The sequence below is a fragment of the Somniosus microcephalus genome, chromosome 10 (genome assembly GCF_052327205.1).
Source record: "Somniosus microcephalus isolate GS21.2 chromosome 10, FLI_Smic_1.0, whole genome shotgun sequence".
NCBI classification, from domain to species: Eukaryota; Metazoa; Chordata; class Chondrichthyes; order Squaliformes; family Somniosidae; genus Somniosus; species Somniosus microcephalus.
Genome location: NC_140996.1, coordinates 6,745,135 through 6,889,313, shown reverse-complemented (window position 1 = coordinate 6,889,313; position 144,179 = coordinate 6,745,135). Strand labels below are relative to the sequence as shown.

The window sequence follows — 144,179 nt, the reverse complement described above, 5'->3', positions numbered from 1 at the left end:
CCCCCCTAACACTAAGGGTCAATTTTTTATCATAGCCAATCAACCTAACCTGCACATCTTTGGACTGTGGGAGGAAACCGGAGCACCCGGAGGAAACCCACGCAAACACGGGGAGAATGTGCAAACTCCACACAGACAGTCACCCGAGGCCGGATTCGAACCCGGGTCCCTGGCGCTGTGAGGCAACAGTGCTAACCACTATGCCTCACTAATTGATGGGGTAGATAGAAGGAAACTTTATCCGGTGGCGGGGGAGTCTAGGCCAAGGGGACATCACCTTAAAATCAGAGCCAGGCCATTCAGGAGAGAAGTTTAGGAAACACTTCTTCACACAAAGGGTGGTGGAAGTGTGGAACTCTCTCCCACAAAGAGCAGTAGATGTCGGGGCTCAATTAATAGTTTTTAATCTTGAGATCGACAGCTTTTTGCTGGGCAAGGGTATTAAAGGATATGGAGCCAAGGCGGATGGATAGAGTTGAGGTACAGATTAGCCATAAACTCATTGAATGGCGGAACAAGCTCGAGAGGCTGAATGGCCTCCTCCTGTTCCTATGTTTCTATGAGTGAAAATTAATGATTTACTAAATGCAAATTATAACTTATTGGCCCAAAAATTCGGGTCCCAACACGTGAGTACGCACGGGGCACTCACGCGTAGGCCCAACGAAAGTGCCGGTTTTGTGCATGCACTGCGCGTGCGCGGGAAACCGGCACTTCCGTTCCCCTGAAAGAAGGGGTTCAGAGGTCGAACGCGTGCGCCGGAGAGGCTGCGCGTGCGCATCGAACTTACATTTTTTTTCCAGGTTTTTCCAGGAGGGTAAGTCTCCAGCAGTTGCATTTTTAAAAAGCAGGCGCAGGGCCTGCTTTTAACAAGGTAAGTGGTGAATTAATTAAAATTAAAACAGTTTTTCCACAGGTTAATTATTTTTAAATACTTTAGAGAAAGGTAAGTTTATTTTTAGCCCCGTTAGAAAATGTTTTTCAAAAATTTAAATTATTGTTTAAAATAGTTATTTCATGTAATTTATAGTTTATTTTTAAAATGTGATAAAAAAAAATTATTTGAAGATTTAGTGATGTTTTGGGGCTTATAGTATTTATAGGTTTGACAGCTCTTCCTGTCAAACTTATGAATGAAGTATTCCCTGCTACCATTGGCTCTCCATGGCCCACGTGATCCCAGGGGACGCATCGAACTAACTGCGCCCCTGGGATACGCAAGCACTGCGCGCCGGCAGCTGGAGGAGGCCCAGGATCGGAATCCCACGCGGGCCCACAGCTCAACGGCCAGCGCACTAGGTAAGTGCAGGTTGGGGGCTTGCACCCGCGGGGAGCCCCCGAACCGAATTTCTGGGCCATTATTAATCTACTGATTTCTGCTAGTCAAGCCGAGGTTAGACAGCTAAGAGTATTTTAAGATAATAATTGGAAGAAACACTGAAATAGTGCAAATGTTGTACACAGAAATAAATGTAAATTGGTGATTTATCAATGCCTTAAAATTTGATAGTGATTGAATTTGGCATTCTTGTAGCACAATTGCTAAATAAGGATGCACAATTAGGAAATAAATTAAAGACTTTAATTAGAGGAGGTTTGTGAGTGCCATCTGATCCCATTCCTTGCTTCTGAACTCAGTACAGCCCAAGACATACAGAGCGATGGATTTGATGGAGTGGGCTTTCTCCAATGGCAATGCCACCCAAACTTGGCCGAGTTGTCAATACTCTTCACTGGGCAAATCTTAAAATGAACCCAAGATCATGACAGGCAGCAAAGATAAATAAGCTTTTGAGATATCCAGTGTATCCGGTCACAATGTAGAGGGACCAAAATATCACCACTCGCACCGTACAATGGTTCATGTGATCTCTTGTACCGTGGCATTTGGAGCCAACACAATCTGAAGCTAAAGACAAAGTTGTGGAGATACAGTGCAGTTGGATTCATGCTGCAAAACCTGGGATATTTGGTTTCCTTACTTTCAACAAAGACATATTTGGGGGTAATTTTAACCTCAGTCTAGATTTGACTATTCCAACGCACTCCATGCTGGCCTCCCACGTTCTACCCGACGTAAACTTGAGGTCATCCAAAATTCGGCTGCTTGTGTCCTAACTCGCACCAAGTCCCGTTCACCCATCACCCCTGTGCTCGCTGACCTACATCTGCATATAGACTGGAAAAATCAGATGGGCAAAGGTAGCATAGATGAGGAGTTCATGGAATGTTTTCGGGATAGTTTCTTACAACAGCATGTTTTGGAGCCAACCAGAGAGCAGGCTATACTAGACCTGGTATTGTGCAACGAGATAGGATTAATTAATGACCTCATAGTGAAGGCGCCCCTAGGTAGCAGCGATCATAATATGATTGAATTTTACATTCAGTTTGAGAGAGAGAAGAGTGGGTCCAAGACTAATATTTTAAACTTTAAAAAGGGCAATTATGGGGACATGAAAGCAGAGCTAGCTAAAGTGAAGGGGCAAATTAGGTTAAAGGATAGGTCAATAGAGTTGCAGCGGCAGGCATTTAAGGGGATATTTCAAAATACACAGAATATATACATTCCAATAAGAAAGAAACATTCCAAGGGGAGGACCCACCATCCGTGGTTAACTAAAAAAGTTAAAAATAGTATTAAACTTAAAGAAAAAGCATATAATTGCGCAAAGATGGGCGGCAGGTCAGAAGATTGGACAGAATATAAAAAACAGCAAAGAATGACTAAAAGATTAATAAGGAGAGAAAAATTAGAGTACGAGAGATAACTAGCTAGAAATATAAAAACAGATAGTAAGAGTTTCTATAGATATTTTAAAAAGAAAAGAGTTAACAAAGTGAGCATTGGTCCTATAAAAAGTGAGTCTGGGGAATTAATAATGGAAAATAAGGAGATGGCACTTGAATTGAACAAGTATTTTGCATTGGTCTTCACTATAGAGGATACAAGTAACATCCCAGAAATAGCTGTAAATCAGGAAATGGAAGGGAGGAACTCAAGAAAATTATAATCACCAGGGAAGTGGTACTGAGCAAATTGTTGGAGCTGCGGGCTGACAAGTCCCCGGGTCCTGATGGACTTCATCCTAGGATCGTAAAAGAAGTGGCTAGTGAGATAGTTGATGCATTGGTTTTAATTTTCCAAAATTCCCTAGATTCGGGGAAGGTTCCATTAGATTGGAAAATAGCAAATGTAACTCCTTTATTCAAAAAGGGAGGGAGACAGAAAGCAGGAAACTACAGGCCAGTTAGCTTAACATCTGTCATAGGGAAGATGTTAGAAGCTATTATTAAAGACGTTATAGCAGGGCACTTAGAAAAGTTCAAAGTAATCAGGCAGACTCAACATGGTTTTGTGCAAGGGAAATCATGTTTAACCAATTTATTGGAGTTCTTTGAGGAAGTAACATGTACTGTGGATAAAGGGGACCCGGTGAATGTACTGTACTTAGATTTCCAGAAGGCATTTGATAAGGTGCCACATCAAAGGTTATTGCGGAAAATAAAAGCTCATGGTGTAGGGGGTAACATATTGGCATGGATAGAAGATTGGCTAGCTAACAGGAAATGGGTCATTTTCTGATTGGCAAGAGGTAACGAGTGGTGTGCCACAGGGATCAGTGCTGGGGCCTCAACCTTTTACAATTTATATAAATGACTTGGATGAAGGGACTGAAGGCATGGTTGCTAAATTTGCTGATGACACAAAGATAGGTAGGAAAGTAAATTGTGAAGAGGACATAAGGAGACTACAAAGGGATATAGATAAGTTAAGTAAGTGAGCAAAGATGTGGCAAATGGAGTATAATGTGGGAAAATGTGAAGTTGTCCATTTTGGCAGGAAGAATAAAAAAGAAGCATATTATCTAAATGGTGAGAGATTGCAGAGCTCTGAGATACAGAGGGATCTGGGTGTCCTAGTGCATGAATTGCAAAAGGTTACTATGCAGGTACAGCAAGTACAGTAATTAGGGAAGCTAATAGAATGTTATTGTTTATTGCGAGGGGAATTGAATACAAAAGTAGGGAGGTTATGCTTCAGTTATACAGAGCATTGGTGAGACCACATCTGGAGTACTGGGTACAGTATTGGTCTCCTTATTTAAGGAAGGATGTAAATGCGTTGGAAGCGGTTCAGAGAAGGTTTACTAGACTAATACCTGGAATGGGCGGGTTGTCTTATGAGGAAAGGTTGGACAGGCTAGACTTGTATCTGCTGGAGTTTAGAAGAATAAGAGGTGACTTGATTGAAACATATAAGATCCTGAGGGGTCTGGACAGGGTGGATGTGGAGAGGATGTTTCCTCTTGTGGGAGAATCTAGAACTAGGGGTCACTGTTTAAAAATAAGGGGTCACCCATTTAAGACAGAGATGAGGAGAAATTTTTTCTCACAGAGGGTCGCGAGTCTTTGGAACTCTCTTCCTCAGAGGGCGGTGGAAGCAGAGTCTTTGAATATTTTTAAGGCAGAGGTAGATAGATTCTTGGTGAGCAAGGGGGTGAAAGGTTATCAGGGATAGGCGGAAATGTGGAGTAATCGGATCAGCCATGATCTTATTGAATGGCGGAGCAGGCTTGAAGGGCCGAGTGGCCTACTCCTGCTCCTAATTCATATGTTCGTATGTACATTGGCTCCCGGTTAAGCAACGCCTCGATTTCAAAATTCTCATCCTTGTTTTCAAATCCCTCCATGGCCTCGCCCCTCCCTATCTCTGTAACCTCTTACAGCCCCACAACCCTCCGAGATCTCTGTGCTCCTCTAATTCTGCCCTCTTGAACATCCCTGATTATAATCACTCCACCACTGGCGGCCATGCCTTCTGTTGCCGAGGCCCGAAGCTCTGGAATTCCCCCCCTAAACCTCTCTGCCTCTCTCTCCTCCTTTAAAACGCTCCTTAAAATTTACCTCTTTGACCAAGCTTTAGGTCATCTGCCCTCATTTCTCCTTATGTGGCTCGGTGTCAAATTTTTTATCTTATAATACTCCTGTGCAGCGCCTTGGGACGTTTTACTATGTTAAAGGTGCTATATAAATACAAGTTGTCGTTGTCAGTTGTCGGGTGGGAAAACCACGGGATCGGGGTCACAGGTTTTACACCCCATCCAATATTACTCTCTGTTGACCTCAATGGAGAGTAAAATCATCCGGAGGGTAAAAGCAGCATTGCCCCCGATCCTGTCAGTTTCCCGACGGGCGGATTAGGTTAAAATTGCCCCCCACCCCCATAATCTCTCAATGAAAGCTAAATAGCAAGACAGAGAGCTGAGCACCCAAGTACTGCAGTGTGCCAACATGACTAGCATTGAAGTCATAGTTTGTACAGCGACTGCTGCACTGCCTTGACATGTTAGCTACACACTGGCCAAGTGGCTGTTCAAACCCATCTTGTGCAGCCAATTTATGGAAGAAAAATGGACAATGGGGTTGGTGGGGGGGGAGGGGGTTGTGGGCAGGGGGGAACAAGGTCGGGGAAAAACTTTGAGGATAATCTGACATTTATCCAGAAAATCTAGCCAAATGTCACGTGTTTCTGCTGTCAAGCACGGCCCCATACACTTCAAAGCCAACAGAGCATTAACGGAAGAAAAGTGCTGTTGCTAAACAGCAAATGGACACCAGTGGAATGCAATACAAGTGGCTGTCAATGCACACTGGCAGTCAATTTGTGCCCAGTGTTCCAGCCTGAGCACCTGCTCTGCTGTACCTGTATCACGAGCGTTGGCCACGAGGGAATTTATCCCCATAAGGCCTGCTCTTCTATTCGTAGAATTGTATGGCACAGGAGGAGCCCATTCCATCCATCATGCCCGTGCCGCCTCTTTTTTTATTCAGTCACGGGATGTGGGCGTCGCTGGCAAGGCCAGCATTTATTGCCCATCCCTAGTTGCCCTTGAGAAGGTGGTGGTGAGCCGCCTTCTTGAACTGCTGCAGTCCGTGTGGTGAATGTGCTCCCACAGTGCTGTTAGGGAGCGAGTTCCAGGATTTTGACCCAGCGATGATGAAGGATCGATGATATATTTCCAAGTCAGGATGGTGTGTGACTTACAGGGGAACTTGGAGGTGGCGGTGTTCCCATGCGCCTGCTGCCCTTGTCCTTCTAGGTGGAAGAGGTCGTGTGTTTGGGAGGTGCTGCCGAAGAAACCTTGGCGAGTTGCTGCAGTGCATCTTGTAGATGGTACACACTGCAGCCACGGTGCGCCGGTGGTGGAGGGAGTGAGTGTTTAAGGTGGTGGATGGGGTGCCAATCAAGCGGGCTGCTTTGTCCTGGATGGTGTCGAGCTTCTTGAGTGTTGTTGGAGCTGCACTCACCCTGTTTTCCCTGACCTCATTCATCACTCACCACCACCACCCTCCACCCTATTGTCCTTTCTCTTTCAGAAACTGGCTGCACAAGATGGGTTTGAACAGCCACTTGTCTGGTGTGTAGCTAACATGTCAAGGCAGTGCAGCAGTCGCTGTACAAACCATGACTTCAATGCTAGTCATCTTTGAAAGAGCTTTCCAATTAGGCCCGCTCCACCTGCTCTCTCCCCACAGCCCTGCAAAATTTTCCTTTACAAATATTTATCCAATTCCCTTTTGAGAGTTACTATTGAATCTGCATGCAGCTGGGTCAAATGTCTGAACCTCTGTTGCCAACGTTTGTCAGTGGATGTTCGTTTCTCTTCAGAAGCTGCTTTACCCTTTTGTTCTTCTCCACTTGAAAAAACTCCGTTGCTCTTGTGTTGCCCAGTTTCAGTTTTGAACAGGCATCATTTAGTCCAGCAGTAGTATAAACCCTCATCGAAATATGACATGCAGCATGAGTGAAGTCAGGGAAATATGACCGGCAAAGTTACTGAACAAGATTAGATCAGCTCCCTAGTAATTGGCTCAATTTATGTTTTTAAATCCACCAGTAGTGACCACTAACTCTCTGGTTCAATCACACTGCAAATGTAGATAATTGTTAATATCAAAAAGCAAGCTAGGATGATATTCGATATCAGTTAATAATATTATTATATGTAAGTTAATATTAAAGTTATCAAAAGCAAAATACTGTGGATGCTGGAAATCTGAAATAAAAATGTTAAAAAGTGCTGTTGCCATTTACACCTGCTCTAGACCCATCTTTTGTTTCTTTACTTGGCCCTTGACCACCCCCTTTTGCCTCGCACCATCTTATAAACTGTTCAAGACTGAGATCGATAGATTTTTGGATACTAAGGGAATCAAGGGATATGGGGATAGTGCGGGAAAGTGGAGATGAGGAAGAAGATCAGCCATGATCTTATTGAATGGCAGAGCAGGCTCGAGGGGCCGAATGGCCGACTCCTGCTCCTATTTCTTATGTTCTTATCCCTTTTGTCATTTAATCTTTCCTGCCTTCCACACTTTTTTTTTTTATTCAATTTTTATTTGTCATATATGCAGCAGACGTGTGTACTGCACAATGAAATGTTGATTTTTACGAGTCCTCCCAACATTGGAATAAATATGGCATAACAATGATAAAATACTAATAGAAATACAGTAATAATAAATAAAACAACAGTAATAAATAATAATAAATTATACGTTCATGAGTCTTATGGCCTAGGGGTAGAAGCTGTTTCGAAACCTGCTGGTACGAGACCGTATGTGTAGTGTCCGAGTATCAATAATACACGGACTGCAGGAGAACAATAATAACAGGTATTTACTGAACAGAGGGTACTCTTTTATTTGGACCCAAAAAAAAACCAATTCGACTGTAAATAAACAAAAGTTCAACTAAAGCTTAACAAATCAAATTAAAATTTGGTTTTCCGTGTTGATGATGCACTCCAGTCCCCGCGGCGCCCACCGGTCGCGGAAATACTCAAGCGCACCGGCGGACACCGCGTGCTCCATCTCCAGGGCCACCCGGGCGCGAACATGGCCGCGGAAGAGATGCAGGCAATCCGGCTGGACGACCCCCTCGACCGCCCGCTGCCTGGACCAATTGATGGCTCTTTTAGCCAGGCCCAGGAGCAGGCCCACAAGGAGGTCCTCCAACCTGTCCGCTCCCCTCCGCACCGGGTGACCGTAGATCAAGAGCGTGGGACTGAAGTGCAACCAAAAATCGAGGAGCAGCCCCTTCAAGTAGTGAAAGAGGGGCTGCAACCTCTCACAATCCATATAAACGTGAAACACGGACTCCTCCAGGCCGCAAAAGATGCAGGCGGCCTGGGAGTCCGTGAACCTACTTAAAACCTTATTGCACGGGACCGCTCCATGCAACACCCTCCAGGCCAAGTCCCCGATGGAACAAGGGAGGACTCCTGCATAGAGAGCCCTCCATTGGGGACCTCCGCTACCGCCGGTCGGCAAAACGCCACGCCAAGGCGTGTCCGGACGGTAGACGAAGATGGCAAAGTGGAGAGTGTGCAGGAGCAGCCCGTACAGGAAACCCCTCTGCGCGGAATGAAAAGGCATGGAGGGTATTTCCTCGAGACGGCTCAAGTTGTGAGGCGCCGGTTCCCGAGGGGAGTTTCGGGTCCGGGCGCCGATGAGGAATTCCGTCCGAACGGGGGTAAGCTCGGACGGGATCGCCCCACGTGCTTGAGCCGCCTCGATACACCTAGTGGAGTCGGGGCCCAGTGCCGCTTTTACCGATTCGATGGTTTCGACCGCGAGCTGGACGTTGGCCCAGGACAGGCGCCGCGCCAGCTCCTCCGGCGCCATCCAGCCCGCTCCTCCGCCATCGAGCAGGTCCCCGACTCTGGTCACCTTGCCAGCCACAGCCCTACCCTCCGCCAGCCGCCCGAACCCGTGTTCGTGGAGGTGCGGATTCCTGAGCAGCGGCTCCCGAAGGAGAGCCGCCGCTCCTGACGGGGGAGAGCTCCGCCTGGAAGCGACGTAGTTCCAAACCCATAGTAGTTCCTGGTAGAAGACAGGCAGCTCCCGCAGGCCGGCACGCCTGCTGCCCACTTTCGCAAACAGGAGCTGCGTGTCGTAATTGAGGCCATGCAGCTGGCGGAAGAAAAACGTCGCCAGCGCACACCATCTCGGAGGATTCTCGACGTACAGGTATCTCTGCAGCGTCTGAAGACGGAAAGTCGCAGCCTGGGTGCGAAGGCACACCAGCGCCTGACCGCCCTCCCTAAGCGGGAGACACAGAACCGCGGCAGAGACCCAGTGCTTCCTTTTGTCCCAGAAGAAGTCGATGAGCTTCTTCTGAATCTTGGCGACAAACGCAGGGGGAGGGATCAAAGTGACCAACCGGTACCACAACATGGCGGCCACCAGCTGGTTTATGACCAGCGCTCGACCCCTGTAGGACAACACTCGGAGCAGTCCTGTCCAGCGTCCTAGGCGAGCGGTGACTTTGGCCTCCAGCTCTTGCCAGTTCGCCGGCCAAGCGTCCTCGGCAGGGCTAAGGTAGACTCCCAAATAGAGGAGGTGCGTGGTGCTCCAGACGAAAGGCCTGAACTCCTCCGGCAGGGAGTCCACCCGCCACTGACCCACCAGGAGTCCGGAACATTTCTCCCAGTTGATCTTGGCGGAGGATGCGTCCGAGTAAATCTGCTGGCATTCCCGCATCCTCCGCAAGTCAGCGGGATCCGTGACCGTGAGGAGCACGTCATCGGCGTAAGCCGAGAGGACCACCTCCACGCCCGGCCCTTGCAGAGCCAGTCCCGTCAACCTCTTCCGCAAGAGGCGCAGGAAAGGCTCCACGCAAATGGCATATAACTGACCGGACATGGGGCATCCCTGACGCACCCCCCTCCCGAAGCGAAGGGGCGCCGTCAAGGACCCGTTAACTTTAATCAGACACTCCGCGGCGGCGTACAGAAGTCGGATCCGGGCGACGAAATGCGTCCCGAACCCGAATGCGCGCAGAGTCCCGAAGAGATACTCGTGATCCACCCTGTCGAACGCCTTCTCCTGATCCAGGGAAAGGAAGGCGACCGACAGACCAGCCCTCTGGGAGTGGTGGACCAGGTCCCGGACCAGATGGATGTTATCGTGGATGGTCCGGCCCAGGACCGTGTAGGACTGGTCGGGGTGGATCATGTGGGCCAGCACGGTGCCAAGGCGAGCAGACATGGCCCTGGCAAAGATTTTATAGTCCGTGCTGAGGAGGGAGACCGGGCGCCAGTTCTTAAGGAGGCGGAGATCGCCCTTCTTAGGCAGCAGGACAATGACCGCCCTGCGCCAAGAGAGGGGCATCTCCCCGGTCGCCAAACTTTCCCCCAGGACCCGCGCGTAGTCGCCCCCCAAGACGTCCCAGAACACCCTGTGGAACTCCACGGTCAGCCCGTCCAGCCCCGGGGACTTTCCCCTAGAGAGCTGGCGGAGGGCGCCGGTCAGCTCCGCCAGACTTAGCGGAGCGTCCAATTTTTCGGCGCCCTCCGGGCCAACCTTCGTCAGGTCCTCCCACAAAACTCTGCGCGCATCCTCGCTGGACGGATCCGGAGAGAACAGAGCCCCGTAATAGGCGCGGGTCTCCGCGCTGATTCCCTCCGGATCCGAGACCAGAGATCCGTCGTCGGCCAGCAGCCCCAAGAGCTGCTTACGGACCCCCCGTCTTTTTTCTAGCGAGTAGAAGAAGGGGGAGCCGCGGTCCAGGTCCCGCAGGAGCTGGATCCGCGACCTCACGTACGCGCCTCGGGACCCGACGAGCTGCAGGTCCTTCAGCGCGCCCTTCTTCTCTTCGTACACCTTCCGCAGGGCCGGGTCCTCGACGACCGGACCGAGACGGGACTCCAGGTCGAGCACCTCCTTCTCCAACCGCCCGACCCGGGCCTCCCGCCTCTTGGTCGACCCCTTCGCGTACTCCTGACAGAAGAGACGGATGTGAGCCTTGCCCACATCCCACCATAGCCTCAAGGAGGGGAAGCCCCCCTGCTTCCTTCTCCAGTCGGCCCAGAATCGACGAAACGAATCCCGGAACCGTGCGTCCTCCAGCAGCAGCTTGTTAAAATGCCAGTACACGGACCCCCCCCGCGCGCGCAGCGGAGCGAGCTCCGCCCACACCAGGTGGTGGTCCGTGCACGGCACCGGCCGCATGGAAGCTGCCGGAACGCAGGAGACGAACGCCCGGGAAATGTAGAGGCGGTCGATTCTGGACCTTCCTCCCCCAGACCTCACGCTAGTGAAGGCGCTGGAGTCGGGGTGGAGATTTCGCCAGACGTCCACCAAGTCGAAGGACCCAACCAGGTCCCTCAACTTCTCCATCGCCGCCGGGCTTCGCGGGGGACCCGAACGGTCCCTCGCCTCGAGGGTGCAGTTAAAATCCCCCCCGAGGATGACGCACTCGCCCACGTCGATGGAGCCCAAGAGAGCGGACACTTCTTCGAAGAAGCGCACTTGCTGCGCACTGGTCTGAGGGGCGTACACGTTCACTAGATGGAGCGGCACGCCCCCCAGGCGAACAGTGACATGGAGCAAGCGGCCCGGCACGTGCTCCTTGACCCCCAAGATCTCCGGCTGAAAATGCGGGGCCAGCAAGATAGCCACCCCGCTGGAATTGTTGGAGAGGTGACTCATGCTGACCCCTCCTTGCCACTCCAGGAGCCACGTGGCTTCGTCTCCCGGAACGGTGTGGGTTTCTTGCAGGAAGCACACCGCATACTTCCCGTCCCGAAGGACCGAGAAGTTATTGAATCTGCGGCGCGCCTCCCTGCTGCCGTTGATGTTGAGGCTGGCTATGGTTATCTTCATGTCAGAAGCATAGTGCAACCTCTACCTACACCTAACGGGGCGAGGAAGCGCAGCCGCTGGTCCGCCGCCACTTCCTCAGCAGCCCAGTGAGAAACGTTGTGAACCGACGCAGCTCGAGCGGGTTCACACCCTCGTCCGCGCCCAAGATCTTAACGGCGGCGCGGACGGAATCGATGAGCAGCGCCAGCTCCGACCACCTGTCGAGGGCCAGCCGGACCTTATTGCGCTGACCCAGGCACGTGGCCATAAAATCCCGGAGTTCCCTTACGGAAATGAGGGGAGACTCGGCAAGGGGCACGAGGTCATCCATCGCCACGTCGGCGCTGGAGTCCGAATCGTCCTCCGTGCCCATCACCGAGTCCCCATCCTCCTCCAGGGGGTCGTCACCAGCGGCCGACCCGTCCGCCGCGCAGTGCGAAGCGAACGACTCGGCCGCGCCAGCCAGCCCCGCCTCCGCCCGGATCCCACCCCCAGGATCGGCGGCAGAGGATTTCTCCCTGGGCTCCTCTAGGGGTGCCGGGCCAGAAGACGGCGGCGGTTCAGAGCTCCCCTCCGCCTCAGACGCCGGAACGACCGGAGAAACCGGGGAGAGAACAATTTCCAGCTCCTCCAGTACGTCCGGCACCAGAGACGCAGCCAGGGGGCCATCCTCCTCCCCGCCACCAACCTCCGACCCAGCGGACGGGGGGTTTTGAATTAAAAGCTCTACCAGGACGAGCATCCCCTGGGAGACGTCCGGGTCGCATTGGGCGAGCTCATTATCCTCGAGCTCGCCCGACCCAGCCCCCAGGCTGCCCGACCCGGCAAGGGGTAACGACACCGATAAAAGGTCAACTTCAATTACTGCCGCGGGTTGTTCCGCAACCCCCCCCACGGGCAGGGTCTCATCCCCATCCCCGGGAGGCACGTGCTGGACAGACACATCTGCCTCAGCCTCCCGAGGGACAGGCGACCCCTGCCGATCGCTGGTGATGACGACAGCACTGGGGGGGCGGGGGGGCGCAGTACCCGCGGCGGGCGGCGACTCCCCCTGCTCGGAGGGACCTTCCTCCTCCCGGTCCTCCTCCTCATCCAGGGGGTCGCGCCTTCTTTTTAGCACGGAGGGAGCGAGGGAGACCTCCATGTCTGCAAAGGCCTCCTCCTCGACTCCCTCCGGCGGAGCAGGTTTGTCGGGTTCCTCGGGCCCGAGCCCGGCCGCAGGTATTGGCATTACCGCTGCGGCGGTTGCGGCCACAGGCTCGGGCACGGGGCCCCTCCCACTCACATCTGCCCTGATCAACTCCGCGAGGAGCGCGGGTGTAAGGGGCTCAAGGGGCAAGGGCTCACCATCCACGGGGGGGCCTGCCCCAAGGTGCTTCTTTTTTCCCCGCGCCTTCTTTCCGGCCGGACACGCTCCCTCCCCCCCGCCGGAGGCCTTGGTGGCATCGGCCCCCGACGTCAACCGCGCATCAGACGTACTTGACGCGCGGGCAGATCCGGGGGGAAGGGCGGCGGCGGCGGCGCCAGCCTCGGCCGCACGAGATGATCCGGCGGCCTTGGAGGCAGGGCAGTTCCTCCTGATGTGCCCCACCTCCCTGCAGGCATGGCACCTCACACCGTCCGACGTCCAAAAGGCGCGGTAGGCGGTCCCCTCGTGGAGGACGACGAACGCCCCTTCAGTGTCCTCCTCCCGCGCCAGCTGGATAAACAGCTGGCGCCGGAAGGAGAAGACGTGGCGAAGGCTGGCCTCCCGCAAGCCGAGCGGGATGGGCGTGATCCCCGACCTCACCTCCCCAAGTTGTCGCAAATGGGGAAGGAGGAGCTCACCAGGAACATAGGGCGGGACGTTGGAAATAATGATCCTCTGCGCGGTGGCCTCGAGAGGATCCACCGGCAGGAAGGTCCCGCCCACGGTGAGCCCCTTGGCGACAGCCAGGGACACCGCCCGCTCCGACCCCAGGAAGAACACAGCCTTCCCATACATTTTCGAGGCCGCGACGATGGCTGAGGGGCCGACAACCCCAGCCATGGCCTTGACGCAGGCCTCGATGGTCATAGTGGGGTGAGTGTAGCTCTTCACCCCAAGCTTTTTCGTTATTAATCGAAAAGGTGACGGGGCAGCAGGAACAGCGGGAGCAGCTGTGGCTGTGGCTACCACTCTCGCATAGGTCCCGGCTGGCCCCACCACCGGCGAAGATGCAGTCGCCATTCTGGGGTGCTTTTTTTAAGGGCTACACTCACCCCAAGTCACAGGCCTGAAGGTGTTAATGGCCTCGGTGTATATATATATATTTTTTTTTTTTTTTTTGTCCTCTATTGAGCAGAGGGAGCTGATTAAAATGAGGACACACCTCTCTCCTTATTGATTTAAATTGGGAGGGGAGCCCTCGCCCCTCTGCTCAATTGGCAATTAATAAAATAGATGAAACTAAGGTGCCTTAGAAAGACAGGCAGAGAGAGACAAAGAGAGAGAGAGAGGTGGGGGGGGTGGGAAGGAGGGAGGCCGCAAAGGGCAGTGTTGCCACTCAGGATGGTGGGTGGGTGTAGGCAGGGTTGCACTCTCCGATGGAAAAAGTCTTTGGTGATGGTGGTCTTCTGGCAGGGGGAGAAGACGTCTTCACCTGGAAAAGCTGGAGAAGCCCAGGCTTAGTCCTGCAACAGGTCTTAACGATGTAATTAAATTAAATTAAGGACTTCACCTTGGGCAGCTCCAAGCTCTCCCAGGGCAGGCAATAGAAGGGATGCTAATTAGTGGTGTGTGTGGCCTAGCTTTTAACAAGAGCACACACACACACACACACTACACCCCTTGATGATCCGGCCTTGCTTCTTCTTTTCTCCCCCCACCTAAAATACAAAGTCTTGGGAGAGTACCCCAAATAACACCCACCTGTAGATGTTCCGGATGAAGTTTTCTTCCCTCCTTTCAAGCAGTTGGTTTCTCTCCCCTCTCTCCCTCTCCTGAAGTGGAGGCCAAATTGGGGAGGCAGTGATAGAAAGGCCTCTCCCCTGGTTGATGTTGATGTAGGCCTCCTTTCTCCTTCTCCTCCTCTGTCCTCTCTCTCCAGGCACCTCAGTTGATGTAATGATGGTGGAGTTGGTGGTGGTGGTCCAACGTTCTCCTCCTCTTCCTGGTCAGGGGACCACCACTTTAATCCACTCTCCAAAGTCTGGCTGCTCCCTCTGCTCGTGCTTGCAGCTGAACAGAGGGTAACTTAAGACTGAAGTACAGAAGCCTGCTAGGGCTTTATATACAGGGGTGGTCACTGCCGGTACTGCAGTATAGAATCAGTTCTTCTCTTAAAGGTACATACACAACAATTCCTCCCCTTTTAGATAAATAGTACATAACATTCATTTAACAACTAAATAATAACTAATTACAATTACAATTTTCTCTGTACTATATACATCAGCTGAAATAATCATTTATAAGTTCAGTCTTTGAGGAGGCTTCCTGATCCTGACTGGATAGCGCCTTTCTCGAGTATCCTGTTCTTGCGGCGGAGTTGATTCTGGCTCATTGTCATTGGTTGGTTCGTCAGCTTCCAATACCACTGCTTCTGAGGTAGACGCAATCTGTACTTCGGGTTTATTACCAGGTGCACATGCTCGTGGTATGGGTTTGGCTTGTTCCTGTGACTCTAGAATCTGGTCAGCATGGCATCTCACGATGCTCTCTCCAACGTCCACTGTGTACATTAGTGGTCCCTGCTGTGTGCATATCGTTCCTGGCTGCCATTTTTCTGTTCGGTAGTCGCGGGCCAAGACTGGTTGCCCTATCTTGAAGCTCCTGGTTGGCTTCTCATTGATGTGCTGGAATTGCTTATCCTCAACATCTCGTCTTATGTTTGGTTTGAGCAAATCCAGGTGACATCTTAGCCTTCGGTTGAAGAACATTATGGCTGGAGCTTGGTTGGTGACTGCATGTGTCGCATTCCGGTAAGCAAACAAGAAATTATCCACCTTGTGTTGTGGTATGTCGTCATTATACATCGCCTTTATTGCCTTTTTAAAGGTCTGAACAAACCTCTCAGCCAATCCATTTGTGGCTGGATGATATGGAGCAGATGTGCAATGTTTCACCCCATTATTCCTCAGAAACCTCCGGAAATCCTCTGACACAATCTGTGGCCCACTGTCGGAGCAAATCTGTTCTGGCAAACCATTCCTGGCGAAGATGGTCCGTAGGACTGCAATAGTTTTCTCCGTGGTAGTGGAGGACATTTTGATGACCTCTGGCCATTTCGAATGGGCGTCCACGGCGATTATTCTGTGATGGTAGATTGGCGGTTAGGATCAGATCAGCCATGATCTTATTGAATGGCGGAGCAGGCTCGAGGGGCCGATTGGCCTACTCCTGCTCCTATTTCTTATGTTCTTATGTTTTTATGTTCTTAGGAACATTGAGACTATAAATGGACCAGCAAAATCAATGTGTACCCGTTGCCATGGAGATGAGGGCCACCCCCATGGATGTAGCGGGGCCTGTGGTGGAGCGTTTTGGACCTTCTGGCATCCTGTGCATCTCTTGGTCATATCCTCGATTTCTTTATCGATTCCTGGCCACCACACAAACGCCCTGGCTAGACTCTTCATTTTCACTCCTCCCAGATGACCCTCATGAAGCTCATTTAGCACTCTATCTCTCAACTTGGGTGGAATTACCACTCGGGATCCACACATCAAGGTCCCCCGGCACACTGACAGCTGTTCTCTCCTTGGCCATGTGCTGGCCATCCCTTCACCGTCAAATCATAGACCCGAGAGAGTGTCGGGTCATTTCGGGTTTCCTTCTCTATACTTGAGTTTGTAACAGGTAGACATTCGACTATGGTCGCATGGAATATCTCAACAGGGTCCACTGCAGGTGCTTCCTCTACCGTAGGCAACGGTAGGCGCGATAGCCCATCAGCGTTTCCATGCTGTTTCGTACCCTTGTACTCTATGTCGTACTGATGTGCCCCTAGAAAAAGTGACCGTCTTTGCAGCCGTTACGCCGTCATCACCGGAACGCCCTTCTTTGGGTTAAAAATGGAGACCAGGGGCTGATGATCGGTCAGTAGGGTGAATTTCTGCCCGTGCAGATAGTGATTGAACTTCTTCACCCCCCACACCAGGCTGAGGGCCTCCCTGTCAATCTGGGCATAGTTACGCTCGGCTGAGGTTAACGAGCGCGACGCAAAGGCTGTTGGCCTCTCTGAACCATCAAGGAATTTGTGTGACAGTACCGCTCCGATGCCGTAGGGAGACGCATCACATGCTAACCGAATCGGTAGTGTTGGATTGTAGTGGGCCAATACTTCTTTTGAAGTGATTAGGCATTTACATTTCTGAAAGGCACGCTTACACGCATCACTCCATTTCCATGTTACTCCAGTTTGCAGCAGGGCGTTCAGTGGGTGCAGAATTGTAGATAAATTCGGCAAGAACTTATGGTAGTAGTTCACCAACCTGAGGAACGAACTCAGTTGCGACACATTTTCCGGTGCTAGAGCCTTGACTACAGCCTCAATCTTGTCCGGCGACTTATGCAACCCTTCCTCATCAATCATGTGGCCACAATACGAGATTTGTCTCCTGAAGAACTCGCATTTGGGGCGGTTGGCTCGTAGCCCATATTCCTGTAATCTAGTGAGCACCTGCTCCAGGTTGGCAAGGTGTTCACTGTCATTTTCGCCCGTAACCAGGATGTCGTCCAAATAACACTGGGTCCCCGGGATCCCTTGCAGGACTTGTTCCATCGCCCTCTGCCAAATAGCCGGGGCTGATGCTACCCCGAATACCAGTCGATTGTACTGGTAAAGGCCTTTGTGAGTGTTTATCGTGAGGTATTTCCTAGATGCTTCTTCCACCTCCATTTGTAAATACGCTTGGGCCAGTTCAATCTTTGTAAAGCGTTTCCCTCCAGATAGTGAGGCAAAAATATCTTCTATCCGTGGAAGTGGATATTGTACTGTGTGCAGGACTGGGTTCACAGTTACCTTGAAGTCCCCACAGATGCGAACCTTCTTCAGCTCCCCAGGCGTGCTGCTCAATGATTTCTTCATTACAGGAACGATGGGTGTGGCCCACTCGCTCCAGTCCACCTTGGACAGCACACCCGAACGCTCCAGACTCTCCAGCTCTGCTTCAACGGCTGGGCGGATCGCGTAAGGTACCGGTCTGGCCTTAAAAAATTTTGGATTTGCGTTATCTTCGATTTTTATCGTTGCCGTTACTCCTTTTAGAGTCCCAAGTCCTTGTTGGAACACCTCTTTCGCGTCAGTTAGAATTTTTGACAGTCGTCCAGGTGTGCCGTCGTCATCCTTTTTGTCAGTCACAGTTACTGAATGGAATGCCAATCCAATTGTATTTTTCGGATCCATTCACATCCCAATAATGGTGGTCCTCCATCTTGCAGTATATATAGATACAGTTTCTGTGTTTCCTTGCCGTTGTATTTAACTGACACCCTTATTTTCCCTCTGGGGTAGACTTTTTGCCCCGTGTATGTCTTCAATACAATGGACATGTCCTTCAAGGGTATGTGTGAGAATAGCTGCTCATAGTCTCGTCGACTCATGACAGTTAGGGCTGATCCTGTGTCCAATTCCATCTTTACTGGGGACCCTGCTATCATGAGGGTGACCCAAATGGTTCGGTGATCCTCCTTTGCGATCACGTTGTGTAACTTTAGACAACTTAGTCTCCTGCTCCCGGAGTCATTATCACTCTCCTGATCTTCCGAACTACTGTCTGTCAATTTCTTTACTTTCTTGTACTTTTCCTTAGTAGTTCTTGTAGTGTTGGTTTTCTTTCCCGACCTGCAGACTCTTGCTATGTGTCCCATTTTCCCACATGGCCTGCATACTTTGTCCTTAAACCAGCAGTCCTTCTGATCATGGGTTGTTCTGCCGCAGCGATAGCACTTTTCTGTTCCATACGCCATTTCGTTAGCGCTGTATTCTTGTGGTTTCTGTTGTATTTCCGCAGCTCCCCGTGCTGCTGCTTCATAGGATACTGCCACGCTGAAAGCCTGTTCTAGCGTCAGGTCCTTTTCCGAAAGTAGTCGTTTCTGGGTTCCTTCACTCTGGAGCCCGCAGACAAACTTATCCCGTAAGGTGTCAGCCAGTCCTGCTCCGAACTGGCAGTGCTTCGATAACTTACGTAGTTCCGTAAGATAGTCAGCATTGCTCTCATCTTTGTGCTGGTTTCTTTTATGGAACTTGAATCTTTCTGCTATCAGCAGTGGTGTAGGGTTTAGGTGTTCCTGTAAGATATTAACAATCTCTTCAAAACTTTTCTCCATTGGTTTAGCTGGGGTAATTAAATTCCGCAATAGGCCGTACGTTCTCGTGCCCATCAAATTTAATAATACCGACGCCTTCTTTCCATCGGCCACCTCATTTGCCTTGCAGTACACTTCAATTCTTTCCACATACGTGGTCCAGTCTTCTACCTCGTTGTCGAAAGCAGTGATACTGCCACTTTTCGGCATCTTGGGTGATTTAAAATGGCGCCTCCCGCGCTTTTTCTTCTTCCCCAATGGATTAAAATGGCGCCTCCTGCGCTTTTCCTTCTTCCCCAATGGAATTAAATGGTGCCTCCCGCGCTTTTCCTTCTTCCCCTTGCTGCCACGCTGCTCCTAGCGTTCTGCAGGGTAATGGCGGCAACCCGCGGCTTCGGCGCGTCTCACTTTTCCTTCCCCTTGTTTTATTTTCACTACGCTGCCCGGTTCTTGAGCACCGACCGCGCCCTGTGCGCTCCACCCTCTCTCTCTCTCTATTCCTCCCGACGACGCTGCACGGCCCCTTTGCAGAGCCGCTCGATCGAGCTCGAGCCCGCCGCAGTCCGGAAGGGTCAGCGCACTACCTGCTACCAGCACGATTTGCTGGAACACCTTGACTGGGGAGCCAAGCCCAGCTCTCCACAGCCTCTCCTGCAACTCTCCGAACTCCGATGGATCCTTGGGCGGTTGCCCGCGGTCGACGCCCGTTGCTCTGACTTCGACCTCCAAGAAGCTTCTTCTCAGGGAAAGATCCCCGTGAGGTGATGCAGTACTGCAGGTGAGTTCGAACCTGTTCGTCGCCAATGTAGTGTCCGAGTATCAATAATACACGGACTGCAGGAGAACAATAATAACAGGTATTTACTGAACAGAGGGTAACTTAAGACTGAAGTACAGAAGCCTGCTAGGGCTTTATATACAGGGGTGGTCACTGCCGGTACTGCAGTATAGAATCAGTTCTTCTCATAAAGGTACATACACAACAGTATGCTTCGGTATCTCTTACCGGATGGGAGCAGGGCGAAGAGGTTGTAGCTGGGGTGGCTCGCATCTTTAATGATTCTCAGGGCCTTCCCCCGGCACCTCTCGGGGTAGATATCCTGGACAGCAGGTAGTTTAATTCCTATCGTATGTTGTGCAGCTTTCACCACCATCTGTAGAGCCTTGCAGTCTGTGGCGGTGCAGTTGCCATACCAGGTAGTGATGCAGCCGGACAGGATACTCTCGATGGTGCACCGGTAGAAGTTGGTGAGAATCTGGGGGGCCATTCTAAATTTCTTCAGTTTCCTGAGGAAGGACAGGCGTTGGCATGCCTTCTTCATTACGATGTCGATGTGATGGGACCACGTTAAGTCCTCCGTAATGAATACACCCAGGAATTTGAAGCTGCTGACCCTCTTTACCTCAGCCCCTTCGATGTAGATTGGGGTGTGTCCCTCCCCCTGCCGCTTCCTGTAGTCCACAATCATCTCCTTTGTTTTGCTGATGTTGAGGGAAAGGTTGTTGTACTTGCACCTATTTAACTATCACAGACATTCCTGTTTGTTCTTTCATCTCCCCCCCAAACTTTCCCTGCCCCTGTACTTGCTTATAAACTGTTAAATCTTTTCCAGTTCTGATGAAAAGTCATTGACCCGAAACGTTAACTCTGTTTTTCTCTCTCTCCACAGATGCTGCCTGACCTGCTGAGTATTTACAGCATTTTCTGTTTATGTTAAACTCATCAACATTTAACATTTGGCAATAGGGCCAAAAATTATAAAATTCCATTCACCTATTTCACAAATACCAGCTTTGTGCCTGTAAACAAGTGTTGCGGGGAAAAATAATAATAAATAATGCACTGAATCTCAATTAAGCATTTGGCAAACTCAATCCCCTAGAAAGGTGTGCCGTACAATATTTTCATGCAATTCCCATGAAAGTGCAGGTTGCTCTTGCAAGTGAGCCTATGAACATAAAGGACAGAACCAGAGGCGACATGAGGAACATTGCCAACAGAGGTTCGGATATTTGATATAAACAAACAGAATTGCGCTGGATATTGTGTGGTTCATGACTTAGTATTTGTACTGAACTATTTTGGAGACAATTCAGTGCTTTGTCCAAACATCCAAATAAACTTGTTAACATGGCTTCTGAGATTCAACGATTTGTTCCTGTTGGAGCGGAGTCTGTGTAGTCTCACTCACCTGGGACAGACCACAGGTACGGTTATTCCACACGGAGCAGTGATTGCAAATGTAATGACATCACAAGACAACAAGCAAGTAACAAACATCAAATCAAAGGGGACTCTAAAGAAACTCTACTTTAATGTCACTATGAATTAGGAATTAAATTAAACTGTGCCCTCAACAGCTAGAAAATTATACGGCAATGCTGTGTTACATGAATCATCTTCCACCGACAATACAGACAAACCTGTATTCAGTAACATCACAGAATCACAGAATCACAGAAACCCCACAGTGCAGATAGAGGCCATTTCGGCCCATCGAGCCTGCACCGACACATATCCCACCCGATCCCCGTAACCCCTACACCAACACGTAACCCCACGTATTTAATCCCCCTAACACTAAGGGTCAATTTATCACAGCCAATCAACCTAACCCGCACATCTTTGGACTGTGGGAGGAAACCGGAGCACCCGGAGGAAACCCACGCAAACACGGGGAGAATGTGCAAACTCCACACAGACAGTCACCTGAGGCCGGATTCGAACCCGGGTCCCTGGCGCTGTGAGGCAACAGTGCTAACCACTATGCCACATCCTTGAGGAATTCAAACTGTTTGCTTCAAACGAGTGCCCACAGGTTGCAGCTAATGAATAAAGGATCCTGAATCACACAAGGGTATGACACCATTTTATTACTGAGAAGCTGTATTTTATGAATTACTCTATACCCTAATGTTATACCTTCACACTTATTGGTGTCTTTTATCCCCCTTTGTTTCTGATGCTGTCTTTTTTAATTTATTCGTTCATGGGATGTGGGCATCGCTGACAAGGCCGGCATTTATTGCCCATCCCTAATTGCTCTTGAGAAGGTGGTGGTGAGCCGCCTTCTTGAACCGCTGCAGTCCGTGTGGTGAAGGTGCTCCCACAGTGCTGTTAGGGAGGGAGTTCCAGGATTTTGACCCAGCGACGATGAAGGATCGACCGATATATTTCCAAATCAGGATGGTGCCTGACTTGGAGGGGAACTTGGAGGTGGTGGTGTTCCCACACACCTGCTGCCCTTGTCCTTCTAGGTGGAAGAGGTCGCGGGTTTGGGGGGTGCTGTTGAAGAAGCCTTGGCGAGTTGCTGCAGTGCATCTTGTAGATGGTGCACACTGCAGCCACGGTACGCCGGTGATGCAGGAAGTGTCTGCTCAGAGACAGCCTGATAATGGACATTTTAAGTATAACTTTTTTCTCTTCATGATGTGTAAATGCAAAGTTAGGTGCAAAATTTCTGCAATTATACATTTTCCTCAACCAGAAAGCTAACATTTTTGGTGTGTGAATACAAAGAAAGACTTGCATTTGTATAGTGCCTTTCACGACCTCAGAACATCCCAAAGCGCTTTACAGCCAATGAAGTACTTTTGAAGTGTAGTCACTGTTGTAATGTACGAAACGCAGCAGCCAATTTGCGCACAGCAAGCTCCCACAAACAGCAATGTGATAATGACCAGATAATCTGTTTTAGGGATGTTGATTGAAGGATAAATATTGGCCAGCACACCGGGGAGCACTCCCCAGCTGTTCATCAAAATACAGGAAACTTTCTGGTATCCGGCACTGACGGGACCGAGCTGGTGCCGTACCATCAAAACTGCCGTAGAAACCAGCACTAATGTTAAAACATACGGAGCTTTTGAGCTCCGTGTGAATCAACAAACCCTGTTGCTTAGCAACAGCTTCAAAACAGTCGGCCGCAGCTTAAAAGCGTCTCTGTAGCTAAGCAACAGCTTCAGCTAGAGCTTGCAGAGCCTGACTGGAAAAAAAAAAGCAACGAGAAGTAAAAAAACTTATAGGAAACGGATCCTGAATTTTGCCGGTAGATAGAGCTTTCCGGACATTTAACCTCCGGTTAAACGAAAGTTTCCTGTAGTGCCGTGAGATGTTTTACATCCACCTGAGAGGGCAGACAGGGCCTCGGTTTAACATCTTATCCAAAAGTTGGCCAAAGTCCCTCAGTACTGCAACTGGAGTGCCAGCTTAGATTATGGGCTCAAGTCCCTGGAGTGAGGACCTTCTGACTCAGAGGCGAGGGTGCTGCCCACTGAGCCACGGCTGACACTATATGCACTATACATTCACATTTCTGTAATGGGACACACAAAATTAAACTCAGTAATGTAACTGAGGCCTAACCATTGCTTTGTACAAAGTTACCATAACCTCTTGCTCTTACACACAACGCACACTTCTAAAACCTAAAATGCTATTGATTTGTTTTAACAGCATTATGTACCTGCATTCACACTTTGAAGGAATTGTGTATTTGAATCCTGAAATCTCTTTTACCAAGACCATTCAGGTCTTTTCATGGAGTGTATATTCCCATTCTTTGTTCTTTCCCTTCCAGAGTGAATTACCTCACACTTCTCCACATTAAATTGCATCTGCCACCTGTCTGCCCATCCCACATCCTCCTGGAAGTCTTTTACAATCCTTCCCATTGTTTGCCAAACTCATTTTGCATAGTCAGCAAATTCTAATATCATGCTCCCTACGCCCACTTCCTAATGATCTTTGTGCTGAGGTTGGCTGATTGCCTCTGCAGTGAAGCGGAGGGAGGGAGAAGTTAGACCTCGGAAACTGGGGTGTTGCTAGGGACTGCCAACACTCCAGGATTATCCTGGAGTCTCCAGGAATTAAAGATTAATCTTCCGGACACTGCTAAGAGCAAACCCCACCGGGAGGAAAATCAGATGGGCGCTAAAATTAATGGTGTGTTCTTCTCATATTCTTTGAACACTTTTGTTTATTAGGTATAAAAATATTGGAGATGGGAAGACTGACTGAAGGTTAAGAATCATCCAATCGGGAAAGGACGAGTTTGTTTGCTTTCCGATCGGTGTGGGAAGGCGGGGCGCTGCCAGGATGGACGTGTCGGGCGACCAATGGCAGGAGCACGGGGACGGGGCAGTTGGAGGTCATGTGATGAACATCTCCCGGATTACATCCAACCAGAATCTTTGCTTGTAGAGGAGGCGTTTGACCAGTAGGTGCCAGTAAATCATCAGCGTGTTAGAGCAACTCTTGATAGAGTGCAACAGGAAGATTACATTTATGTAAATGGATATTTTTTAATAAATGCATTTTGCCTCCAATTCTGCTTGTAAATTCTTATGTGGTTACTGAAAGAAGCACAAACTACATGTATAGCAAATGTGCCACCATTCTATTTTCTTTCCCTGCTCTCCCATGATACATTTAACATTATATCAAATAATACTGCGTTTCAAGAATTACAAAACATTTACAGCACAGAAATAAGCCATTTGGCCCAACTGGTCTACACTGGTATTTGTGCTTCACACAACCTGAATCCACCTTACAGAAACACACACATACACTATGGCCTAGAAATTCATTAAGGCGCTGCCAGCTTTGCGCCCAGTTAACGCCTAAAGGGTGATTTTGCGCCAAAAATGAGTTTGCGCAGATATTCAGCGCAGCGGTATTGGCGGCGGTAGCCGTTAACGCTGCGCCGGCACCGATGACGTCATCGGTGTGCGCAGTGCCCCGGTTCCGCCCCGAAACCGCGCCGATCCCCATATTTAGTTGCGGCCGCCTCCTCCGAAGCGGCCGCAAACAGCGACCAGAAAATGGGGCCGTCCTGCTGCCTTAGTGGGGCGCTTTAAAGCGGAAGGTGCAGCCGGACGCTTTTGCGGCGGCCGCCTGCCCGCACCTCCTTCCCCGGCCTCCTCCACCCCCCCCACCCCCCGTGGCATTGCCGGCTGCTTTCCACGAGCCCGGCACTTCTCCGTGGTGCCGGGCTCATTTGCCGGCACTATCCAGCGGCGATCTCCCCGTTGCAGGCAGCTCCCCCTTAAGAGAAGGAGGAGGCCTGCAGTACCGCAGCCTGCCGCTCCGCAGCGGGTAGCGCAGCGGCGCCAAGAGCGCTGATATTCAGTGTCAGTGCACCAAGCGGAGGCGGGCACACCCTGGTATAGCGCCCGCTTCCGAATTGGGGCGCTAACAATGAATATCTGACGATCGCTATAGGCTTCCCGCCCAGCGCTAACTTTTGGGCGCTAGCCAGCTGGCGGGGCCATAGTGAATTTCTAGGCCTATCTCTCTCACAGAGATTTTTTATTTAACCACCAACACATGGATTAAATAAAAAAAACACAACTAGACCTGTCCTGGAGTCTTCAAGTGCCCGGTGGCCAAACCGACGATCACTTGAAGTCTGTTGAACCTTTAGATGTCTTTGTTCCGTTAGACCAGGACACATCTGTCCTAGCCAACTGCAGTAAAGGAGCTAGGTACTGTTAAGTTCTTATATTCTTCATGTCCTCACTGTGATTTTCACATGCACATCTCAATGATTGGTTCCTTCAGGCGTGCCTATTCCCCTTGTTTTTCGTGGTTGGTTAAAAGTTTAGTGTGTTTACTTCATCTTGAATGTCACTTGTTGAAATTTAATGGGATCTTATCGCAAGACTGTACCAGTCCATTCTGCTGATCCCATAGCAACCCAAGATTTGTCCCTTGGTTACCAGCTGCCTTTGTCTAACAAATCAATGTCTGTAAATGTTCCTCTATATTCCTGTTTCTCAGCTTGCAGTTTAATGTGGTTTAGCCCTCGTTAAAGTTCTCTTTTGTAATAAAGTTCTTGTTAGGGATGTTTAAAACAGATTTTCCCTTCATCACCCTATCAGCATATCCTTCTATTCCTTTAGGACTCATGTGTTTATCCAGCTTCTCCTTAAATGCATTAAGTAAAGCAATACAGGGATAATTTTTACAAATTTGTAATACCCATAATCAGGAATTTGAGTGCACGCGCCCCATGATTTTTCATCCATTAGATTGTGGGGTGAAGCTTCACAAATTCATCAAGTTGCCATTGTATTTTAGCAGTAATTCCACGACAGACATGCCTAGTGGGGAGTGGCTTTTGCAGGGAGTGCATCTGAAGGAAAAGCACGAGCGCAGGCTGGAAAATGATGGGAAGTGGGCTCGCATTTCCACCCAGTAAATGCCACGCCATGCTGAATTGCAGCAACCCCCTTTTTCTCAAATGTCAGCCGTGGCTCAGTGGGCAGCACTCTCGCTCCTAAGTCAGAAGGTTGTGGGTTCAAATCCCACTCCCGAGACTTGAGCACGTAATCTAGACAGACACGCCCAGTGCAGTACTGAGGGAGTGCTGCACTGTCAATGGTAGTGTCTTTCGAATGAGACATTAAACCAAAGCCCCATCTGCTGGAAGGAAAATATCCCTTGGTACTATTTTGATGAAGAACAGGGAGTTCTCTCAATCTCGTGACTGAAATTAGTCCCTCAACCAAGACTACCAAAACATATTTATCTCATTGCTGTTTGAGGGATCTTTCCATGCATAAATTGGCTGCCACATTTGCCTGTGTAAGCAAGTGGCTACACTCCAAAAGGAATTCATTGGCTGTGATGAGCTCTGGGTTCTCCCAAAGACGTAAAGTAATGCAGGTGGATTTGTCTTTTATGCCTACGGAGTTACATAGGGGGAAAAGTTGGGTTGATTTGTGCCTCTCGTTAGCGCCAGTAAAAGGGGCAGGTGTCGGGTGGCCAGTTTTTTTTACCCGACTGCCAGTACCTGCTCCCTTCCCCTTTTTTCTCGGGGTGCCGGCCTCTTGAGTGCCGGGCAGTTTTCACGGCTCCCCGGTGGTCCAGCAGGGCCCCGCTGTGCGCAGTGCTAGGCACCTCCCCTTTAATCGCTTCCAGTAGCGCCCCACCTCCAGCCTGGGCCGCTGCTACTGAATTTCCGGCTGCCACATTAGCTCCACACAATCTTTCCCCTGTAGAATGTACAGCACAGAAACAGGCCATTCGGGCCAACTGGTCCGTGCTGGTGTTTATGCTCCACACAAGTCTCCTCCCACTCTGATTATCTCTTTCCCCCACCATGCTGCATCCCAACCCAACCTGACTTCGAGTCCCAAAGCCCTCCCCACACTGCCAGAAGCTACCCTCCCACTTCTCCGCTCCTAACTCCGTCAAATTAGGATCCACATCAGGAACGGCGTTTGCAAAAAGAATTTCCCTATTAAAAATTAAGAATTAATGTCTTAGAAACATAGAAGATAGCAGCAGGAGTAGGCCATTCAGCCCCTCGAGCCTGCTCCGCCATTCAATGCGATCATGGCTGATCATCCAAATTCAGTACCCGGTCCCTGCTTTCTCCCCATACCCCTTGATCCCTTTAGCCTTAAGAAATATATCTAACTCCTTCTTGAATATATTTAATGAATTGACCTCAACTGCCTTCTGTGGGAGAGAATTCCACAGGTTCACCACTCTCTGGGTGAAGAACTTCCTCCTCATCTCTGTCCTAAATGGCTTACCCCTTATCCTTAGACTGTGACCCCTGGTTCTGGACTCCCCGCCATCGGGAACATCCTTCCTGCATCTAGTCTGTCCAGTCCTGTCAGAATGTTATAAGTTTCAATGAGATCCCCTCTCATTCTTCTAAACTCCAGCGAGTATAAGCCCAATCGACCCAATCTCTCTTCATACATCATTCCTGCCATCCCAGGTATCAGTCTGGTGAATCTTCGCTGAACTCCCTCCATGGCAAGAACATCCTTCCTCAGATAAGGCGACCAAAACTGCACACAATACTCAAGGTGTGGTCTCACCAAGGCCCTGTACAACTGCAGCAAGACATCTTCCACCAGATAGAGCTATAACGTGGCAGCTGTAACAGTTACGTAGCTTGCTGCTACTCTCTGGTGGTCATAGATCAATAGTACAGCAAAAATACATAGAAACTCGGAAATGTAGTAAAGTGTAGTAAAGTCAGTAAAAGACTTCCGGAGGACATAGACAGACTGGTGAAATGGGCAGACACATGGCAGATGAGATTTAACGCAGAGAAGTGTGAAGTGGCACATTTTGGTAGGAAGAAGGAGGAGGGGCAATATAAACTAAATGGTACAATTTTAAAGAAAGAAAGTCTTGCATTTCTATAGCACCTTTCACAACCATAGAAACATAGAAGATAGGAGCAGGAGTAGGCCACGTGGCCCCTCGAGACTGTTCCGCCATTCAATGAGATCATGGCTGATCATCCAAATTCAGTACCCTGTCCCTGCCTTCTCCCCATACCCCTTGATCCCTTTAGCCTTAAGAAATATATCCAACTCCTTCTTGAATATGTTTAATGATTTGGCCTCCACCGCCCTCTGTGGCAGAGAATTCCACAGGTTCACCACTCTCTGGGTGAAGAAATTCCTCCTCATCTCAGTCCTAAATGGCCTACCCCTTATCCTTAGACTGTGACCCCTGGTTCTGGTCTCCCCGACCATCGGGAACATCCTTCCTGCATCTAGTCTGTCTAGTCCCGTTAGAATTTTATAAGTTTCAATGAGATCCCCTCTCATTCTTCTAAACTCCAGCGAATATAAGCCTAATCGACCCAATCTCACCTCATACGTCATTCCTGCCATCCCAGGTATCAGTCTGGTGAATCTTCGCTGCACTCTCTCCATGGCAAGAACATCCTTCCTCAGATAAGGCGACCAAAACTGCACACAATACTCAAGGTGTGGTCTCACCAAGGCCCTGTATAACTGCAGCAAGACATCCTTGCTCCTGTACTCGAATCCTCGCTATGAAGGCCAACATACCATTTGCCTTCTTAACCGCCTGCTGCACCTGCATGCTTACCTTCAGCGACTGGTGCACAAGGGCACCCAGGTCTCGTTGCATTTCCCTTTTTCCCAATCTATTGCCGTTCAGATAATAATCAGGCTTACTGTTTTTGCCACCAAAGTGGATAACCTCGCATGTATCCACATTGGCCCAGAAATTCGGGTCGGAGGCTACCCGCGGGTGCAAGCCCCCGACCTGCAGTTACCTAGCGCGCCAGCCGTTGTGCTGTGGGCCCGCGTGGGATTCCGATCCTGGGCCTGCTCCAACTGCCGGCGCGCAGTGCTTGCGGATCCCAGGGGCGCAGTTAGTTCGATGCGGCCCCTGGGATCACGTGGGCCATGGGGAGCCAGTCGGAGCAGGGAATGCTTCATTCATAAGGTTGACAGGAAGAGCTGTCAAAACTTAGAAATACTACGGGCCCCAAAACATCACTAAATCTTCAAATAAATTTTAAAAAAACATCACATTTTTAAAATCTATATATATATAAATCGGTCAATCTGTCATTCTGTCATTCTGTCATTCTGTCTGTCATTCTGTCTGTCATCGCGTGTGCGTCTGGCGGGCTATGCGCTCGAAAGTTACAGGGGGTACCTATGCGCGCGTTACCTCCAAAGAAAGCTTACGCTTCCGAGACGGTTTTAAGTGTATTTACGTTTCGGCCGGGCTAAAATCGCGCCCGCGGTATCCCAAAAACCTTCAACATTCCGCTCATTAGCATCTCATTATCCGCTCATTAGCGACAGAGTGACCTCGAGGTCGACCAATCGTACGGCGGCTTGCTGCCGCATGCGGCCGGGCCCTCCTATGGTTGAGTGATGGGACGATTGACCAATCCTACGCTTTGGTGACCTGACGGTCGACCAATCGGTGCGTGTGTGGGCGGGCCTTATCGTTCTGAACCGAGGTGAGTCGCCGCCATCTTGATTCCAAACTTTAAATTTCTTTTTCCCGCTTTCTGCATCTTTAAAAAAAACGTTGCTTTTAAAACACATATTGTTTTAAAAAAAAATGATTTAGAAAGTTATTAACTTATCTAATCTCATTAATTTTCCTACCTTTCCCCGTTTTTCCAGGTAGGCCTCAAAGCCTCGGCCTCTCCTCCGCACCCACGCCCGAGCTAGGCACCTCCCGGCCCCACTCGAAGGCTGGAGGGGCGGCCTCAGCCCAGCGCCGCTCCCTTACTAAAGGGTGCGCGCGCAGCAGGAGCAGCTGAGACGCGGCGTCTCTCTCGCTGGCTCGGCCGGGGGGCGGGGCTTGGTGAGCGTCAACGGTTACCCTGGCAACCGGGCCCGCCGGCCGTCTCGCACAGCCGCAATCTTCAAGCCAGCTCGGGAGGCCGGTGCTCGGAAGATCGCGCCTCCGGAGTTCGGTGCTTGGTTGGTGGGGGGGGGCGAGTCTTGGGGGGGCCAACCTCGGGAGTTCGGGGGGTGGGGATCAGGGGGCTCGGGAGTTTGGGGGGACGGGGATCAGGGGGCTCGGGGACTCTTCCCCTCCCCCCCTCTCCTCCCCCCTCCTCCCGTCCCTCCCCCCGCCCCTCCCCCCCTCCTCTCTCCTCCTCCCTCCTCCCCCCCTCCCGTCCCTCCCCCCGCCCCTCCCCCCCCGCCCTCCCCTCCCCCCCTCCTCCCCCTCCCCTCCCTCTCCTCCCCTCCCTCCCCCCGCCCCTCCCCTCCCCCACCCTCCCCTCCCCTCCCCCGCCCTCCCCCCTCCCCTCCCCCCCGCCCTCCCCTCCCCTCCCCCTCCCTCCCCTTCCCCTCCCCTCCCCCCTCCCCTCCCCCCTCCCCCCTCCCCTCTCCCTCCCCTCCCCCTCCCCTCCCCCTCCCCTCCCCTCCCTCTCTTCCCCCCAGTCGCTCTCTCTCTTCCCCCCAGTCGCTCTCTCTCTTCCCCCCAGTCGCTCTCTCTCTTCCCCCCAGTCGCTCTCTCTCTTCCCCCCAGTCGCTCTCTCTCTCTCTTCCAACAACAACATGCCCTCGAAAAAGCCTCGGCATTGCCGGGCACTTCAGCTAGTAAACTATAAATTACATGAAATAACTATTTTAAACAATAATTTATTTTCTAACGGGGCTAAAAATAAACTTACCTTGCTTTAAAGTATTTAAATTAAATAAACCTGTGGAAAAAATGTTTTAATTTTAATTAATTCACCACTTACCTTGTAAAAAGCAGGCCTTACGCCTGCTTTTTATATGTGTAAATTCTGCAGACTTACCCTCCCGGGAAAACCTGTAAAAAAAAAACTAAGTTCGATGCGCACGCGCAGCCTCTCCCACGCACACGTTCGAACTCTGAACCCCTTCGTTCAGGGGAACGGAAGTGCCGGTTTCCCGCACATGCGCAGTGCATGCAGGAAACCGGCACTTCCATTGGGCCTACGCATGAGTACCCAGCGCGTACTCACCCGTGAAGACCCGAATCTCTGGGCCATTATACTGCATTTGCCATGCATCTGCCCAATCACCCAACCTGTCCAAATCATACTGGAGTTTCTCTGCATCCTCCTCACAGCACACACGCCCACCCAGCTTTGTGTCGTCTGCAAACTTGGAGATATTACATCTAGTTCCCTCGTCTAGATCATTTATATAAATTGTGAATAGCTGGGGTCCTAGCACCGATCCCTGCGGTACCCCACTAGTCACAGCCTGCCACTCGGAAAAAGACCCGTTTATTCCAACTCTTTGCTTCCTGTCTGCCAACCAGTTCTCTATCCAAGACAGTACCTTACCCCCAATCCCATGTGCCTTAACTTTACACGCTAATCTCTTATGCGGGACCTTATCGAAAGCCTTCTGAAAGTCCAAATACACCACATCCACTGGTTCTCCCTTATCTATTCTACCAGTTACATCCGCAAAAAATTCCAGTAGATTAGTCAAGCACGATTTACCTTTTGTAAATCCATGTTGACTTTGTCCGATCCTATCACTGTTTTCCAAGTGCTCTGCTATTACATCTTTTATAATGTACTCTAGCATTTTCCCCACTACCGATGTCAGGCTTACCGGTCTATAATTCCCCGTTTTCTCTCTACCACTCTTTTTAAATAGTGGGGTTACATTAGCTACCCTCCAATCCATGGGAACTATTCCAGAGTCTATAGAATGTTGGAAGATGACCAGCAATGACCATCGGACGTCTCAAAGTGCTTTACAGCCAATGAAGTACTTTTGAAGTGTAGTCACTGTTGTAATATAGGAAACGCGGCAGCCAATTTGCGCTCAGCAAGCTCCCACAGGCAGCAATGTGATAATGACCAGATAATCTGTTTTTATTATGTTGGTTGAGGAATAAAAGGGGGTGCAGGAACAGAGAGACCTGGGAAGACTGTTAAAAAAAAGTATACGGGATCCTTGGGCTTTATTAATAGAAGAATAGAGTACAAAAGCAAGGAAGTTATTCTAAACCTTTATAAAACAGCTGGAGTATTGTGTCCAATTCTGGGCACCGCACTTTAGGAAGGATGTCAAGGCCTTGGAGAGGGTGCAGAGGAGATTTACCGGAATGGTTCCAGGGATGAGGGACTTCAGTTATGTGGAGAGACTGGAGAAGCTGGGGTTGTTCTCCTTCGAGCAGAGAAGGTTAAGGGAAGAGTTAATAGAAGCGTAGAAAATCATGAACGGGTTTGATAGGGAGAAACTGTTTCCACTAGTAGAAGGGTCGGTATGCAGGGGTCATTGATTTAGGGTGATTGGCAAAAGAACCAGAGATGATATGAGGAAATAAGTGTTTTTTTAGGCAGCGACTTGTTATGATCTGGAACGCGCTGCCTGAAAGGGCGGTGGAAGCAGGTTCAATAGTAACTTTCAAAAGGGAATTGGATAAATACTTAAAAGGGTAAAAATTCACAGGGCTCTGGGGAAGGAGCAGGGGGAGTGGGACTAATTGGAGAGCTCGTTCAAAGAGCTGGCACAGGCACGATGGGCCGAATGGCCTCCTTCTGCAGTCTATGATACTATGCTGAATATTTGGAGCAAAATGCATTACCCATAATTGATATGTAAGAATACATTGCTTATGTTTCCTTTTAATGATTACTTTGTGGCGATTTGGCATTGCAAGCTACCAAAAAACTCGAAAATTAAATGCATCATATATAAATAGATGCCTTTGCAGCGCAGGATTGGCTTGAGACTGATACCTCGTGATGCGTGATCCTGCGATACTGTTGTTTGTTGCAAGTGAGGCAACCAGTATGTGGAATGCATGATATAAATACACTAAAGATTGGGTCCATATATGCTCCGGACAGTGAGTGATACTCACTCTCTATTACTCAACCTCTATCGCTCTCCCTCTATCGCTCTCCCTCTATCACTCTCCCTCTATCGCTCTCTCTCTCTATCACTCTCCCTCTCTCTCTCTATCATTCTCTCTCTCTATCACTCTCCCCTCTCTCTATCATTCAGCGTCGGCGGGAATTTCAGCGGCAGCAGCGGGGCTATAAAAGGCTCCAAGAGACCAGGTAGGCCTCAGAGCGTCTGCGGGAATTTCAGCGGCAGCAGCGGGGCTATAAAAGGCTCCAAGAGACCAGGTAGGCCTCACAGCATCGGCGGGAATTTCAGTGGCAGCAGCGGGGCTATAAAGGGCCCCCAGAGACCAGGTAGGTTTACTAATCTCCAATCTCACAGAGAGAGAAGTAAAAAGTAATCGAAGTGTGACGTCACCAGAAAGTAGGTAAGTGATTGGTTGGTGAGTATTTCTCTCTTTTTAAACTTTAACTCTGTGGTTTATAGTTTCTAAGCTCTCTGTGGTGTAGCGGGCACTGTTTGTAAACCAGGACCCTTAAATGTATCATTTAACTGTAGTGAAATTGGTGGGATTGATTTGATTTAATTTAATTGCAATTAACTAAAGGGTAAGTCATGGCAGGACAGCCCGGTGCCGTGGTATGCTCCTCCTGCGATATGTGGGAACTCAGGGACACTTCCTGTGTCCCTGACAACCATGTGTGCAGGAAGTGTGTCCAGCTGCAGCTACTGGCAGACCGCATTGCGGCGCTGGAGCTGCGATTGGATTCATACTGGAACATTCGCAATGCTGAGGACGTCGTGAATAGCACGTTTGATCAGTTGGTCACACCGCAGGCAAAGGCTGGACAGGCAGAAAGGGAATGGGTGACCAACAGACAGAGTACTAGGCACACGCAGGTAGTGCAGGGGTCCCCTGTGGACATCCCCCTCTCAAACAGATACACCACTTTGAGTACTGTTGGGGGGGATGGCTTATCAGAGGAAGGCAGCAGCAGCCAACTTCCTGGCACCAGGGGTGGTTCTGCTGCACAGGACGGGAGGAAAAAGAGGGGTAGAGTTATAGTAATAGGGGATTCTATTGTAAGGGGAATAGATAGGCATTTCTGCGGCCGCAAACGAGACTCCAGGATGGTGTGTTGCCTCCCTGGTGCAAGGGTCAAGGATGTCTCAGAGCGGCTGCAGAACATTTTGGAAGGGGAGGGTAAACAGCCAGTTGTCGTGGTGCATATAGGTACCAATGATGTAGGTAAAAAACGGGATGAGGTCCTAAAAGCTGAATATAGGGAGTTAGGAGGTAAATTAAAAAATAGGACCTCAAAGGTAGTAATCTCAGGATTGCTACCAGTGCAACATGCTAGTCAGAGTAGAAATAGAAGGATATTTCAGATGAATACGTGGCTAGAGGAATGGTGTGAGGGGGAGGGATTCAAGTTCCTGGGACATTGGAACCGGTTCTGGGGGAGGTGGGACCAGTTCAATCCGGATGGTTTGCACCTGGGCAGGGCTGGAACCGATGTCCTAGGGGGAGTGTTTGCTAGTGCTCTGGGGGAGGGTTTAAACTAAAATGGCAGGGGGTTGGGAACCTGAGCAGAGGGACAGAGGAAAGGGAAACAAGGATAAAAGAAAAAGATAGGAAGGAGAAAAACAAAAGTGGCAGTCAGAGAAATCAACAGTTTAAATCAAACATGGCCACAGTAAATAATAATTCTAATAGGTCTAAGAGCGTTAAAAAAACAAGCCTGAAGGCTTGTGTCTTAATGCGAGGAGCATTCATAATAAGGTGAATGAATTAGCTGCGCAAATAGAGGTAAATGATTATGATATGATTGGGATCATGGAAACATGGCTCCAGGGTGGCCAAGGCTGGGAACTCAACATCCAGGGGTATTCGATATTCAGGAAAGATAGGCAAAAAGGAAAGGGAGGTGGGGTAGCATTGCTGGTTAAAGAAGGGATTAACACAATTGTAAGGAAGGATATTAGCTCTGATGATGTGGAATCTGTATGGGTATAAATGAGAAATACCAAGGGGCAGAAAACATTAGTGGGAGTGGTATATAGACCTCCAAACAGTAATGCGGAGGTTGGGGATGGCATTAAAAGGGAAATTAGAGAAGCGTGCAATAAGGGCACAGCAGTCATCATGGGTGACTTTAATCTACATATAAATTGGGCTAACCAAATTAGTAACAATATTGTGGAGGAGGAATTCCTGGAGTGTTTACGGGATGGTTTCCTGGACCAATATGTCGAGGAACCAACCAGAGATCAGGCCATCTTAGATTGGGTATTATGTAATGAGAAAGGATTAATTAACAATCTTGTTGTACGAGACCCCTTGGGTCGGAGCGATCATAATATGGTAGAATTCTTCATTAAGATGGAGAATGAAGTTGTTGACTCAGAGACTAGGGTCCTAAATTTAAATAAAGGAAACTACGATGGTCTGAGGCGCGAGTTGGGTAGGATTGATTGGGGAATGTCACTCAAAGGGTTGACGGTGGATAGGCAATGGCAAACATTCAAAGACCACATGGATGAACTACAGAATTTGTTCATCCCAGTTTGGCATAAAAATAAAACAAAAAAGGTGACTCAACCATGGCTAACAAGGGAAATTAGGGATAGCATAAGATCCAAGGAGAGGACATATAAATTGGCCAGAAAAAGCAGTAAACCTGAGGATTGGGAGCAGTCTAGGATTCAACAGAGGACAAAGGGATTAATTAAGAAGGGGAAAATAGAATATGCGAGTAAGCTTGCAGGGAACATAAAAACTGACTGTAAAAGCTTTTATAGATATGTGAAGAGAAAAGGATTGGTGAAGTCAAGCGTAGGTCCCTTGCAGTCAGAATCAGGGGAATTTATAATGGGGAACAAGGAAATGGCAGACCAATTAAATATATATTTTGGTTCTGTCTTCACAAAGGAGGACACAAATAACCTCCCAGAGATGTTGGGGAACATAGGGTCTGATGAAAGGGAGGAACTGAAAGAAATCAGTATTTGTAGGGAAATGGTGTTAAGGAAATTGATGGGATTGAAGGCCGATAAATCCCCAGGGCCTGATAATCTACATCCTAGAGTACTTAAGGAAGTGGCCCTAGAAATAGTAGATGCATTGCTGATCATCTTCCAACATTCGATGGAATCTGGAACAGTACCCATGGATTGGAGGGTAGCTAATGTTACCCCAATATTCAAAAAAGGTGGTAGAGAGAAAACGGGGAATTACAGACCGGTATGCCTGACATCGGTAGTGGGGAAAATGCGAGAGTCCATTATAAAAGATGTAATAGCAGAGCACTTGGAAAACAGTGACAGGATCAGACAAAGTCAACATGGATTTACAAAGGGTAAATTGTGCTTGACTAATCTACTTGAATTTTTTGAGGATGTAACTGGTAAAATAGATAAGGGAGAACCAGTGGATGTGGTGTATTTGGACTTCCAGAAGGCTTTCGATAAGGTCCCGCATAAGAGATTAGCGTGTAAAGTTAAGGCACATGGGATTGGGGGCAAGGTACTGACTTGGATAGAGAACTGGTTGGCAGACAGGAAGCAAAGAGTTGGAATAAACGGCTCTTTTTCCGAGTGACAGGCAATGACTAGTGGGGTACCGCAGGGATCGGTCCTTGGACCACAGCTATTCACAATATATATTAATGATCTAGACAAGGGAACTAGATGTAATATCTCCAAATTTGCAGACAACACAAAGCTGGGTGGGCGTGTGTGCTGTGAGGAGGATGCCGAGAAACTCCAGGATGATTTGGACAGGTTGGGTGATTGGGCAGAAGCATGGCAGATGCAATATAACGTGGATAAATGTGAGGTTATCCACTTTGGTAGCAAAAACAGGAAGGCAGATTATTATCTGAACGGCAATAGATTGGGAGAAGGGGAATTGCAACGAGACCTGGGTGTCCTTGTGCACCAGTCGCTGAAGGTAAGCATGCAGGTGCAGCAGGCGGTTAAGAAGGCAAATGGTATGTTGGCCTTCGTAGCGAGAGGGTTTGAGTACAGGAACAAGGATGTCTTGCTGCAGTTGTACAGGGCCTTGGTGAGACCACATCTTGAGTATTGTGTGCAGTTTTGGTCGCCTTATCTGAGGAAGGATGTTCTTGCCATGGAAGGAGTTCAGCGAAGATTCACCAGGCTGATACCTGGGATGGCAGGAATGACGTATGAGGAGAGAATGAATCAATTGGGCTTGTACTCGCTGGAGTTTAGAAGAATGAGAGGGGATCTCATCGAAACTTATAAAAATCTAACAGGACTAGACAGACTAGATGCTGGAAGGATGTTTCCGATGGTCGGGGAGTCCAGAACCAGGGGTCACAGTCTAAGGATAAGGGGTAGGCCATTTAGGACAGAAATGAGGAGGAATTTCTTCACCCAGAGAGTGGTGAACCTGTGGAATTCTCTACCACAGAAGGCAGTAGAGGCCAATTCATTAAATATATTCAAGAAGGAGTTGGATATATTTTTCAAGGCTAAAGGGATCAAGGGGTATGGGGAGAAAGTAGGGACCGGTTACTGGATTTGGATGATCAGCCATGATCGCATTGAATGGCGGAGCAGGCTCGAGGGGCCGAATGGCCTACTCCTGCTCCTATCTTCTATGTTTCTATGTTCCTATGTTTCTCCAACTCTCTCACTCTCCCTCTCTCTCTCCCTCTCTCTCTCTATCACTCTCCCTCTCTCTCTCTCTTTATCTCTCCCTCTATCACTCTCCCTCTATCACTCACTATCACTCTCCCTCTATCACTCTCCTTCACTCTCTCTCTGTCACTCTCTCTCTTTCACTTTCTATCACTCTCCCTTTCTCACTCTCCCTCTATCACTCTCCCTCTATCACCCTCCCTCTATCACTCTCCCTCTATCACTGTCCCTCTATCACTCTCCCTCTATCACTCTCCTTCACTCTCTCTCTGTCACTCTCTCTCTGTCACTCTTCCTCTATCACTCTCCCTCTATCACTCTCCCTCTACCTCTATCACTCTCCCTCTATCACTCTCCCTATCATTCTCCTTCACTCTCTCTCTCTATCACTCTCTCTCTCTATCAGTCTCCCTCTCTCTCTCTCCCTCTATCACACTGTAAGATCTTAATGATCTCTGAGTTCTTGGGCAAGACACCAATAGGCAGCAGCCAGTATGTTTGAGCAAAGATCACTTCACGTAAATTTTTTAAAAAACTTTCCCGATCTAAAAAGACAGTTGTGTTTTCACACTTTAACTAAACACGAACAGAACAGTTAAAAAAACCAAAATAACACATGCTTGCAGAAAACAGCAAATTACATCATATTTCTTATTGTCCTTTCTTCAGATGCCTTTCCAAAATACTGTATAAACATTGAATATAACTGGAGAAAAATTAGTTTTTCACATTTAACCAAATCAAATCAAACTGCTTTGGAAGATTTCACCATAGCCACCGCGACTCCAAGGTTAAATCTTAGACTGAAACTTAATCTTTTGTTAAACAAACTTTTTGTTGTTCTTCTCAGTTTTTCCACACCAGCTTCACTTAAATTGTAGTTCAAAGTTTTTTTTCCAATTCTTGGGGCACAATCTTATTCGCACATTCTTAAAACTTCCAAAATCCAAGACAAGACAAAAGCTTTAAACGCTTTTAACAGAGAAGTGGGTGGAGCTTTAAAGACAGACTTTCAGACAAAAGGAATGCTGTAACTTCTTAAATATTCATAGTCAGGAAAACTTTTACACTTTAACACACACTTTCACACAAACTGAAATTCCAGCATTTTTTTAAGGTTCCTTTCACTCAGCAAATCTTGTCTTTTATTTGTCTTGGCACAGACGTTAATAACTTCCATGTCGGTAAAACTTTAAATGTCTCTTTTTTTCCCTCTTTTTAAATCGGCGTCTCAGCAGCTTTTCCTGGCTTTCCAAATCCATTTTTTCCCTTTCTTTACTGAGTTTTCAGATTGGTTAGCCTGCAAGTTAGATCTTTTTCCTTCTCTGTCTCTCCCTCTCTCTCCTGCACTTTATGCTTAACCCCCTGGCTATGTTTCTCTCTAAACTCGTGTTTTTTCTGATTCATACATTCCGGAATAACGTTTATCACTTCTTCAAAGGTAACTTGGTTTCCTTTGATTAAACGTTCTGTCAATAATACCTGTACTTCCTCCGCACACCACCTCTGTCTAACTTACTCTTATATTATTAACAAAACTTTTACTAGCCATTTGGTGATTTTCCTAACAGACCTCTAACATCAATAACTATCGGCGTGCAATTCACGGGCACTCCCCACTCCCTGCGGGGTTTATCCCTCCTCAAGAGCAGCAGCTGAAGCTACTTTCGAGGTCCGATCTATTACACAATACTAGCCGCTTTGTCTTGTCCCATCTGAAGGGTGCCAGTTTGTAAGATCTTAATGATCTCTGAGTTCTTGGACAAGACACCAATAGGCGGCAGCCAGTATGTTTGAGCAATAGATCAAGATTTATTAAGCTTACAGCGTAATATACTTAACATTAGGTGATAGTTTTAACGAGTAGCTCACAGCCCTTGGTCTCTGGAACCTCTCGGACACAGATGACATCGTCTTAAGTCTGTTCCTTTGTTCTCGCAGTAAGTCTGTGTAAAGTTGTTCTTTGAGTATCGAGGTTTTAACCCTTTTCTTATCAAAAGTTGATTTGGCCAGTGTCCATATATGGTCTTTAACAAAATCACCTTTTTAAATTGGTTCTAATGGTCAAAATACCATTGTCACGCAGACTAAGGTAGCATCCTGCCTTTCCAGCATTTTTACGTCAACCCTATCCTGCTGTCTTGTTATCTTGTTTATAGTTCTTCACCCCATTGGAATTTACCATATCTCTTTCATTCCCTGCCTCCCTGGTACAAGGCCTTTATACCAAGGGTCCAGATCAGCGCTGTTTCACTAGTCTTGAGGTATCCAAACTATCTCACTTTAATCTACCAGCTAAATACCTTATCTCCATGATCTCTCTCATTTTATGTCCTTACACTAATTATTTTTTAAATACCGTTGCAATTAGTTTTGGTAAGTGAATTCTAATTTCAACTTCGCATCATAGTATGTTTTTCTTTAGCAATTTAACCTTCACTCGCAGCCTGTGGCTGTTTGTTATCAAAACTTACTCAAAACTGCTTTTGACTGTCCTCGCAGCTGCATTCTGAACAAGTCGTTGCATTTTAGTTACCCAGGAGTAATTATGGGTAATATGATTCGGTCAATGGCTACACTTGAATTTATATGTATATGATTCTCGTCTACTAAATATCAACCTTTCGTACAACTCCCTCTCTAGCATTCTCTCTCTATCACTTTCCCTTTCCCTCTCTATCATTCTTCCTCTCTCTCTCTCTCTCTATCACTCTCCCACTCTCCCTCCCCCTCCCCCTCTCTCTATCACTCACACGCTCTCTATCACTCTCTCTCTCTCTATCACTCCCTCTATCACTCTCTCTCTATCACTCTCCCTCTATCAATCTCCCTCTCTCTATCACTCCCTCTCTCTCCCTCTCTCTATCACTGTCCCTCTCTCTATCACTCACACTATCTCCCCCTGTGGCTCTCTCCCTCTCTCCCTCTATCACTCTCCCTCTATCACTCTCTATCATGCTCTCTCTCTTTCACTCTCCCTCTATCACTCTCTCTTTCTCTCTCTCTTTCTCTATCACTCTCCCTCTATCACTCACTTTCTATCACTCTCCCTCTATCACTCTCCCTCTATCACTCTCCCTCTATCACTCTCTCTCTATCTCTCTCTGTATCACTCTCCCTTTATCACTCCCCCTCTATCATTCTCCCTCTAGCTCTTTCTCTATCTCTCTCCCTCTATCACTCTCTCTCCCTCTATCACTCTCTCTTCCTCTTTCACTCTCTCTCTCTCCCTCTATCACTCGATCTCTTTCTCTCACTTTCTCCCTCTATCACTCTCCCTCTAGCTCACTCTCTATCACTCTCTCTCCCTCTATCACTCTCTCCCTCCCTCTATCACTCTCTCCCTCTCTCTATCACTCTCTCCCTCTCTCTATCACTCTCCATCTAGATGTCCTAGGGAGAGTGTTTGCTAGTGATGTTGGGGAGAGTTTAAACTAAAATGGCAGGGGGTTGGGAACCTGTGCAGCGAGATAGAGGAAAGGGAAGGAAGGATAGAAACAAAAGACAGGAAGGAGAAAAGCAAAAGTGGAAGGCAGAAAAATCAAGGGTGTAAATCAAACAGGGCTACAGTAAATAATAATTCTAAAAGGACTAAGTGTTAAAAAACCAAGCCTGAAGGCTTTGTGTCTTATTGCAAGGAGTATTCATAATAAGGTGGATGAATTAGCTGCGCAAATAGATGTAAACAGATATGATGTAATTGGAATTACGGAGACATGGCTCCAGGGTGACCAAGGCTGGGAATTCAACATCCAGGGGTATTCAATATTCAGGAAGGACAGGCAAAAAGGAAAAGGAGGTGGGGTAGCATTGCTGGTTAAAGAGGAGATTAACACAATAGTAAGGAAGGATATTAGCTCAGATGATGTGGAATCTGTATGGGTAGAGCTGAGAAATACCAAGGGGCAGAAAACATTAGTTGGTGTTGTATACAGACCCCTAAACAGTACTGCAGAGGTTGGGGATGGCATTAAATGGAAAATTAGAGATGCGTGCAATAAGGGCACAGCAGTTATCATGGGTGACTTTAATCTACATATAGATTGGGCTAACCAAATTAGTAACAACACTGTGGAGGAGGAATTCCTAGAGTGTATACGGGATGGTTTCCTGGACCAATATGTCGAGGAACCAACTAGAGATCAGGCCATCTTAGACTGGGTATTATGTAATGAGAAAGGATTAATTAGCAATGTTGTTGTGCGAGGCCCCTTGGGGAAGAGCGATCATAATATGATAGAATTCTTCATTAAAATGGAGGGTGAAGTAGTTGACTCAGAGACTAGGGTCCTGAATTTAAATAAAGGAAACTATGATGGTATGAGGTGCGAGTTGGCTAGGATGGATTGGGGAACATTACTTAAAGGGTTGACGGTGGATAGGCAATGGCAAACATTTAAAGATTGCATGGATGAATTTGTTCATCCCTGTTTGGCATAAAAATAAAACAAAAAAGGTGACTCAACCGTGGCTAACAAGGGAAATTAGGGATAGCATAAGATCCAAGGAGAGGATGTATAAATTGGCCAGAAAAAGCAGCAAACCTGAGGATTGGGAGCGGTTTAGGATTCAGCAAAGGAGGACAACTGGATTAATTAAGAGGGGGGAAATAGAATATGAGAGTAAGCTTGCAGGGAACATAAAAACTGACTGTAAATGCTTCTATAGATATTTGAAGAGAAAAAGATTGGTGAAGTCAAGCGTAGGTCCCTTGCAGTCAGAATCAGTGGAATTTATAATGGGGAACAAAGAAATGGCAGACCAATTAAATACATACTTTGGTTCTGTCTTCACAAAGGAGGAATAAAAATAACCTTCCAGATATGTCGGGGAACATAGGGTCTAATGAGAGGGAGGAATTGAATGAAATCAGTATTTGTAAGGAAATGGTGTTAGGGAAATTGACGGGATTGAAGGCCGATAAATCCCCAGGGCCTGATAATCTACATCCTAGGGTACTTAAGGAAGTGGCCCTAGAAATAGTAGATGCATTGCTGGTCATCTTCCAAAATTCTATAGATTTTGGAATAGTTCCCATGGATTGGAGGGTAGCTAATGTAACCCCACTATTTAAAAAAGCTGGTAGAGAGAAAACGGGAATTATAGACCAGTAAGCCTGACATCGGTAGTGGGGAAAATGTTAGAGTCCATTATAAAAGATGTTATAGCAGAGCACTTGGAAAACAGTGACAGGATCGGACAAAGTCAACATGGATTTACAAAAGGTAAATCGTGCTTGACTAATCTACTGGAATTTTTTGAGGATGTAACTGGTAGAATAGATAAGGGAGAACCAGTGGATGTGGTGTATTTGGACTTTCAGAAGGCTTTCGATAAGGTCCCGCATAAGAGATTGGCATGCAAAGTTAAAGCACATGGGATTGGGGGTAAGGTACTGACTTGGATAGAGAACTGGTTGGCAGACAGGAAGCAAAGAGTTGGAATAAACGGCTCTTTTTCCGAGTGGCAGGCAGTGACTAGTGGGGTACCGCAGGGATCGGTGCTAGGACCCCAGCTAGTCACAATATATATTAATGATCTAGACGAGGGAACTAGATGTAATATCTCCAAGTTTGCAGACGACAGAAAGCTGGGTGGGCGTGTGTGCTGTGAGGAGGATGCAGAGAAACTCCAGTATGATTTGGACAGGTTGGGTGATTGGGCAGATGCATGGCAAATGCAGTATAATGTGGATAAATGCGAGGTTATCCACTTTGGTGGCAAAAACAGGAAGACAGATTATTATCTGAATGGCAATAGATTGGAAGAAGGGGAAGTGCAACGAGACCTGGGTGTCCTTGTGCACCAGTCGCTGAAGGTAAGCATGCAGGTGCAGCAGGCGGTTAAGAAGGCAAATGGCATGTTGGCCTTCATAGCGAGAGGATTCAAGTACAGGAGCAAGGATGTCTTGCTGCAGTTGTACAGGGCCTTGTTGAGACCACACCTTGAGTATTGTGTGCAGTTTTGGTCACCTTATCTGAGGAAGGATGTTCTTGCCATGGAGGGAGTGCAGCGAAGATTCACCAGACTGATACCTGGGATAGCAGGAATGACGTATGAAGAGAGATTGGGTCAATTAGGCTTATATTCGCTAGAGTTTAGAAGAATGAGAGGGGATCTCATTGAAACTTATAAAATTCTAACAGGACTAGACAGACTAGATGCAGGAAGGATGTTCCCGATGGCAGGGGAGTCCAGAACCAGGGGTCACAGTCTAAGGATAAGGGGTAAGCCATTTAGGACTGAGATGAGGAGGAATTTCTTCACCCAGAGAGTGGTGAACCTGTGGAATACTCTACCACAGAAGGCAGTTGAGGCCAACTTATTAAATATATTCAAGAAGAAGTTGGATATATTTCTTAAGGCTAAAGGGATCAAGAGCTATGAGGAGAAAGCAGGGACAGGGTACGGAATTTGGATGATCAGCCATGATCTCATTAAATGGCGGAACAGGCTTGAGAGGCCGAATGGCCTACTCCTGCTCCTATCTTCTATGTTTCTATGTTTCTCTCTATCACTCTCTCCCTCCATCACTCTCTCCCTCCATCACTCGCTATTCACGCTCTCTCTTTCACTCTCACTCTATCACTCTCCCTCTACCTCTATCACTATCTCTCTATCACTCTCTCCCTCTATCACTCTCTCTCCCTCTATCACTCTCTCTCTCTCTATCACTCTCTCTCCCTCTATCACTCTCACCCTCTATCACTCACTATTCACTCTCTCTTTCACTCTCACTCTATCACTCTCCCTCTACCTCTATCACTATCTCTCTATCACTCTCTCTCTCCCTCTCTCTATCACTCCCTCTATCACTCGCTCCCACTATCACTCGCTATTCACTCTCTCTTTCACTCTATCACTCTCCCTCTATCACTATCTCTCTATCACTCTCTCTCTCTCCCTCTATCACACTCTCTCTCTCCCTCCATCGCTCGCTCTATCCCTCCATCGCTCGCTCTCTCCCTCTCACTCCCTCTCACTTTCCCTCTCTCTCTCTCCCTCTATCACTCTCTTTCCCTCTCTCTCTCTCCCTCTATCTCTCTCTCTCCCTCTGTCTCTTTCCCTATCACTCTCTCTCCCTCTATCTCTCTCTATCACTCTTTCCCTATCTCTCTCTCTCCCTCTATCACTTTCTCCCTCTATCACTCTCTCTCCCTCTATCTCTCTCTCCCTCTATCTATCTCTCTCCCTCTATCTCTCTCTCTCCCTCTATCTCTCTCTCTCCCTCTATCACTCTCTCTCCCTCTATCACTCTCTCTCCCTCTATCTCTCTCTCTCCCTCTATCTCTCTCTCTCCCTCTATCTCTCTCTCTCCCTCTATCTCTCTCTCTCCCTCTATCACTCTCTCTCCCTCTATCTCTCTCTCTCCCTCTATCTCTCTCTCTCCCTCTATCACTCTCTCTCCCTCTATCTCTCTCTCTCCCTCTATCTCTCTCTCTCCTTCTATCTCTCTCTCTCCCTCTATCTCTCTCTCTCCCTCTATCTCTCTCTCTCCCTCTATCACTCTCTCTCCCTCTATCACTCTCTCTCCCTCTATCTCTCTCTCCCTCTATCTCTCTCTCTCCCTCTATCTCTCTCTCTCCCTCTATCTCTCTCTCTCCCTCTATCACTCTCTCTCCCTCTATCTCTCTCTCTCCCTCTATCTCTCTCTCTCCATCTCTCTCTCTCCCTCTATCACTCTCTCTCCCTCTATCTCTCTCTCTCCCTCTATCTCTCCTTCTATCTCTCTCTCTCCCTCTCTCTCTCTCTATCACTCTCTTTCCCTATCACTCTCTCTCCCTCTCCCTCTATCACTCTCGTTCCCTATCTCTCTCTCTCCCTCTATCACTCTCGTTCCCTATCTCTCTCTCTCCCTCTATCACTCTCTTTCCCTATCTCTCTCTCCCTCTATCACTCTTTCCCTCTCTCTCTCTCCCTCTATCTCTCTCTCTCCCTCTATCACTCTCTTTCCCTCTATCTCTCTCTCCCTCTATCTCTCTCTCTCCCTCTATCTCTCTCTCCCTCTATCTCTCTCTCTCCCTCTATCACTCTCGTTCCCTATCTCTCTCTCCCTCTATCTCTCTCTTTCAATTCAATTCAATTCAATTCAAATCGCTTTATTGGCATGATAAGGTACATCTTATGTTGCCAAAGCATCAAAATACATTTATGGTTGAACACATAAACGCAGTTCTATTCATACAGTGTATAAACAGGTATATCCGAGTGTATAAATATACATTCGCATTATTTATATATACTCTTTTCTTAGTTTACTGGTTGTCCCTCTGTTCATGGCAAGCTGTAACATAGTGTGCCGCCAGTGTTACACAGCTTCTCTCCTCCCCCAGTAGGTATGGGAGTTTTTGGTTGTCATTCAGATTTCTGAATTCAGGGCATATTTGTGAGAATTTTTGGTAGAAATTCTCCCTGATGCCCTGATATTTTCCACAGGCTGTGAGGAAGTGCATCTCTGTCTCCACTACTCCCTGACTGCAGTGAGAGCATATCCTGTCCTCTCTTGGCAGCCTGGTCTGCCTGTGCCTGCCTTTTTCGATCGCTAGGCTATGTTCGCTAAGTCTGTACCTTTTCAAGGTTTTTCTCAGTTTGTTATCCTTTACCATGGTCAGGTAATCAGCTATGTTGTATTGTCTGTTTAGGGTCAAGTAGCAATTGAGTTTGCTTTGGGTTTTTGTTGTTTCTGCCCAATATGTCAGATATTTTTCCTTTTGCTTAGCGACGATTGTGTTGGGTCGAATTCTTTGTGTTACGCTGTCTCCCTCTCTCCCTCTATCACTCTCTTTCCCTATCTCTCTCTCCCTCTATCACTCTCTTTCCCTATCTCTCTCTCTCCCTCTATCACTGTCTTTCCCTATCTCTCTCTCTCCCTCTCTCTCTATCACTCTCTCTCTCCCTCTCTCCCTTACAGTCTATCACTCTCGCTATCGCTCTCTCTCTCTCCCTCTAGCGCTCTCCCTCTCCCTCTATCACTCTCCCTCTCCCTCTATCGCTCTCCCTCTCACTCTCTCTCTCCCTCCCTCTATCACTCTCTCTCTCTTTCATTCTCCCTCTATCACTCTCTCTCTCTCTTTCATTCTCTCTCTATCACTCTCTCTCTTCCGCTATCTCTCCCTCTCCCACTCTCCCTCTATCTCTCCCTCTATCACTCTCCCTCTCCCTCTCACACACACTCTCTTTCTCTCTCCCTCTATCACTCTCTCTCTATTACTCCCACTCTCCCTCTCTCTCTCTCACACACACACTCTCTCTCTCTTTCTCTCTCCCTCTATCTCTATCACTCCCACTCTCTCTCACACACACTCTCTTTCTCTCTCCCTCTATCACTCTCTCTCTATCACTCCCACTCTCTCTCACACACACTCTCTTTCTCTCTCCCTCTATCACTCTCTCTCTATCACTCCCACTCTACCTCTCCCTCACTCTCTATCACACACACACACTCTCTCTCTCTCTGGTTGCCATGGTTTTGTGCCTGTTCTGTCGCACTGTGAGGTCGGTGTGTCGCGGGCTGATGACGCAGGCGGCGCCATGTCGTTCCTTGTGGACTCGATCATCATGTTCTCGTCGCAGGTCAGTGAGGCCGGAGAGCGGACCCCGGACTTCGGACCTTGAGACCCCGAGACCCCCCCGGGCCGGCGGGAGCCTCAGAGTTCAAGGCCAGAGTCCGCATCGTCACCTCGGCTCAGATCACCCGCAACTCGCCCCCTTACATCGCACCCTAACCTCAGCCCACATCAAACACCCCCCTCCCTTACTACCTTCCCCCCTCCACCCTCACTCACCCCCTCCTCCACCCTCACTCACCCCACTCCCCCCCTCCACCCTCACTCACCCCCCTCCACCCTCACTCACCCCACTCACCCCCCTCCACCCTCACTCACCCCACTCCCCCCCTCCACCCTCACCCCACTCCCCCCCTCCACCCTCACTCACCCCACTCCCCCTCCTCCACCCTCACTCACCCCACTCCCCCCCCCACCCTCACTCACCCCCCCCCCCACCCTCACTCACCCCCCCCCCCACCCTCACTCACCCCACTCCCCCCCTCCACCCTCACTCACCCCCCCTCCACCCTCACTCACCCCCCCTCCACCCTCACTCACCCCCCCACCCTCACCCCCCCACCCTCACCCCCCCTCCTCCACCCTCACCCCCCACCCTCACCCCCCCACTCTCAACCCCCCCACCCTCACCCCCCCCCACCCTCACCCCCCCACACCCTCACCCCCCCACCCTCACCCCCCCACCCTCACCCCCCCACCCTCACCCCCCCACCCTCACACCCCCCCACCCACCACCCTCACCCCCCCTCCCCTCACCCTCACCCCCCCTCCCCTCACCCCCCCCACCCTCACCCCCTCCCCCCCCACCCTCACCCCCCCCACCCTCACCCCCCCCACCCTCACCCCCCCACCCTCACCCCCCCACCCTCACCCCCCTCACCCTCACCCCCCCTGCCCTCACCCTCACCCCCACCCTCACCCCCCCTCACCCCCACCCCCCTCACCCCCACCCTCACCCCCCCTCACCCCCACCCTCACCCCCCCTCACCCCCACCCTCACCCCCCCTCACCCCACCCCACCCTCACCCCCCCCACCCCACCCTCACCCCCCCCACCCCACCCTCACCCCCCCCACCCCACCCTCACCCCCCCACCCCACCCTCACCCACCCCACCCTCACCCCCCCCACCCCACCCTCACCCCACCCCACCCTCACCCCCCCACCCCACCCTCACCCCCCCCACCCTCACCCCCCCACCCCACCCTCACCCCCCTCACCCCCCCACCCCACCCTCACCCCCCCCACCCTCACCCCCCCCACCCTCACCCTCACCCCCCCCACCCTCACCCCCCCACCCCACCCTCACCCCCCCCACCCTCACCCCCCCACCCCACCCTCACCCCCCCACCCCACCCTCACCCCCCCCACCCTCACCCCCCCCACCCTCACCCCCCCCACCCTCACCCCCCCCCCACCCCCCCCCCCACCCTCACCCCCCCCCCACCCTCACCCCCCCCACCCTCACCCCCCCCACCCTCACCCCCCCACCCCACCCTCACCCACCCCACCCTCCCCCCACCCTCACCCCCCCCACCTCACCCCCCCACCCTCACCCCCCCCCCACCCTCACCCCCCCACCCTCACCCCCCCACCCCCCCCCACCCTCACCCCCCCACCCCCCCCACCCTCACCCCCCCACCCCCCCCACCCTCACCCCCCCCACCCTCACCCCCCCGCCTCACCCCCCCCGCCTCACCCCCCCCACCTCACCCCCCCCCACCCTCACCCCCCCCACCTCACCCCCCCCACCCTCACCCCCCCCACCCTCACCCCCCCCACCCCCCCCACCCTCACCCCCCCCACCCCCCCCACCCTCACCCCCCCCACCCTCACCCCCCCCACCCTCACCCCCCCCACCCTCACCCCCCCCCACCCTCACCCCCCCCCACCCTCACCCCCCCCACCTCACCCCCCCCACCCTCACCCCCCCACCCTCACCCCCCCCACCCTCACCCCCCCCACCCTCACCCCCCCCACCCTCACCCCCCCCACCCTCACCCCCCCCACCCTCACCCCCCCCCACCCTCACCCCCCCCACCTCACCCCCCCCACCCTCACCCCCCCACCCTCACCCCCCCCCACCCTCACCCCCCCCACCCTCACCCCCCCCCACCCCCACCCATCACCCTCACCCATCACCCTCACCCCCTCACCCACCACCCTCACCCCCTCACCCACCACCCTCACCCCACCCCCCCTCACCCCACCCCCCCTCACCCTCACCCCACCCCACCCCACCCTCACCCAATTCACAATTCAAATCGCTTTATTGGCATGATAAGTTACATCTTATGTTGCCAAAGCATCAAAATACATTTATGGTTTAGCACATAAACGCAGTTCTATTCATACAGTGTATAAACAGGTATATCCCTGAGTGTATAAATATACATTCGCATTGTTTATATATATTCTTTTCTTAGTTTACTGGTTGTCCCTCTGTTCATGGCAAGCTGTAACATAGTGTGCCGCCAGTGTTATACAGCTTCTCTCCTCTCCCAGTAGGAATGGGAGTTTTTGGTTGTCATTCAGATTTCTGAAATCAGGGCATATTTGTGAGAATTTTTGGTAGAAATTCTCCCTGATGCCCTGATATTTTCCACAAGCTGTGAGGAAGTGCATCTCTGTCTCCACCACTCCCTGACTGCAGTGAGAGCATATCCTGTCCTCTCTTGGCAGCCTGGTCTGCCTGTGTCTGCCTTTTTCGATCGCTAGGCTATGTTCGCTAAGTCTGTACCTTGTCAAGGTTCTTCTCAGTTTGTTATCCTTTACCATGGTCAGGTAATCAGCTATGTTGTATTGTCTGTTTAGGGCCAAGTAGCAATTGAGTTTGCTTTGGGTTTTTGTTGTTTCTGCCCAATATGTCAGATATTTTTCCTTTTGCTTAGCGACGATTGTGTTGGGTCAAATTCTTTGTGTTACCCTGTCACTGTCCTGGGGCTGGCTATTGTTAGTATTGTTAGTAGTTACTTCACTGAGTCCCAGGACTAGTTGACTGAGGGTATTCTTCTTTATGGTCAGCTCTTGGCATTTCAGGGCGTCGTAGTGATAGCATTGGGGATTGCTCATTTGTAGGTGATTCCAAAATTTGGTGGCTCTTTTTTGGATAGTGATTATTAATGGATATTGGCCTAGTTCCGCCCTGCATGCATTGTTTACTGTTTTCCTTTGAGTCCGGAGGATACTTTTACAGAATTCTGCATGTAGGATCTCAATTGGGTGTTTGTCCCATTTTGCAAATTCTTGTTGAGTTAGCGGTCCCCATACCTCACTGCCATAGAGTGCAATTGGTTCAATTACTGATTTGAAAATTTTGAGCCAAATGCTAATTGGGATTTCTATTTGGATTGATTTTTTGATGGCATAGAAAGCCCTTCTTGCTTTCTCTTTCAGTTCATTCACAGCCAGTTTGAAGTTTCCCGTAGAACTGATTTTTAAGCCCAAGTATGTGTAGTTAGTGGTTTGTTCAATTTTGGTTGTTCCTACTGTGAAATTTATTTTGGGTCCCTGATGTTTGGATCTTTGCTGGAACACAAGGACTTTGGTTTTTTGGGGATTTATTGTCAGGGCCCAAGTCTGGCAGTACGACTCCAGCAGGTCCAGGTTTTGCTGTAGCCCCTCTTTAGTAGGTGACAGCAGAACCAGGTCGTCTGCATAGAGGAGGAATTTAACCTTGGATTCATATAGGGTGAGGCCGGGTGCTGTAGATTGTTCAAGTAGTTTTGCCAATCCATTTATGTAAATATTAAAGAGTGTCGGTGAGATTGGCGAGCCCTGCGTCACCCCCCGCCCCTGTGGGAAGTATTTTGTTTGTTTGTCTCCAATTTTAACTGCACATTTGTTGTTTGTATACATTGATTTAATTACATCATATGTTTTCCCTCCTACCCCACTTTCGATAAGTTTCAGGAATAAACCGTCATGCCAGATGGAGTCGAAAGCCTTCTGGAAATCTACAAAGCATGCGTAGATTTTGCTTTTGTTATGGTGAACGTGTTTGTCAATTAGGGTCTGCAGGGTGAAGATATGATCGGATGTTCTATAGTTTGGCAGGAATCCAATTTGGCTTTTACTCAAGACATTGTGCTCCTCAAGGAAGTTTATAAGTCTTTTGGTTATGATGCTACAGAATACCTTCCCCAGGTTACTGTTTACACAGATGCCTCGATAGTTGTTTGGGTTGGTTTTGTCCCCACTTTTGTATATGGGCGTTATGAGTCCTTTGTTCCAGATATCAGGGAAATCACCCTCACCCCCCCACCCTCACCCCCCCACCCCCACCCTCACCCTCACCCCCCCACCCTCACCCTCACCCCCCCACCCTCACCCTCACCCCCCCACCCTCACCCTCACCCCCCCACCCTCACCCTCACCCCCCCACCCCCCCACCCTCACCCCCCCACCCTCACCCCCCCCCACCCTCACCCCCCCCACCCTCACCCCCCCACCCTCACCCCCCCACCCTCACCCCCCCCACCCTCACCCCCACTCACCCTCCCCACCCTCACCCCCCCACCCTCACCCCCCCCCACCCTCACACCCCCCCCACCCTCACCCCCCCCCACCCTCACCCCCTCCACCCTCACCCCCCAAACCTCACCCCCCCCACCCTCACCCCCCCACCCTCACACCCCCACCCTCACCCCCCCCACCCTCACCCCTCACCCCCCCCCCACCCTCACCCCCCCCCACCCTCACACCCCCCCACCCTCACACCCCCCCACCCTCACCCCCCCACCCTCACCTCACCCTCCCCACCCTCACCCTCCCCACCCTCGCCCCCTCACCCCCCCACCCTCACCCCCTCCCCCCTCACCCCCCCACCCTCACCCCCCCACCCTCACCCCCCCACCCTCACCCCCCCACCCTCACCCCCCCACCCTCACCCCCCCTCACCCCTCCCCGCCCTCACCCCCCCCGCCCTCACCCCCCCGCCCTCACCCCCGCCCTCAGCCCCCCCCGCCCTCACCCCCCCCCACCCTCACACCCCCCCCTCCCCCTCACTCACCCCCCCTCCACCCTCACTCACCCCCCTCCTCCACCCTCACTCACCCCCCTCCTCCACCCTCACTCACCCCCCTCCTCCACCCTCACTCACCCCCCTCCTCCACCCTCACTCACCCCCCTCCTCCACCCTCACTCACCCCCCTCCTCCACCCTCACTCACCCCCCTCCTCCACCCTCACTCACCCCCCTCCTCCACCCTCACTCACCCCCCTCCTCCACCCTCACTCACCCCCCTCCCCCGCCTCCCCCTCCCCCGCCTCCCCCTCCCCCGCCTCCCCCTCACCCCCCTCCCCCGCCTCCCCCTCACCCCCCTCCCCCGCCTCCCCCTCACCCCCCTCCTCCGCCTCCCCCTCACTCCCTCCCTCCCTCCCCCCCTTTAACAGGCAAAGGCAGGGGGCGATCAATCCAATGATTGATTGTAAAGCCATGCAAGTGTGTGTCTGTGATTCTGTCGGCACCATAGTGGCCAGGGTGTTTGAGAGAACCGCTGAAATAGTGAGAGAACTGTGTCTCTGTGATCAAAGGCGGTCACCCAAAATAAAAGCGCGTGTGTCAGCCGTGGCTCAGTGGCTACATTCTCACCTCTGAGTCAGAAGCCCCACTCCAGAGACTTGAGCCCATAATCCAGGCTGACACTCCCAGTGCAGTACTGAGGGAGCGCTGCACTGTCGGAGGTGCCGTCTTTCAGATGAGACCTTAAACCGAAGCCCAGTCTGTCCTCTCAGGTGGACGTAAAGGATCCCATGTACTATTTTGAAAAAAAGCAGTGAAGTTCTCTCTGGTGTCCTGGGGCCAATATTTATCCCTCAACCAACATCACCCCCCCACCCTCACCCCTCCACACTCACCCCCTCCTCCACCCTCACTCATAATATCTGGTCATTATCACATTGCTATTTGTGGGGGCTTGCTGTGCGCAAATTGTTTGCTGTGTTTCCTACATTACAAAGTCATTTTGAAGTGACTGCACTTCAAAAGTACTTCACTGTGATTGTGAAAGGTGCTATAGAAATGCGTCTTTCATTTTTTCCCTGCCACCTATAATTGACAGGATTTTCAAACCCCGAGCTCAGACAGAGTAATGCCTTACCATGCCAGGATGGTCAAACAAATGGGATTACTGATTGGAGCAATATTTTGGGGAGGTGGATTTAATTTCTCTACTGCCCTAGATGTGGTCCCAATGTGTTGTACAATAACACATTTAACAGAACCCCCCCAAGTGGTGTATTTTTTAAAAATTCGTTACATTATTGGGATGTCCCGTTCATCTAAATTTTGAGTGTAAAGTTGGGGCGAACCCATCGCCCCTGTGCTCGCTGATCTACATTGGCACCCGGTCCACCAACGCCTCGATTTTAAAATTCTCATCCTTGTGTTCAAATACCTCCATGGCCTCACCCCTCCCTATCTCTGTAAACTCCTACAGCCCTCCAAGATATCTGTGTTCCTCTAATTCTGGCCTCTTGTGCATCCCTGATTTTAATCGCTCCACCATTGGCGGCCGTGCCTTCAGCTGCCTAGGTTCTGGAATTCGCTCCCTGAACCTCGTTGCCTCTCTATCTCTCTCTCCTCCTTTAAGATGCTGCTTAAAACCTACCTCCCCACCTGTCCTAATACTTCCTTCTGTGGCTCGGTGCCAAATGTTGTTTGATAATCGCTCCTGTGAAGCACCTTGGGATATTTTACTATGTTAAAGGTGCTATATAAATGCAAATTATTTTTGAGTGGTTTAAGAAAGACTTACTGTCAGGCTATAGAATATATAACTGCTACGGGGGTCATGTTGACTTAATTATCCTTTGGGTTTGTAGTCGTCCAATGCTCTCCTGGCTGACCTTTCACCCTCCCTAAACTCATCCATAAGAACATAAGAAATAGGAGCAGGAGTAGGCCAATCGGCCCCTCGAGCCTGCTCCGCCATTCAATAAGATCATGGCTGATCTGATCCTAACCGCCGATCCACTATCACAGAACCATCTCCTGAATCTAACAGAATTAGACACATGAAATAGGAGCAGGATCAGGCTACACGGCCCCTGGGCCCGCTCCGCTACCCACAGGGCCATGACCGATCCGAACCTAGACTCATGTCCAAATTCCTGCCCGCTCCCCGTAACCCTTAATTCCCTTTACTTCTAGGAAACTGTCTATTTCTGTTTTAAATTTATGTAATGATGTAGCTTCCACAGCTTTTTGGGGCAGCATATTCCATGGACCTACCACCCTCTGAGTGAAGTAGTTCCTCCTCATCTCAGTTTTGAAAGAGCAGCCCCTTATTCTAAGACTTTGCCCCCTAGTTCTAGTTTCACCCATCATCGGGAACATCCTCCCCGCATCCACCCGATCCAACCCCTTCACAATCTTATATGTTTCAATAAGATCGCCTCTCATTCTTCTGAACTCCAATGAGTAGAGTCCCAATCTACTCAACCTCTCCTCATATGTCTATCCCCTCATCCCCGGGATTAACCGAGTGAACCTTCTTTGTACTGACTCGAGAGCAAGTATGTCCTTTCTTAAGTATGGACACCAAAACTGTACGCAGTATTCCAGGTGCGGTCTCACCAATACCTTGTACAACTGAAGCAATACCTCCCTATTTTTATATTCTATCCCCCTAGCAATGAAAGCCAACATTCCATTGGCCTTCTTAATCACTTGCTGCACCTGCACACTAACCTTTTGAGTTTCGTGCACCAGGACCCCCAGATCCCTTTGTACTTCAGTACTTTCCAGTTCCTTGCCATTAAGATAATAACTTGCTCTACCATTTTTCCTGCCAAAGTGCATAACCTCACACTTTCCAGTATTGTATTCCATCTGCCAAATCTCTGCCCACTTACTTAGCCTGTCTATGTCCCCTTGCAGGTTTTTTATGTCCTCCTCACTCACTACTTTCCCTCCCATCTTAGTATCATCTGCAAACTTTGATATGTTACACTCGGTCCCCTCCTTCAAATCGTTAATATAGATTGTAAAGAGTTGGGGACCCAGCACTGACCCCTGCGGAACACCACTAGTTACTGATTGCCAGTCTGAGAATGAACCATTTATCCCAACTCTCTGCCTTCTGTTAGATAGCCAATCCTCTATCCATGCCAGAATATTACCCCCAATCCCGTGATTTTTTATCTTAAGCAATAATCTTTTGTGTGGCACCTTGTCAAATGCCTTTTGGAAGTCTAAATACACTACGTCCACTGGTTCCCCTTTATCCGCCCTATATGTTACTTCCTCAAAGAACTCCAGCAAATTTGTCAAACATGACTTCCCCTTCATAAAACCATGCTGACTTTGTCCTATTAAATTATGATTATCCAAATGTCCTGTTACTGTCTCCTTAATAATGGACTCTAAAATTTTACCTACCACAGATGTTAGGCTAACCGGTCTATAGTTTCCAGCCTTCTGTCTACTGCCCTTTTTAAATAAGGGTGTTACATTAGCAGTTTTCCAGTCTGTCGGGACCTTTGCCGAGTCCAGGGAGTTTTGGAAAATTATTACCAATGCATCCACAATCCCTACCGCCACTTCCCTCAAGACCCTAGGATGTAAGCCATCAGGTCCAGGTGATTTATCCGCCTTGAGTCCCATTATTTTACCGAGTACAACTTCCTTAGTGATTTTGATCGTGTTTAGCTCCTCCCCCCCTTTAGCCCCCTGTTTGTGCAGTGTTGGGATATTCTTAGTGTCTTCTACTGTAAAGACTGATATAAAATATTCATTCAGTGTTTTTGCCATCTCCATATTTCCCACCATTAATTTCCTGGTCTCATCCTGTAAGGGACCAACATTTACTTTAGCCACCCTTTTTCTTTTTATATAACTATAAAAACTCTTACTATCTGTTTTTATATTTTTTGCTAATTTACTTTTATAATCTATCTTCCCTTTCTTAATCAAGCTTTGTGTTATTTTTTGCTGTCTTTTAAAGTTTTCCCAATCCTCTATCCTCCCACTAGATTTGGCTACCTTATATGCCCTTGTTTTTAGTTGAATACTATCCTTAATTTCTTTACTTAGCCACGGATGGCTGTCTTTTCTTTTACACCCTTTTCTTTTCAGTGGAATATATTTTTTTTGGAAGTTGTAAAATAACTCCTTAAATGTACACCACTGATCATGTATCGTCTTACCCTTTAACCTATTTTCCCAATCCACTCTACTCAATTCTGCTCTCATACCTTCATAGTCTCCTTTATTCAAGCTTAGCATGCTTGTTTGAGATCCAACCTTCTCACCCTCTAATTGAATATGGAATTCAACCATGTTATGGTCACTCATTCCAAGGGGATCCTTTACTAGGACATTTTTAATTAATCCTGTCTCGTTACACAGGACCAGATCTAAGGTTGCTTGCCCCCTGGTCGGTTCAGTTACATACTGCTCAAGAAACCCATCCCTAATACAGTCAATGAATTCATCCTCAAGGCAGCCCTGCCCAATTTGATTTGTCCAATTAATATGATAGTTAAAATCCCCCATAATTATAGATGTTCCCTTATTACAAGCCTCAACTATTTCCTGATTGATACTCCGTCCAACAGAGTTGCCACTGTTCGGAGGCCTATAGACTCCGCCCACTAGTGTTTTTTTTCCCCTTATTATTCCTTACCTCCACCCAAACTGTTTCATTATCCTGATCTTTTGACCCAATATCATTTCTCTGTATTACAGTGATTCCTTCCTTTATTAACATAGCCACCCCACCTCCCCTTCCTTCCTGCCTGTCCTTCCTGATCGTTAAATAACCTGGTATGTTTAATTCCCAGGCATTGTCACCCTGCAGCCATGTTTCTGTAATGGCCACAAGATCATACCCATATGTAGTTATTTGTGCCATTAACTCATCTATTTTGTTACGAATGCTACGTGCATTCAGATAGAGAACTTTCAAAGATGTTTTGTGACACTTAGTTCCTGCTTTTGCCCTTTTTATTACTTTACCTTTTACTCCATACCTTCTGCCCCTTCCTGACTCGCTCTGGTTTTTAATTTCCCCACTGCTACCTAAGTCTATGACCTTCTCTGTTGTCATTTTTATTATTTGCTCTCTGGGAACCTCCCCCCCACTAGTTAGTTTGAAGCCCTCTCTACAGCCCTAGTTATTTGATCCGCCAGGACTCTAGTCCCAGCACTGGCCAAGTGAAGCCCGTCCCAACGGAACAGCTCCCTCCTGCCCCAGTACTGGTGCCAGTGTCCCAGGAAGCAAAACCCATTTCTCCCACACCAGTCTTTGAGCCACGCATTTAACTCTCTAATTTTATTTGTCCTAGCCAAATTCGCTTGTGGCTCAGGTAATAATCCAGAGATTATTACCCTTGTGGTTCTGCTTTTTAATTTGGCCCCTAGCTGCTCAAACTCCCTCAGCAGAACCTCCTTCCTTGTCCTATCTATGTTGTTGGTACCAACATGGACCACGACAACTGGATCCTCCCCCTCCCACTCCAAGTTTCTCTCCAGTCCAGAGGAGATGTCCTTAACCCTGGCACCGGGCAGGCAACACAGCCTTCAGGACTCTCGCTCTCGGCTGCAAAGAACTCTATCTATCCCCCTAACGATACTATCCCCTACCACTACAACATTTCTTTTAACTCCCCCCACTTGAATGGCCCCCTGCTCCACGGTGCTGTGGCCAGGTTGCTCATCCTCCCCGCAGTCCCTGTTCCCATCCTCACAGGGAGTAAGAGCCTCGAACCTGTTGAACAAGTGCAAGGGCTGCGGCTCCTCCAACACTACCTCCTGGATCCCCGTACCTGCCTCACTTCTAGTCACACCATCCTGACCCTGGCCACGGACTACATCTGAATTAATTAATCTAATTGGTGTGAATACCTCGTGATACACAGAGTCCAGGTAACTCTCCCCCTCCCTGATGTGTCTCAGTGTTTGAAGCTCGAACTCCGGCTCTTCAACACGGAGCCGGAATTCCTCGAGCAGCCAACACTTACTGCAAATGTGATCACCGTGAGCATCAATGGTGTCCACCAGCTCCCACATATTGCAGCAGCAACATATCACCTGATCTCCCATTCTATGTAATTAATTAAATTTGTTAATATTATTCTTAAATACCCTCTGCCCCGATTCTAGATGGTGTATATCACACCTTAGAAACTATAAACCAAAGAGATTTAAGCTTAAAAAGGGAGAAATACTTACCAACCAATCACTTACCTGCTTTCTGGTGACGTCACACTTGGATTACTTTTTACCTCACTGCTTCCCTCCGAGTTCCCAGACTGGAGATTGGTTCCAAAACTCTGCTGCCCGTATCCTAACTCACACCAAGTCCTGTTCCAAACTCTGGAATTCCCTCCCTAAACCTCTCCTCTTCTCTACACCTCTCTCCTCCTTTAAGACTCCCCTTTAAAACCGACCTCTTTGACCAAGCTTTTGGTCACCTGTCCTAATCTCTCCTTCTGTGGCTCGGTGTCAGATTTTGTTTTATAACACTCCTGTGAAGCGCCGCGGGACGTTTTATACGCTAAAGGCGCTATATAAATGCAGGTTGTTGTACAGGAAACTTTGTGCTATCCGGCACCGACGGGACCGAGCTGTTGCCGTTCCCTCAAAACTGCCGGACACTCCAGCGCTAATGTTGAAAGATACGGAAGCTTCTGAGCTCCGTATCTGTCAACAAACCCTGTTGCTTACAGCTTCTAAACAGTCCAAGCGTCTCTGTAGCTTAGCAACAGCTTCAGCAGACCTTGCGGAGCTTGACTGTTGAGGAAAAAAGCAATGAGAAGAAAAAAAAACTAACGAAAACGGCTCCTGATTTTTGCCGGTGGCTCGAGCATTCCGGACAGTTAGCCTCCGGATAACACAAAGTTTCCTGTACTGTGTTAGTCTGAGACTTCAGATCATTGGACAATTCCAGTCCTGTGTATATGAATGCTGCGCCTCCAATTTGTTCGGGATATTGACGTTTTTTGTGCATGTCTTTTGCAGGTCCTGTTTTTTGGATTCGGGTGGCTTTTCTTTATGCGTCAGTTATTCAAGGATTATGAGGTAAATTTCTAATTACTACAAAGTCAACTCGATGGGATTGCTATTGTCCGTGGGACAAGTATCCAAAACAAGGTTCATTATGGCTTGGGTTGTTATTGGATACAACATGCTCCTTAAAATAATCTTTTTTAAGTTAGTTGTACGTTGTTTGAATTTCTTTGCGATTTTGAGTATAGACATTCAGGTTTTTTCATTCTCTTTTCTTTGTACTCTAGAGGGATAGAATTGAAAGAAAAGAAAAACTTGCATTTCTATAGCGCCTTTCATGTCCACCGGACGTCTCAAAGCGCTTTACAGCCAATGGAGTCGTTTTGGAGTGTAGTCACTGTTGTAATGTGGGAAAAGCAGGGAAGATATGTTGAACATACAGAACCTTGGTTAGACCACACTACAAGTACTGTGCACAGTTCTGCTCTCCATATACCTTGGTTAGACCACACTTGTAACACTGTGCACAGTTCTGGTCTCCATATTACAAAAAGGATATCGAGGCCCTGGAGAAGGTGCAAAAAAGATTTACAAGGATCATACCAGAACTGAGAGGTTATAACTACCAGGAAAGATTGAACAGACTGGGGCTGTTCAGAAACTGAATTAATATTTAATAAATTTAGTACCCTGTCTTTCTCCCTCTTCGCCCCCCCCCAAAAAGGAAAATTAATCCCAGTGTAAACATTTTCTTCATCAGATTACACATGCAGATCATACTGTGTGAGAGAAATCTGTGTCATGCAGGCCCAGGTTTTCTCATTGTAATACTGCCAGCAATCCATTAAACCAATGTTCATTCATGTCCTTTAGAGAAGGAAACCTGCTGTCCTTACCTGGTCTGGCCTGTATGTGACTCCAGTCCTACACCAATGTGGTTAGAAACATTGGGGGAGAAATTGGGTGAGTAGCGCCACCTGTTAGCGCCTAAAGAGGCAGTCAGTGGCTGTAGCGCCACTGGCTGCGCCTCCCGCGATATTCAGCAGGGGCGCTAATGGTGGCGTTAGCCTTTTGCGCTGCGCCGCCACCGATGACGTCATCGGTGTGCGCAGCGCCCCATTCGCGCCCTGATCGCGATATTTGGTAGCGAACGCCACTGTAGCGCCGTTCGCTACCTGCGCCCGGTTCACGGGGCCTTGCTGCGCCGGCAGAGGCGCAAGTTAAGGTGGAGGCGCGGGGCGGCCGCTTTTTCGGCAGCCGCCTGCCAGCACCTCCGTCCCCGGCCTCCTGGTCCCCCCCGCCCGCCCCCCCCCCCCCCGCGGCATTGCCGGCTGTTTCCCGAGAGCCCGGCACTTCTCCTTGGTGCCGGGCTCTTTTGCCGGCACTCGCGATCGGGGCTCGCGCTGTTGCAGGCCCCTCCCCCTTAACAATGGGAGGAAGGCCTGCAGTACCGCAGCGTGCCATGCCGCAGCGTGTGGCGCTGCGGCACGTAGCGCTGCGAAATTCACTTTCAGCCTGAATTGGCCCAGCAAGTCACTTGGCTAAGGTCAACTTGGGATGGGCAATAAAAGCCGGCCTTGCCAGCGACACCCACATCCCAAGAATGGATGTTATGATAGGTTGAAGTAAGGTAGGAGGAGGCTCGTGTGGAGCATAAATGCTCTTGGGCAAAATGGTTCGTTTCTGTGCTGTAAATTCTATGTAAATGCATTTATGATGGGAAAACCTGGAGCACATTGCCTTCTCTTCCTGCTACCAGCAACAATTATCGGCTTTACACTGCATGACTTGCTTCTGTTTTAATACTCTCCTCCCGAGAATAGCAGCTTCGCTCATGTCTATACTGCTGGCAGCTGGAGCCAATTGTGCGAGACTCTGTTTTTCTTCTTTGATGCAGGTCCGACAGTATGTTGTCCAAATGGTTTTCTCCGTGATGTTTGCTTTCTCCTGTACTATGTTTGAACTCATCATCTTTGAGATTCTGGGTCTTTTAAACAGCAGGTGAGTGTGTATTCCTTATCAACATTTTAGGATTGTGTAGTGACGCACCTCCTGTCGGTCAGCCCAAGAACATCCTTTCTGTTTTTTTGCAATTGTACATGAAGATCGTCGGGTTTTCTTGAGTTAATTGGAATTAATTGTATTGTTGTTACTTCATCAGTACAGCATTTCCAAAATAAATTCCTTACCTAACTCTTATTTATAGAAAAACAATGAATTGGCATTTAGATAGTGGCTTTTACAACCTCTGGACGTCTCAAAGCGCTTTACAGCCAGTCAAGTTCTTTTGAAGTGTAGTCACTGTTGTAATGTGGGAAACACAGTAACCAATTTGCACACAGCAAGTCCCACAGACAGCAATGTGATAATGACCAGATAATCTATTTTAGATGTTGATTGAGGGATAAATATTGGTCAGGACACTGGGGATAACTTCCCCTGCTCTTCTTCGAACAGTGCCATGAGATCTTTTACATCCACCTGAGAGAGCAGGTGGGGCCTCGGTTTAACGTCTCATCCGAAAGTTGGCACCTCCGACAGTGCGGCGCTCCCTCAGTACTGCATTGGAGTGTAAGCTAGATTTTTGTGCTCGAGTCTCTGGAGTGGGACTTGAACCCACGACCTTCTGACTCAGAGGCGAGAGTGCTGCCCACTGAGCCACGGCTGACACATTAAACCAACGGTATGCTATCATTTTGGCCCAAGTGATCTTAAACTAATGGTATTGCAGTGCTTGTCCTTGTCCTTTTCTAACAGCACGGTCTTAAATCTATCACTTTTATGGTGTACTTATTTACATTTTTAATGAGTGTTCATTTTCACAATAACCTGGTCAGAGATTTCAATGAAACTCCAGTCCGCACATTGCCACTGGTTATTTTGTTTTCTATTGTGGTTTTAATTGCCATTTATAGTCATTCAGTTTGATTTCAATTGTAGTTCTAAGGCACAGGGACTTAAATGCTCCTTTTTTAAATCGGCGAGACTAATCCCTAGTGGTTATGTTAAAGTACTTTAGAGAGCGGGAGTAAAAACGACTCCCATTTAATAGATCTGCAGATAAAGGAAACTAGAAGGTAGAAGCAGGACAAGTAGAAAAGTTAGCAATCCCAGATGGTTTGCATCATGGAATACTAAAGGAAGTTGGGAGAAGAGATAGCAAAGCCACTAACCAGGAGCTGTGCCAAACATAGGAATGGGAGGAGGCCATTCAGCCCCTCGAGCCTGTTCCACTGTTCAATTAGATCATGGCTGATCTGTATCTTAACTCCATTTTACCCGCCTTTGCGCCATATCCCTTGATGCTCTTACCCAACAAAAATCTATCGCTCGCAGTCTTTGAAATTGTAATTGCCTTTTGGGGCAGGGAGTCCCAGATTTCCACTCCCCTTTCTGTGAATAGGTCTTGATTTCACTCCTGAAAGGCACAGCTCTAGTTTTAATATTATTGGGACGTGAAGGTGGCAAATGTTACACTCCAGAAACGAGGAGCAGATAAGCTACAAAACAAAGCCAGTTGACCTTGTTTCAGTTGTGGTTAACTTCAAGTTATTTGGAAAGATATTAATCGGGGTTAGTCAGCGTGGATTTGTAAGGACAGGTCACACTTGACTGGTATTTTGAGGAAGTTGTTTTGAGGAGTGTATAGTTAAAGGGAATGTGGTGATGTTGCAGATAGCGAATTTCAGTCATCCTGTGAACCCTTTGAGTTTTTTGAATTTGAGGCAGCTTTGTGCTAGGATTGGGATTGCCCAAAACCATTCTGTTTATGACCCTTACAACAAACAGAAGAGACGTTCATCCCAACAGCCTGGGCTGGATTTCAAGGACTTGAAGCCGGGTCTGTTGGTTTCTCATCTGAGCCTCACAATTTGATAGGATGTTTATTCACCGTCTACTGAAGAGAATGCGATCACATGGCTGCACGTGATCCAGTAAACGTGTACAGTGGCAAGAGTTCCCTGTTCGATCCCTGGGTCTCGCTACATTAGCCTAGATATTGGGCAGATAGAGACACACTGGGTTATATTGGGATATAGAGACACACTGGGTTATATTGGGATATAGAGACACTCTGGGTCATATTGGGATATAGAGACACTCTGGGTCATATTGGGATATAGAGACACTCTGGGTCATATTGGGATATAGAGACACTCTGGGTCATATTGGGATATAGAGACACACTGGGTCATATTGGGATATAGAGACACTCTGGGTCATATTGGGATATAGAGACACACTGGATCATATTGGGATATAGAGACACTCTGGGTCATATTGGGATATAGAGACACTCTGGGTCATATTGGGATATAGAGACACACTGGATCATATTGGGATATAGAGACACTCTGGGTCATATTGGGATATAGAGACACTCTGGGTCATATTGGGATATAGAGACACTCTGGGTCATATTGGGATATAGAGACACTCTGGGTCATATTGGGATATAGAGACACTCTGGGTCATATTGGGATATAGAGACACACTGGGTCATATTGGGCTATAGAGACACACTGGGTCATATTGGGATTAAGAGACACACTGGGTCATATTGGGCAGATAGAGACACACTCTGGTGAATAAGGAGCCCACATTTCACTTCTGGGGGTGGTTATTTATGCCGAAACTGAGGAGGATATTTAGTGTTAAAAACAAGAGTATAAGCAGTGTGATACTGAACATTCTTCCGGCCAGCGCTTTGGACGCACAGGAATTTTAATGGCATCTAATTTTTGTCTTGTTCCAGTTCCAGATATTTCCATTGGAAGTTGAATCTATACATCACCCTTGTGGCGCTTATTTTTATTGTCCCTTTCTACATTGGCTATTTCGTGGTCAGCAACATTCGACTGTGTAAGTAATTGCAGCCATATCATGTACCTGAGATAATACTACAATGTTTATACTACAATGTTTATATTAAAAAGTATTTAATTTGTATGTTCTGAAATCAGTTGAGCTATAATTTAGTTTCAGAAGCTGCTGTCATAAATCTCTCAAACTCTGATCAGTAAAGGTGCCAAAGTGTCTCATCCTGATAAGTCAGTCAAATCCTGAATTAAAAATTAATATTCCAATCACTTGTCCATTTGGATCTATCAGGAGGCCTGGACATTTGGTTTGGTAACTTTCCATTTTACATGTTTGATTCTTTTGCTACTCATTCTTGGCTGCTAGCCAACAGTTGATAGTTGTTGTGTGTGGTAATAAATGGTATCTATAGCTTGTGCTTTGTTAGTTTTATATTATGGTCAATTAGTTGAATTGTCCATAGAATAAAATTTAGAACTAGCCCCTAGCAAAATCAGAGAAGGCGTAGTATTTATCCCTCTATAAAATCATGATCATGCTTGCGTTGGGCTCTAGTCATAGAGTCATAGAGTAATACAGCACGGATAGAGGCCCTTCGGCCCATCGTGTCCGCGCCGGCCATCAAGCCCTGTCTAATCTAATCCCATATTCCAGCATTTGGCCCGTAGCCTTGTATGCTATGGCATTTCAAGTGCACATCCAAATGCTTCTTAAATGTTGTGAGGGTTTCTGCCTCCACAACCCTTTCAGGCAGTGAGTTCCAGACTCCAACCACCCTCTGGGTGAAAAAGTTCTTTCTCAAATCCCCTCTAAACCTCCCGCCCTTTACCTTGAATCTATGCCCCCTAGTTATCGACCCCTCTACTAAGGGAAAAAGCTCCTCAGCATCCATCCTATCTATGCCCCTCATAATTTTGTACACCTCAATCATGTCCCCCCTCAGCCTCCTCAGCTCCAAGGAAAACAAACCCAACCTGCCCAGTCTCTCTTCATAGCTGAAGCGCTCCAGCCCTGGTAACATCCTGGTGAACCTCCTCTGCACCCTCTCTAACGCGATCACATCCTTCCTGTAGTGTGGCGACCAGAACTGCACACAATATTCCAGCTGTGGCCTAACCAGTGTTTTATACAGCTCCATCATAACCTCCTTGCTCTTATATTCAATGCCTCGGCTAATGAAGGCAAGTATCCCATATGCCTTTTTTACCACCTTATCCACCTGTTCCGCCGCCTTCAGGGATCTGTGTACTTGCACACCCAGATCCCTCTGACCCTCCGTCTTGCCTAGGGTCTTTCCATTCATTGTGTATTCCTTTGCCTTGTTAGTCCCCCCAAAGTGCATCACCTCGCACTTTTCCGGGTTAAATTCCATTTGCCACTGTTCCGCCCATCTGACCAACCCATCTATATCGTCCTGCAGACTGAGGCTACCCTCCTCGCTATTTACCACCCTACCAATTTTTGTATCATCCGCGAACTTACTGATCATACCCTTTACATTCATATCCAAGTCATTAATGTAGACCACAAACAGCAAGGGACCCAGCACCGATCCCTGTGGTACCCCACTGGCCACAGGCTTCCAGTCACAAAAACAACCTTCGACCATCACCCTCTGCCTTCTGCCACTAAGCCAGTTTTGTATCCAATGTGCCAAGGCACCCTGGATTCCATGGGCTCTTACCTTCTTGACCAGTCTCCTGTGCGGGACTTTATCGAAGGCCTTACTGAAATCCATGTATACCACATCCACTGCGTTACCCTCATCCACACACCTAGTCACCCCCTCAAAAAATTCAATCAAATTAGTCAGACATGATCTTCCCTTGACAAAGCCATGTTGACTATCCCTGATTAATCCTTGCCTCTCCAAGTGGAGACACATTTTGTCCCTCAGGATTTTTTCCAATAATTTTCCTACCACTGATGTTAGGCTCACTGGCCTGTAGTTCCCCGGTTTTTCCCTACTACCCTTGAATAATGGTACTACATTAGCGGTTCTCCAGTCCTCTGGCACATCCCCTGTGGCCAGAGAGGTCCTGAATATATGTGTTAGAGCCCCCGCAATCTCCTCCTTTGCCTCACACAGCAGCCTGGGATACATTTCATCCGGGCCTGGGGATTTATCCATTTTTAGGCCAGCTAAAACCGCCAATACCTCCCCCCGCTCGATGTTAATATGTTCGAGCATATCACAGTCCCCCCGCCCTATTTCTATGTCTACATCGTCCTTCTCCATAGTGAAAACAGACGCAAAAAATTCATTCAGAACCCCTCCTACATCTTCCGGCTCCACACACAGATTGCCACTTTTGTCCCTAATGGGCCCTATTTTTTCCCTAGTTATCCTCTTACCCTTAATATACTTATAAAACATCTTCGGATTTTCCTTTATTTTGCTTGCCAGTGTTATTTCATGGCCCCTCCTTGATCTCCTAATTTCTTTTTTAAGTATCCCCCTGCACTTTTTGTACTCCTCTAGGGCTTCCTCCGTCTTTAGCCTTTTGTATCTACCAAAAGCCCTCCTTTTTTTCCTAATCCATTCCCGTATATCCCCTGACATCCAAGGTTCCCTGTGGTTTTTGGAACCACCCTTGACCTTTACGGGAACATGTTGCCATTGTATGTTCTCAATCTCCCTTCTGAAAGCCTCCCATTGCTCCGATGCGGATTTTCCTACAAGTAGCTGATCCCAGTCCATTTTGGCCAGATCCTGCCTTATCCTATTAAAATCGGCTATTTTGTAAGGTTCTGGCTAATAAAGGTTTTGGGACTATTTTGTTCAAATTAGTAATGAAGGTGTCTCATTAGCAAATCTGAATCTACAGTAGAGTGGCGATCCATATTGGCCATGTTTGTAGACCTTATTGACAGCTACATGGAGAGACTGGAGAAGCTGGGGTTGCTCTCCTTGGAGCAGAGAAGAGTAAGGGGAGATTTAATAGAGAAGTTCAAAATCATGAGGGGTTTTGATTGACTAAATAAGGCGAAACTGTTTCCAGTGGCAGGAGGGTCGGTAACCAGAGGACACAGATTGGCAAAAGAACAGAGGCAAGATGAGGAGAATGTTTTTACGCAGCAAGTTATGATGATCTGGAATGCATTACCTGAAAGGGCGGTGGAAGCAGATTCAATAATAACTTTCAAAAGGGAATTGGATAAATACTCGAAGAGGAAAAATTTGCAGGGCTGTGGGGAAAGAGCAGGGGGGAGTGGGACTAATTGGAGAGCTCTTTCAAAGAGCCGGCTCAGGAACGATGGGCTGAATGCTGTATCATTTGATGATTCTATGGTGTTAACCTGTATATTTTCTTTAGTGCAGCGAAAGAGATTCCTATTTGCCTGTGTCGTTTGGCTGACATTCATGTACTTTTTTTGGAAACTTGGAGATCCTTTTCCTATCCTAAGCCCAAAACATGGTGAGTCCATTCTAACTTGCTGGGAAGGATGATTTACTGCCTATATTTTCACAGATAATATACCGATGCAAGGTTTATCTTACTATTGAAAGTCAGCTGCGTAGATTTTACAAAAACTCCTGGGGTAATGAAGATGCTGTGGGACCAAGCTATTTAAATCTCATCCATTGACTCCCAACTCAAAGCCCAGTCTTTGCAATAAACACTACACCTGGATATAGATTTGTCATCGTGTTCAGGCTGCCATTGCACAAGTACAGAGTCATTTGTAGTCCATGGGTTACATCCCAAACCTGCTTGAGACACTCGTGACTTGTAAAACTGCCAGTCAGTCTTCTTACCCTAATTAAATCTTCAATCTGGTTCATAACTCAAGAAAATTGTGCGGAAATGTGTGATTTAACAACATGCATTTTTTTTAAAGTTATTTTAAGTGATGTTGGCAAACTTGATGATAGAGTTTGATAGAGTAGACGGAGAAAAACTATTCCCTCGGGCGAGTGGGTCAATAACCAGAGGTCACAGATTCAAAATCATTGGCCAAAGATCCAGAGGGAAGATGAGGAGAAAGTTTTTCACTCCGAGAGTTGTCGGGATCTGGAACGCTCGACCTGAAAAGCTGGTGGAAGCTGATTCCATCAAGAACTTTAAAAGGGAGTTGGACGGGTACTTGAGGATGAGCAACTTGCAGGGTTACGGACAAAAAGCGGGGGCTCTGGGACTGAGCACAACAGCTCTTTCAAAGAGCCAGCACAGACCCCGATGGGCCAAATGGCCTCATTCTGTGCTGTAAGTTTCTATAATTCTAATGAAGACAGCATTTGTTGGGCAGTGAAGGTGGCACTGTGCTATCTTCTTGTGTTACAACTGAGTGGCTCACTAGGCCATTTCAAAGGTTTTAACCGTCAAGCACGTTGCATGGGACTGGAGTCACTTGTAGGCCGGACTGGTGAGAGGGTGGCAGGTTCCCTTCCCTGAAGTGAGTTGGTGAACCAAGTGGGTCGGTAGCCAGAGGCCATAGATATAAAATAATTGGCAAAAGACCTAGAGGGGAAATTAGAATTTTTTTTCCACACACAGGGTTGTTATGATCTGGAACGCAATGCCTGAAAGGGTGGTGATATCAGATTCTGTAGGAACTTTCAAAAGGCAGCTGGACATGCACTTATGTCTAGGTTGACACTCCCAGTGTAGTACTGAGGGAGCGCTGCACTGTCGGAGGTGCCGTTTTTCGGATGAGACCTTAAACCGAGGCCCCAGCCTGCCCTCTTGGTGACTGTAAAAGATCCCATGGCACTATTTCAAAGAAGAGCAGGGGAGTCCTCCCCGGTGTCCTGGCCAATATTTATCCCTCAACCAACATTACTTAAAAAAAACCAGATTATTTGGTCATTATCACATTGCTGTTTGTGGGAGCTTGCTGTGTGCAAATTGGCTGTCGCTTTTCCTACATTACAACAGTGACTACACTTCAGAAAAGTGTTTCATTGGCTGTAAAGCGCTTTGGGATGTCCTGAGGTTGTGAAAGGCGCGATATAAAAGCAAGATCTTTCTTTCTTTACTTGAAGAGGACTATTTTGCAGGGTTATTGTTGTGTCTGTGTATAATAAGACACAGACTGCAGGAGAACGGTACAACAGGTGTTTACTCAACGTGGCTCACACTGGAACTGATCTGTACAGATTACTACTCAGTGCTATATACAGGTGTGGTCACTGCTGGTACTGCAGTATACATGAGCTGTAAAAGATAGTTCCCCCCTTAAAGGTACATACATTACAATTCCTCCCCTTTTAGATTAACAGTACCATAACATTCATTTAACAATTAAATATCAAACTAATTACAATTAACACTTTTAACATGCAACATTAGCTGAAAATAGTCTATTTATATATTCAGTCTTTGGGGAGGCTTCCTGATCCTTTCTGGATAGCGCCTTTCCCGAGTGTCTCGCTCTTGGTGCGGAGGCGATTCTGGCCCCCTGTCGTCGGTTGGTTCATCAGCTTCCGATGCTACTGTTTCTGGGGTAGATACGACCTGTACGTCGGGTTCATCACCAGGTACGTATGGGCGAGGCATGGGGTTGACTTGTTCCTGTGACTCTAGGATCTGGTCAGCATGGCGTCTCACGATGCTCTCCCCAACGTCCACTGTGTACATTAGTGGGCCCTGCCGTGTGCATTTCGTTCCTGGCTGCCATTTTTCTGTTCGGTAGTCGCGGGCCAAGACTGGTTGCCCTACATTGAAGCTCCTTGTTGGCTTCTCATGGATGTGCTGGAATTGCTTACTCTCAACATCTCTTCGTACGTTTGGTCTGAGCAAATCCAGGCGAGATCTTAACCTTCGGTTAAAGAACATCATGGCTGGGGCCTGGTTGGTGACTGCATGTGTCGCATTCCGGTAGGCGAACAGGAAATTGTCCACCTTGTGCTGCAGTGGAATGTTGTCATTGTACATAGCCTTTATTGCCTTCTTAAAGGTTTGTACGAACCTCTCAGCCAATCCATTTGTGGCTGGATGATACGGGGCGGATGTGTAATGCCTTACCCCATTCTTTTTCAAGAACCTCCGGAACTCTTCAGACACAAACTGTGGTCCGTTGTCGGAGCAACTCTGTTCTGGCAAGCCATTCCTGGCAAAAATGGTTCGTAGGACTGCAATAGTTTTCTCCGTGGTGGTGGAGGACATTTTGATGACCTCAGGCCATTTCGAGTGCGCATCCACGGCTATTAAAAACATTGAGTCCATGAATGGACCAGCAAAATCAATATGCACCCGTTGCCATGGAGATGAGGGCCACTCCCATGGGTGTAGAGGGGCCTGTGGTGGTGCATTTTGGACTTTCTAGCATCCTGAGCAGCTCTTGGTCAGGTCCTCGATTTGTTTATCGATTCCCGGCCACCACACATAAGCCCTGGCTAGGCTTTTCATTTTTACCCCTCCCAGATGACCCTCATGAAGCTCATTGAGCACTCTATCCCTTAACTTGGGTGGAATTACCACTCGGGATCCACACATCAAGGTCCCCCGGCACACTGACAGCTGTTCTCTCCTTGTCGAGAATGCTGGCAACAGTGAGTCGCCATGTGCTGGCCATCCTTTCACCGTCAAATCATATACCCGAGACAGTGTCAGGTCATTTCGGGTTTCCTTTTCGATACAAGCGTTAGTTACCGGTAGGTATTCAACTATAGTCGAATGGAATATTTCGACAGGATCCACTGCCGGTGCTTCCTCCGCAGTAGGCAGTGGCAGGCGTGATAGCCCATCAGCATTTCCATGCTGTTTCGTGCCCTTATATTCAATCTCATAGTGGTGCGCCCCTAGAAAAAGTGACCATCTTTGTAGTCGTTGCGCAGTCATCACCGGAATGCCCTTCTTCGGATTTAAAATGGAGACAAGAGGCTGGTGATCAGTCAGCAAGGTGAATTTCTGCCCGTGCAGATAGTGATTGAACTTTTTCACTCCCCACACTAGGCTGAGGGCCTCCCTGTCAATCTGGGCGTAGTTACGCTCAGCTGAGGTTAGTGATCGTGACGCAGAGGCTATTGGCCTCTCTGAGCCATCCGAGAATTTGTGCGACAGCACCGCTCCAATGCCGTAGGGTGACGCATCACATGCCTGCCGGGTTGTAATGGGCCAATACCTCTTTTCGATGTGATTAGTGTTTTGCTCTTCTGGAAAGCTCATCTACATTCGTCACTCCACTTCCATGGCACCCCAGTTTGCAGTAGGGTGTTCAGTGGGTGTAGTATTGTAGACAAATTTGGCAAGAACTTATGGTAGTAGTTTACCAGCCCGAGGAACGACCTCAGTTGTGACACATTTTCCGGTGCTGGAGCCTTGACTACTGCCTCAATCTTCTCTGGGGACTTATGTAACCCCTCTTTATCGATAACGTGGCCACAATACGAGATCTGTTTACTAAAAAACTCGCATTTGGGGCGGTTAGCTCGGAGCCCATATTCCTGCAATCTAGTGAGTGTGGTAAACCACTGCTAACTCTGTACATGTCCGGGCATGTCTCCGCCCCTGGCTCCACCCCTAAGCCCGGGTATAAAGGCGACTCACCACCCTTCCCCCGGGAGCTCTTAGGATGGATCCACTAGCAGAGGCATGCTCCAGTTCTTAGTCAATAAAAGCCTACTTCGTATAAGTTCAACTCGTAGTCTTTGGTGTTGTTGATAGTGCATCAATTTTATTGACTAAATTTTCGACATGGAGCAAATCTTGAAGCCGGAACATTTAGACCTGGATCCTCAAGCAGCAGATGCAGCCAATAACTTTGAACACTGGCTGAGCTGTTTCGAAGCCTTCCTGGAGGCCTCCAGCACTACCGTCACTACAGATGACGCGAAACGGCTTGTCTTGAACTCACGGGTGAGCCACCGAGTCTACTCGATCATCTGAGACGCCACAACTTACGCGGCCGCCATCGCGACGCTAAAGGAACAATACGTGAGGCCTGTTAACGAGGTCTACGCCAGACACCTCCTGGCTACCCGAAAACAGCGCCCCGGGGAATCGGGCGCCGAATATTTACTGGCACTGAGAGTCCTCGGCCGGGCCTGCAATTGCAAAGCGGTGACGGCCAAGGAATGCACGGAAGACCTGATCCGAGACGCCTACGTAGCCGGCATCAGGTCCAACTATACACGGCAGAGGCTGCTGGAACAGAGGGGGCTCGACCTGCAGAAGACGGTGGCCCTCGCTAACTCGTTAGACGTGGCCCTCCAGAACATGGACGCCTACCACCCTGACCGGATGGCCACGTGGATGTCACGGGAGCAGCCATCTTGGGACCCGGTAAGGCCACAAGCCGCCAGCAGCCCAACTACAGCTGCAATGACCAGAGGCCAGAAATGCTACTTCTGCAGCCAGGCCAAGCACCCCAGACAGCAATGCTCAGCAAAGGACGCGACCTGCTCCAAATGCGGCAAGAAAGGCCACTACGCGAGAGTGTGCAGGGCGAAATCGACCCCCAATTCCAGCAGCGCCGCGTGTGAACCGTGCAGGCCGCCATTTTGGACCCCACCAGCCGCGGGGGAGCCGCCATCTTGGACACCATTTTGGGACCAGGCCCCCGGCGCGGGCGAATACGACAGCGACCCACCGACCTCGACGATGGCCTCCATCACCCTGGACCAATCTAGGCCCCATCAACTAGCCAGGTCCATGATGAACGTAAAGGTAAATGGCCATGCCACAAATTGCCTTTTCGACTGCGGAAGCACGGAGAGCTTCATCCACCCCGACACGGTGCGACGCTACTCCCTATTGGTTATGCCCACACGCCACCAGGTCTTTATGGCCTCAAAGTCCCATACGGCGGCCGTCGGCGGCTACTGTGTAGCGACTCTGACAGTGAACGGCGTGGAGTACAGAGATTTTAAATTCCTCATCCTGCCACAGCTTTGCGCTCCCGTACTGCTAGGATTAGACTTCCAGTGCCATCTGGAGAGCGTCATGATGGCATATGGCGGGCCCCTGCCCCCACTTACAGTCTGCAGCCGGCAGAATTTAAACACGGCACCGCGCAAAGTATGCAGCCTGTCGACCCTGAAGGTCAAACCCTCCCCGTTGTTCGCTAACCTCGCCAAAGACTGCAAGCCAATTGCTACTAAAAGCAGGCGGTACAGTGCCGGGGATAGGAGCTTTATTAAATCAGAAGTAGAAAGACTCCTGAGGGAAGGGATTATCGAGGGCAGCACCAGCCCATGGCGAGCCCAAGTGGTGGTAGTGAAGACCGGCGAAAAACAGCGCCTGGTTATTGATTACAGCCAGACGATCAATCGATACACGCAATTAGACGCATACCCACTTCCCCGCATATCTGACATGGTCAACCAGATAGCACAATACCGGGTATTCTCGACGATTGATCTGAAGTCGGCATACCACCAGCTCCCCATCAGGCCTGAGGACCGCCAGTACACGGCCTTCGAGGCTGACGGTCACCTCTACCACTTCCTCCGAGTCCCCTTCAGCGTCACCAACGGGGTCTCGGTCTTCCAAAGGGAGATGGACCGGATGGTTGACCAGAACGCGCTGCAGGCCACCTTCCCCTATCTAGACAACGTCACCATCTGCGGCCATGACCGGCATGACCACGACGCCAACCTAGAAAAATTCCTCCGTACGGCCCAACGGCTGAATCTGACATACAACAGAGAAAAATGTATGTTCAGCACCACGCGCCTCGCTATTCTTGGCTGCGTGGTGGAAAACGGAGTCATCGGCCCCGACAGAATGCGCCCCCTCCTGGAACTACCCCTCCCCCACTGCCTAAAAGCCCTGAAGAGATGCCTAGGGTTCTTCTCTTACTACGCCCAGTGGGTGCCCAACTGTGCGGACAAAGCCCGGCCCCTCCAAGTCAACCTCCTTCCCCCTGACGGCAGAGGCCCGTGCGGCCTTCACCCTCATAAAAGAGGACATTGCGAAGGCCACAATGCACGCAGTGGATGAGTCCATCCCTTTCCAAGTGGAGAGCGATGCATCCGACTTCGCCCTAGCCGCAACCCTTAACCAGGCGGGGAGACCCGTGGCCTTCTTTTCACGGACCCTCCAGGGCCCCAAAATTCGACACTCCTCAGTCGAGAAGGAGGCCCAGGCGATAGTGGAGGCTGTACGGCACTGGCGGCATTACCTGGCCGGTAAACGTTTCACCCTGCTCACTGACCAACGGTCAGTAGCATTTATGTTTAACAACAGACAAAGGGGGAAAATCAAAAATGATAAGATATTGCGGTGGAGGATCGAGTTATCCACCTACAACTACGATATCTTATACCGGCCCGGGAAACTTAATGAGCCCCCAGACGCCCTATCCCGTGGGACATGTGCCAACGCACAAGTCGATAGGCTACGGACCCTCCACAATGATCTCTGCCACCCGGGGGTCACCAGGTTCTTCCATTTTATTAAAGCTCGCAACCTGCCTTACTCCATCGAGGAGGTCAGGACCATGACCAGGAATGTAAACCGCATTTTTATAGGCCAGACAGGGCACACCTGATTAAAGCCACCCGCCCCTTCAAACGTCTCAACGTCGATTTCAAGGGGCCCCTTCCCTCCTCTGACCGCAACACGTACTTCCTCAATATTATTGACGAGTACTCCCGTTTCCCCTTCGCCATCCCCTGCCCGGACATGACCAGCGCCACAGTCATCAGGTGCCTCAACGACCTGTTCGCCATATTTGGCTTCCCCAATTACATCCACAACGACGGGCTCGTCGTTCATGAGCGACGAGCTGCGCCAGTACCTGCTCGAGAAGGGCATAGCCACGAGCAGGACTACCAGCTACAACCCCCGGGGTAACGGACAGGTAGAGAGGGAGAACGCAACGGTGTGGAAGACCGCCATGCTCGCCCTAAAATCCAAGGGCCTCCCAATCTCCCGCTGGCAAGATGTCCTCCCCGATGCGCTCCACTCCATACGATCACTGCTCTGTACTGCCACAAACGCCACCCCTCACGAAAAGATGTTCGTCTTCCCCAGGAAATCCACCTCGGGGACATCACTACCGCCATGGCTGACGTCTCCGGGACCCGTCCTGCTCAGGAAACACGTGAGGAGCCATAAGACGGACCCCCTGGTCGAAAAGGTTCACCTCCTCCACGCCAACCCACAGTACGCCTACGTGGCGTATCCTGACGGGCGGGAGGACACAGTCTCAATTCGAGACCTCGCACCCTCAGGTACCACCCGAAGCACCATCGATCACCACCCACTACCTCCACCCACCACCACTACCCACGACGCACCACCGGGGTGTCTACCACGAACTGACGACATGCCGGTGCCATCCCTACCCCGAGAGGACGACACGCCAGTGCTCCGTCCCACGCGAGAAGCGGCCGCGGGCAAAGAACCGCCGCAACCGGCACCACAAAGATCATTACGGCAGACAAGACCCCCGGAGAGACTTTCGTATACGAACTTTTAAACACTTCACCCCGCCGGACTCTTTTTTAAACGAGGGGTGAATGTGGTAAACCACTGCTAACTCTGTACATGTCTGTGTGGTAAACCACTGTTAACTCTGTACAGGTCCGGGCATGTCTCCGCCCCTGGCTCCACCCCTAATCCCGGGTATAAAGGTGACTCACCACCCTTCCCCCGGGAGCTCTTAGGATGGATCCACTAACAGAGGCATGCTCCAGTTCTTAGTCAATAAAAGCCTACTTCGTATAAGTTCAACTCGTAGTCTTTGGTGTTGTTGATAGCGCATCAGTGAGCACCTGCTCCAGGTTTGCAAGGTGATCACTGTCATTTTCGCCCGTGACCAGGATGTCGTCCAAATAACACTGGGTCCCTGGGATCCCTTGCAGGACTTGTTCCATTGCCCTCTGCCAAATAGCCGGAGCTGATGCTACCCCGAATACCAGCCAGTTGTATTCACAGAATCACAGAAACCCCACAGTGCAGATAGAGGCCATTTCGGCCCATCGAGCCTGCACCGACACATATCCCACCCGATCCCCGTAACCCCTACACCGACACATATCCCACCCTATCCCTGTAACCCCACGTATTTAATCCCCCTAATACTAAGGGTCAATTTTTTTTATCATAGCCAATCAACCTAACCCGCACATCTTTGGACTGTGGGAGGAAACCGGAGCACCCGGAGAAAACCCACGCAAACACGGGGAGAATGTGCAAACTCCACACAGACAGTCGCCCGAGGCCGGATTCGAACCCGGGTCTCTGGCGCTGTGAGGCAACAGTGCTAACCACTATGCCACCGTGCTGCCCCTTGGTAGAGGTATTGGTACAGACCTTTATGGGTGTTGATTGTGAGGTATTTTTTTGATGCTTCTTCTACCTCCATTTGCAGATACGCCTGGGCCAGATCAATCTTAGTGAAGCGTTTCCCTCCAGATAGTGAGGCGAAAATATCTTCAATCCGTGGAAGTGGCTATTGTATGGTGTGAAGGACCGGGTTCACTGTTACCTTAAAGTCCCCACGGATGCGAACCTTCCTTGGTTCCCCAGGCGCGCTGCTCAACGACTTTTTCATCACAGGGACGATGGGTGCAGCCCACTCGCTCCAGCCTACCTTGGACAGTACACCTGAATGTTCCAGACTCTCCAGCTCTGCTTCGACGGCTGGGCGGATCGCATAAGGTACCGGTCTGGCCTTAAAAAATTTTGGGCTTGCGTTTTCTTCAATTTTAATCGTCGCTGTCATGCCTTTTAGTGTTCCGAGTCCTTGCTGGAACACTTCTTTCGCGTCAGTTAGGATCTTTGACAGTTGCCCAGGTGTGACGTCGTCATCCTTTTTGTCAGCCACAGTCAGTGCCTGTATGGAATGCCAATCCAGTTGTATTTTCCGGATCCATTCACGTCCCAGTAATGGTGGTCCTCCATCTTGCAATACATACAGGTCTAGTTTTGGTGTTTCCTTACCGTTATATATAACGGTCACCCTTATTTTTCCTTTGGGGTAGACTTTTTGCCCCGTGTACGTCTTCAAAATAATTTTTGTGTCTCTCAAGGGTATGTGTGAGAATAGCCGCTCGTAGTCCCGTCGGCTTATGACTGTTAGGGCTGATCCTGTGTCCAATTCCATCTTTACCTGGACTCCTGCTATCTTGAGAGTGACCCAAATGGTTCGGTGATCCTCCGTTGTGATCACATTATGTAGTTTCAGACAACTCAGTTCCCTGCTTTCGGAGTCGTTATCACTCTTTTGTTCGTCTGAACTATTCTCCGTCATCTTATGTACCTTCTTGTACTTTTCTTTGGTAGGTTTCTTATTGCTGGTTTTCTTTCCCGACCTGCAGACTCGTGCTATGTGTCCTACTTTTCCACACTGTCTGCACACTTTGTCTTTGAACCAGCAATCATTCTGGTCGTGTGTTGTTCTGCCGCAGCGATAGCACTTCTCTGTTCTATATGACATTTCGTTTGTGCCATATTCTTGCGGTCTCTGTTGTATCTCTGCAGCGCCCCGTGCTGCTGCTTCATATGATACCGCAATGCTGAACGCCTTTTCCAGTGTAAGGTCCTTTTCAGATAAAAGCCGTTTCTGGGTTCCTTCACTTTGAAGCCCACACACAAACTTGTCTCTTAAGGTATCTGCCAGTCCCGCTCCAAACTGGCAGTGTTTCGATAGTTTGCGCAGTTCTGTTAAATAATCAGCCTTGCTTTCATCCTTATGCTGGTTCCGTTTGTGAAACTTGAATCTTTCTGCTATCAGCAGCGGTGTGGGGTTTAAATGTTCCTGTAGTATCGTTACTATGTCTTCAAAACTCTTTTCCATTGGCTTCGTTGGGGTTACTAGATTTCGTAATAAACCATACGTCTTTGCACCCATTAAATTTAACAATACCGACGCTTTCTTGTCATCTGACACCTCATTTGCCTTGCAGTACACCTCTATTCGTTCGACATATGTAGTCCAATCTTCGACTTCATTGTCAAATGCAGTGATACTGCCACTCTTCGGCATTTTGGGTGTGGTTTAAAATGGCGTCTCCCAATGGCTTAAAATGGCATCTCCCGCGCTTTCCTTCCTCCCCCGCTGCTGCCAACGCCGCTCCCGGCGGTTCTCGTGGCAATGGCGGTGCCCTGTAGGTTTCGCGCGCTTCTCCTGCGCTGCAGCCAACGCCGCTCTCGGCGGTCCTCGTGGCAATGGCGGCGCCTCACGGGTTTCTGCGCGTCTCTCTCTCCCTCTCTCCGACGCTGCTCGGCCCCTGAACACCGGCTGCGCCCTGTGCGCTCTGCCCGCTCTCTCTCTCCCCCGTCGACGCTGCTCGGCCCTTTGCTGTGCCGCTCGGTCGGGCTCTAGCCCGCCGCTGTCCGGGAAGGGTCTGCGTACTACCTGTTGCCAGCCCGTTTCGCTGGACCACCTCGACTGGAAAGCCAAGCCTGGCTCTCGACAGCCTCCCCCGCAATTCTCGAGTCTCTGCTGGATGACTGGGCGGTTGCCCGTGGTCGACGCCCGAGTCTCTGGCCTTGACCTCCAACCCACTGATCTCCAGGAATGAATCCCCGGGAGGTGATGCAGAGTTGCAGGTAGGTTCGAACTTGCCTTGTCGCCAATGTTGTGTCTGTGTATAATAAGACACAGACTGCAGGAGAACGGTACAACAGGTGTTTACTCAACGTGGCTCACACTGGAACTGATCTGTACAGATTACTACTCAGTGCTATATACAGGTGTATATACCCGCTAGACGCCATAATAACAGAAAAAGAACTTCTTGAAAAACTCAAGGACCTGCGACCAGGAAAAGCTTGCGGGACAGACGGCATACTAAACGAGATGATTAAACACGCAGACGACAAACTGAAACTGGCTATCCTAAAACTCTTCAACTTGGTTCTGAGTGTCGGTTATTTCCCTGACATCTGGAACAAAGGACTCATAACACCCATATACAAAAGTGGGGACAAAATCGACCCAAACAACTATCGAGGCATCTGTGTAAACAGTAACCTGGGGAAGGTATTCTGTAGCATCATAAACAAAAGACTTATAAACTTCCTTGAAGAGCACAATGTCTTGAGTAAAAGCCAAATTGGATTCCTGCCAAACTATAGAACATCCGATCATATCTTCACCCTACAGACCCTAATTGACAAACACGTTCACCATAACAAAAGCAAAATCTACGCATGCTTTGTAGATTTCCAGAAGGCTTTCGACTCCATCTGGCATGACGGTTTATTCCTGAAACTTATCGAAAGCGGGGTAGGAGGTAAAACATATGATGTAATTAAATCAATGTATACAAACAATAAATGTGCAGTTAAAATTGGAGACAAACAAACAAAATACTTCCCACAGCGGCGGGGGGTGACGCAGGGCTCGCCAATCTCACCGACACTCTTTAATATTTACATTAATGGATTGGCAAAACTACTTGAACAATCTACAGCACCCGGCCTCACCCTATATGAATCCAAGGTTAAATTCCTCCTCTATGCCGACGACCTGGTTCTGCTGTCACCAACTAAGGAGGGTCTACAGCAGAACCTGGACCTGCTGGAGTCGTACTGCCAGACTTGGGCCCTGACAATAAATCCCCAAAAAACCAAAGTCCTTGTGTTCCAGCAAAGATCCAAACAACATGGACCCACAATAAATTTCACAGTAGGAACAACCAAAATTGAACAAACCACTCACTACACATACTTGGGCTTAAAAATCAGTTCTACAGGAAACTTCAAACTGGCTGTGAATGAACTGAAAGAGAAAGCAAGAAGGGCTTTCTATGCCATCAAAAAATCAATCCAAATAGAAATCCCAATTAGCATTTGGCTCAAAATTTTCAAATCAGTAATTGAACCAATTGCACTCTATGGCAGTGAGGTCTGGGGACCACTAACACAACAAGATTTTGCAAAATGGGACAAACACCCAATTGAGATCCTACATGCGGAATTCTGTAAAAGTATCCTCCGGACTCAAAGGAAAACAGTAAACAACGCATGCAGGGCGGAACTAGGCCAATACCATTAATAATCACTATCCAAAAAAGAGCCACCAAATTTTGGAATCACCTACAAATGAGCAACCCCCAATGCTATCACTACGACGCCCTGAAATGCCAAGAGCTGACCATAAAGAAGAATACCCTCAGTCAACTAGTCCTGGGACTCAATAAAGTAACTAATAACAATACTAACAATAACCAGCCCCAGGACAGTGACAGGGTAACACAAAGAATTCGACCCAACACAATCGTCGCTAAGCAAAAGGAAAAATATCTGTCATATTGGGCAGAAACAACAAAAACCCAAAGCAAACTCAATTGCTACTTGGCCCTAAACAGACAATACAACATAGCTGATTACCTGACCATGGTAAAGGATAACAAACTGAGAAGAACCTTGACAAGGTACAGACTTAGCGAACATAGCCTAGCGATCGAAAAAGGCAGACACAGGCAGACCAGGCTGCCAAGAGAAGACAGGATATGCTCTCACTGCAGTCAGGGAGTAGTTGAGACAGAGATGCACTTCCTCACAGCCTGTGGAAAATATCAGGGCATCAGAGAGAATTTCTATCAAAAATTCTCACAAATATGCCCTGAATTCAGAAATCTGACTGACAACCAAAAACTCCCATTCCTACTGGGGGAGGAGAGAAGCTGTGTAACACTGGCGGCACACTATGTTACAGCTTGCCATGAACAGAGGGACAACCAGTAAACTAAGACGAGTATATATAAACAAGGCGAAAATATATTTATAAACTCAGGGATATACCTGTTTATACACTGTATGAATGGAACCGCGTTTATGTGTTCAACCATAAATGTATTTTGATGCTTTGGCAACATAAGATGTACCTTATCATGCCAATAAAGCGATTTGTATTGTATTGTGTGGTCACTGCCGGTACTGCAGTATACATGAGCTGTAAAAGATAGTTTCCCCCTTAAAGGTATATACATTACAGTTATGGGGAAAGAGCCGGGGGGAGTGGGACTAAATTGGAGAGCTCGTTCAAAGAGCCGGCACAGGCACGATGGGCCGAATGGCCTGCTTCTGTTCTGTAAGATTCTTTGATTCTAAGCAGTTGGGTTTTTACTCCAATCTCGCAGCTTTCACAGTCACTTCTCTGGTACTAACCAGTCATTCATTTACCAGATTTATCGAATTCAAACTTCACAACTAGAGATGGTGGGATTTGAACCCCTGTATTGCTAGTCCAGGACTGCAACCACTTCACTACCCCACCCAGAAATACGTGACAATGCCCCTCGAAATCCTGTGATTTCGTAGCTTTTTGTAAATGTACTGGCGGGGAGATTGGATGGGACGTGGACTTGAACCTCTGGGACCTGGGTCCAAAACCCAGGCCAGACTCTAGTGGGAGGAAAGTCTCTGTAAAGAGAAACAAGATTGAGCAGTCTCAACTGGGCGTCGCCCACTGTTGCTAACCAGCCGCAAGCTGGCAAATCTCACTCCAGCCACAGAGTGGTTGGTGTAGCAAATGGAAAAAACATTGCGTGTTGCAGTTAGGAGGTGCAGTTATGACCCGATATGTTACTTTACAATTGTGTGCATATTCTTGTAAAGAGCTGTCAACACCGGGGGGAAAGTTACTGAGAATCATGGTCGAGAGGCAGATTGCAGACCCATTGAAACAAATTGGAGCTGTCTTTATTTTTTTTTAAGAGGGTCGTACATCCAAATGAGTCACATTCTTACACCAAAATAAGTGAGACCCGCTGGGTTTTTCCCCTTGATAAAGCCAGAAGCACAACCTCCCCCATCACACACACTCAGCGCACTCTCCGAATCGCTTCTCCGTGAAGCTGGTGTGGAATAGGCAGAGGTTGCTTGTGCTGCGGGATTCCAGAGCGCCACTGCAACAACTGCGATTTACTCCCTCTTTGGTTTGCACACAGCCGAGAGAGCAGGCACGTGACCTTGCTCCTGGGTCTGATCCACTGCTGCTTCCCCTCGGTGAGATTGGTAACTTAAGCAAATCAGATTAGCTGATGCTAAATGTCTGTCCTCTCCATGCATCACAGTGTTCGATCAATCAATAGTGATATTAAAGCACTGTGACATTTTATTTCTAATTCGAATGATCTTAAGCATATGTTTTTAAAACCATTCCGATGTCTTCTCGTGGATTTATCTTAAATCTGGGTTTTACTTTGCTGTATAATATAAAAGCATAAAATTCTGGAAACACTCAGCAGGTCAGGCAGCACCTGTGCAGAGGGAAACAGAGTTAACGTTGCAGGTCGATGACCTGTCACAGAAGTTCTGACGAAAGCTCATCGACCTGAAACGTTAACTCTGTTTCTCTCTCTTCAGACACTGCCTGACCTGCTGAGTGTTTCCAGCATCTTCTGTTTTTATTTCAGATTTCCGCCATCCACGGTATTTTGCTTTTTTTTATTTTGCTTATCTGGACTTGTTGTAAAATCTGTACGGGTGAGGTTTTGCGATTTCACAGTATAAATTTTTTTTTAAACTTGCGTCTTTAACGTGGGAATCCATTTGTGTCTGATTTGTTTTCTTTCTCTCCGTCAGGTATTCTATCAATCGAGCAATTGATCAGCAGAGTTGGGGTCATTGGTGTCACGCTAATGGCACTGTTGTCGGGCTTTGGTGCGGTGAATTGCCCATACACATATATGTCATACTTTCTGAGGTGAGATCGCGGGTGATTGTTTATTGTAAAGCCCCATTGTACACTCAAACGCCCACATTGTTACTTCAGGAATCATTTGTTGGGTGTACCCATTTAAATTACCACTTAATTTTGACGTCCATTGCTCCACCTTCAGTTTCGGGCTGTCTGCGTTCTTTTCCCAATTGACAATAAAAACTCCCCTCTCCACCCACCAATCAGCGCAACAGACTACGTTCATAGTGATGGGTTCCCTCCCTGGGTACGGTGCCTGTGGGTTCGTCCTAACCTGAATCCGTGGATTTGCTCAATGTTCAATTAACCGACAAGTGCCGGCAATCACGATGGCACCCGTCTATGTCTGATGGTAGCAAACCGGCCGCCACCGAGACACCAACCACCCTGGAATTCCGAGCCCACCCCGCCAATCTCTGACCGAGACACCAACCATCCTGGAATTCCGAGCCCACCCCGTCAATCTCTGATCGAGACACCGACCACCCTGGAATTCCGAGCCCACCCCGCCAATCTCTGACCGAGACACCGACCACCCTGGAATTCCGAGCCCACCCCGTCAATCTCTGACCGAGACACCGACCACCCTGGAATTCCGAGCCCACCCCGCCAATCTCTGACCGAGACACCAACCACCCCGGAATTCTGAGCCCACCCCGCCAATCTCTGACCGAGACACTGACCGCCCTGGAATTCTGAGCCCACCCCGCCAATCTCTGACCGAGACACTGACCACCCTGGAATTCTGAGCCCACCCCGCCAATCTCTGACCGAGACACTGACCGCCCTGGAATTCCGAGCCCACCCCGCCAATCTCTGACTGAAACACTGACCACCCTGGAATTCCGAGCCCACCCCGCCAATCTCTGACCGAGACACTGACCGCCCTGGAATTCTGAGCCCACCCCGCCAATCTCTGACCGAGACACCAACCACCCTGGAATTCCGAGCCCACCCCGCCAATCTCTGACCGAGACACCAACCATCCTGGAATTCTGAGCCCACCCCGCCAATCTCTGACCGAGACACTGACCGCCCTGGAATTCTGAGCCCACCCCGCCAATCTCTGACCGAGACACCAACCATCCTGGAATTCCGAGCCCACCCCGTCAATCTCTGACCGAGACACTGACCACCCTGGAATTCCGAGCCCACCCCGCCAATCTCTGACCGAGACACTGACCACCCCGGAATTCCGAGCCCACCCCGCCAATCTCTGACCGAGACACCGACCACCCTGGAATTCCGAGCCCACCCCGCCAATCTCTGACCGAGACACCAACCACCCCGGAATTCCGAGCCCACCCCGCCAATCTCTGACCGAGACACTGACCACCCTGGAATTCCGAGCCCACCCCGCCAATCTCTGACCGAGACACCAACCATCCTGGAATTCCGAGCCCACCCCGCCAATCTCTGACCGAGACACTGACCACCCTGGAATTCCGAGCCTACCCCGCCAATCTCTGACCGAGACACTGACCACCCTGGAATTCCGAGCCCACCCCGCCAATCTCTGACCGAGACACCAACCACCCTGGAATTCCGAGCCCACCCCGCCAATCTCTGACCGAGACACCGACCACACTGGAATTCCGAGCCCACCCCGCCAATCTCTGACCGAGACACTGACCGCCCTGGAATTCTGAGCCCACCCCGCCAATCTCTGACCGAGACACTGACCACCCTGGAATTCCGAGCCCACCCCGCCAATCTCTGACCGAGACACTGACCGCCCTGGAATTCTGAGCCCACCCCGTCAATCTCTGACCGAGACACTGACCACCCTGGAATTCCGAGCCCACCCCGCCAATCTCTGACCGAGACACTGACCACCCTGGAATTCTGAGCCCACCCCGCCAATCTCTGACCGAGACACCAACCACCCTGGAATTCCGAGCCCACCCCGTCAATCTCTGACCGAGACACTGACCATCCTGGAATTCCGAGCCCACCCCGCCAATCTCTGACCGAGACACCAACCACCCTGGAATTCCGAGCCCACCCCGTCAATCTCTGACCGAGACACTGACCACCCTGGAATTCTGAGCCCACCCCGCCAATCTCTGACCGAGACACCAACCGCCTTGGAATTCTGAGCCCACCCCGCCAATCTCTGACCGAGACACTGACCACCCTGGAACTCCGAGCCCACCCCGCCAATCTCTGACCGAGACACCAACCACCCTGGAACTCCGAGCCCACCCCGCCAATCTCTGACCGAGACACCAACCACCCTGGAATTCCGAGCCCACCCCGCCAATCTCTGACTGAAACACCAACCACCCTGGAATTCCGAGCCCACCCCGCCAATCTCTGACTGAAACACCAACCACCCTGGAATTCCGAGCCCACCCCGCCAATCTCTGACTGAAACACCAACCACCCTGGAATTCCGAGCCCACCCCGCCAATCTCTGACCGAGACACTGACCACCCTGGAATTCCGAGCCCACCCCGCCAATCTCTGACCGAGACACCAACCGCCTTGGAATTCTGAGCCCACCCCGTCAATCTCTGACCGAGACACTGACCGCCCTGGAATTCCGAGCCCACCCCGCCAATCTCTGACCGAGACACTGACCACCCTGGAATTCTGAGCCCACCCCGCCAATCTCTGACCGAGACACTGACCACCCTGGAATTCTGAGCCCACCCCGCCAATCTCTGACCGAGACACTGACCACCCTGGAATTCTGAGCCCACCCCGCCAATCTCTGACCGAGACACCAACCACCCTGGAATTCCGAGCCCACCCCGCCAATCTCTGACCGAGACACCGACCACCCTGGAATTCCGAGCCCACCCCGCCAATCTCTGACCGAGACACTGACCACCCTGGAATTCTGAGCCCACCCCGCCAATCTCTGACCGAGACACTGACCGCCCTGGAATTCCGAGCCCACCCCGCCAATCTCTGACTGAAACACTGACCACCCTGGAATTCCGAGCCCACCCCGCCAATCTCTGACCGAGACACTGACCGCCCTGGAATTCTGAGCCCACCCCGCCAATCTCTGACCGAGACACCAACCACCCTGGAATTCCGAGCCCACCCCGCCAATCTCTGACCGAGACACCAACCATCCTGGAATTCTGAGCCCACCCCGCCAATCTCTGACCGAGACACTGACCGCCCTGGAATTCTGAGCCCACCCCGCCAATCTCTGACCGAGACACCAACCATCCTGGAATTCCGAGCCCACCCCGTCAATCTCTGACCGAGACACCAACCACCCTGGAATTCCGAGCCCACCCCGTCAATCTCTGACCGAGACACCAACCATCCTGGAATTCCGAGCCCACCCCGTCAATCTCTGACCGAGACACCAACCATCCTGGAATTCCGAGCCCACCCCGTCAATCTCTGACCGAGACACTGACCACCCTGGAATTCCGAGCCCACCCCGTCAATCTCTGACCGAGACACCAACCACCCTGGAATTCCGAGCCCACCCCGTCAATCTCTGACCGAGACACCAACCATCCTGGAATTCCGAGCCCACCCCGTCAATCTCTGACCGAGACACCAACCATCCTGGAATTCCGAGCCCACCCCGTCAATCTCTGACCGAGACACTGACCACCCTGGAATTCCGAGCCCACCCCGCCAATCTCTGACCGAGACACTGACCACCCCGGAATTCCGAGCCCACCCCGCCAATCTCTGACCGAGACACCGACCACCCTGGAATTCCGAGCCCACCCCGCCAATCTCTGACCGAGACACCAACCGCCCTGGAATTCTGAGCCCACCCCGCCAATCTCTGACCGAGACACCAACCACCCCGGAATTCCGAGCCCACCCCGCCAATCTCTGACCGAGACACTGACCACCCTGGAATTCCGAGCCCACCCCGCCAATCTCTGACCGAGACACCAACCATCCTGGAATTCCGAGCCCACCCCGCCAATCTCTGACCGAGACACTGACCACCCTGGAAGTCCGAGCCTACCCCGCCAATCTCTGACCGAGACACTGACCACCCTGGAATTCCGAGCCCACCCCGCCAATCTCTGACCGAGACACCAACCACCCTGGAATTCCGAGCCCACCCCGCCAATCTCTGACCGAGACACCGACCACCCTGGAATTCCGAGCCCACCCCGCCAATCTCTGACCGAGACACTGACCGCCCTGGAATTCTGAGCCCACCCCGCCAATCTCTGACCGAGACACTGACCACCCTGGAATTCCGAGCCCACCCCGCCAATCTCTGACCGAGACACTGACCGCCCTGGAATTCTGAGCCCACCCCGTCAATCTCTGACCGAGACACTGACCACCCTGGAATTCCGAGCCCACCCCGCCAATCTCTGACCGAGACACCAACCACCCTGGAATTCCGAGCCCACCCCATCAATCTCTGACCGAGACACTGACCATCCTGGAATTCCGAGCCCACCCCGCCAATCTCTGACCGAGACACCAACCATCCTGGAATTCCGAGCCCACCCCGCCAATCTCTGACCGAGACACCGACCACCCTGGAATTCCGATCCCACCCCGTCAATCTCTGATCGAGACACCAACCATCCTGGAATTCCGAGCCCACCCCGCCAATCTCTGACTGAAACACTGACCACCCTGGAATTCCGAGCCCACCCAGCCAATCTCTGACCGAGACACCAACCATCCTGGAATTCCGAGCCCACCCCGCCAATCTCTGACCGAGACACCAACCATCCTGGAATTCCGAGCCCACCCCGCCAATCTCTGACCGAGACACTGACCACCCTGGAATTCCGAGCCCACCCCGCCAATCTCTGACCGAGACACTGACCATCCTGGAATTCCGAGCCCACCCCGCCAATCTCTGACCGAGACACTGACCACCCTGGAATTCCGAGCCCACCCCGTCAATCTCTGACCGAGACACTGACCACCCTGGAATTCCGAGCCCACCCCGTCAATCTCTGACCGAGACACTGACCACCCTGGAATTCCGAGCCCACCCCGTCAATCTCTGACCGAGACACTGACCATCCTGGAATTCCGAGCCCACCCCGCCAATCTCTGACCGAGACACCAACCATCCTGGAATTCCGAGCCCACCCCGCCAATCTCTGACCGAGACACCGACCACCCTGGAATTCCGAGCCCACCCCGTCAATCTCTGATCGAGACACCAACCATCCTGGAATTCCGAGCCCACCCCGCCAATCTCTGACCGAGACACCAACCATCCTGGAATTCCGAGCCCACCCCGCCAATCTCTGACCGAGACACCAACCATCCTGGAATTCCGAGCCCACCCCGCCAATCTCTGACCGAGACACCTACCGCCCTGGAATTCTGAGACCAAAAATCTCCCTGAACTCCAGAAAGATGCCCCCACCCTGTGAAGAAAATCGAACCATGGGGAAGGGAAGGGAAGGGACAGTGTGCAGGGCAGAGGAGGCTCGAGTCAGGAGCGCGATGGAATATTCACCACTCGCCCGAATGGGAGCAGCAGCAACAAGACTCAAGAAGCTCGACACCATTCAGGACAAAACTTGATTGGTGCCCCTGCCGCAGAACTCTTGATCTACTCCGTCCCCTGCACTGTGGTTGCCATATGTTTGATCTTTGGGATGCACTGCAGCAACTCACCACTGCCACAGCACCTCCCTTCCCTGCGACCTCTGCCATCTGGAGGGACAAGAGTAGCAATGTCGTGGGAACACCACCACCTCCAGGTTCCTCTCCAAGTCTCATAGCATCCCGGCTTGGACACATATTGGCCGTACCTGCATCGTCGCTGGGTCAATATGCTGGAATTCCCAATCTAATGCCATTGTGGGAACCCCATGAGGGGTTCAAGGAGAAAGACCACCGTCTCAGGACAACTAGGGGTGAGCAACTAATGTGGCCTTGCTAGTGTCGCCCACATCCCAAGAACAAATAATGAAATATTGCTTCAACTAGTTTAAAGGAGCTGAAAGCCTTGTGGAAGTCTCACTTATAGGACGTAGGAAGGTAGAGGCCGAGTGGTTGCAGCTGATAGTCTTGAAGGGATTATATCCCATCGTGATTTTCCCCATTTGAATTAATAACCTTCGTCATGATATATAGGCCCAGAAATTCAGGTCGGAGGCTTCCCGCGGGTGCAAGCCCCCGACCTGCACTTACCTAGCGCGCCGGCCGTTGAGCTGTGGGCCCGCGTGGGATTGCGATCCTGGGCCTCCTCCAACTGCCGGCACGCAGTGCTTGCGTATCCCAGGGCGCAGTTAGTTCGAAGCGTCCCCATGGATCACGTGGGCCATGGAGAGCCAATGGTAGCAGGGAATCTGTATTCATAGATTTGACAGGAAGACCTGTCAAATCTATGAATACAATTCAGCCCCAAAACATCACTAAAACTTCAAATAATTTTTTTTTTTAAATCACATTTTTAACACAACTATAAATTACATAAAATAACTATTTTAAACAATAATTTATATATTTTTAAAAATTAATTACAGTTTCTAATGGGGCTAAAAATAAACTTACCTTTCTTTAAAGTATTTAAAAATAATAAACCTGTGGAAAAATGTTTTAATTTAACTTAATTCACCACTTACCTTGTTAAAAGCAGGCCTTGCGACTGCTTTTTAAAAGCGTAGCTCCTGGAGACTTACCCTCCCGGAGAAAGCTGCAAAAACACCGGAAGTTCCAGGCGTACGCGCTGCCTCTCCGGCGCACGCGTTCGACCTGTGAACCCCTTCCTTTAAGGGAACGGAAGTTCCGGTTTCCCGCGCATGCGCAGTGCATGCACGAAACCGGCACTTTCGTTGGGCCTACGCGTTAGTACCCAGCACGTACTCACCCGTGGGGACCCGAATTTCTGGCCGATAAATCCCCACTTCCTTAAGTGCCCTAGGATGTAGATTATCAGGCCCTGGTCATCTTCCAAAATTCTATAGACTCGGGAACAGTTCCCATGGATTGGAGGGTAGCTAATGTAACCCCACTATTTAAAAAGGGTGGTAGAGAGAAAACGGGGAATTACAGACCGGTAAGCCTGACATCGGTAGCGGAGAAAATGCTAGAGTCCATTATAAAAGATGTAATAGCAGAGCACTTGGAAAACAGTGACAGGATCGGACAAAGTCAACATGGATTTACAAAAGGTAAATCATGCTTGACTAATCTACTGGAATTTTTTGAGGATGTAACTGGTAGAATAGATAAGGGAGAACCAGTGGATGTGGTGTACAGGAAACTCTTGTTTAAATGGCATCTAAATATCCGGAATTCTCTACTAACCGGCAAAATTCTCACTCCGAAAACAACACCTCAATAACCGGAAATGTTGCCGAGTCCGAGTCTCCCGCGGTGGCCGAATTAGTCAGTGGGGGTAGTTCTCCAAATTGCCACTACTCGGCTTCTTGGCGCTGTCTGAAGTCCGAACACCTCAATAGCAGGAGTCTGACTCTCCCGCGCTGTCGGGAGTCTCTTCCGATCTGCCAATATACTGCAGATTTCTTGATTTTTTAATTTTTCTTTGTTTAATAATAGCCTCGGTAGATAACCCTCTCCATCACCTGGAATTTTTAATCAACCGGCAACACGCCGGTCCCGTCGGTGCCGGATACCAAAGAGTTTCCTGTATTTGGACTTTCCAGAAGGCTTTCGATAAGATCCCGCATAAGAGATTAGCGTGCAAAGTTAAAGCACATGGGATTGGGGGTAAGGCACTGTCTTGACAGACAGGAAGCAAAGAGTTGGAATAAACGGGTCTTTTTCCGAGTGGCAGGCAGTGACTAGTGGGGTACCGCAGGGATTGGTGCTAGGACCCCAGCTATTCACAATATATATAAATGATCTAGACGAGGGAACTAAAACGCTCCAAGTTTGCAGACGACACAAAGCTGGGTGGGCGTGTGTGCTGTGAGGAGGATGCAGAGAAACTCCAGTATGATTTGGACAGGTTGGGTGATTGGGCAGATGCATGGCAAATGCAGTATAATGTGGATAAATGCGAGGTTATCCACTTCGGTGGCAAAAACAGGAAGACAGATTATTATCTGAACGGCAATAGATTGGGAAAAGGAAATGCAACGAGACTTGGGTGTCCTTGTGCAGCAGTCGCTGAAGGTAAGCATGCAGGTGCAGCAGGAGGTTAAGAAGGCAAATAGTATGTTGGCCTTCATAGCGAGAGGATTCGAGTACAGGAGCAAGGATGTCTTGCTGCAGTTGTACAGGGCCTTGGTGAGACCACACCTTGAGTATTGTGTGCAGTTTTGGTCGCCTTATCTGAGGAAGGATGTTCTTGCCATGGAGAGAGTGCAGTGAAGATTCACCAGACTGATACCTGGGATGGCAGGAATGACGTATGAGGAGAGATTGGGTCGATTAGGCTTATATTCGCTAGAGTTTAGAAGAATGAGAGGGGATCTCATTGAAACTTATAAAATTCTAACAGGACTAGACAGACTAGATGCAGGAAGGATGTTCCCGATGGCGGGGGAGTCCAGAACCAAGGGTCACAGTCCACAGATAAGGGGTAAGCCATTTAGGACTGAAATGAGGAGGAATTTCTTCACCCAGAGAGTGGTGAACCTGTGGAATTCTCTGCCACACAGGGCAGTTGAGGTCAATTCATTAAATATATTCAAGAAGGAATTGGATATATTTCTTGAGGCTAAAGGGATCAAGGGATATGGGGAGAAAGCTGAATTTGGATGATCAGCCATGATCTCATTGAATGGCGGAGCAGGCTTGAGGGGCCGAATGGCCTACTCCTGCTCCTATCTTCTATGTTTCTATCTTAAACCCACGTACCATATTTTAGCTACCTTTTACAACCACGGGTTCTTGTACCATATCTGATGAAGCATGTTGACCGGGGCAAATTAGACCCCACTTTGACTTTTATCTGATTTTTGTAATGTGCCTTTCGCTCTCCCCCCTCCCCCCCAGGAATGTGACCGACAGTGATATCCTCGCTCTGGAGAGACGATTGCTGCAGACCATGGACATGATTGTCAGCAAGAAGAAGAGGTAGGAACTGTCCGTGAAGAACACCAGCAGCTTTTCTTTAGAGCAGAACTTCGAGAGAAGGGCCCAGACTCTGTTTGAAAAGTGCAGGTCTTTGAACAGTACAACAGCAACAATTTTACACCACCTTTAATGTAGTAAAACATCCCAAGGGTGCTATCAAAGGTTGACACCGAGCCACATAAGGCGATCTTAGGATAGGAACTTGGTCAAAGAGGTAGGTTTTAAGGAGAGTCTTAAAGGAGGAGAGAGAGTCGGAGAGGTTTAGGGAGGGAATTCCAGAGCTTGGGGCCCAGGCAGCTGAAATCACAGCCGGCAATGGTGGAGCGATGGAAACCGGGGATGTGAAAGAGGGCAGAATTGGAGGAGCGCAGAGATCTCGGCGGGGGGGTGGGGGGCGGCGTTGTGGGGCTGGAGGAGGTTACAGAGATAGGGAGGGGCGAGGGCCATGGAGGGTTTTGAACACCAGGGCGAGAATTTTTAAATCGAGACGTTGCCGGACCGGGAGCGATTGTAGGTCAGTGAGCACAGGGGTGATGGGTGAACAGGAATTGGAGCGAGTTAGGATACAGGCAGCAGAGCCAGATGTGGCTAAATTGCATTTCTGATTAGTAAATAAACAATGAGTAATAGTCACCATCATTAGGTCATTTAATCTCGATACTTGTATTCGCACGGTGCATGAGAACTTTAAACCTTTTTGTGCATTTGTTGGTAAAATGGTAAGACGAAAAGCAGAGTGTGTGAGTGTTTTTTGATTGTTGTAAGTGGTTTACTCCCTTGGTTACTGAACGGTGGGAGATGTTTAAGTAAATGTACGTGTGTGCAGCACATTTACCTGTATTATTAGGTGTAAGGCGTTTTCAACTAAAACTAGTGCATGTGACTAAAACGGTGTCGCCGTCGTCACACCCAGGGCTTGTCGGCGATTCTATTTGGACTACACTGTCTCACAAGAAATTCATATCCTGCAACTTCCCATGAGCAGATCCACTGGTATTTCAAATAACTTCACAGTTCAATTTGTATTTTACGCAACGCTATTGTACAAAACCGTCCTTCCCTATGGCATTTTGGCAGAAGTATTCAAGACTGACTATATCGACTATTACAACAGTGACTACACTTCAAAAGTACTTCATTGGCTGTAAAGCATTTTGGGACAGTGAAAGGCTCTATAGAAATGCAAGTCAGTCTTTCTTTAAGCACGTTTGGTAGGCCTATACAGTGTGAGAACCTTGCTGTGTATTTGTGTTGGCCAAAGTGCCTTCAGTGATCGATCCTTAAAGGTACTGATTTTGAATCTAACTCTGATGTACTTTGCAGATACTGGTGATTCCACCTTAATTTTAATGGATTTTCACCGTGTTAAGTGTTTCTGAATTTTAAGCTGGCTGCTATACTACTAACCTCCTGTCGGTGGAGCTATCAAGCTATTAGAAGCAACTACTCAATACCGCTTACAGGAATAGGAGGAGGCCATTCAGCCCATCAAACCTGTGCTGCCATTCAGTTAGAACATGGCTGATCTGTACCTTAACCCCATTTACCCACCTTTGATATCCCTTGATACCTTTACCTGATAGAAATGTCAATCTCAGTCTTGATTTCAATTGACCTCCAGCATATTTCGGAGCGAGTTCCAGATTTCCACTACCATTTGTGTGGAAAAGCTGCTTCCTGATTTTAAGATTGTGTCCTCATGTTCTGAATTTCCCCCACCAGAGGAAATAGTTTCTCTGTATCTGCCCTATCGAATCCTTTTATCATTTTAAGTGCCTCAATTAGATCACCACTCAACCTTCTAAGCACAAGGGAGTACAAGCCAAGCTTCTAGTCCTTCCTAATTCTAATCTTAATTTTCATAACTAATGTGTGTGTGCATTGTCGTCGGACAATCTCCTTCCTGAGGGGAACGTGTTTTTAGAGTGTGAACAACAGCCAGTTTTACTGACTTGACGTACAGCTAATCCAGTACTGTGCGAAGCTGTCAGTCCCAACCTGATGCATGCACTAATCCATGGCACCGAACATGCTTAACAAAGTAGATGAATAGAATGAATGACTTGCATTTGTACAGCGACCTTCACGACCTCAGCATGTCCCAAAGCAGCCAAAAGTCACAAGAAATCTCACAAGGTCATCGGGAAGGCAGGTAGGTGCAGGCACGGTCGTAATTTAGGAAAGGCGGCACCCAATTTGCGCACAGCAATGTGATAATGATGAGATAATCTGTTGATTGAAGGATAAATATTGGCCAGGACACTGGGGAGAACTCCCCTGCACCTCTTCGAAAATATCCTGCCGGTACGTGCATTTTTTATTCTTGTTAATGATCTATAAACCTTTCTACCATTCTCTTGCTGGGACTTCTTGTGCACATGGGTCACAAACGCATTGTTGACTGCTTTCTGTAACATATGGTTTAACTGCTCATTTCTCGACTGATATTCTCAATAATGTGCGTAATATTGCTATAGGATAGTACACAATTTTTGACGGGATGTGGTTTATCTGCATTGCAACTAGAGTCTGAAAGTTCTTCACCTCTTTATTGTGCAATTTAAAGCTTCGCAGGAAGTGCTTGTTCTCTGATCATTGCGGTTTTAAGGTGCTTACCTTGTAACGTAGGTCTGACCTACATTATTGTTTCACGTAGATTAGTTGAACAAAGAACTTGTTACTGTAGCTCCAGCTCCAGTAACTATTCTAATCAGACTAACATTGCAGAACCCTGGAATCAGAAAAGGGGAAAAGCAAACTGTTGAAATTCAAGTGAAGATTAGAAATGACAAACAATAGGAAGAATTAGCGTAGCAATGTTTTAACCCAAGGTTGTGACATTTGCTACAAGCTGAAATTTCAGTTTCATAATTGAAGAGACCAGACTATCGAAAGGACTGGCTTTTCAGAGTATGATTTGCAGAACATTTCACATTTTACCTTTTACAAGTGAGAAAGTATAAAATATGTCGATGTATTTTTTAGTACTGTACTGCATATTGATTAGTTAAGAAGGAACAAATTTACATTTATAACAATGCCCCAATTAAAACAAATCAAATCAACTGAATAGAATAAATCAATAGGGGACTAATCACAGAATAATACAGCACAGAAGGAGGCCATTCAGCCCATCGTGCCTGTGCCGGCTCTTTGAAAGAGCTCTCCAATTAGTCCCACTCCCCCTGCTCTTTCCCCAGAGCCCTGTACATTTTTCCTTTTCCAGTATTTATCCAATTCCCTTTTGAAAGTTACTATTGAATCTGCTTCCACCGCCCTTTCAGGCAGCGCATTCCAGATCACAACAACTCGCTGCGTAAATATATTTCTCATCTCCCCTCTGGTTCTTTTGGCAATTACCTTCAATCTGTGTCCTCTGGTTACCGACCCTCCTGCCACTGGAAACAGTTTCTCCTTATTTACTCGTATTGACACCCCCTCATAATTTTGAATGCCTCGATTAAATCTCCCCTTAACCTTGTCTGCTGTAAGGAGAACAATCTCGGCTTCTCCAATCTCTCCAAATAATTACTTAATTTTTAAAAGAAATAATGACGGTAAAATGCGTTCTTTTTAAAAAATAAATATATGTAATATTTAATATAGAAGAGGGAGTTTGCCCAATGTTCCCGTGGCTGCGCAGCAGCTGGAGGCCCCACACAGGTCGCTCGCGGACTTTTCAATGTAAATCACCATGTGATGTGCGAAAATTTGAATGGGCCTCGCAGCCCGTTAAAGGGGCTGTGCACCCAAAAAAGAAATTTGATGGAAGATTGGTTTTACCTCTTTGGAAGGATACTGCCCTTTCTAGGAGATTACCCTGCAGTATTCCATTTACAGATAGCACTGGCGGGATCAAAGTGGGCTGCTTTCATTTTATTCAGCTCATCAAAGCTGAACAGTAATTTGCTTCTGGCTAACGAGCCAATGAAATCTCCCAGCCTTGGGAGGTGAGGAGAGTAATGGGTTCGAGTCGCTGAAGATGTTATTGAAAGGTCAGTGTTCAAATGCTTCAAAAACCAGGTGAGCACAAGACCACCCAAACTAATGCTGAAGAATCGGTAGCTGACTTTCAGTTGATTGGATTTGGACACCGATCCCAATTTATTTAAAAGTAGAAATTTCTGACACCAGTGGACTTTTTACACATCGACATTAATTGCAGTCTACTGATTCATTTCTTTGCCGTTTAAAAAACATGGAATTACTCATTAATTTGAATACAGCAACGTAGGTGCCAGTCGTGGCTCAGTGGGCAGCACTCTCGCCTCTGAGTCAGAAGGTCGTGGGTTCAAGACCCACTCCAGGGACTTGAGCACAAAATCCAGGCTGACACTCCTAGTGCAGTACTGAGAGAGCCGCACTGTCAGAGGGGCAGTACTGAAGGAGAGCCACACTGTCGGAGGGGCAGTACTGAGGGAGCGCTGCACTGTCAGAGGGGCAGTACTGAGGGAGAGCCGCACTGTCGGAGGGGCAGTACTGAGGGAGTGCTGCACTGTCGGAGGGGCAGTACTGAGGGAGAGCCGCACTGTCGGAGGGGCAGTACTGAGGGAGCACCGCACTGTCGGAGGGGCAGTACTGAGGGAGCGCTGCACTGTCAGAGGGGCAGTACTGAAGGAGAGCCGCACTGTCGGAGGGGCAGTACTGAGGGAGTGCTGCACTGTCGGAGGGGCAGTACTGAGGGAGCGCTGCACTGTCAGAGGGGCAGTACTGAGGGAGAGCCGCACTGTCGGAGGGGCAGTACTGAGGGAGCGCCGCACTGTCAGAGGGGCAGTACTGAGGGAGAGCCGCACTGTCGGAGGGGCAGTACTGAGGGAGCACCGCACTGTCGGAGGGGCAGTACTGAGGGAGCACCGCACTGTCGGAGGGGCAGTACTGAGGGAGCACCGCACTGTCGGAGGGGCAGTACTGAGGGAGCACCGCACTGTCGGAGGGGCAGTACTGAGGGAGCACCGCACTGTCGGAGGGGCAGTACTGAGGGAGCACCGCACTGTCGGAGGGGCAGTACTGAGGGAGTGCCGCACTGTCGGAGGGGCAGTACTGAGGGAGTGCCACACTGTCGGAGGGGCAGTACTGAGGGAGCGCTGCACTGTCGGAGGGGCAGTACTGAGGGAGCGCCGCACTGTCGGAGGGGCAGTACTGAGGGAGCACCGCACTGTCGGAGGGGCAGTACTGAGGGAGCGCTGCACTGTCGGAGGGGCAGTACTGAGGGAGTGCCGCACTGTCTTTTGGATTAGACGGTAAACCGTCTGCCCCCTCAGGTCGATTTGGAAAATTCCATTGGAACCATTTCAAAGAAGAGCAGGGGAGTTCTCCCCGGTGTCCTGGGGCCAATATTTATCCCTCAAACAACATCACTAAAACAGATTATCTGGTCATTATCACATTGCTGTTTGTGGGAGCTTGCTGTGTGCAAATTGGCTGCCGCGTTTCCTACATTACAACAGTGACTCCACTGCAAAAGTATTTCATTGCAGTGAATCATTTGGGACGTCCTGAGGTTGTGAAAAGTTCTATATAAATGCAAGTTCTTGTAAATATCACAGCCATATGGGAATTTAATGCCAAAACAAATCGAATAATTTGAATTCAGAGTATTATAAAATGTTGAGTTTTAAACTCAACCAAGTCACATTATATTTCAAGCATCGTTGGTTAATTAGCTCGTGTAATAGGCCGGGGAAATCCCAAAGCACTCCTGTTCCTTTTAACATATTTTCATAATACGCCACAGGAATTTCCCACCTCCCTCCCCCCAACCCCACACAGATTTCTCACACACTGAATAATACACACAGTATGGTGAACCGATCTGTATCCTAAGTCCATCCACCTGCCTTGGCTCCATATCCCTTATAACCCTTGGCTGACAAGAATCCATCAATCCGAACGTGCACCTCAGTGCGAGCTTTGCTGATACTGTCACGCCAACGAATTTGGCAGCTGAACTTAGTGTAACAATCCTGGGACTTGAAATAAAAACAGAAAATGTTGGAAGCACTCAGCAGCTCAGGTAGCATCTGTGTGGAGAGAGGTAGGACTTTAACTTGTGAGCCGTGGATGATTACGGTTTTAAAAAGACATTGGGGCAAAAATTGGCTCGCGCCCCCTTTGGGGCGATAACTTCGCCGGGGCGCTACTTTTAGTTAAAGTTAGCGCCCCCGCGCCCGACATTGATTGGTAGCGCCCCAAGCAGGAGGCGGAGCGCTTCTGGAAGCGCTTTCCCTCCCTTTTGGGGCGTTCCCATTCAATATCGCGGTGCTACGTGCAGCAGCGCCACCTGCGTCGGCATGTAGCCCCGCGATACTGCAGGCCTCCCTCCCCTGATTAAAGGGGAGGGGTCTAGCGCTGCGCGCACCGGGGTCCTGGTGGACCACCGGGGAGCGGGATGCTGGCAAAAGAGTCTGGCACTCGAGGAGTGATCGCGGCCGGCACCCCGCAGGAGGAGGCGAGAGGGGACAGGTGCTGGCAGACGGCCCAAAATAAATGGCCGCCTGGCACCTGCCCTTTAATTTGCACCACCCTGGCCGCAGAAACGCCACCCTGACCCTGCTGGACATAGCGTCCAGCGGTAGGTCAGGGGACGCGAACCTAGTTTGCGGCTGGGGTGCTACGCACGGCCATGACATCATCGCCGGGGGTGTAGCGCCGCTACCGCCGCCACTAACCTCCCGTTGAATTTCGCAGGAGGCGTTAGCGGCGCCGTGCCTGGGCGCTAGGTGCTTTGCTTCCCGTTAGCACCCCATCGGGGCACTAACTGGAGGCGCAAAGCAACCGAATTTGCCCCCATTGTCTTTAATTGCCAGTTTCCTCCCTCCTATCGCGATTCATAGAATCACACAGCACAGCAGGAGGCCATTCAGCCCATCGTGCCTGTGCCGGCTCTTTGAAAGAGTTCTCCAATTAGTCCCACTCCCCCTGCTCTTTCCCCATAAGCTAGCAATTTTTTCCTTTTCAAGTATTTATCCAATTCCCTTTCAAACATTACTATTGAATCTACTTCCACCGCCCTTTCAGGCACTGCATTCCTGATCATCATAACTCGCTGCATAACATTTTTACCCTCATGTTGTCGCTTTTTGCCAATTACCAAATGTCCTCTGGTCACCCACCCTCCTGCCAGTAGAAACAGTTTCTTATTTACTCTATCAAAACCCTTCATAATTTTGAATACCTCATCAAATCTCCCCTTAACCTTCTCTGCTCTAAGGAGAACAACCCCAGTTTCTCCAGTCTCTCCACATAACTGAAGTCCCTCATCCCTGGTACCATTCTGGTAAATCTCTGCAACCCTCTCTAAGGCCTTGACATCCTTCCTAAAGTGCGGTGCCCCGAATTGGACACAATACTCCAGCTGAAGCCGAACCAGTGTTTTGTAAAGGTTTAGCATAACTTCCTTGCTTTTGTACTCTGTGCCTCTATTTATGAAGCCCAGGATCCCGTATGGTTTTTTTAACAACCTTCTCAACCTGCCCTGCCACCTTCAAAGATTTGTGCACATACAGGTCTCGCTGTTCCTGCACCCAATTTAAGATTGTACCATTTAGTTTATATTGCCTCACCTCATTCTTCCTACCAAAATGTATCACTTCGCACTTCACTGCATTAAATTTCATCTGCCACGTGTCTGCCCATTTCACCAGTCTGTTTGTTTTTCTGAAGTCTCTTACTATCCCCCTCACTTTACTACATTTCCGAGTTTCGTATCATCTGCAAACTTTGAAATTATGCCCTATATACCCAAGTCCAGGTCGTTAATATATATCAATTCTGTACAATCCCAGTGTTGTAGGTTTTAACTTTAGCACGTCATTCAAGTGGCCATTCTTAAGTGAGGCTCGAAAGTGAGTGTCGACAGACCCTTCAACTATGAGGGCACACCTTCTCCTACCCACGCAAGACTTCCACACATGGGGATCTTCCAGCAGGACAGGTGTCAGTAGCAGGGATACTAGCTGATTTTCTCAATAGTTGCCCCAACCAAGATTAACTAACTCCACACATACTGTGAATTGGATCCTTGGACCATCTATTCCGTATCAAAAATAAGAAATAATTGCATTTCTATAGTGCCTTTCACGAGCTCAGGATGTCTCAAAGCACTTTACAACCAATGAAGTACTTTTGGAGTGCGTGGTGTATGTGCCTTTAAGAGCAATTGTGATGTATGTGCCTTTAAGAGCCCCAGGTGTGCGTAATGCCGGTAATTGCCACTTGGGCTATATAAGCCTGTGTATTGTGTATATCCTTTAGAAACCCCCCCCCAGACTTGCTTAGTAAATACCTATGAACCAACTCCTGTCTTCAGTGTCTTTATCTACACACGGACACTACAGTGGCGACGAAGTGGAGACGGACTTACCTGCAATTCGGCAGCACCTCAAGGACATCGATTCCTCCAGCGTCCAGAAGACTCAAGGAAGTAAGGGAAACTGTGGTTTCACCAGCTGGCCAAGCTGGTGACAGGTACTGCGCTAATCCTTCCTGGGCGTCAGGCTGGAGCTCCAGCGGCGGGCTCTACAGCTGAGACAGGCAGCGAAATCGGAGGCAAGCAATAACGGACTGGGAGGGTGCACTCGAGAGACGGCCAGCGCGGCAAGCAGATCAGCGTTTAGACCTCCGTCGGGAACGAGTCTCCAACAGTGAATAAACGGAAACCACAGTAAAACAGCGTTGTTATCGTTGGCAGCAGCGGGAAAGCGCAGGAAGCGCCATATCGTTGCTACAGAGAGAAAAGAAAAAGCGCGGGAAGCGCCATATCTTTTCTGAAATGCCTAAATCTGGTAATATTGAGGCTTTTGATGGCGAAATAGAAGATTGGACCACATACGTGGAAAGAGTAGCGGTTTATTGCACTGCAAATGGAATAACAGATGAAAAAAAAGCTTCAGTACTTCTGAACTTAATCGGCGCGAAGACATACGGGCTGTTACGAAATTTAATCACTCCAGCCAAACCAAAGGACAAGACTTTTAAAGAAATTGTTGATACCCTGCAGGAGCATTTAAACCCAACACCGCTGCTGATAGCGGAACGATTCAAGTTCTTCAAGAGAAATCAACACAAGAATGAAAGTAACGCTGATTACCTAACCGAATTAAGAAAGCTATCAAAGTACTGCCAATTCGGAGCAGGACTATCGGATTATCTTCGAGACAAATTTGTTTGCGGTCTCTTAAGTGAAGGAACACAAAAAAGACTGCTTTCTGAAAAAGATTTAACATTGGACAAAGCTTTCAGTATGGCTGTATCATACGAAGCAGCAGCAAAAGGAGCTGCAGAGATACAACAAGAGACACAGGACTTCGGCACCCATAAAATGACACGGGAGTTCGGAAGATGTTATCGCTGCGGCAGATCCACCCATAACCAGAGGGACTGCTGGTTCAAGGGCAAAGCATGCAGGCAATGTGGTAAGATTGGACACATTGCACGGGTATGCCAATCTGGACAAAATAAATCCACTGACAGAAAACAAAAAATCAATAAAGAAAAGTACAGGAAGGTACAAATGATGACGGACAATAGCTCCGAAGACCAGAATAGCGATAGCGACTCCGGAAACAAGAGACTAAGCTGTCTCAAATTACATAATGTACTTGCCAAAGAGGATTACCAAACCATTTGGGTTACCCTCACAATAGCAGGGTCCCCAGTTAAAATGGAGCTAGATACAGGATCAGCTCTAACCGTAATAAATCGATGAGATTACGAGAGGCTATTTTCGCATATACCTCTAAAAGACACATCCATTATCTTAAAAACATATACGGGGCAGAAAGTCTACCCCAAAGGAAAAATAAGGGTGCCTGTGGTATACAACGGCAAAGAAATACAAAAGTTGTATTTATACATTCTACAAGATGGTGGTCCACCGTTGTTGGGACGTGAATGGATAAGGAAGATACGTTTAGACTGGCACTCCATTCAGGCACTGACGGTGACCAGTAAGGAAAAAAACAATGATGACATCATACCTGAACGATTAAAAGACATCTTGGCCAACGCCAAAGAAGTGTTTCAAGAGAAACTAGGAACCTTGAAAGGCATCACCGCCTCAATAAAAGTGGAAGATACAGCAATTCCAAAAAATTTTAAGGCAAGACCGGTGCCATACGCAATACGTCCGGCAGTCGAGGCAGAGCTGAAGAATTTGGAAAAGGCGGGCGTATTATCCAAAATAGATTGGAGCGAATGGGCAACACCCATCGTTCCAGTCATGAAAAAAACATTGAAAAATAACTCTGAGGAACAGAAAAAAATTCGCATCTGTGGGGACTTTAAGGTGACTGTAAACCCGGTCCTTCACACGGTACAGTATCCTCTTCCGAGGATAGAAGATATTTTCGCCTCACTATCCGGAGGGAAACGTTTCACAAAAATTGACTTGGCACAGGCATATCTACAGATGGAGGTTGAGGAGACCTCTAAAAAGTATCTCACAATAAACACACACAAAGGCCTGTACCAGTACAATCGACTGGTTTTTGGAATAGCATCAGCTCCAGCTATCTGGCAAAGAGCTATGGAGCAAGTCCTGCAAGGGATTCCGGGGACTCAATGCTACCTAGACGACATCCTTATAACAGGAGAGGACGACAACGAGCACCTTGCCAATTTGGAGCAGGTGCTCACTAGGCTGAAAGAACGGGGCCTACAAGCAAATCGCCCCAAGTGCGAATTTTTCCAAAATCAGATATCATATTGTGGCCACATAATTAATAAGGAAGGGTTGCATAAGTCACCTGAAAAAATTGAAGCAGTTATAAAAGCCCCAGCACCTGAAAATGTTTCACAATTAAGGTCATTCCTGGGATTAATAAATTACTATCATAAATTTTTACCGAACTTATCAACTATTCTACACCCTCTTAATGATCTTCTACAGACAGGAGTGATTTGGAAATGGAACGAAGACTGTAAACGTGCCTTCCATAAATGTAAAGACTTAATCACATCCGAGAAAATTTTGGCTCATTACAACCCATCACTACCAGTCAGACTGGCGTGCGATGCATCCCCTTACGGCATAGGAGCGGTATTGTCCCATAGATTCCCTGATGGCTCGGAACGTCCGATAGCTTTTGCGTCACGCTCATTGAACTCAGCTGAGCGTAACTATGCCCAGATAGACAGGGAAGCACTCAGCCTGGTATGGGGAGTGAAGAAATTCAACCATTACCTACACGGACAAAAATTTACCTTGCTGACTGACCATCAACCCCTCATCTCCATATTCAACCCTAAAAAAGGTGTCCCCATTATGACGGCACAAAGACTACAGAGGTGGTCCCTTTTTCTAGGGGCACACCAATACAACATTGAATACAAAGGGTCAAAACAGCATGGGAATGCTGACGGTTTATCACGCCTACCGTTGCCAACGATAGAAGAGGCACCTACAGTAGACCCAGTAGAGATATTCCACTCTACCATAGTGGAATGTCTACCGGTGACAAATTCTGCCATTGAAAGGGAGACAAGAAATGACCCTACTCTCTCACGGGTCTACGATTTAACAGTGAAGGGATGGCCAGCACATGGCGAACCACTGTTGCCAGCATTCTCGCAAAGAAGAGAACAGCTGTCAGTGTGCCGAGGAACCTTGATGTGTGGATCCAGAGTGGTGATTCCACCCAAACTCCAGGATAAAGTGCTAAAGGAGCTTCACGAGGGGCATCTGGGTGGAGTGAAAATGAAGAACCTAGCTAGGGCGTTTGTATGGTGGCCAGGTATCGATGGAGACATCGAAGACATGACCAAGAGCTGCCTAGGATGCCAGAAGGTCCAAAATGCTCTGCCACAGGCCCCTCTACATCCATGGGAGTGGCCCTCATCTCCCTGGCAAAGGGTGCACATCGACTTTGCTGGTCCATTTATGGACTCAATGTTCTTAATCGCAGTTGATGCACACTCCAAGTGGCCGGAGGTAATAAAGATGTCCTCCACCACCACGGAAAAAACCATCACAGTATTAAGGACCATATTTGCCAGGAATGGGCTGCCGGAGCAGATATGTTCTGATAATGGACCGCAATTTGTGTCCGAAGAATTCAGAAAGTTCTTAAAGAACAATGGGGTAAAGCACTACACGCCCGCCCCATACCATCCCGCCACCAATGGATTGGCTGAAAGGTTTGTCCAGACCTTCAAGAAGGCCATCAAGGCCATGGGTAATGAAGACATAAAACTTCAGCACAAGGTGGATAACTTCTTATTTGCATATAGGAATGCAACGCATATGGTTACTAACCAAACTCCCGCCATGATGTTCTACAATAGAAACCTAAGATGCCGGCTGGATTTGGTCAAGCCCAACATCCGAAGGGACGTGGAGAACCGGCAGTTTCAGGGCATGAATGAAAGGCCAACTAGGGCCTTCCAGATAGGCCAACCGGTTTTGGCCCGGGACTACCGTACCGAGAAATGGCAGCCTGGAACTATCTGCACACGATTAGGACCACTGATGTATACCGTGGACATCGGAGACAGCATAATAAGGCGCCATGCTGACCAAATCATCAAGTCATCCGAAAAGGGACAACTTACACCACCACTCTATACATCTAACGATGAAGTAGAGATACCCATATCTACCTCCGATCCGGTGATACTGGAGCCCGATGAACCCGACACTGGCCTTCAAGCCGAATCAGCCTTGCCAGAAGAACCTACTACACCACCAGAAACTACTACACCCCCGAGGTGTTATCCGGACCGAGTCAGGAAGCCTCCTGAGAGACTAACTTATAATTAATTAATACAGCAATGTATATTATTTTGCATACAACATGTAATTAATAATTACTTAAAATATGATGTACTAGTTAGCTAGAAGGGGAGGAATTGTGGTGTATGTGCCTTTAAGAGCCCCAGGTGTGCGTAATGCTGGTAATTGCCACTTGGGCTATATAAGCCTGTGTATTGTGTATATCCTTTAGAAACCCCCCCCAGACTTGCTTAGTAAATACCTATGAACCAACTCCTGTCTTCAGTGTCTTTATCTACACACGGACACTACAGAGTGCAGTCACTGTTGTAATGTAGGAAACACGGCAGCCAATTTGCGCACAGCAAGCTCCCACAAACAGCATTGTGTTAATGACCAGATAATCTGTTTTAGTAACACAATAGCAAAATACTGCGGATGCTGGAAATCTGAAATAACAACAGAAAATGCTGGAAATACTCAGCAGGCCAGGCAGCATCCGTGGAGAGAGAAACAGAGTTAACGTTTCAGGTCTGGGACCCTTCATCAGAACTGGAAAAAGCTGGAGATGTAACAGATATTAAGCAGGTGCAGAGACAGGGGTGGGGGGGTTAGGAGGGGAGGAAGGAATTGAAAGAACATACTGTGAAAATGTTGCAAATGGGAATGGCAAAATCATACAGCATGAAAAATGGGGGCAGGGATTATTGTCTGAAATTGTTGAACTCGATATTGAGTCCAGAAGGCTGTAAAGTGCCCAATCGAAAGATGAGGTGCTGTTCCTCGAGCTCACGCTGAGCTTCATTGGAACAATGCAATAGGCCGAGGACAGAGAGATCAGAGTGGGAGTGAAGCGGAGAATTAAAGTGACAGGCGACCGGAAGCTCGGGGTCCCCCTTACAGACTGAACGGAGGTGTTCCACCCAATCTGCATTTGGTCTCCCCAGTGTAGAGGAGACCGCATCGTGAGCAGCGAATACAGTATATTAAATTGCAAGAAGTACAAGTAAATCGCTGTTTCACCTGGAAGGGGTGTTTGGGGCCCTGGACAGTGGGATGGGAGGAGGTAAAAGGGCATGTGTTGCATCTCCTGTGCTTGCACGGGAAGGTGCCAGGTGAAGGAGAAGGGCTGTTAGGGGTGATTGAGGAGTGGACCAGGGTGTCGCGGAGGGAGCGGTCCCTTCGGAATGCTGAAAGGGGAGGGGAAGATGCATTTGGTGGTGGGATCACGTTGGAGGTGGCGGAAATGGCGGAGGGTGAAAGGTGAGGACAAGGGGAACCCTATCATGGTTCTGGGAGGGAGGGGAAGGGGTGAGAGCAGAAGTGCGGGATATGGAATGGACATGATCAAGGGCCGTGTCAACCACGGTAGAGGGGAATCCTCGGTTGAGGAAAAAGGAAGACCTGTCGGAAGCACTGGTATGGAAGGTGGCATCGTCAGAACAGACGCGGCGGAGACGGAGAAACTGGGAGAATGGAATAGAGTCCTTACAGGAAGCGGGGTGGGAGGAAGTGTAGTCCAGGTAGCTGTGGGAGTCGGTAGGCTTGTAGTGAATGTTTGTCGAAAGCCGATCCACAGAAATGGAGACAGAGAAGTCGAGGAAGGGAAGGGAAGAGTCGGAGATGGACCATGTGAAGGTGAGGGAAGGGTGGAAATTGGATTTAGTAATGTTGGTTGAGGGATAAATATATAAATATTGGCCCCAGGACACCGGGGAGAACTCCCCTGCTCTTCTTCGAAATAGTGTTGTGGGATCTATTATGTCCACCTGAGAGAGCATACGGGGCCTTGGTTTAACATCTCATCTGAAAGACAGCACCTCCGACAGTGCAGTACTCCCTCGGTACTGCGCTGGAGTGTCAGCCTAGAGTTTTGTGCTCAAGTCCCTGGAGTGGGACCTGAACCCACAACCTTCTGATTTGGCTGCCAGATGGCCGGGCTTTCGCAAGTGAACCGTTGTCTTCATTCAAAAGTGTTTAGAAAGGCAGGAAAATCGCCTGTTTTTATTCTGACTTCACGCCAGTGATGCAAGGATCTACGCTGTGCACTTGTAAACAAAAGGATTTGCCAAACGCTATAAAATCACCTTCAAAGCACTTGTTTGTGACCAATTAAAGTTCTCGTGAACCTGACCAAGCACGTCGTTTAAAGATGCACCATTGCCATCTTTTGGGAGCGTTGAGGGTCGCTGAGTCCCTGGAACAGCCTGTTCTGTATACCCTGGTTCTCGGGCATGCTAACTACCCCAGACAAAGCCTGGGCTAGTGGTACAACGGCTGTGATGCTGTGGCTTTCTCAAAGAATGCGGAGCTGTGTGAAGTGTCTGTTTCCTGCCCCTCAATTTCGTATGTTTGTTATGCCATATAATGTTAAAGCTCGTTTTAAAATGTCACTTTTTACTGCAGCACTATTCAGTCACTGTGCCATTGCACAATTTTTGTTTAGAAACCTGCAGCGAAGGAATAATTTAAAAGCTGTCAAATACTTTTTTTTAAAAGTTTTGTCACTGGAGCAGAGTAGATTTAATAGATTTTTAAAAGTATGATGGGTTTTGGTTGGGTGAATAGGGAAAGACTACTTCCTTCGTTGCGGAGTCATTAATGACGGATCATCAATTTAAAATTCTCATTAAGACTGAGAGAGGAGAAGTGGAGAGAAATGTGTTGGAGCGTGGGAAGCTTCAGCACACAGACTGCTTGAAGCAGAGATCGTTGCATCTTTTATGGGGAAAGGGGATTAAATATTTGAAGGGGAGGAAGGTAGTGAGGACGAAACAGGCCTGTACAATTAATTTGGATTGCTCGAGCAAAGAGCCAGGACAGAGGTGATGGGCCGAATGGATTGAGGATTGGTTAACGGGCAGAAAACAGAGAGTAGGAATAAACGGGTCATTTTCGGGTTGGCAGGCTGTAATTAGTGGGGTACCGCAAGGATCAGTGCTTGGGCCTCAGCTATTCACAATCTACATCAATGATTTGGATGAGGGGACCAAATGTAATATATCCAAGTTTGCTGATGGTACAAAGCTGGGTGGGAATGTAAGTTGTGAGGAGGATGCAAAGAGGCTTCAAGGGGATATAGACAGGCTAAGTGAGTGGGCAAGAACATGGCAAATGGAATATAATGTGGGGAAATGTGAAGTTATCCACTTTGGTAGGAAAAATAGAAAAGCAGAGTATTTTTTAAATGGTGAGAGATTGGGAAATGTTGGTGTTCAGAGGGACCTGGGTGTCCTTGTACACGAATCACTGAAAGTTAACATGCAGGTACAGCAAGCAATTAGGAAAGCAAATGGTATGTTGGCCTTTATTACAAGAGGATTTGAGTATAAGAGTAAAGATGTCTTACTGCAATTATATAGGGCCCTGGTGAGACCACACCTGGAGTATTGTGGACAGTTTTGGTCTCCTTACCTAAGGAAGGATATACTTGCCATAGAGGGAGTGCAACGAAGGTTCACCAGACTGGTTCCTGGGATGGGGGATTGTCCTATGAGGAGAGATTGAGTAGACTAGGCCTATATTCTCTAGAGTTTAGAAGAATGAGAGGTGATCTCATTGAAAGATACAAAATTCTTACAGGGCTTGACAGGGTAGATGCAGGGAGGATGTTTCCCCCTGGCTGGAGAGTCTAGAACCAGGGGTCACAGTCTCAGAATAAGGGGTCGACCATTTAGGACTGAGATGAGGAGAAATGTCTTCACTCAGAGGGTGGTGAATCTTTGGAATTCTCTGCCCCAGAGGGCTGTGGAGGCTCAGTCGTTGAGTATATTCAAGACAGAGATTGATAGATTTTTCGATATTAAGGGAATCAAGGGATATGGGGATAGTGCAGGAAAGGGGAGATGAGGTAGAAGATCAGCCAGGATCTTATTGAATGGCGGAGCAGGCTCGAGGGGCCGAATTGCCGACTCCTGCTCCTATTTCTTATGCTGTAAACGTTCAAAATTACATAGGATACACGGCACAGAAACAGGCCATTCGGCCCAACCAGTCCATGCCGGCGTTTATGCTCCACTCGAGCCTCCTCCCGTCTTTCCTCATCTAACTCTATCAGCATAACCCTCGATTCCCTTCTCCCTCATATGCTTGTCCAGCTTCCCCTTAAATGCATCGATACTATTCACCTCAACCACTCCCTGTGGCAGCGAGTTCCACATTCTCACCACTCTCTGGGTAAAGCAGTTTCTTCTGAATTCCCTATTGGATTTCTTGATGACTATCTTATATTGATGGCCTCTAGTTTTGCTCTTCCCCACAAGTGGAAACATTCTCTCTCTATCCACTCTATCAAAACCTTTCATAATTTTAAAGACCTCTATTAGGCCACCCCTCAGCCTTTTTTCACGAGAAAAGAGCCCCAGCCTGTTCATCCTTTCCTGATATGTATACCCTCACATTTCTGGTATCATCCTTGTAAATCCTCTCTGCACCCTCTCCAGTGCCTCTATATCCTTTTTATAATATGGCGACCAGAACTGTACGCAGTACTCCAAGTGTGGTCTAACCAAGGTTCGATACAGGTTTAGCATAACTTCCCTACTTTTCAATTCTATCCCTCTAGAAATAAACCCTAGTGCTTGGTTTGCTTTTTATGGCCTTGCTAACCTGTGTCGCAACTTTTAGTGATTTGTGTATTTGTACTCCGAGATCCCTTTGTTCCTCTACCCCACCTAGACTCGCACCCTCCAAGTGATCAGTGACCTCCCTATTCTTCCTACCAAAATGTAATACCTCACATTTATCTGTGTTGAACTTCATTTGCCAATTATTTGCCCATTCTGCAAGTTTATTAATGTCCTCCTGTAACTTGTTGCAGTCCTCCTTAGTTTGACTATTCCCACCAATTTGGTGTCACCTGCAAATTTAGAAATTGTGTTTTTGATTCCAAAGTCTAAATCGTTAATGTAAATTGTGAACAGCAGTGGTCCCAGCACTGATCCTTGTGGAACACCAGACCCACCTTCTGCCACTGTGAATAGCTACCCTTTACTCCCACTCTCTGCTTTCTGTCCTGAAGCCAACCAGCTATCCATTCTGACGTGATAGCAAAATACTGCGGATGCTGGAAATCCGAAATAACAACAGAAAACGCTGGAAAAACTCAGCAGGCCAGGCAGCATTCGTGGAGAGAGAAACAGAGTCAATGTTTCGTCAGAACTGGAAAAAAGCAGGAAATGGAAAGCAGATTTAGGGGCTGGGAAAAGGGGGAGGGGAGGAAAGAACAGAAGGGAAGGTCAGTGATAGGATAGAAAGCAGGAGAGATTGAGAGACATTGAGAGAGATTAAGAGATATTCAAGGCGAGAGGAGATGGTAATGGGACAGGTTAAGAAACAAAGGATGGCTCGAGATGCGGTGTGAATTGCGCCCCCGGGGTCGGGGGCCTACTTGCGGCCAGGGCGGCGCTAGTTACAGGGGAGGTGGCGGGCAGCCATTTTTGTTGCTGGCCACCGGCCCCTGTGAAGCCCCCCCTCCCCCCCGGGGCGGGGTGCCGGCTGCTCTCCGTGTGCCCGGCACTCCCAATCCCTGGTGGCCCAGCTGGGCGCCGGGACGCACTGCACCAGGCGCCTCCCCTTTAGGAAGGGCAGGAAGGCCTGTAGCACCGCGGCACGACGTACCACAGCGTGTGGCGCTGCAGCAAGTAGCGCAGCGATTTTGGCTCGCAGCACCCCAAGAGGGACAGAGGGCGCTTCCAGTAGCGCCCCGCCTCCCTCTCGGGACGCTACTTGGGAAAATCGGCTGCGGGGCTCTAACTTTTTTGGGGCGCTACCCAATTTTTACCCCTGCATGCATTGTTATACAGACAGTTTAACTCATTTTTAATAGGATTTCTTCTCACTTTATGTTTAACCATCTTTTTAGACTCCTGTTCTATAACTCTATTTGCTCCCTTGCCGTCAATGTCCTCCCTTACTTTATTCTTTCCTATGCTCACTTTTCCTGGAATGTTTATAGTTAGGCTGCTTACGTTTCTTGTAGATCCCTCCCCCCTTACTAGTTTAAAGCCTTTGCCACCCTTCTATTTACCCTTTCCGCAAGGACACGGGTCCCATCCCGGGTCAGGTGGAGCATGTCCCATTGGTATAGCTCCTTCCTATCCCAGAACTGGTGCCAGTGTCCCATGAAAAGGAACCCCTCTTTCCCACACCGGCCCACCACTCCCTGTGGTAGCGAGTTCCACATTCTCACCACTCTGAGTAAAGAAGTTTCTCCTGAATTTCTTATTGGATTTATTAGTGACTATCTTATATTGATGGCCCCTAGTTTTGAAATGTCTAACAGGCCTTCTATTTCATCTCCTTTTTCTCCCACTCTCATCCAGAAGGTTGGAACGCATTACCCGTAGAGTTAATCTGCTCATTTTTATCGCTGTATATATTGTTTCTGGTAAACTCCTCAGTACTTTCCATGTGCCTACGGTGTCTATGTTACATGCATTTGGTGAAACTAGCATGCAGATTGAAGTGATAGGGATTTTTCTTTAATGTTCAAGAGAAAAAGAGATTTGAATAAATCTACTTCCTACAGTTGCCTTTAGCTTTTGCTAGTTTAAGTTGTAGAATCACTGCGTTCTACTGCCATACTGCAACTCATAATTCCCAGTTCCCTGGTCGATCTCTATATCCTCGTACATTTTAATCAACATCACTAAAAAGCAGATTATCCGGTCCTTATCACATTGCTGTTTGTGGGAGCTTGCTGTGCGCAATTTGGCTGCCGTGTTTCCTACATTACAACAGTGACTACACGTCAAAAAGTACTCCATTGGCTGTAAAACGCTTTGGGGCATCCGGTGGCCGTGAACGGCACGATATAAATGCAAATCTTTCTATTTTCTTTGCAAAGTTGTCCAATTTCCTTTTAAATGATCTTCCAATGCCTATCTCCCTATCCACTTCTGGTAAAGCATTCCATGTACTAATAACCGTGTGAAAAATATTCTTCTATGTTTTCCTCTTCATTCTTCTCCTGATAACGCTCTGTAAACATCCTAAACTCTGCTGCCCATATCTTAACCCGCACCGAGTCCCGTTCGCCCATCACCCCTGTGCTCGCTGACCTAATTTAGCTCCCGGTCCGGCAACGCCTCAAATTTAAAATTCTCATCCTCGTGTTCAAATCCCTCTATGGCCTCGCCCCCTCCCTATCTCTGTAACCTTCTCCAGTCCTACAACCCTCCGAGATCTCTGCGCTCCTCCAATTCTGGCCTCTTGTACATCCCCGATTCATCACTCTACCATTGGCGGCTGTGCCTTCAGTTGCCTAGGCCCTAAGCTCTGGAATTCCCTCCCTAAACCTCTCCACCTCTCTCCTCCTTTAAGACCCACCTAATAACCTACTTCTTAAATTGAGCTTTTAGTCACCCCTCCTATGACCACCTTTGACTGACTTCAGTTTTTTGTCTGATAACACTCCTGTGAAGCGCCTTGGGACCTTTTCCTCCGTTAAAGGTGTTATATAAACTTGAAACTTATAAAATTCTAACAGGACTAGACAGACTAGATGCAGGAAGGACGTTCCCGATGGCGGGGGAGTCCAGAACCAGGGGTTCTGGATAAGGATAAGGGGTAAGCCATTTAGGACTGAGATGAGGAGGAATTTCTTCACCCAGAGAGTGGTGAACCTGTGGAATTCTCTACCACAGAAGGCAGTTGAGGCCAATTCATTAAATATATTCAAGAAAGAGTTGGATATATTTCTTAAGGCTAAAGGGATCAAGGGATATGGGGAGAAGGCAGGGACAGGGTACTGAGTTTGGATGATCAGCCATGATCTCATTGAATGGCGGAGCAGGCTCGAGGGGCCGAATGGCCTACTCCTGCTCCTATCTTCTATGTTTCTATAAATGCAAGTTGTTGTTGTTGAATCTATGCCCCATAGTTGTACAAGAACCAGGGTACAGAGGAGGTTTGCCAGGATGATACCAGGGATGAGGGGCTTTAGTTATGTGGAGAGATTAGAGAAGCTGGGATTGTTCTTCTTAGAGCAGAAATGGTTCCTGGGAGATTTATTAGAGATGTTCAAAATTGTGAAGGGTTTTGATGGAGAATTCCTCTGACAAGTGGGTCAGTAGCCAGAGATTATAGATTTAAAATAATTGGCAAATGAACTGAAAGGGAAATGAGGAGAAATGTCTTCACACAGAGGGATGTTATGATCAGGAACACATTGCCTGAAAGGGTGGTTGAATCAGATTCCATAGGAACTCTCAAAAGGCAGTTGGTCATGTACTTGAAGAGGACTAATGCCGGGTTTTGGGGGAAAGGCTGAGGCGTGGGACGGATGAAATTGGATAACTCTTTCACAGAGCCGGCACAGGCATGACGAGCCGAATGGCCGCCTTCTGTGCTGTAAGATTCAATGTTTCACTGAATAAATAAAGTTTAAAATCCCTCCGGAGTGAGAATGGGCCCTGACGAGATCAGTCGAGTGGGCGAAGCTGAGCAAGAATTGGGGGTAGAAATACACTTTTCACACGAGTAGTCAATTGAGCTTCCTACTCATCAAGCCTGGTAAACCATCCAAAGTCGGTGTAGTCCGAGTCTCTCAGTCACAGGACCCATTCAGGGCAGTGTAACTGGTGCTCAACAATCGTGAGACTAAGTGTAGGACAGCAAAGTGGCAACTTAGACCGATACCGTTATAGACGTCAGATATCGCATGGTAGGGGCTTGGCCCCCAACTCCCATAGCCATCCAAACTCTGGAATCATTTCCAAGTCAAAAGGAAGAGAATTCCAATTTCGAGGATAAGACACGTTGTTAGTGCTGCAGTCTTTAAAAATCACTGGAGCATGGATCTTTGTGACTTTATATGAGTACGAATAAACTTTTGTCCCCAGAACTACAACAACAACTTGTATTTATACAGCGCCTTTAGCGCAGTAAACACCCCGAGGCGATTCACAGGAGCGATTATCAAACAAAATTTGACACCGAGACACATGAGATATTAGGGCAGGTGACCAAAAGCTTGGTGAAAGGTAGGTTTCAAGGAGCATCTTAAAGGAGGAGGAGAGAGGCGGAAGAAAAGGTTGTGAATCAAAGATGTAAAAGAAAAGGAAAGAGCTTGTATTTATATAGCGCCTTTCACGGCCTCAATCCCAAAGCGTATTGTAGCCAATGAATTACTTTTGAGGTATAGTCACTGTTGTAATATCATGAACAGGTACAGAAAATAATCAAAAAGGCTAATGGGATGCTGGCCTTTATATCGAGAGGACTAGAGTACAAGGGGGTAGAAGTTACGCTGCAGCTGTACAAAGCCCTGGTTAGACCACACCTGGAGCACTGGGAGCAGTTCTGGGCACCACACCTTAGGAAGGATATACTGGCCTTGGAGGGAGTGCAGCGTAGGTTTACCAGAATCATACCCGGACTCCAAGGGTTAAATTACGAGGAGAGATTACACAAACTAGGGTTGTATTCCCTAGAATTTAGAAGGTTACAGGGCGATCTGATCGAAGTTTTCAAGGTATTAAGGGGAACTGATAGGGTCGATATAGAGAAACTATTTCCGCTGGTTGGCGAGTCTAGGACTAGGGGGGCAGAGTCTAAAAATTAGAGCCAGACCTTTCAGGAGTGAAATTAGGAAACACTTCTACACACAAAGGGTGGCAGAAGTTTGGAACTCTCTTCCGCAAACGGAAATTGATTCTAGATCAATAGTTAATTTTAAATCAGAGATTGATAGATTTTTGTAAACCAAAGGTATTGAGGGATATGGGTCAAAGGCGGGGTATATGGAGTTAGGTCGCAGATCAGCCATGGTCTCATTGAATGGTGGAACAGGCTCAAAGGGCTGAATGGCCTACTATGTTCCTATGTAGGAATTTGTGTACAGCAAGGTCCCGCAAACAGCAATGAAAAAATGACCAGAAAATGTTTTTTAATTATGTTTGAGGGATGAACTCACCTGCTCTTCCTCTTTTACATCCACCTGAGATGGGCAGACTGGGCCTCGGTTTAACATCTCACCCGTAAGACAGCACCTCCGACAGTGCTGCACTCCCTCAGCACTGCCCCTCCGACAGTGCGGCGCTCCCTCAGTACTGCCCCTCCGACAGTATGGCGCTCCCTCAGTACTGCCCCTCCGACAGTGCGGCGCTCCCTCAGTACTGCCCCTCCGACAGTGTTGCACTCCCTCAGTACTGCCTCTCCGACAGTGCTGCGCTCCCTCAGTGCTGCACTCCCTCAGTACTGCCTCTCCGACAGTGCGGCACTCCCTCAGTACTGCCCCTCCGACAGTGCAGCGCTCCCTCATTACTGCCCCTCCCTCAGTGCTGCACTCCCTCAGTACTGCCCCTCCGACAGTGCGGCGTTCCCTCAGTACTGCCCCTCCGACAGTGCGGCACTCCCTCAGTACTGCCCCTCCGACAGTGCTGCACTCCCTCAGTACTGACTCTCCGACAGTGCTGCGCTCCCTCAGTGCTGTACTCCCTCAGTACTGCCTCTCTGACAGTGCGGCGCTCCCTCATTACTGCCCCTCCGACAGTGCAGCGCTCCCTCAGTAATGCCCCTCCGACAGTGCAGCGCTCCCTCAGTACTGCCCCTCCGACGGTGCGGCGCTCCCTCAGTACTGCCCCTCCGACAGTGCGGCGCTGCCTCAGTACTGCCCCTCCGACAGTGCAGCGCTCCCTCAGTACTGCCCCTCCGACAGTGCGGAGCTCCCTCAGTACTGCCCCTCCGACAGTGCAGTGCTCCCTCAGTAATGCCCCTCCGACAGTGCAGCGCTCCCTCAGTACTGCCCCTCCGACGGTGCGGCGCTCCCTCAGTACTGCCCCTCCGACAGTGCGGCGCTCCCTCACTACTGCCCCTCCGACAGTGCGGCGCTCCCTCAGTACTGCCCCTCCGACAGTGCTGCACTCCCTCAGTACTGCCTCTCCGACAGTGCGGCGCTCCCTCAGTACTGCCCCTCCGACAGTATGGCGCTCCCTCAGTACTGCCCCTCCGACAGTATGGCGCTCCCTCAGTACTGCCCCTCCGACAGTGCGGCGCTCCCTCAGTACTGCCCCTCCGACAGTGTTGCACTCCCTCAGTACTGCCTCTCCGACAGTGCTGCGCTCCCTCAGTGCTGCACTCCCTCAGTACTGCCTCTCCGACAGTGCGGCACTCCCTCAGTACTGCCCCTCCGACAGTGCAGCGCTCCCTCATTACTGCCCCTCCCTCAGTGCTGCATTCCCTCAGTACTGCCCCTCCGACAGTGCGGCGTTCCCTCAGTACTGCCCCTCCGACAGTGCGGCACTCCCTCAGTACTGCCCCTCCGACAGTGCTGCACTCCCTCAGTACTGACTCTCCGACAGTGCTGCGCTCCCTCAGTGCTGTACTCCCTCAGTACTGCCTCTCTGACAGTGCGGCGCTCCCTCATTACTGCCCCTCCGACAGTGCAGTGCTCCCTCAGTAATGCCCCTCCGACAGTGCAGCGCTCCCTCAGTACTGCCCCTCCGACAGTGCAGCGCTCCCTCAGTACTGCCCCTCCGACAGTGCGGAGCTCCCTCAGTACTGCCCCTCCGACAGTGCAGTGCTCCCTCAGTAATGCCCCTCCGACAGTGCAGCGCTCCCTCAGTACTGCCCCTCCGATGGTGCGGCGCTCCCTCAGTACTGCCCCTCCGACAGTGCGGCGCTCCCTCACTACTGCCCCTCCGACAGTGCGGCGCTCCCTCAGTACTGCCCCTCCGACAGTGCTGCACTCCCTCAGTACTGCCTCTCCGACAGTGCTGCGCTCCCTCAGTGCTGCACTCCCTCAGTACTGCCTCTCCGACAGTGCGGCACTCCCTCAGTACTGCCCCTCCGACAGTGCAGCGCTCCCTCATTACTGCCCCTCCCTCAGTGCTGCACTCCCTCAGTACTGCCCCTCCGACAGTGCGGCGTTCCCTCAGTACTGCCCCTCCGACAGTGCGGCACTCCCTCAGTACTGCCTCTCCGACAGTGCTGCGCTCCCTCAGTGCTGTACTACCTCAGTACTGCCTCTCCGACAGTGCGGCGCTCCCTCATTACTGCCCCTCCGACAGTGCAGTGCTCCCTCAGTAATGCCCCTCCGACAGTGCAGCGCTCCCTCACTACTGCCCCTCCGACAGTGCGGCGCTCCCTCAGTACTGCCCCTCCGACAGTGCGGCGCTCCCTCAGTACTGCCCCTCCGACAGTGCGGCGCTCCCTCAGTACTGCCCCTCCGACAGTGCAGCGCTCCCTCAGTACTGCCCCTCCGACAGTGCAGCGCTCCCTCAGTACTGCCCTTCCGGCGGTGCAGCTCTCCCTCAGTACTGCCCCTCCGACAGTGCAGCACTCCCTCAGTACTGCCCCTTCAACAGTGCAGCGCTCCCTCAGTACTGCCCCTCCGACAGTGCAGCGCTCCCTCAGTACTGCCTCTCCGACAGTGCGGCACTCCCTCAGTACTGCCCCTCCGACAGTGCGGCGCTCCCTCAGTACTGCCCCTCCGACAGTGCGGCGCTCCTTCAGTACTGCCCCTCCGACAGTGCAGCGCTCCCTCAGTACTGCCCCTCCGACAGTGCGGTGCTCCTTCAGTACTGCCCCTCCGACAGTGCGGCGCTCCCTCAGTACTGCCCCTCCGACAGTGCAGCGCTCCCTCAGTACTGCCCCTCCGACAGTGCGGCGCTCCCTCAGTACTGCCCCTCCGACAGTGCGGCGCTCCCTCAGTACTGCCCCTCCGACAGTGCAGCGCTCCCTCAGTACTGCCCCTCCGACAGTGCGGCGCTCCCTCAGTACTGCACTGAAGAGTCTCTGGAGTGGGACTTGAACCCACAACCTTCTGACTCAGAGGTGAAAGTGCTACCCACTGAGCCACGGCTGACACCTACCGCTCAATTTCCCAGAAAAGCCTGTTAACAGTCAACCTCCTCCATTCTCTGGTTCACAACAACCCGCTGCCAGTAAGCATGAGACACTCGCTGGTGGAGTGTACGTAACAGACTTTATTGATATCCGGTGTAGGTGATCGATCTATTCTGTACACAGTGAATGGTTTTCGGTTCCTGGTTCTATCTTTCGAGCCCTCCGAAGAACTGTTGAAAACCATGCTCCTCTATACACCTTATTTTGCCCACATCAAAGGTAAATGTCACAGATAAAACCTCATGGCCTATCTGAATCCCTTGACGACCGTCTATTTGTGTGAACAATTGTTGTTTAATCCAAAGCTGCTTCTCTCAAACAAGACTTCCTGATGCAACTATTCTCGAATCCTTTGAAGAACAGGCTTTATTAACCATTATCTTTCCACACTATAGTAAATGGATTCCTCGACCTATTTTATTACAATACAATAACAATACAATACAAATCGCTTTATTGGCATGATAAGGTACATCTTATGTTGCCAAAGCATCAAAATACATTTATGGTTGAACACATAAACGCGGTTCCATTCATACAGTGTATAAACAGGTATATCCCTGAGTTTATAAATATACATTCGCCTTGTTTATATATACTCTTGTCTTAGTTTACTGGTTGTCCCTCTGTTCATGGCAAGCTGTAACATAGTGTGCCGCCAGTGTTACACAGCTTCTCTCCTCCCCCAGTAGGAATGGGAGTTTTTGGTTGTCAGTCAGATTTCTGAATTCAGGGCATATTTGTGAGAATTTTTGGTAGAAATTCTCTCTGATGCCCTGATATTTTCCACAGGCTGTGAGGAAGTGCATCTCTGTCTCAACTACTCCCTGACTGCAGTGAGAGCATATCCTGTCTTCTCTTGGCAGCCTGGTCTGCCTGTGTCTGCCTTTTTCGATCGCTAGGCTATGTTCGCTAAGTCTGTACCTTGTCAAGGTTCTTCTCAGTTTGTTATCCTTTACCATGGTCAGGTAATCAGCTATGTTGTATTGTCTGTTTAGGGCCAAGTAGCAATTGAGTTTGCTTTGGGTTTTTGTTGTTTCTGCCCAATATGACAGATATTTTTCCTTTTGCTTAGCGACGATTGTGTTGGGTCGAATTCTTTGTGTTACCCTGTCACTGTCCTGGGACTGGTTATTGTTAGTATTGTTATTAGTTACTTCACTGAGTCCCAGGACTAGTTGACTGAGGGTATTCTTCTTTATGGTCAGCTCTTGGCATTTCAGGGCGTGGTAGTGATAGCATTGGGGGTTGCTCATTTGTAGGTGATTCCAAAATCTGGTGGCTCTTTTTTGGATAGTGATTATTAATGGGTATTGGCCTAGTTCCGCCCTGCATGCGTTGTTTACTGTTTTCCTTTGAGTCCGGAGGATACTTTTACAGAATTCCGCATGTAGGATCTCAATTGGGTGTTTGTCCCATTTTGCAAAATCTTGTTGTGTTAGTGGTCCCCAGACCTCACTGCCATAGAGTGCAATTGGTTCAATTACTGATTTGAAAATTTTGAGCCAAATGCTAATTGGGATTTCTATTTGGATTGATTTTTTGATGGCATAGAAAGCCCTTCTTGCTTTCTCTTTCAGTTCATTCACAGCCAGTTTGAAGTTTCCCGTAGAACTGATTTTTAAGCCCAAGTATGTGTAGTGAGTGGTTTGTTCAATTTTGGTTGTTCCTACTGTGAAATTTATTGTGGGTCCATGTTGTTTGGATCTTTGCTGGAACACAAGGACTTTGGTTTTTTGGGGATTTATTGTCAGGGCCCAAGTCTGGCAGTACGACTCCAGCAGGTCCAGGTTCTGCTGTAGACCCTCCTTAGTTGGTGACAGCAGAACCAGGTCGTCGGCATAGAGGAGGAATTTAACCTTGGATTCATATAGGGTGAGGCCGGGTGCTGTAGATTGTTCAAGTAGTTTTGCCAATCCATTAATGTAAATATTAAAGAGTGTCGGTGAGATTGGCGAGCCCTGCGTCACCCCCCGCCCCTGTGGGAAGTATTTTGTTTGTTTGTCTCCAATTTTAACTGCACATTTATTGTTTGTATACATTGATTTAATTACATCACATGTTTTCCCTCCTACCCCGCTTTCGATAGGTTTCAGGAATAAACCGTCATGCCAGATGGAGTCGAAAGCCTTCTGGAAATCTACAAAGCATGCGTAGATTACACTGGGCACCAAAGTTATACTCTAAATCACCCATGGTTGACGTCATTACTGCCACTTATTTCCTTGCACGAGCACTTCTCGTGTGTAACCCTCGGGTGCTAAAAGCAGGAGACAATCCATGCTTTCCTCAAGACAATTCAAAGCCATCCTGTTTATCTTCGGAAGCCTGTTGTCCCAAGATTCAAGCAAGTTCAGCTATTAACCCTTAACTCTCCAGGATGTCCAGCAGAGCCCAATGATGGTTAGGTTGTCTATGACCTGTTGGCATTGTTGAGCAGTATCGAGCAGTGGGTAATGAGGATGATTGCAGTGGACCCATCAGTTGCAGCTGTGCCCAATGACTGTACCTACTCTGCCAGGAACATGCAGTAGTTCGAATAACAAGTTTCTAAATTTACAATAGTATAGCACCGAGGTTCTCAGCTTCTCTACCCCGCCCCCATCCCTTTTCCTTCCCCATATCCTGCCCTCTGACGCTAACCTAGTGCCTAACACACTGAACATATTGGCCTAGAAATTCAGTTAGGGGCGCCCAGCTGGCTAGCGCCCAAAAGTTAGCGCTGGGCGCGGAGCCATTAGCGACCGTCAGATATTCGGCTTCTGCGCCCCAATCCGGAACCGGGCGCTATTCCAGGGTGTGCCCGCCTCCGCTTGGGGCGCTGAAACTGAATTTCAGCGCTCTTGGCGCCGCTGTGCCAGCCGCTGCGGAGCGGCAGGCTGCGGTACTGCAGGCCTCCTCCTTCTCTTAAGGGGGAGCTGCCTGCAACGGGGAGATCGCCGCTGGAGAGTGCCGGCAAATGAGCCCGGCACCTCGGAGAAGTGCCGGGTTCGCGGAAAGCAGCCGGCAATGCCGCGGCGGGGGGGGCGGTGGAGGAGGCCGGGGAAGGAGGTGCGGGCAGGCGGCTGCCGAAAAAGCGGCCGGCCGCACCTCCACCTTAAAGCGCCCCACTAAGGCTAGAGTAGGGCCCCGTTTTCTGGTCGCTGTTTGCGGCCGTTGCGGAAGAGGCGGCCGCAACTAAATATGGGGATCGGGGCGGAACCGGGGCACTGCGCACACCGATGACGTCATCGGTGCCGGCGCAGCGCTAACGGCTACCGCTGCCAATACCGCTGCGCTGAATATCAGCGCAAACTCCTTTTTGGCGCAGAAGCCCTCTTTAGGCGGTAACTGGCCGCAAAGCTGGCAGCGCCTTAATGAATTTCTAAGCCATTGACTCATATTGGAACTCTGATGAGGTTTTGTTCTGACCTGGGTTTCTGTCTCGATGCTTTCCCTTATTGCCTGTCCTGTTGAGTTGTGGATAACCTTCCTGTTGTTTGGTGGTATTGTGTTTTGCTGGGTAATGTGCCTGTCCCATGAACGAAATCCAACCTGTTTTAATTCTTGTTTGGTTCCCCGATAGAATTGCTGTGACCAGGAGGATGATGTACCAGCGCGGGGAAGTGCTGAATAAGCCTGCAGGATTTTGGGGAATGATCAAAAGTGTGACATCATCATCTTCCAACAGTGAAAATATCCTTTTACAATGAGTATATGGGATGCCACGTTCTGTGACTTGAAATGGGGGGGCAAGCCTTGTTATTGTACACACAATGGATGTCAAAGCTATCTGATATACCCTGAATTACATCGAATGTGCAGCACAGAAACAGGCCATTCGGCCCGACTGGTCCGTGCCGGTGTTTCTGCTCCACACCAGCCTCCTCCCACCCCTCTTCATCTCACCCTGTCAGCACATCCTTCTATTCCCTTCTCCCTCATGTGTTTATCCAGCTTCCCCTTAAATGTATCTCTGCTATTCACCTCAACCACTCCCTGTGGCAGCGAGTTCCACATTCTCACCACTCTCTGGGTAAAGAAGTTTCTCCTGAATTCCCGATTGGATTTATTAGTGACTATCTTATATTCGTGAACCTCTAGTTTTGGATTCCCCCACAAGTGGAAACATCTTCTCTACCTCTACCCTATCAAACTCCTTCAGAATTTTAAACACCTCTATCAGGTCACCTCTCCGCCTTCTCTTTTCTAGAGAAAAGAGCCCCAGAGTATTCAAACTTTTCTGATAGTTATAACCTCGCAGTTCTGGTATCGTCCTTGTGAATCTTTTTTTGCGCTTTCTCTAATGCCTCTGTATCCTTTTTACACTGTGGAGAGCAGAGCTGAACACAGTAACTCTTTAAGTACATTAAATGTGCACACACATCATTTCTTGTAAATACTTTTTCAGAATTGCAGACATTTCCTTCTGTCACTTGTTCAAACTGCACATGGCTCTTTCACCCCCACCAGTTAAAGACAGGGCTCACGAGTGCCACGCTGGGTTCAGTTCATTTGGAGCTTTCTTTAACATTTCTCTTCAGACCTCTCACTTATTCAGCAGGAAGTGGATGCGCTGGAGGAACTGAGCCGACAGTTGTTTCTCGAAACGGTTGATCTTCACGCGACTAAGGTACTGATTCAATCGACCCATTGTCCACCCTTTGTAGCGTATCGCACAGTACAGACACGTCTTCAGTCATTGTGCGTCTGCAAGAATTTGTTCTGCTGAAATAGATAGGAAGTAATTTTTTTTGATATATTAAAAATCTTGCGCACCCCCTTTTCTATAAAACCTGACTTCTTCTATTCATAGAATGACAGAAGGAGGCTCTTCAGCCCATCGTGCCTGTGGCAGCTCTTTGAAATAGCTCTCCAATTAGTCACACTTCCCCTTGCCCTGCACGTTTCCTTTTCAAGTATTTATCCAATTCCCTTTTAAAAGTTACTGTTGAATCTGCTACCACCGCCCTTTCAGGTTCGCTTTAATCACAACTTCTGGTCATGTTTTTATGTCAACGTTTTCACTATAAATAAATTCCTGTGTGCACATTTATAATGGAAACTCTCCAAAAACTTGAGGTCATCCAAAACTCGGCCCGTGTCATAACTCGCACCAAGTCCCGTTCACCCATCACCCCTGTGCTCGCTAACCTACATTGGCTCCCGGTTAAGCAATGTCTCAATTTTAAAATTCTCTTCCTTATTTTCAAATCCTTCCATGGCCTCGCCCCTCCCTATCTCTGTAATCTCCTCCAGCCCTACAACCCTCCGAGATATCTGCGTTCCTCCAATTCTGGCCTGTTGTGCATCCCTGATTTTAATCGCTCCACCGTTGGTGGCTGTGCCTTCAGTTGCCTGGGCCCTAAGCTCTATCTCTCTCTCCTTCTTTAAGACGCTCCTTAAAACCGACCTCTTTGTCATCTGCCCTAATATCTCCTTATGTGGCTCGGTGTCAAATTTTGTTTTATAATGCTCCTGTGAAGCGCCCTGGGGCGTTTTACTACGTTAAATACAAGTTGTTATTTAAACTTGCCAAGCTGTAGTTATACCTTCTTGCCAGTGATGGTGCTGCAGCCTCAGTTTTGTCGTCTCTACTGAAGATAAACTGCTATCCTCCAACGCACTCTACTTCTCTCTATGTTTAGCCATTTAACCATAAGTAATATAAAATCAAAGTATTATATAGAAGTAAGGACAGAATGCGTGACTTTAATATGGGGACTGAATTATGTCTGTGTGCCCCGATTGAATTATTCCCCACCCTGCAACCCTCCATCATCTGAAGACTGGTCTTGACTCCGTGTGTGCAGCACCATGGGTGATTGACTAATATATTAAGAACGGAATATCTGTGTATGCAGATAATACTTTTTATTGCAGGTGCAAAACAATGCTGGGCACTTCTGAGCTGCAAAAAGAAATAATGAACTTGCATTTCTATAGCGCCTTTCATGACCTCGGGACATCCCAAAGTGCTTTACAGGCAATGAAGTACTTTTTTTTTAAAGTATAGTCACTGTTGTAATGTAGGGTTCACAGCAACCAATTTGCACACAGCAAGACCCACAAACAGCAAAGTGATAATAACCAGATAATCTGCTTTTAGTGATGTGCAGCGCTCCCTCAGTACTGCCCCTCCGACAATGCGGCGCTCCCTCAGCACTGCCCCTCCGACAATGCGGTGCTCCCTCAGTACCGCCCCTCCGACAGTGCGGCGCTCCCTCAGTACCGTCCCTCCGACAGTGCGGCGCTCCCTCAGTACCGTCCCTCCGACAGTGCGGCGCTCCCTCAGTACCGCCCCTCCGACAGTGCAGCGCTCCCTCAGTACTGCCCCTCTGACAGTGCGGCGCTCCCTCAGTACCGCCCCTCCGACAGTGCGGCGCTCCCTCAGTACCGCCCCTCCGACAGTGCGGCGCTCCCTCAGTACCGCCCCTCCGACACTGCGGCGCTCCCTCAGTACCGCCCCTCCGACACTGCGGCGCTCCCTCAGTACCGCCCCTCCGACAGTGCGGCGCTCCCTCAGTACCACCCCTCCGACAGTGCGGCGCTCCCTCAGTACCGCCCCTCCGACAGTGCGGCGCTCCCTCAGTACCGCCCCTCCGACAGTGCAGTGCTCCCTCAGTACTGCACTGGACTGTCGGCCTAGATTGTTGGGCTTACGTCTGCAGCCTTAAACTGGCAGTTGCATTCGAGCTTGGAAAGTTTCCTCACCAAAACACCAAATGAATTCTGAATAACCTGAGTCTTTGTTTACCAGTCCAACTCTGTGGCGTTAAAAGGACACGGCTCCAATAGTATATTCTGCATTGCATGTTATAACATTATATGGTCTTTCTCTGAAACAGATTACCGTCTGGCTCGTGCGAGCATTGTCACGGGAGATCTGCTAGTGCTGTAAATAAAATCTGATCCTTGTAAAGTTTTAATACAAGAAAACAAAAATATTTGAAGCAAGCCTTGGGAGCCTGTTCACTGCAACCCAAATTCTCTTATTTATTGTACTTCCTACTGTTACCTGAAGAGTTGGCTGATGTGCTTAGGAAAGAAGACTTGTCATGAGTATAGTCAATTGCTGGTTTGAGTGTGGTGGGGAAGCAGCTTTTTTATTTAAGTAACATCAACACGTTTTTCCCTGTATCTTCTATCTTTGGGAAATAAAGGCATGATGGAAATCAGTTTAGGAAGTGACAGTGTCATGGTAAAAACAAATCAGGATAATTCCCTCAAGAAAATGCACGCTGTAGGAGATAAATCATTTCTTGAATCAAATCATAGAATCACTCCAGTACAGGAGCATTTCTGTTTGTAGGCTGCATGCCTGCACATCATGGGGGCTACATACAACGTTCTAAATATGCTTTCATTAATTTACAGATATCTCAAGTTACTGGTGCTGACAGATCTTGGGATTCTCTTGTGAGATAGAATGATACAGCACAGAAGGAGGCCATTCGGCCCATCGTGCCTGTGCCAGCTCTTTGAACGAGCTCTCCAATTAGTCCCACTCCCCCCCTGCTCTTTCCCCACAGCCCTGCACATTTTCTCCCCTTCAAGTATGTATCCCATTCCTTTTTGAAAGTTACTATTGAATCTGCTTCCACCGCCCTTTCAGGTAGCGCATTCCAGCAACTCGCTGCTTAAAAAATTTAAACATTTCTCCTCATCTCCCCATCTGGTTCTTTAGACATTGAATTTAAATCTGTGTCCTCTGGTTACCGACCCTTCTGCCACTGGAAACAGTTTCTTCTTAGTTACTCTGATCAAAACCCTACATAATTTTGAACGCTTCTATTAAATCTCCCCTTAACCTTCTCTGCTCTAAGAAGAACAACCCCAGCTTCCCCAGTCTCTCCACGTAACTGAAGTCCCTCATCCCTGGTACCATTCTAGTAAATCTCCTCTGCACCCTCTCCAAGGCCTTGACATCCTTCCTAAAGTGCGGGGCCCAGAATTGGACACAGTACTCCAGTTGAGGCCTAACCGGTGATTTATAAAGGTTTCGCATAACCTCCTTGGGAAGTGTTCCAAAGCAAGGTCTTGTTTATCATATCTCAATATTGTTTTCTTGCCTTTGGCCCAGTGTAATCTGAGGAAATTGAATAGCTTTGAGGCAGTCAAGCACAACAAATAGATCATAAACACCACAGTTGCATGTGAATGGAAAATAACTGGATTGAGAATTCCAAATCTTCCCGGAAGGTTTAATGGCATTGACCTCTGCCCTTGCTCACCACAACTGAAACATCCTGGGGTTGCAGAAACCTGGTGCTAAAAGCATGTGTCCCTTTTATCTTTTACAGGAAAGAATTGAATACTCAAAAACATTTCAAGGAAAATATTTTAATTTCTTGGGGTATTTTTTCTCTATCTACTGTGTCTGGAAAATCTTTATGGTGAGTATATGCTGCATGGCACTGCTGCACGCTTAAAGGGGCGGACTGATGTTGATGGAAGTACTTTCAGCATTAAGCAGCCATTTCTAGACCACAGGCCCCAGCCCCACAAAACCAAGGCAACTCACTTCTGTTTGTTTTCATCATTCTTACCCAGCAATTTGTCCTGTTCGAATTTTGTCGCCCGATGAGTAAACTGCTGAATTTCCAGCCCAGATATTTTCAGAACTGAATGCTTCAGTTATTTATGTTGAGTAGTTAGTAACCTTGCCCTTCCCTCCCTCTCTCCTGCACTCAACACCATCGCTGGCTGAGAATACAGGTAGACCAGTACCACTCCGACCTACGAGCCCAGTGGGGCTGTTGTGTTACATAAGAACAAGAGGAGGCCATTCACCTCAAGCCAGTTAGATCACGGCTGATCTGTATCTTGACTCCATCTACCCACCTGGGTTCCATATCCCTTAATACCCTTACCCAACAAAAATCTATCGATCTCAGTTCTGAAATTTTCAATTGACCCCCAGCCTCAACAGCTTTCTGGGGGGGAGAGTTCCAGATTTCCACTACCCTTTGTGTGAAGAAGTGTTTCCTGACATCACCCCTGAACGGCCTGGCTCTAATTTTAAGGTTCTGCCCCCTTGTTCTGGACTCCCCCCCCACCAGAGGAAATAGTTTCTCTCTCTCTACCCTGTCAACTCCTTTAATCATCTTAAACACCTCGATTAGATCACACCTTAATCCTCTATACTCGAGGATTAAGCCTAGTCTGTGTCCTCGTAATTTAACCCTTTTAGCCCCGGTACCATTCTGGTGCATTACGAGCAGCCTGATTATTTTTTTCCTTCTCTTTTGCAAGAATCACCTGCCTCCTTTCAGGTCACCAGAGTAATGGAGATTGATAACTCACCAAATGGAGAATCGTAGGCAAAACCCTGGCTACGATCTTCCGGCTCCCATTGCAGATTTACTGTTTGTGTGGAATGTGGATTGGGGATCCGCTCACTTTTATGACCCTCGATTCTCCCCTAGATGTGATGATTGATATACAATATATATGTCCAACCGTATATGGCTGTGTATTTCATCATCATAAAATGATACAGCACAGAAGGAGGCCATTCGGCCCGTCCTGTCTGTACCGGCTCTTTGAAAGAGCTCTCCTGTCAGACCCACTCCCCTGCCCTTTCCCCATAGCCTTGCAATATGAAAATGATGGAAATACGTCATCCAACACTGCACAAGGGGCACCCCTGGCATCCAGCGTTTGGTGTAGTGGCAAGGGGAAGCAGTTTAAAATTTGACGCCCATGAGGCCTGTGCAGTCCACCATAGAGTGATCAGTTGCACACGTTTAGAGACATTTCTTAAAAAGGTTAGTTTTTCTTTTCAAACCTTTAACTGACTGGGGTCTGTGGCCACGCTACACAGTGACGGGTCTTACTCCCAGGCAGTCTCCATCCCTTCCCTCCGAGCAGACCCCCCTCGACAGAGACCAGAAGCCGTCAAAATAGCCCACAGCCAGAAGTTCAGCCAGGGTCTAGGGATCCCTCTGTGTGGTGAATGGATGTCCCACCACAGCATACCTGCTCTCCAATGGTGCAATAGCAGAATATCCAGCCCCCTGTGTCCTACCACTTCATTCGAACATACAAAACTGACGGGCAGGAGAACACCAGCTGGTCCATCAAACCCGCCCCCACGCTCATGAGGATCGTGGCCAGATACTTCCTCCATCTCCCCCACCTCCCCCAGTCAAGTAATCTCCTGGGAGAGCCAAAAAAACTAGAAAAAGACACTCGGGGTCAAATAGATGAAATAATTCTGGAGAATTCCTCGCTGACTCCTCAGGCAATTGACACCCGCCCAGGACATCGCACTTACCTTTTATAAGAAGCAATCTCTGCCCCAGCCAAGAACCGGTCCAATCCAACTCCATCGTTGGAAATGGAGATAATCTATGTTACATCCACCAATCCCGCTACCACCTATCGCTTCAGCAACTTCACATGTTTGAAAAAATTCACAAAATATGATGTAATTTCCCCCCCCCTCGGGATTCTATTATAAAACTGAAAGCCAGGCTTCGTGTCTTGTTACTGCGCACTGATGTATGTATTACTGGAGCTCTGTATTGATCGTATAATTGAAAGCACCTGGGAGTACTAATGGGTTCCATCTTATTCCAGCTGTGGGACAGGCTGGTGCATCTACCCTGGTTATAAGCACCTTGCTTGTCTGCTCCACTCTTTTGCCCCTACAATAGGTGCCTGTCAGTGGAAACATTTGCTTAGGCACCTATTTGCATACAGCGGTTCGCTGCTGATTCAAAGACCGGATTCGAAAGCTAGTGCTGCAACTAATTTATTATTGAATCAGTGGTTTGGAGTCTCAGTGTTTCAATCAGTATGTGATCTGTAGAATGTAACTTTCTACTATACTTCTACACACACAGGGTAGTAGAGATCTGGAACTTCCCCCCCCCCCCCCTAAAGACTGGATGCTGGGGGTCAATTTCATAAGAACATAAGAAATAGGAGCAGGAGTAGGCCAATCGGCCCCTCGAGCCTGCTCCGCCATTCAATAAGATCATGGCTGATCTGATCCTAACCACCAATCCACTATCACAGAACCATCTCCTGAATCTAACAGAATTAGACACACGAAATAGGAGCAGGATCAGGCTACACGGCCCCTGGGCCCGCTTCACTACCCACAGGGCCATGACCGGTCCAAACCTAGACTCATGTCCAAATTCCTGCCCGCTCCCCATAACCCTTAATTCCCTTTACTTCTAGGAAACTGTCTATTTCTGTTTTAAATTTATGTAATGATGTAGCTTCTACAGTTTTTTGGGGCAGCATATTCCATGGACCTACCACCCTCTGAGTGAAGTAGTTCCTCCTCATCTCAGTTTTGAAAGAGCAGCCCCTTATTCTAAGACTATGCCCCCTAGTTCTAGTTTCACCCATCATCGGGAACATCTTCCCTGCATCCACCCGATCCAACCCCTTCACAATCTTATATGTTTCAATAAGATCGCCTCTCATTCTTCTGAACTCCAATGAGTAGAGTCCCAATCTACTCAACCTCTCCTCATATGTCCATCCCCTCATCCCCGGGATTAACCGAGTGAACCTTCTTTGTACTGACTCGAGAGCAAGTATGTCCTTTCTTAAGTATGGACACCAAAACTGTATGCAGTATTCCAGGTGCGGCCTCACCAATACCTTGTGCAACTGAAGCAATACCTCCCTATTTTTATATTCTATCCCCCTAGCAATGAAAGCCAACATTCCATTGGCCTTCTTAATCACTTGCTGCACCTGCATACTAACCTTTTGAGTTTCGTGCACCAGGACCCCCAGATCCCTTTGTACTTCAGTACTTTCCAGTTTCTTGCCATTAAGATAATAACTTGCTCTATGATTTTTCCTGCCAAAGTGCATAACCTCACACTTTCCAGTATTGTATTCCATCTGCCAAATCTCTGCCCACTTACTTAGCCTGTCTATGTCCCCTTGAAGGTTTTTTATGTCCTCCTCACTCACTACTTTCCCCCCCATCTTAGTATCATCTGCAAACTTTGATATGTTACACTCGGTCCCCTCCTCCAAATCGTTAATATAGATTGTAAAGAGTTGGGGACCCAGCACTGACCCCTGCGGAACACCACTAGTTACTGATTGCCAGTCTGAGAATGAACCATTTATCCCAACTCTCTGCCTTCTGTTAGATAGCCAATCATCTATCCATGCCAGAATATTACCCCCAATCCTGCAATTTTTTATCTTAAGCAATAATCTTTTGTGTGGCACCTTGTCAAATGCCTTTTGGAAGTCTAAAGACACTACGTCCACTGGTTCCCCTTTATCCACCCTATATGTTACTTCCTCAAAGAACTCCAGCAAATTTGTCAAACATGACTTCCCCTTCATAAAACCATGCTGACTTTGTCCTATTAAATTATGATTATCCAAATGTCCTGTTACTGTCTCCTTAATAATGGACTCCAAAATTTTACCTACCACAGATGTTAGGCTAACCGGTCTATAGTTTCCAGCCTTCTGTCTACTGCCCTTTTTAAATAAGGGTGTTACATTAGCAGTTTTCCAGTCTGCCGGGACCATTGCCGAGTCCAGGGAGTTTTGGAAAATTATTACCAATGCATCCACAATCCCTACCGCCACTTCCCTCAAGACCCTAGGATGTAAGGGATTTCAAGACCGAGAGCGATAGATTTTGCTTTGGTGTTTAAGATGATTAAAGGAGTTGATGGGGTCGAGAGAGAGAAACTATTTCCTCTGGTGGGGGGAGTCCAGAACAAGGGGGCAGAACCTTAAAATTAGAGCCAGGCCGTTCAGGGGTGATGTCAGGAAGCACTTCTTCACACAAAGGGTGGTGGAAATCTGGAACTCTCCCCCACAAAAAGCTGGAGGTCAAATGAAAATGTCAAACCTGAGATGGATAGATTTTTATTAGACTAGTTTATTAAGGGATATGGAACTAAGGCGGGTAGCTGGAGTTGAGATACCGATCAGCCATGATCTGATTGAATGGCGGAACAGGCTCGAGGGGCTGCATGGCCTCCTCCTGTTCCGGTGTAACACACAGACCAACTATAAAGAGCTCAATGAGTTCGTTTTGCAACCTTTAAACGCCCAAGTGCATTCTTTTTATGTCCACATTGAATTTGAAGCTAGCATTCATCCAGTTTTCCAATCGCATCCTGTTGTTTTCATTCTGCCAGTTTCAGGCAGTCCGGGAGCAATCTCTTGGTTTTATTAAACTGTGTTAACTTGGACAAGCTCTGATGTAACTGAAATTTAAAACATTGTAGATAAACCTGGTCTTGTTGGATATTTGATTTGTATTTCCCCCCCCCCCTCCCCCCATCGAACTGCAGGCAACAATAAATATCGTCTTCGATCGAGTTGGTAAAACAGACCCAGTCACTCGAGGCATCGAGATCACAGTGAACTATTTGGGCATTCAGTTTGATGTAAGTAAAAGTATTGCCCAATGTGGCACCTGATTCCTGGCTCTTGGAATCGTTCTTTTAAGGATGGTCTTGTTGTGATGACAGTAAATAACACTGGTTGAATCCCTACTGTTCTGATTCTTAAACATGATCAGCTGTCGCTTAATGTCTACTGTCTCACGCCTGCCACTTTTCATCGGGTTGTCCATAGTAGAGATAAGAGCATAAATAGAGTGAAACTGTTTCCGCGGGTTGGGGAGTCTCGGACTAGGGGGCATAATCGAAGAATAAGAGCCAGACCGTTCAGGAGTGGAAAAAAACACTAATACAAAAGCAATGTACTGCGGATGCTGGAAATCTGAAATAAAAACAGAAAATGCTGGAAATGCTCAGCAAGTCAGGCAGCATCTGTGGAGAGAGAAACAAAGTTAACGTTTCAGGTCGATGACGAAAGGTCTGACGAAATGTCATCGACCTGAAACTGTTTCTCTCTCCGCAGATGCTGCCTGACCTGCTGAGCATTTTCTGTTTTTCTTTCAGGAGTGAGGTTAGGAAAGGAAATATTTCTACACGCAGAGGGTGGTAGAAGTTTGGAACTCTCTTCTGCAAACAGCAATTGATGCTGGGTCAATTGTTAATTTTAAAATCGGAGATTGCTAGCTTTCTGTTAACCAAGGGTATTAAGGGATACGTGGCAAAGGCGGGTAGATGGAGTTAAGTCGCAGATCAGCCATGATCTCATTGCATGGCGGAACAGGCTCAAGGGGCTAAATGGCCTCCTCTTGTTCCTGTGAGTTCAGGAATGAGGGAAAAGCCATTTGGCCGTGAAAGTCACTCCAGTACATGAGCCACTGACGTTTTGTATTTGTAGGCTGCATGGGTGCATATCATGGGGGCCACATACAACATTTTAATCATGTCTTCGTTAAGTTACCCACATCTCAAGCTATTGGTGCTGACAGATCTTGAGATTCTGATGTGGGACAGAATCTTACAGCACAGAAAGAGGCCATTCGACCCATCATGCCTGTCCCTGCTCCAATTAGCCTCCCTGCTCTTTCCCCACAGCCCTGTCATTTTCTCCCCTTCCAAGTATTTATCCAATTCCCTTTTGAAAGTTACTGTTGAATCTGCTTCCACCGCCCTTTCAGGCAGCGCGTTCCAGATCACAACAACTCACTGCGTAAAAATGTCTCCTCATCTCCCCACTGGTTCTTTTGCCAGAGATGTATCCCCCAGTGAGGCAACGGCCCTTTGAAAACCCCCGGGCTCACAGAATCCAAACAAACCGACTGAAGAGGCGGGGTGTCATAACTGCGTGCGTTAACATTTCATTAAAAAGTCAGTAGTTTTCGCTTCTTTATTTGTTGCATTTCTTTTAAGGAACTGAGCTCAGTTTCAAGAAAAAAATATAATTCTGCAACATTTCAATTCCCTCTGCACTCGACCTTGTATTGCGCCTCATGTCAAACCCGATAGCTGTCTCAGCAATGTCCTTCATACAGCATTGACCTGCAATCAAAGTAACCTGCTTGACATTTAGGAGGGCAAAGACAATTCTCAGAATCAAATTAACAGTGTATAACATGGCAATTTAATTATGCTGCGTCAATGCGTTGAGTGTGGCTGGCCCAGTACGTGAGAACACCGTTCTTTCATTTTCCATGCCTGACAACATAAGAAAAGTCAGGAATAAGAAACAAAGGTAAACCTTCTAGTACATGAAATGTTCTAATACAACACTCAAGAAGCTCGACACCATCCAGGACAAAGCAGCCCGCTTGATTGGCACCCCATCCACCACCTTAAACATTCACTCCCTCCACCACTGGCGTACCGTGGCTGCAGTGTGTACCATCTACAAGATGCACTGCAGCAACTCGCCAAGGCTTCTTCAACAGCACCTCCCAAACCCGTGACCTCTTCCACCTAGAAGGACAAGGGCAGCAGGCGCATGGGAACACCACCACCTCCAAGTTCCCCTCCAAGTCACAGGTCATCCTGACTTGGAGATATATCGGCCGATCCTTCATCGTCGCTGGGTCAGAATCCTGGAACTGCAGCAGCTCGCCACCACCTTATCAAGGGCAATTAGAGATGGGCAATAAATGCCAGCATTGCCAGCGACGCCCACACCCCAGGAACAAATTTTTAAAAAACCATGTCATCCAAGTGTACTTTGAGTAATCCTGTTATCACATTTCATAGAGAAAAAAATAAATATTTGGAACAACCTAATACCTTTTCTAAGTTTGCTATGCTATGATGTTCAGCTATGTCCTTTAGGTCCTAGTTACTGGGCGTACTTTTGGGAATTTTGGTGTGGGAGTCCATGGGGCCCATAAGATTTTCCATTCACAAAAATTAATGTACACACCTGAATTTATGATACATGGTTCAAAGCTTCATGCTGGAAACTCTAATTCACAAAATCTATATTCTGGCTGTGCGAATATTATTTTATCCTTTTTTAATTAGTTCACCACATTGCCCTGACATTTAAAGTTGCACAACCATTGGCCCCATTATAACTCAGCCATGGCTCAGTGGGCAGCACTCTTGCCTTTGACTCAGAAGGTCGTGGGTTCAAAGCCCCACTCCAGGGAATTGAGCGCATAATCCAGGTTGACGCTCCCAGTGCAGTACTGAGGGAGCGCTGCACTGTCGGAGGGGCAGTACTGAGGGCGCGCCGCACTGTCGGGGGGGCAGTACTGAGGGAGCGCCGCACTGTCGGAGAGGCAGTACTGAGGGAGCGCTGCACTGTCGGAGAGGCAGTACTGAGGGAGCGCCGCACTGTCAGAGGGGCAGTACTGAGGGAGCGCTGCACTGTCGGAGAGGCAGTACTGAGGGAGCGCTGCACTGTCGGAGAGGCAGTACTGAGGGAGCGCCGCACTGTCAGAGGGGCAGTACTGAGGGAGCGCTGCACTGAGGGAGTGCAGCACTGTCAGAGGGTCAGTACTGAGGGAGTGCTGCACTGTCGGAGGGGCAGTACCGAGGGAGTGCTGCACTGTCGGAGGGGCAGTACTGAGGGAGCGCTGCACTGTCAGGGGCAGTACTGAGGGAGCGCCGCATTTTTGGAGGGGCAGTACTGAAGGAGTTCTATAAATACCCATTATATGAAAAATAATGTAGGCATCAGCTCATTTTCACTGATGTAACATTATCTCTGCTTAACATATTGTACATTCTCTCGTGGCTCTTGGTTTCTGAGTGGAATGGGGTAATGTTCTGATTTCAAGCAAGTATTTACATGTCGGTTTCCTTTGAATGCAGGTGAAGTTTTGGTCTCAACATATCTCCTTTATACTTGTGGGAATTATTATCGTCACCTCCATTCGAGGCTTGTTAATAACGCTCACCAAGGTATGTACAAGAGTTAAATTTAGCTTTTACCACGTTTTTATTCAATGTAAGGAAAAGCTGCATATATTACATCATTTCTATTAATCTATTAAATGCCTTGCTTATAGTGCACAATTCATGCTATTTCTGTCATGCTTAGCTGTCACAGCTGGTGGTCTGTTTTGAAATATAGCAGAGCTCAAAATATACTCACTGTATCCTTAACCTTCAGTCCTTCCAGCTCCCAGTTTGTGTCTCTGAGGTAGGGGTGGCACCCTGCACCATAGCGCCAGGAGCTGGACTTTTGTTTTTTTTGGATGGAACCTGATCCCCCTCCTTGATGCCAGCCTCTGCCCCTGGCCAGATCCCTCCCCCCGTCACCCCCAGAACCCACCTGCACCTTTGCTGGATCCCACCTCCATTGCCTGCCAACCCAGCTGAATGCACGCACAGAGGAAGAGTAAAGAAATGGACAAAAAGAAACAGGGAGAAGAGGAGAGAACTAGAACATGAGAGAGAGTGAGAGAAGACAAAGAGGAGAGAACCAGACCATGAGAGTGAGAGAAGGAAAGAGGAGAGAACCAGACCATGAGAGAGAGTGAGAGAAGGAAAGAGGAGAGAACCAGACCATGAGAGAGAGTGAGAGAAGGAAAGAGGAGAGAACCAGACCATGAGAGAGAGAGTGAGAGAAGGAAAGAGGAGAGAACCAGACCATGAGAGAGAGAGTGAGAGAAGGAAAGAGGAGAGAACCAGACCATGAGAGAGAGTGAGAGAAGGAAAGAGGAGAGAACCAGACCATGAGAGAGAGAGTGAGAGAAGGAAAGAGGAGAGAACCAGACCATGAGAGAGAATGAATTAGCAGACATGCTGGAGCAAAGCGAGTCACCAGGTCTCCGTCTCCTTGATGGAGAAGTGAAATCCCTGTTCTATGCGGACGACCTGGTTCTGCTGTCTCCCACAGAACAGGGATTACAGCAACAACTAGACCTACTCGACAAATACTGCCAAAATTGGGCTCTAACAGTAAATCTAAAGAAAACCAACATCATGATTTTTCAAAAAAGGCCCAGATGTCAGGAAAACAAATACCAGTTTACCCTCAGTGATACCACTATAGGACACACTATGAGCTACACCTACCTTGGTCTAACTATTACAGCATCAGGGAGCTTCAGCATAGCAGTGAATGCACTAAAAGAAAAAGCCCGAAGAGCCCTATATGCAATAAAAAGAAAATTCTACAACATCCAAATCCCAATCAAAATCTGGCTCAAAATATTTGACAGCATAATCCTGCCCATTGCACTGTACGGTAGTGAAGTATGGGGCCCGCTAAACCACCAAAGCTACACTAAATGGGAAAAACACACAATAGAAGCCCTACATGCAGAATTCTGCCGAAGCATCCTTCGCACCCAAAGAAAAACGCCAACAAATGCATGCAGAGCCGAACTAGGCAGATACCCACTGATAATAAACATCCAAAAACGAGCACTAAACTTCCTAAATCACCTCAAATCTAGCTCCCCAGACACCCTTCATTTCAAAGCCTTTCAGACCCAAGAGCTAAACCCAGAAAAGAGTCCCTGAGTCAGCTGCTACTGAAACTAAGTACTCAGCCGGACCCTGACCAGCCCCAGACCAACACAGCCGTCCAAACACCAATCCGAGTGAACCAAATCATTAAACAATGCAAAGAAACCTACCTGGAACATTGGAACAAAATAACCGAAAGCCAAAGCAGATTAGAATGTTACCGGGCCCTAAAAAGAGAATATAAACTGGCAGACTACCTCACGACCATCAGAGACACAAAACAGAGACAGACCCTCACCAGGTACAGACTAAGCGACCACCAACTGGAAATTTAAAAAGGCAGATACAAGAAATCCTGGCAGCCTAGAGAGAATAGAATATGCGATCAATGTCTGGCCGGCGAGGTTGAAACAGAAATGCATTTCCTCCTAAAATGCGAAAAATTCAACACATCAAGAAACATACTATTCAACAAGCTAAGCCAAACAACCCCAGATTTCAAGGAATTGGATGACCTGTCAAAATTGAGATTAGTCCTGGGAGAAGGAGACAGACCATACCTTGGGGCCAAATATGTAACAACATGTCACAACCTGAGGACTGTTTAAAAGTAAGACTGTTTAAAATTAATATTGAACGTACCAAATGAAGTAGAAAGACTGTTTAAAATTAATATTGTTTAAAAGTAATATTGTATGTACCCAACAAATGTCAAATCGATTGACACCTACAGAATGTTGGAAAACTGTACCTTTTTGCTATGTAAGCTTTGGCAATATGGTTCTCTGTAAACTTTCATGCCAATAAAGCATTTGAATTGGAATTGGAATTGGAATTGGAGAGAAGGAAAGAGGAGAGAACCAGACCATGAGAGAGAGTGAGAGAAGGAAAGAGGAGAGAACCAGACCGTGAGAGAAGGAAAGAGGAGAGAACCAGACCATGAGAGAGAGAGTGAGAGAAGGAAAGAGGAGAGAACCAGAAGAAGTCCGAGATAGAAGCAGGAGGAGAGAAAGAACCAAAAATGTAAGCGAGTTACGGAACCAGAACAGCACAGAGACAGAAAACCAAAAAAGGGAGAGCAGTGAAAGAAAGACGCATGTGCGCGCACTCGCTCACACTCGCATATATCTACGTACACACTCGTTCTCTCTCCCACACACACACTCTCACTCACACTCTGTCTCTCTGTCTCTGTCTCTCTGAACACTGTGGCCCTCAGGGATTTTGTTTCTGCGTAACTGTACATTGCCTCAGAATTAATATAGTACAGCTGTTTTTATTAACTCATTCTTGGGATGTGGGCATCACTGGCAAGGCTGCATTTATTGCCCATCCCTAGTTGCCCCTGAGAAGGTGGTGATAGGTCATTTGAACGGTAATGTTGATTACCTCTATTGAATCTCCCCTTGACCTTCTCTGCTCAAAGGAGAACAATCCCAGCTTCTCCAGCCTCTGTACCACAGCCTCATCCCTGGTACCGTTCCGGTAAATCTTCTCTCCACGCCTTTGGTCAGTTTTAATTTAACATTTGTTTTCTTTCTCTCCTAGTTCTTTTATGCAATCTCCAGCAATAAATCTTCCAATGTTATAGTACTGGTCCTCGCACAGATTATGGTAAGTAATTATGGTGGTGGGCTTGTTGGTGCAGTGGTTTACAGCCAGCCCGAGCTGAGGGGACAAAAGTCTCTTCCGTCTGCTGCTGCAAGAGTCCTATGTGAAATGAGTTTGGGCAATTGCAACCCAGTTCCCAGAACGGAATTACTCTCAATTCTGTGCGAAACTTGGGCTGGTTTGGGAAATTTAAGAGTCAGACAGATCTTCTGGTGCTGGGGCAGAGTATAGGAATCATTGTAACTAACCTAATATTAGGTGTCAGCTGTGGCTCAGTGGGTAGCACTCTCATCTCTGAGTCTCTCATAGGTTCAAGACCCACTCCAGAGACATGAGCACATAATCTAGGCTGATCCTCCTAGTGCAGTACTGAGGGAGTGCTGCACTGTCGGAGGTGCCGTCTTTCGAATGAGATGACTTTCGGATGAGATGTTGATCTTTGCAGAGAACCCCATGACCAATTTTACTGAAACCTATTCTGATGTTGTATCATAGGTACTTTTACCTGATGTCTGAATTCTAACATGAATGCAATAATGCTTTTTAAGGGAGGGGAACATCCTGTGATCGTTGAGTGTATCATATGTCTGTAGCATGAATGGCTGCTGTTCTAGTTAATGTTCAGATACAGAAATCATGCTTATCTATACATTTTTAGCAATTGAAACATCTGTGTGCACTTTTTGCAAACTGTTCCCATTATAAATTCTTAAGTCAACATTTATATTGGGAATTGTCTATGTAAACTTGTCACGCTGTAATTACAGCCTCCCCCAGTGGAGGCACTGCACTCAAGTGGTGGGAGTGTGTAATTGTAGAGTGACATGTTGAGGCAGTTTACATTTTAACATTTAGCAGAGTAATTTATAATGGAGAATAAAGATAAGGGCAGAAGATATGACTTTAAAATGGGGACCGAATTACATCTGATCCAAATACCCAATGGCTTCGAACCTCGGTTTTGACTCCAAACACACATAACACCACGGAGAATGAACAGTAGCATTATATATTTTAACATGTATTTACTAACATTTATTCTGATGTGCAGAATGTCCGGATGTTCATATTTTTACCCTCTCATGCTGTCTCTTGGCACAGGGTATGTATTTTGTGTCATCGGTGTTGCTGATGAGAATGAGCATGCCCCTTGAATATCGCACCATTGTCACTGAGGTCCTGGGAGAGCTGCAGTTCAATTTCTACCACCGCTGGTTTGACGTCATCTTCCTAGTCAGCGCGCTGAGCAGCATCGTCTTCCTCTACCTGGCACACAAACAAGCCCCGGAAAAGCACATGAGTTTTTAAAACCACTGCCGACTCGGGCACTCTGCTTTTGTGTTCACGTCCACTTTATAAAGCACTGGACCTTAAAATCGGCCGTTCGTCTGTTGAGAAGACGCGAGAAAAGACAATATACAGAAGCCCGCTTGGGGATTTGATGTAAGGGATATGAAAGATTTCACTTCTACAGCACTTAGTTTGGATTCATACCAGAAACCGAATCACTGCTAAAGTTTACAATTCTTTCTGAATTAAAATCACAGAACAACTCGGTTTTTTGAAAGCTGCCATCGATGTTAGGAGGTTTTTGTTTAGTAAGTACTGCTTAAAAAAAACTTTTTTAAGGGATAAATTTTCCATTCATTTTAATGGAGGATAAAATACAGGAAGTACGCCTGCAATTTTCCAATGTGTGCTCCCGGTGAGCAAGTCTCCAGACTGGGAGTGTGCGTCTATAAAATTTCCCCTCGATTCCCATCCGCAGATAACCTCAAAGCCTTAGTAATTTTGCGTAGGAATTTCCCACTTTGTAAAATTTCTGAGAGATCTTTTCACTGGGACGGAGGGAATGGTGAATCTTAATGAGACCCAGCTCGCCGCCACTGATCTTGCACCTATAGTTTCGAGAGCCGTTGAAGTTTAGTTTCTTGTTGAAGTGGTGATGCCAGCAAGATTATTGCGCTATCGACTTCTGTAGGTAGCCTCTCTCGATTCAGGCTTCTGATACGTGGAGCGTATCATCCAGTGTATGTCTCGAATTGTTTCAATAAATGAAGTTCTGTGTTAATTATGATCTCCAGATTGTTTTCACAAAAGCATCGTCTGCACTAAATAGAAAAACCGACTGTACCTGCATTGTTCTTCTTCTTAGGCAGTCCCTCGGAACCGAGGATGACTTGCTTCCACATTAAAAATGAGTTCACAGGTGACTGATGAGTCCAATGCGGGACCTACAGTCTCTGTCACAGGTGGGGCAGACGGTGGTTGAAGGGGCGGGTGGGTGGGGTGCTTGGGTTGACGCGCCATTGTATGCCATCTGTGTCCACCTCAGGTGTGTCTGGATTCTTTGCAAGATCTAAAAGGGCCCAGTTTTCTAGTGTCTGGTATCCCCAAGTTCTTTATTACTCTGACTTTTATGATGGTAGTTCTGTATTTTTTGCAAAAACTGAAAGGGTCCAATATTTTTTGTGCAAAACTCACGTGTAGAAATCATGAACTTTTAATCAGAGCTTTGGCAGACATTAAATTCAACAACAAAGTGTGATGGCAAAGCTTTAATATTCTGAATGAACGGGTTGTATCCTTTTATTGAGCTCAACTTTCTTTACACTCCCAACTTGACTGGTTTCTGGCTGCACTCACTGTTAACTGCCCATCTCCCAGATTTTGTTTTCAATCTCAACCTTGTGCCCTATTTTGTGTGTGTGTCCCAACTGTATTGTATAATCTTGCGTTCCAAGTATTAAATTACCAAATGAAGTACATAGGCAGACAATTTAGGGTCGAACATCTAACGGTGTTTATTGCAGGATGAGGAGGTTGGTCCGTGTCACCCCCAAAAAAGAATGTGGCTAGAATATTTTTATACAGTAGATAATAAACTGTGATCCATGTTAATTAATCATCTCTATTGTCTCAACTTAATACGCATACGCTCTCTCACACACACACACGCACTCACATACATACACACTCGGATACACATACATACACATATAGATACACAAAGCTACACATGAATTATGGTGTACCAAAAGTTGCTCTAACCTTGATGATTGAATAAAAATGAATTTGAAGTGAGCTCCTTGATTCAAAAAATAAAAGCCCTTCATAACTTTTGCAGAACACCTGAGCTGTTAAGTCTTGGGAACTGCTGCAAAGTCAAATGTGCCCATACCTGTTACTCAAGGGCGTGTCTGTAATCAGAGGCACATCCTGTTTATCGATTTCGCTTAACTGATGTGGGAAACAAAGTATAAAAAAGGAAACTGCAAATGTTGAAAATTTGAAATGAAAACACAGAAATACTGGGAATGCTCGACCGGTCCAAACGTCTCTGTAAAGAGAGAAGACTCTTGGGTGTGGACCTCTCTGATAATTAATGATCTAGACGAGGGAACTAGATGTAATATCTCCAAGTTTGCAGACGACACAAAGCTGGGTGGGCGTGTGTGCTGTGAGGAGGATGCTGAGAAACTCCAGTATGATTTGGACAGGTTGGGTGATTGGGCAGATGCATGGCAGATGCAGTATAATGTGGATAAATGCGAGGTTATCCACTTTGGTAGCAAAAACAGGAAGGCAGATTATTATCTGAATGGCAATAGATTGGGAGAAGGGGAAGTGCAACGAGACCTGGGTGTCCTTGTGCACCAGTCGCTGAAGGTAAGCATGCAGGTGCAGCAGGCGGTTAAGAAGGCAAATGGTATGTTGGCCTTCGTAGCGAGAGGGTTCGAGTAGAGGAACAAGGATGTCTTGCTGCAGTTGTACAGGACCTTGGTGAGACCACACCTTGAGTATTGTGTGCAATTTTGATCGCTTTATCTCAGGAAGGATGTTCTTGCCATGGAAGGAGTGCAGCGAAGATTCACCAGGCTGATACCTGGGATGGCAGGAATGACGTATGAAGAGAGATTGGGTCGATTAGGCTTATATTCGCTAGAGTTTAGAAGAATGAGAGGAGATCTCATTGAAACTTATAAAATTCTAACAGGACTAGACAGACTAGATGCAGGAAGGATGTTCCCGATGGTCGGGGAGTCCAGAACCAGGGGTCACAGTCTAAAGATAAGGGGTAAGCCATTTAGGAAAGAGATGAGGAGGGATTTCTTCACCCAGAGAGTGGTGAACCTGTGGAATTCTCTGCCACAGAAGGCAGTTGAGGCCAATTCATTAAATATATTCAAGAAGGAGTTAGATATATTTCTTAAGGCTAAAGGGATATGGGGAGAAGGCAGAGACAGGGTACAGGAAACTTTGGTTTATCTGGAGGTTAACTGTCCGGAATGCTCGATCCACCAGCAAAATTCAGGAGTCGGTTCAGTAAGTTTTTTTTCTTTTCGTTGCTTTTTTTTCACCAGTCAGGCTCTGCAAGGTCTAGCTAAAGCTGTTGCTTAGCTACAGAGACACTTGCAAGCTACGGCCGACTGTTTAGAAGCTGTTGGTTTGTTGCTAGATACGGAGCTCAAAAGCTCCGTATGTTTTAACATTAGCGCTGGTTTGTCCGGCAGTTTTGATGGGACGGCAACAGCTCGGTCCCGTCGGTGCCGGATAGCACAAAGTTTCCTCTACGGAGTTTGGATGATCAGCCATGATCTCATTGAATGGCAGAGCAGGCTCGAGGGGCCGAATGGCCGCCTCCTGCTCCTATCTTCTATGTCTATGTCTCTCATCCGATCTAGTCAACACCTGAAACATTAACTTGTCTTTGCTCTTTACAGATTCCGTTGGATCTGCTGTGCATTTCCAGCACTTTGTTTTTTATTTTAGTTGATGCCATATTTTGCTCTAAGTGTGCCATGAATTTCTCAAGGTTATCCCCAGAGTTGCTGGTGTTGTGTTGCACAGGGACATGGGGTCTGCGATTTATTTGAGCAAAATTTCTAATATAATTACACAGCACAGGAGGCCATTTGGCCCATCGTGCCTGTGCCGGCTCTTTGAAAGAGCTCTCCAATTAGTCCCACTCCCCCCTGCTCTTTCCCCATAACACTCCTGTGAAGTGCCTTGGGATGTTTTACTACATTAAAAGAGCTATATAAATACAAATGTAAGAAATCACACAACACCAGGTTATAGTCCAACAGCTTTATTTGAAATCACAAGCTTTCGGAGCGCTGCTCCTTCGTCAGGTGAAGTGGAGAGATGCATAAAAACACAGCTTATATAGTCAGAGAATAATGTCAGATGTTTACAGGTAATCTTTCTAACTGCCATTTATCACACCTCGGCAGAGAGATAATCACAGCAATCAAAGGTGTAAATGGTGTCCAGACAGGTCAGTCAGGAAAACATTACATCAAAGAACAATGAGGTGGGGTCACAAGGGGTCAAATATTGCAGATGCTGGGGTCTGTATGAAAAACAAAAAAATAGACAAAAAACATTTTTTTTTTTTGCTGGAAATCACAGCAGGTCCGGCCGCATCTGTGAAGAGAGAACAAGCCAATGTCGACCTGTAAACATCTGACATTATTCTCTGACTATATATGCTGTGTCTTTATGCATCTCTTCACTTCACCTGACGAAGGAGCAGCGCTCCGAAAGCTTGTGATTCCAAATAAAGCTGTTGGACTATAACCTGGTGTTGTGTGATTTCTTACATTTGTCCACCCCAGTCCAACACCGGCATCTCCACACCATATATAAATACAAGCTGTTGTTATTATAGCCCCGCAAATTTTTCCCTTTTAAGTATTTATCCAATTCCCGTTTGAAAGTTACTATTGAATCTGCTTCCACCGCCCTTTCAGGCAGCGCATTCCAGATCACAACAACTCGCTGCGTAAAAAATATTCTCCTCATCTCCCCCTGGCTTTTTTGTCAATGATCTTAAATCTGTGTCCTCTGGTTACCGACCCTCCTGCCACTGGAAACAGTGTCTCTCAATCTAATCTATTAAAACCCTTCATAATTTTGAACACCTCTATTGAATCTCCTCTTAACCTTCTCTGCTCTAAGGAGAACAATCCCAGTTTCTCCAGTCTCTCCACATCACTGAAGTCCCTCATCCCTGGAACCATTCTGGTAAATCTCCTCCGCACCCTCTCCAAGGCCTTGACATCCTTCCTAAAGTGCGGTGCCCAGAATTGGACACAATACTCCAGCTGAGGTAAAATTACCCATGTCTGTGTTTTTGGCCCTTAAGTCCACTGAACGCAGGCTTTTCCTATCTGACCAACCTAGTGCAATCATTTTAATTAAGCAATGTAAATAATGCAACAAAGTGAGAATCATTTGGATTTGGATCCCTTGAATTAAGAGGAGGAGACTAAGGGGGTGAAAATTAACTTTGGCGGGGGCACAGAACTAGTGGTGGCGGACTCCCTCTGCTCCCACCCCACCCCCCTCGGTCGATTTCCTTTTCATGGAAGTTGATGAAAAGGAAAATCAAGTGGCTGGGGGGGGGGTGGGGGTAAAGAGTCTAACCGGGGCCAAAGATGAATTTCACCCCTTATATATTTCACTCAATGCAATCAAATTAGACTCTGGAATAAATGCGGCCATTCATAGTAAAACGAACCCTATCCCTACACATAACCATATCCCTACCCGTAAACCCTTACCCTACCCATAACTCTGTACCTACCGGCAATCCTAACCTAATTATTTGACCCATTGCCTTTCGGACTGCTGTATTCTCCCCATACGATGGGTTTTTTTCTCCTCCAGCTCCTATCAAAGTGCTTTCTTTTCTTTCAGTTTTGAAAAAGAGTTAATTGGAAACATTAACTTCTCCTTTCTCTTTAAGGGTGCTGACTACCCTGCCGTGTATTTCCAGTATTTTCTGTTTGAAGTTTCGATCATTTGTAGTTTTTTATCTTTGTATTTGACCCCGATCTTTACTTGTCCCGTGCTTGAATATAAATATTGTTTTGTTTACAAGTTATTAGTGGCGAGCTACCAACTCAGTCAGCTTGTCTGAAGTAAATATTATTGTACTCTTGATATTTCTTTATTAAGCTGCCCTTCTTATTTCAGAGTAGCAATCACCGATGCAGGTTCTGTTCATTGAAAGTTTCACAATAGTTTGATGTTACTATTTACAGATAGAAAGTCTGTGATAAATACTGCATCTAAAATGTACAGCTTGATCCTCAGGACACTCTTCGTAATTGAATCTAACACAATTGGGCCATATGGAAGGACATTTTCCTCTTCAGGACTCGTAGGAACAGGAGGCCATTCAGCCCCTCGAGCAATTTGGTCATGGTTGATCTGTACCTCAACT

At 48.5% G+C, this 144,179-nt stretch overlaps 1 protein-coding gene across 2 annotated transcripts; it reads left to right on the top strand.

The window, feature by feature from the left end:
• Positions 1 to 47,166: 47,166 nt before the first annotated feature.
• Positions 47,167 to 139,016, top strand: gphra (golgi pH regulator A). Of its 2 annotated transcripts, none has more exons than XM_085998384.1 (14): positions 47,167 to 47,266; positions 59,222 to 59,281; positions 61,107 to 61,210; positions 63,966 to 64,072; positions 67,348 to 67,449; positions 82,462 to 82,582; positions 91,463 to 91,543; positions 120,667 to 120,776; positions 121,634 to 121,713; positions 125,384 to 125,476; positions 130,382 to 130,477; positions 133,730 to 133,819; positions 136,883 to 136,948; positions 138,047 to 139,016. In XM_085998384.1, exons 1-14 carry the CDS (start codon positions 47,225 to 47,227, stop codon positions 138,251 to 138,253), a joined length of 1,359 nt encoding a protein of 452 aa, XP_085854510.1. In that variant the 5' UTR covers positions 47,167 to 47,224; the 3' UTR covers positions 138,254 to 139,016. The 2 variants fall into 2 exon arrangements, with proteins under 2 accessions (XP_085854510.1, XP_085854509.1); XM_085998383.1 differs by having other exon boundaries at positions 120,667 to 120,777; positions 121,626 to 121,713.
• Positions 139,017 to 144,179: the final 5,163 nt, after the last annotated feature.

What these genes read in the sequence shown, in the direction of transcription:
- gphra (XM_085998383.1), top strand. Translation starts at nt 47,225, where the DNA reads ATGTCGTTCCTTGTGGACTCGATCATCATGTTCTCGTCGCAG. An exon ending in TTGATCTTCACGCGACTAAG is followed by an intron (nt 121,714 to 125,383) that starts GTACTGATTCAA and finishes TATCTTTTACAG; the next exon opens with GAAAGAATTGAATACTCAAA. An exon ending in TGGTCCTCGCACAGATTATG is followed by an intron (nt 136,949 to 138,046) that starts GTAAGTAATTAT and finishes CTCTTGGCACAG; the next exon opens with GGTATGTATTTTGTGTCATC.